Here is a 144179-nt window from a genome sequence, read left to right as displayed (position 1 = left end):
CAGCCAGGTCTGTTATCCTTGAAAAGAACAGACTTAAATAAATACTGAACTAAAGTTAACCTACTTATCATTCAGTATGCACTGTCCCTGATGAATGTTGCAACTTTCTGATTGACATTCAAACAGATGGCTATATGCCAGGTCAGTTATCATCTTGATAAGCTGACTGGAATACCTGCTGAGTTATGACAGTAATAAACACATGCAGAAGGAAAACAAACACAGGAAATTGTTAACCCAGTTCAGTCCAACATGACCTACATCTGGGGGCTACCAAGCCAGGAAGAAGATCCACTATTAGCAGTATTAATTCAAAGTTAAACTCACCCGTTTACAACTCTTCACTTAATCCCTACCCAATGCAATCTATACCTAGGAACTCCTAGATAGAAACCTCCAGTTTCCATTCCTATCACTACAAATACAATGTAATGTTAACACACCTTGAACTTGCTTCACAGCTTCATTCAAGAACAAAATCACTCTTGCCTACAGGCTTTGAGTTACAAATACTCTCAGCTTTGAACACTGAGAAACACATGGTAACCTTCCCACAGATTGGGAGGTTTACCTTACACACACCCCTAAAAATTCATTCTAAGAGGCTTACAAATACTAGGTTACAATCAGCTATTTATAACCTAATCACCCAACTGGATTTGGGCCTTCAGAAATCGCAGCAGACTTGTTCTTTGCTGTTACAACTTCAGCAGAAAAATTCTGCTACAAACAAGGTCTTCAATCCTAGGATCTCTCCATATATATCTCCATATTTTGAGCCTATATATCTTCTGATTGAGTCTTCAAGACCTCCACATGGGAGTTAGGATATTCACCAGATATCCTTGCTGATCCCAGAATATATACTGAATTAATTAATTCAGTTTTCTACACATGTGCGATGTCACAGACTCGATGTCGTGACATCGTACATGACATGTTGGTCCAGATGTTGAATTTCTTCAACCCACATATTAAAACAACAAAGATGATTACATTATTTGTTTTCTAAAATTAATGACAATCCTAAGGAATCAACACCTCCTCTTACCCCCCGGAGTGGTACGTTAGGGAACTCTCCACAACGGTCAATGATGATAACCTTTTCTCTGGGTTGAAGACACCAATGGATGTCTGAATGGGAGAGCGACATTATCCTTTGAGACCATCTCAAATTTTGCTCGTTCTTCAGGACTGATTGAGGAAGGTGCGAAATAAACCACCTAGATAATAAAGGTACGCAGCACATGAGAGTCCCTTGCCTTTTCATAGTACGAGTGTGAAGGGAATGCAAAATGTCTCCAACCAAGGTGGGTACAGGGTTATGAGTGAGAAATATCCTGACAACATTCATGTCTATGAATTGATCCGGGTAGGAAATAGCACCAAACCATAGATTAGTAGTGCTAGAACATCTTCGAAAGCATGGATATTCATAACCTTTAGGAATTCTCGGGCCTTATTTATCAGAAACTTGGCAAGTAAACCCTTAACTCCACTTCTTGTTACTGAATTAGTTTCAATGTCGGACTTGGTCATGTGTAAAGTCGCGGCAACTTCTTCAGACTTCAGAATCTTTTCTAAACCACTGAAAGGTATTTGATCAAGGATAGGTATCCCAAGCAGCCTGGAAAATTCTTCTAATGTGGGTACCAACTGATAATCTGGGAAGGTGAAGCAATGATGTTTAGGATCGAAGAACTGGAATAGAACTCTCATCATATCTTCTTTGAGACCGATGGTAACTAAATTGAGGAGAGAACCATGTTTCTTTATGAACTGAGCATGATCGGGAAGTTCTGACACTAAATCCTTGAGTTGAGGAGAGGTCGCTACAAAATTGATCCGGATGGTTTTCCTGGGAGCCATAGCCTTACAAAAACAGAGCAAAGTTAAATCCCTAAGTCCTTGAAATGGTTAGTACAATGCCATGATGTCATGATGTTATGATGTTATGATGTTATGATGTTAAGTAACAAACATAAACAAGTCACACCGCAATCATTCCTAGGTTTTAAGGCTTGCATGAGTTCCATAGGTAATTACCCTCCCCACTGAAGTTTGGTTGGTTCAACCTGTCCTAGAATAGTAACCGGGTTCTAGAAGGATCTCAAATCATCGACCTTTCCTTAGGTCCACTTCAGTGCAACACCAAGCGGTTGACCAAAATTTCCCTAAAGTCCAATCTCAAAGAGTGTAGTATCGAGTATCAACCAACCCCAGTCGGAACCGAAGTCAGTTATCTCACTACTTTCTAATGGCTAGGATGAGTCAATTAGGGTTCTAAAGGTCTAGTTAATGCTTTAATGACACCACGCCGACGCCAAATTTTTCCTCAAGTAAACATGAGGAACATCAGGACATCCAAAGTGTCACATTAACCGTAGCCACCATTTTAACCATTCCAGTATACGTCGGATAGTCGCGATGATCTCTTGCTACTTACCTAAGGTACACTAGATCCGGGTGTAGGATCTTTCACTCAAGCATAGGATACCCAAGCAATCCCTTAAAAGTAAATCAGACAATTCAAATAAGTGATCTTATTTTTTAAGGCAACCTCTCTTTTTGATTCCCCAGCAGAGTCGCCAGTTCTGTCATACGGTGAACTGGACTTTTGTGTTTTTGCTTTGGAAAGCAAATGTCGCGGATAGCAAGAGTCGCCACCGACTGTTCTTTTATCCAATAAGGAAAGGCGAAAAAAGAACAAGAAAGACCTTGATTAGATTTTGGGTTCGGGAGGTACATTATACAAAGGGAAGGTGTTAGCACCCTTTGTATCCATGGTTATCCATGGGCTCTTAACTGCTGAATCACTTATGTTTTTCTTGTCTAAAAAAGTGTTTGATAATTGTTTAGAAAATGTTTTGAAAAGAAAGTTTAACTTTGTAATGATTCTTGTACGAATGTATACAAAGTATTTATCTCGTTTAATATTGAAAGCTGTTTAGAAAAATATAACTGGGTAGTGATTCTAGTACGAATGTATACCAAGTGGTGATTTTCTAATAGATGTTTTGCAAAGTGTAAGGTGTGAAAAGTATTTTAAGTTGTGAGTCAGCATTTAAGAGTTATACTAATCAAGGTCTTTATAGGTATCTCCTATCCTTAGGAGGGTAAAACTGTCCTTACTATTGAGAAGTAAGTAGCCTTATCCTTTGGATGTAAAGGGACATCGTAGGGTCGTCGATTGGTCATTGAAGGCAACATTTGTAAGGATACCTTAGCATCCGAAGGGACGATCATCATTTTAGCCGTAGGCTACCACGAAGGGTCATCAAGGGACAAGGTCATGTATTCGAAGGCAACATTCGAGGGACTATGATGATTTAACTGAAGGGTCTTTGCTAAGGGTATCCTTACATTCGCGGGACATGACCGTAATATCATAAGGCAACAAAGAGAGGGCCAAGGTCATCTATTCAAAGGCAACATCTATAATCAATTAGGTAATTAGGATAAATCTCCACGGGGGTATCCCACAAATAAAGTGGAATACCTAGCAAGCTACCTTCTTCGGGAGTATGTGAGCCCTCACAAAATTCAGCAAACAGGTCAGAATACCAAATGGGGTGCACCGAACAAAGGAATCGCAGCAGTAATAATGTCAGGCAAATAATACACAGCTATGATAGAACATGCCAGATAAGCACAGAACAGAATAGAAAAAAAAATCAATGACTGTCATGTTCGCTACTGCCTCGCCTGGCGAAGGGCTTGGCGAACACTCGCTACTTGTTCGCTTAGCGATGTGCTAGCGAACGGCTGCGGGTTTTGAGTTTAATAACAGTACGATTTCAGCAAGCTCCAAACCCTATGGCATCCATTACAGAAATTACATGGTTAAACATTCAAGAAATTCTTGCATACTTAAATCCACATGCAAAACCTAAGATATATTTATAAGTTCAATCATAATATCACATGTAAATTGGGAGCATAAAGCGGTAGTGATAGTGCAAACCTGTTTGCAATTGAATTGCAACGTTGAATTGGCAGGTCACTCTTAGGGTTGGTGTCGGATTGAGTTGGGCGGAGGTAAACTTTGTGCAGATGAGTTGCCTTCAGGGTTTCCTTTAGGGTTGCTCTGAATTCTCTTGGTTAGCCTCCAGGGTTTGCTCGGTTGCTTCTGTTAGGGTTTCCTTGCTAGGGTTTCTGTCCGTCCGTTTCTGTCCCCTGTCTGTGAATGAAGCTCTGCTATTTATAATAATTTTTGTGACCTGATGGGCTCAGAATGAAGCCCAAAATTTCTGGTATTCGCAAGCTTCGCTAGGTGAGTGGTGCAGCGAAGGGTTCGCTAGGCGAATGATTTTGCTCGCCTAGCGAGCAAGCCATTTCAAGTCATTTTCTGGATTTGGCTACCTGTGTGCTGGGTCTTTGTCCTTTAATAGCAATGCCTGGAAAAATGAGTTGGAGTGCCTTGAAAAATGTCTTGCAAGATTAACGGGCAAATTTTGGGGTATGATAGTTGTAATCACTTAGTTATTGTATTGTAGTTGTTTTAATTGTTTGTGTTGTTGTTTATGGAATGATATTTCCTCACAAACTTATAATATGAAATAAATTTAGTTTTTCATATATTGCAACAGAGGTACATGTGAATTTATCTAGTTGTGCTCGTTCCAACACTAGTACAGTTAGTACGATTGTGACCTAATTGACGGCATAAACTACATAATCTAACCATTTTGTTCGTCGTATCCATTTTGGTTCGAATGCGGGTGTTGTTTGGGCGACCCTTTTTCTTCTGTGGTGGGGTATTCGTTACCATTAGAGATATTGACTAAATCCAAGGTAAATCATACAAGTCGAGTCGCCACCGCACTTCTATTTATCCAAAGGAATGGTTAGAAAGCGAACAAAAACCTAATAATTTTAACAAAAACTAGTAAAAGAAAACAGAGATCTGGGTAAGGGGGTTGGTTATGCAATGGGAAGGTGTTAGGTACCCAAAACATCCTAGGTACTCCTAGGGAGCCCTTTTCATACTTGTTGCAAAAGTTGTTTGTTTTGTGAAATTTTATTTGTGCAAACATGATTGAAGGGATGAGAAGAGAATGTACAAGTTATTTACATTTTTGTGTTTGAATGGATGAACCAATTGCCTACGTACCATCTTAAAAAATATTAGGATCAAAACCTCGTAGTTCGGGGTAAAAATTTCAAAATGAGTTAGTGAATTGATTGGTGCAAAAGCCTTAAGGTCTTTTGTTATCAAAGGGAGAAAACTCAACCAAACCACAAATCCACCATGTGAGGATAGCTTCAACATGCTAGTGAGGGGTTAACCCTATAATAAGCATGGAAGACTAATTGTCCATCACTAAGGATATAGGTGAGTATTACATCTACCACAAAGATAACTCAAACCTAATAGCTAAAGGTTATGAAAGATTTGATTAAGAAAGTGGTCATTGGAACCATAAAAGAAATTTGAATGGGTAATATTTACCAATTAGAAGTATATACAAAAAATGGTCAAAGTTGACTTAAAAGTTCAATTCAAAATAAGTGTTATGAAAAGAAAAATTTGAAAATCAAAAGCATAAGGCTTAGGTTTCTAATAGTTGAAAACAAAGGTTAAATGGTTGCACAAAGAGTTTTGGCTTGGGTTAGAGTGGAGAGAAGAAGAAGAATGGCTATGTCCTAAGGAAAATAAAAGGTGAGGGATAAGAAAATGAACCACACTAGGAGTTCCTCTCTTGAGATCATATTGATGATCCAAGTAGCTCCCATCCTTTGAAATAAGCAATCACAAGTAACTATTTCAAGCAATCAAACACACAAATCATGCTTCTAGGAATCCTCCAATGGCTTTTGTATCTTTCACTTTGGATGCTCATGGTAATGGTTCCTCAAAGTTACTCAAGGTTGGAATCCCCTAGCACAAGAAACACATATCAAAAAGTTCCATAAGCAAATCAAAGAATGGACAAGAGGGAGTTTTAGAAGATAGTCCTCTCTAAGTTCATCTTCATCATTAAGGTCCATTTACTCCAATTTTGCATAAGGAAAGGTCATAAGATCTAAGTCCAATTCTCCATTTCTTTGCATAGGGAAGGTCCTAGAAACTAAGTCCATTTCTTTGCATTTTGGTTCACCACAATCAGAACAAAACACAAGCAAAATAATATATACACAATTATAGACCCAAGTGGGCAAAAGGCAAATGGCATTAACATAAAAATGTGCTCCAATAAGCAAAGGAAAAAGCAAATGAATAATATGTACAAGAATAGTAAATTGCATAAAAGTAAATTGCATAAAGTAAATGGCATAAAGTAAATGTTAATTGTCAATAGTTAGTGTTAGTAGTTAGTGTGCCATAAGGCAAATTTAGCGCTATGTTAAGCAATCGTAATTGGACTTATGTAAAAGTCACAACTATCTGAGGCCGGTCAATAATAATGTAGGCAACAAACACAAGTTAGGAGTCTTGATTAGTGAACCAAGTCCCGACAACTTGCCATGCCAAAAAGAAAAAGAGAATTGATCTTGTATTGGTTTAGGTCATTTGCATGATTTAGAAGACAACATATCCTTAATGCAAATCCATTCACTTGATCAATTGATCAAGATGAATTAGATTTGAATCAAGGAATGTTAAGTCTCCATAATCAATGCTAACTTATCAACCTTCAACTCATTGATCAAAAAGAAAAGAACTAGAAGAAGAAGAAGGAGAAGATGGATGAAAGAAAATGGAAATGACAAAATAAAATGCATTCAATGGAAGGTCATGTACCAATCCTCATATGTTGACCAATAACATGGAAAGTCAAGGTCAAACAACCAAAAACAGAAGTGGGATGAAGATTGGAGGTCAAGAAATGAGTAAACTATTTTTGCCATTTTTTAATATTAAAATAAACTTGAATTAAAATAAAATGAAAAGGTCAAACTTCAAAATCACTTCAAATCAACCTTGAAAGGTCCAAGTGATTTATCCTAAGTTCAACAAGGTCAAACAAAGTTTGACAAAAAATTTCAGCATTTTTAAAAGTCAGAAACTATTTTTAATCAATTAAAAATGAATAAAAATAACCTAATTGAACTAAAATCTCAAATAAATCTCAAATCAATTCAAAAATTGATGAGAATATTTTTCATAGATTCATCATCATTCAAATAGGTTAGGAAAATATTTTTGTATTTTTTGAATATCAAAAACTATTTAAAATGAATTAAATACAAACAGAAAAGAGAAAATTCACAAAAAATATCAAATGATGAAATAAAAAATATTAAAAATCAGAAATGGAAACTAGAATTTATTTGGGAAATAATGCAATTGGTCCCATATTTTTTGGACCAATAATGAAGGAGATATGAATTTTGGAAATGAAATGGAATTTTAAAAAATAAAAAGAAAAATGAAATCAGAAAATAAAAATGTGAAAAACACGGAGCGTCAGATGAAGCTCATTAAATGAGCTGGCCAATCAAGTGGACCACATGCGCGCATCCACCATGCGCTTCAGTCAACTGAACCACACGCTGCCTATTAAAAAGTCATAACATGGAACGGCTATGATTGCATCTGGAAATCAGATCAAGCAGTCCAGATTCAAACTGGACACGATGAAGCCACCAGAAACTTCATCTTCTCCGGCGAGCTTCCCAGATTCCGGCCATGTCCAAAAAAATGCAGAAACGCAAATGGCCACCAAATGAGACGATCTATATATCAATCGAAAGAGGAAGTGATGTACATCACTCCTATGCCATGCACTTCCACTCTAGATCCCTATAAATGAAGAAATCAGAGCTGGAAGTATGATGGTGTTCATCATGAACTTCATGTTTTTGCAAAATTGAAAACACCAATCACATGCCTCTATTGAGAGGACTTCAGCCAGCATTAGATCCAAGCAAAAAGGGCCATGGATGAAGAGAATCGAGGAAATTATCAGTTGGAGTGCAAGCTTGAGTTCTGGTGAATTGAGCACGAAACCTTGCTTACTTTATCAAAACAGAAATCCAATGGATCAAGGTGAAGAGGTCTAGGAACTTTTAGATCAAAGAAAACAATCGAGGAAACTGAATTCTAGATCTAAAATTTTTGAAGAAAAGAGAGAGTTCATTTGGGGTGAGGGTAGGGATTCAATCCAACAGAGTTTCAGGAGCCTTCAGGTTAGTGAAATGAAGCTCATATGCAATGTATTTATAGGCAAGGCAATGTTGAATGCATGATTTCAAATTTGCATGAATGGAAAGGGCCTCCATGCATGGGCCTGTACAGGCGCATGGAGAGCCCAATTCCACTTGGTTTTGGCAGTTGATCATCATCATGTTAGTTTTGGACGTGCGGATGAGGTATATTTGGATCATGCATGGCAATTGAAGTGATTTTCATAAAATGCACTATTTCATTGAAGCCTTCGAAAATGCCATGTCCAAAATCAAAATGCAAGCTTACGAGTAATGGTTGGAAAGCTTATTGCATAAGGAACAAATGTCATGTTGATCAAAACTTCATTTGGGCCTTAGAAATTAGTGAAATTTGAGCTTGAAGGGTGATGTGCAAAACATGTCAAGGCAAGGTTTCTAAAATTGGCTGACTTTAAAGCCCTTCAGTTTTGATGATGCAAGCTCCAAATGGAAAACCCTCCAACATCAAAGTTGTAGATCTTTTCAAGACAAAAAAAATGGACTTAAATTTTGCATCATTTGGATTTTTGATGAAAGAGTTATGGGCACTTGAAGTTGGACTTTTTTGACTTTTAATGCATTTGGTCAAAAAGGACCTATAATGTCTTGCATTCTCACATGTATTTTCTTTGAGATTTTGAAATTTTGGCAAACATAACATTTGAAGTAGACATCTTAATATTTCCAATTCATTTGGTCTCACCTCAAAATCATAAAAAAAGAGTGAGTTATGTCCTTGGGAAGTTGACCCAAAATTAGGGTTTCAGTCAAAATGACCTATAATGTTTTGGAATGGAAGATGGTCTTCCAAGCTTCAAGTCAATTTTTGATGAACATGAAAGTTGTTCATATTGTCCTTAAGAACATTGTTTCTTTTGGGACCATCTCCATTTGACCAACACATAAAAAGTTAGGTCTCAGTGCATTTCAAAATAGTCAGATGAATTGACTGATCAACTTTTCAAGTTCATGACTCATATCTTGATGAATTGATGATTGAGGATACTCAAATAAGTTCAAATATGCATGAAATGATGAATTAAAGATCTTCCCTTGATTGTATTTGACCATGGGCTGAGGTTGCTTCATGAGCAAGGCATTGTGATGCACAGATGAGTTAGGGTTTCTTTGGGGAACCAACCTCAAACCCTTTGACTTGCTTTGATCAAAATGGTAAATTGAGATGCTAGGGAGGCATATTTGATGGATGAGAACTTTGGGAACCATTACCATGCTTTCTTTCACCCCTTCTTGACCATATCTTTGTACCAATGACCTCCTTGAAGCTTTTGGCCTTGTGATTGCTCAAGCTACAACCAAAAGATGTTAGTGACATATTTTTTTGTGTTTTTAGTTCGTAAACAAAAATGAGAAAAGCAATGATATACAATTCAAGCATGCTTGGTGATCTCAAACCACTCTCAAAGAGTCCCACCCAAAGGCAAGGGAACCAAGATGCTCAATGATCCTTGAGGCTATGCAATGCAATGTTATGATGCCATGAGGGATCTTAGGGGAAAAATTAGGGTCTTACATCTTCCTTCGCATAACTTCGTTGTGTCAGACGATCTCCCCTTGATATTCTGGCAAGTAATCCTCTTTTGCTATCACGGAAAAACTAATTTTATAAATATTTGATAGGCTGGTGACTTTGTAAATGTCAGATAGCAAGTAGGATGGATCCCTTAGAACCTTTGAACATGCCACAATGACATGGGAGCAGGGCGTATGAAAGCCTTGGAACTTTCCGCAGTCGCACCAACCTCTATCTAGTTCGACTCTGTATTGTCCCATCTGTCGCATCCTGCGAAAAATCAACCGGCGAGACTCAAAATAAAAACATACAGAGCCGCCACTAAACGTTATTTATCCCAAGATAGGGAAAGGAAACGCTCAGAGAAACCTGGAAAGACATGGTCTCGCGACCAGAGAGAAAGGGTAAGGGAGTCGGTTACGCAAGGGGAAGGTATTAGCACCCCTCACGTCCGTCGTACTCGACGGGATCCACGTCCTAGAATAAAGAATAGGTTGCTAAACATCACACACACACACAGGGAACGCGGGTGGGGTTAAGAGGAACGAGCTCGATAAGGTATCGCACCTTATGCCTACATATCTTGTCTGGAACAAGAATCAGAGCCTCTGTAGTTCGGCTTACGCACGCCAAACAACACAAAACGACACAAACAAGCAAGGGTGGCAAACATGGAGCCCGACAACCACTGGATGGAATTATGTCGGCATCCGAACCAAAACACACTCAAAAGGGCAAACGTGGAGCCCGACAGCCAATCATTGGACTTACGTCGGCATCCGAGCCAAAACACAATCAGACAACAAGTAAACACACGCAAAAAAGAAAAAGGTTGCCCGGAGTGGTCTCGCACGACCACCTGCCTACATACCTCGTCTGGCACGAGGATCAGGGCGATGTAGTTCCCCTGAAAGGGACTAAATTGCTAACCAGAAACCGGGGAAAGATACACAACTAGGGAGCTGAGACTCGAGCCTAATGTTGTCATGCATCGTTAACCCTAAGTTCGGTTTTCTATCCTACTTGCATAAGCAAACTAACCTAACCAGGAAAGAAGCTAGCACACAAGCATACAATCATATATCATCAAATGAGAACAGGTATCTCAAACAAGCATGTCAATCAGATATCCACATAACACGCACTATAGCCAAACAAGGGGGCTCAATCAATCAGGTTTGACTGCCTAAGCAATCGTCTGTACAGGCTGTGTTTGCTCTTAACCTTGCCATTACGAGGCTAAGGTGAAGCAGATGAAAGGATGAAGTGAGGATCAGACCTCACAGCTCTTATCCCTAACCAGGGAGAGCTGACAAATGAGCATGGGTCCAGAATAGGGGGACCCTTCTATACTCGGAGACTCTGACTCAATGTGCACTGCACAGATCTTGGGCTTTTGATCTCAATGCTACAACCATGTAATGGGAGCAAGGAGAAGACTCAACTGAATAGTGGGGGACAGACTGCTTGTCCCTAACTTCCACCAATTGCCTTCTTTGAAGGGCTTTTCCTGCTTGGGCTTAAAAATAAACAACCACAATCATTGCCTCTTAAGGAGGACTTCAGACATTTATTTGCCCGGCCCGGTAACAGCCGGGTCTCCAGACTACATGAAGTAAGAAGGTTATACCTCTATGCAAGTTGCTTAAGCAAAGCAAAGCAAAGCAATAGTTCACAAGGAACTGAGCAACTAAAGTACCTGGAAACAATCAAACTCAGTCAGTACTCAATCAGACAAACTGTAAACAATAAACAGTTAACCAGCTTAAACAAACTATGCACAACACAAGGCAAGCTCAAGGCTTAAGCCCAAGCTTCAACACCTACAAACAATGCTATGTTAGTGTACAAACATCAACAACATCAATCAAAATTGATTTGGACCATTCTCCATGTGCATTATGCTTTTGATCCTGAAAAATCAAGCAAACATTAGCAACTAGACCACTAGGCCAAGCCTAGGGTCCAAAGCAAGAAAAAATCCCTAAACAGCAAGGCATCCACAAACCAAAGTCAAATTAACATCAAACAAGAGCAAACATCATTGGTCTCATGTTTATATCATCCATCATGTTCAATTCATGCACAAAACAAACCATATTAGTCCAAATGAAGCATCAAACATGCAAATAGAACTATTGCACTCAAATCCACACCAAAACACATCCAAAAATTCTCAAATTAATTACACCTAAACAGGGGGCAATCAAGGTCTACCATGTCAAATTTGAGCTCCATTGGGCAAATGGAACCATGTCAATGAAAATCAACAAAAACAGTCACAATTTCATGCTTCAAACCACAACATCAATGCATACATCCACATCAAAAATTCATATCTCATTGAAAACAAAAAAGAAATGGATGAGACCAAAACAGGGAGGTCCTAACATGTGTCTAGTTCATGCATATCAAATTTCATGGCCATACAATACAACATGAGCATTTCTCAATCATTCTACCAACCTAGGTCACATGGACTTGCAAATTCAATCACCAGAAATGAAAAATCATGATCAATTAGAAACTGCAGTGAAAAATTCTACAAAAATTCACCAAGAATCCTAACATGTCAACAATTCACCATGCAAAATTTCAATCAATTTCAACAAGTATAAGCCAATCAAAAAAATCCAGCAAGTTGACATAATGAGGTGTGACACAAATTGTCACACCTAAGTTCCAGAATTTGCTGCTCATTGACCAGGTATCAAAAATGCATGAAATTTACATAGAAATGAGCATCAATCAGTCAAGAATCATCACAAAATTTTCAAGAATTTATTTTACATCATGTGCATTTCCCAATTAAAATGGTGCAAGGTGTCAAAAATGGATACATGTGAAACAAGCCTAGGTCAAATAATATTTTTGCCAAGCACAACTTTGACCAATAGGTCAAAAAGATCCTAAAGTCAACAACAAAGTCAAATAAGAAATTTCCATATTTTTCTGAATTTTTTACTATTTTTTATGAATTATTCAATGTGTTATGTATTTATTTGGATTTTAATTAAAATTATTAGAACTAATATAATTAAATTGGATTTTACAGTAGCACAAATGGTAAATTTCCAGGACACTCCTAAACTCTGTCGTTTCACTAATTAACGTGTAGGCACGGGATTGGCCAAAAGCTGACGCGGCAAACACAATTTAAACATTGCCTTGCACAGTAACGGATTAAACTGGAAAAATTTCCAGCAGCAGTCTTCTTCTTCGCGCGGCACCACATCCATGTTCATCATCAACACAATTTCGACTTTGCTCATTTCTCAACCGAATCTCACAAATTAATAACCGTTGGAAAGGTCTCCTAACGTAGAATCCGAATATGTAACCTAATCAACCTAAATCTAACTGTATAAACCGGATCGATCGTTTAAAGTTTCGCATTCAAAACTAAAAATCGCTATATTTCATTCTACAATCAACCAAATCGAAAACTACGAATTGCAGCATGCTCAGCAATGAATAAACTACAAAAACCATATCTCAATTCAAGAAATAATGAAACTCGAATTCGCACCTTAATTCGACGGCAACAAGTAATCCGCGAGCTTCAAGCTTCGAATCATGAAAACAGATGCAGCCTAACGTCCAAAGAGATGATTGAAGAAGTTAAATTGGCTTAAACACGATCCAAATGCAAAAATGGTGAAAACTCCATTGTTGAGTTCAAGCATGACAGTTGCGATTGGCCAAGATTTTGAGGTTCTTGATCACAAACAGATGGAGGAGAAGATGATGTGAGTTGAATGCAACAAAAATCGTGAAGATTGGTTGAGGAATGATGAAGAAACTTGAGATTGAAGGTTGGTGTTCTTGAGAGAAACTTGAGAGAATGAGAGGTTTTCAGATCTGAATTCTTGGTGATTGTGATTCTGTTATGATTAGGAAGTGATTTGGCTTATATACATTGCACTAATCCATCACTAATCATGTAATTAACCAATTTGGCATAGTTAGTGAAAATGGCAATTTGTAAACAAGGGCAAAAATGTAAATACACTATGCCAGCTCATGCCAGCTGTTTTGACAGCTCATGCAATCTCCAAATGACACATGTGAACCATAGAAACTTGTCCCATGCTTATTGGTTGCTCCATTCTCAAATTCACATGTGAATGCAAAATGTCCAATTTTCACCATTTCATTTTTCAAACCAAAACTCAAACCATATGCTTTGGCCACAAAGTGATGATTCAAACAAGCTCAAAATGCCATTCCTGAGGTGTTGGAAAAAGTCCCATTCAAAAATTCCAATTATTTTGAGAGTTGGACAATTTTGCCCCTGGTCCAATTCAGCTGTCCAGTTGAAAAGTGACTTTTTGCCTTGGCCATTTTTGAACAAATCCAATGATGCACCCTCAAAGTACATGTCAAATGGAGTTTGTGCATATAAAGAACTTGCAATTTGGACAAAGTACGTGGTAATTATGGCCTCCTGATTACGGGTCATTTTTGAAATTCACTGAGCCATAACTTTTCAACCATACATTGGATTTTCAAGTTCTTGGACTTTTTGGAAAGGTGAGAACAAGATCTACAACTTTCATGTTGAACAAATTTGCATTTGAAGCTTCCTTGGACACGTGGTCTTGAAGTCAAAACTTTCCATTTTTGGAAACTTCAGTTACAAGTCACTTTCTATTTTTGGCAGTTTTTGTCCTGACTTGATTTTCTTCATTCTTAAGCCTTGAGATGTCATATAACACTTGTTCCAACATGAATGAAGTGTGTCTAACTCATTTCCACCTCCAAATCCACCAGATCATGTACAGTTGACCACAGTTGACTTTTCATCTGATAGATGAATCTGGCAATGCATAGACCAATTTGAACCCCAACTTCCAACTGAAATGGCTCAAAGGTGAAACCCCAGCCTCAATAAGCACAACATAATCACAAAATGAACCTCATATCCATCACAAACCCCATCTCCTGATCCAGCCCTGATTGGCCTAATACAACTGATTAGGGTTGACCAGTGGTCAAAACCCTAATCTCAAGGAATCTTCTTCAATCTACTGGCATCTTCTGATGATATCCAACCATGATGATGATGATATATCACTTCAATCAAGATGAAGACCAGCATCCATTGAGAATCATAAAACCCTAATTCACAGCCCAATCCTCAGATGGCCCATGATCAATCAGTAAAACCCTGGCTTGCACCTTCTGACTTCCTCATCCTCTGATCAAGACTTGAGAGGATAGCTTGCATAATGTAACCACATGATATGCAATATGAAATTCCTAATGACCTAAAATGAAATGCAAATATGTTAATGCTAGTCCCAAGAGAGGAGGGCAAATTTTGAGGTGTTACAGCTGCCCCTATTCAATCCACTGTGAACCTGTCGATACGAAATAGCCTCGGCTTTCGGATGATCAGGATGAAGAGTGATTGAATACCAAGAACAGACGAACAATTTGCACTCTGATGAGATAATAATTAACAACGCCTGTCAGCATCGGCGAAGAAACAAACTCGAAACCGTCGACCTGGATACCAAAATAAATGGTAGCACAGGGATAACCATGGTCTGAGCACCACACATCCACTCAGGATTATCATTCTCTTTTTTTTCTTTTTCTTTTTTTTTCTTTTCTTGAACCCCAAAATTTCCTCTGCGCAAACGATCCTCAGATCTCTGCATTTGAACCCCGGAAAATGCCTCAGCACTCCTTCTTTGCCAAAATAATGAACCCCATCTCCAGTTTGAACCCCAGTCGCCTGACGATAACTCTCGATCGCCAGAATGAACCCCATTCTCCAGAAAATGTCGCAACATCTCCCTTTCTCCGCTTGAACCCCGTCTCCAGAAAATGTATCCACATTTCCTTTTCTCCATTTGAACCCCAGAAAATGCCTCAGCATCTCCTTTTCTCCAATCTCTCGTGATAATTCCGCTGGCAACGTCGGAAATAACACTCAACCACTCTGAGGGCGACATGTCAGAGGGTAAACCTTCACAAAGGAAGGTAGCATGTGTATCTCTTCCTCAGAAGACACCTATAACGACCTCCATCGGCCTCAGCCAGAGTCTAAGGTGACACATGAACAGAAGATAATCCTGCGGACCTCATCCTGGATACAATCTTCAACTCCAATCTCTATTTGAACCCCAGAAAATGCCTCAACACTTCCTTTTCTCCAGTTGAACCCCAAAATTGCGCTGATCGCAAAACGTCCTTTAATTTCATCTCCATCTCTGCTCGACGAAAACATTTCCTCCAATATCGCACTATTGGGGAACATTGCTGCTCTGACGTCATGATGCTAGACTCCTCAGAGCAACATCTTCACCCTCTGTATCGCACGACAGAAACCTCTTCCAGTATCGCACTACTGGGGAAACACCTTTGATCAAATCATGAGGCTAAACTCCTCGGAGCAACACCTTCACTTTCTGGCAAAACACCTCTCAAACGGTAACCACAGCTTGAGACTAGCTTATGCTTGCAATGATGCATGATTGATTTTTTCTGCGTAATGCTCCATAATTATGGAAATGCTACGCGATTATTATTTTTCTATGCAATATGCCATGCTATTTTTTCATGATGAATGCATAAAAAAGTATCCCCCTCAAGGGACTCTTCTGGGGAATACGAGACACTCTGCTGAGGGACTCGTCAACGCTCCGATTTCCACCATGCTGGGGAATCACTGCTGCTAGGGATAAGGCAACCCTTGCTGGGGAAGAACCTCCTTTGCACCCAATCCACTCGAGAAACTGCTGGGGATTAACACCACCAACACCCTGTGGGGATACAACAGTCTTGACTTGCTGAGGATATCAATCCTGACTCCACTTCGGGAAAACCCTCACAGATATCTGTTGACTTCAATGGGGAAATACTCACAGAGACTCTGCCATGGGAATAGCAATCTCCAGGCTCAACTGGGGAAACATCCATATATCACCTGCTGAGGATAACCATCTTGACCCTGCTAGGGAACCGCATACTACTCCGCTGGGACAACCCATGCAATCCATATGTAGAATCATCTCAGCTGGGGATGCAAAATCTGTCCGCTACGGGAACTTGTTCAATCCACTGGTAGGATGAACACTGTTGGAGATATATTTCTTTGAAAAAGACCCGCTCCACTCGGGGAACTGCTGGAGATATATTTCTTTGAACCCGCTCCACTCGGGGAACTGCAACCTTCTGGCCTGGCTGCTGAGGAAACAACGTTGTAACCTGTCCGGGATAACCATCCCGACTCGGCTGGAGAAGTTCACAGACCTTGAATCTGCTGGGGAGCTAATCCTATAACTCTGCTTGGGGACTTAGCTGGGAAATGAGAAGAGTTGGTATAAAAACACCCGTCAACTCGTCGAACCATGGTGTCTACCTCCAATACTCATATCGGCTTTCCACTTTTGAGAGTTCCCAGACTCGTCTGGACCTTTTCTGCTCCATCATCTTGTATTCCAAATCGCCCCGCGCTCGACGAGAAACGTACTCCTGGGATTTATACAGAAATTTCAATTTTCCGACTTTGAAGAGTCTTCTTGGTTAATTTCAAAGGTCGTCGGACGTCTCTCGTCGTCTCTTTGTCACCCTTCTTCGTGCACTCGTCCCTGATCGAACTCTGCGGGGAATTACAAACTTTCAAGTCTTCCGACTTTGAAGAGTCTTCTTGATTACCATCAAGGATCGTCGTACGTCTCAACGTCTTCGTCATTCTTTCGTATTCATTCGTCCCTGAGCGAACTCTCTGGGGATCTGTTACAAAGCTTCCACATCACAACCTGCAAGTGAGTGAAGAATCTAACAATTCCTGCAAAACAGACCGTCAGATAAAACCGTGCCCCAGGCGTGTCAAGATTTCAACACTTGGGTCACTCAACCTTCCAAATAAGATTTCAAGCTTTCAATCTTATAAACATGCATTGGAAGGAAACCTGTATGTCTTAAAATGCAAGATTCTTTATCAAAATAATCGGATGTTTTTGCAATCAAAGCGGTAATGAAAAACAAAAACAAAATTATTTGACTGAATATGCATTTTATTGATTGGAAAAGTGTGGCTCAAATGAGCAATACAAAGGGAAGCAATTCCTGAAAAGAGGTAATTGCGCTCAAAAGGAAAAATCTATCCTAATGGCAATGTGAAACCCGTGATCTCATCGAGTTCCAACTCGGTTACACCCCATATGTCCTCAGACTCTCCTTGCTTTCTGCCTTCTGAATAAGACAATTCTGATTGATCCCCACCGGGTATTATCCATGATGCTTCAACCAAAGCGCAAACGATTATGCCGGACGCAGTTGTTCGTTTCAATCCCTCTTTTGCCTGGACCGCCCTTTCGGGTTTTCAGTCCACCGGGATACCCATTTTTGCCCAAGTCGCCTTTTCAGGTTTTCGACTTGCCGGGTGTACAATTTTTTCATTTTATATTCCTAATTTTTTCCCGAACCTTTCTTCTGTTTTTGGTTCGCCGGGATGCCCATTTTTGCCTGGACTATTTTGTTCTTTTCGTCCAGCGGGTCAATTTATACGAAGTATTTTTTAACTGCGTCCGCATTCACAGGGGATGGAAAATCCTCACCATCCATGGTCGTCAACAACAAGGCTCCACCAGAGAAAACCTTCTTGACCACGAATGGACCCTCATAATTCGGCGTCCACTTGCCCCTTCGATCGTTTTGAGGAGGAAGGATCCTTTTCAGCACCATATCACCTACGTGATATACCCGAGGTCGCACCTTCTTGTCAAAAGCACGCTTCATTCGTTGCTGATACAACTGCCCCTGACAGATGGCTGCTAGCCTCTTTTCCTCTATCAGGCTCAACTCTTCATATCGGGTCCTTACCCATTCAGCCTCTTGCAGTTTCACGTCCATCAGGACTCTTAAAGAGGGAATCTGAACCTCAACAGGTAACACAGCCTCCATCCCATATACCAACGAGAAAGGAGTTGCCCCAGTAGATGTACGTACCGACGTTCGATACCCATGCAACGCAAACGGCAACATCTCATGCCAATCTTTGTAGGTCACCACCATTTTCTGCACAATCTTCTTTATATTCTTGTTGGCTGCCTCAACCGCCCCATTCATCTTCGGACGATAGGGAGAAGAATTGTGATGCTCAATCTTGAATTCCCGGCACAGCTCTGCCATCATCTTATTGTTCAAATTAGAACCATTATCAGTAATGATTCTCTCGGGAACTCCATATCGGCAAATGATGTCTCTCTTGAGAAATCTAGCAACAACCTGCTTCGTCACATTCGTATAAGAGGCTGCTTCTACCCACTTGGTGAAGTAATCAATAGCCACTAATATGAATCTGTGCCCATTCGAAGCCGTAGGCTCTATCTTTCCAATCATATCAATGCCCCACATAGCAAACGGCCATGGAGACGACATTAAGCTCAACGGATTTGGAGGCACGTGCACCTTATCAGCATAAATCTGGCATTTATGACACTTCCGCACGAAATTAAAACATTGGGCCTCCATTGTCATCCAATAATAACCTGCTCTCAGCAGCTTCTTCACCATTGCATTCCCACTGGCATGGGTACCGAACGATCCCTCATGAACCTCTTTCATCAATTGGCTTGCTTCTGCATCATCAACACATCTGAGCAAGACCCAATCAAAATTCCGCTTATACAAAACCCCATCCTTATTCAGGTAGAACACCATGGCTAACCTCCGCAGAGTCTTTCTATCTTTCTTCGATGCTCCCTCAGGATACTCTTGAGTCTCTAGATAGCGCTTGATATCATAATACCACGGCTTCTCATCATCAGAGGCCGTATCAACAGCAAACACATAAGCCGGTCTATCCAGACGTCCCACTTCAACATGGGGGAACTGATTCCACCTCTGCACCTTAATCAAGGCGGCCAGAGTAGCCAAAGCATCTGCCAAAGGATTCTCCTCTCTAGGCACATGATGCAACTTCACCTCGGTGAAAAACGTCAACAATCTCCTCGTATAATCTCGATACGGAACCAAATGAGATTGATGCGTATACCATTTCCCGTTAACCTGATTTATCACCAGAGCTGAATCTCCATATATAACAAGGTTCTTGATTCTCAAATCAATCGCCTCCTCAATCCCCAATATGCAAGCTTCATATTCAGCCACGTTGTTGGTACATTCAAATGCTAGCCGGGCAGCAAAAGGAATATGGGATCCTTTCGGCGTAACCAAAACAGCACCAACACCGCTTCCATTCACGTTAACGGCCCCATCAAACATCAGAATCCATTCGGATTCAGGGTCAGGCCCCTCCTCCGGGATGGGTTCCTCGCAATCTTTCGATTTGAGAAACATGATGTCCTCATCAGGGAATTCAAACTTCATCGGTTGATAATCATCAATGGGTTGCTGGGCGAGGTAATCAGACAATACACTCCCCTTGATCGCTTTCTGAGAGGTATACTGTATATCATATTCTGTCAAAATCATTTGCCACCTCGCAACCCGCTCGGTCAATGCTGGCTTCTCAAAAATGTACTTGATCGGATCCATCTTGGAAATCAATAAAGTGGTATGAACCAACATGTACTGCCTTAGTCGGCGAGCAGCCCAGACCAAAGCACAGCAAGTTTTCTCGAGCAGTGAATATCTTGTTTCACAGTCGGTAAACTTTTTGCTAAGGTAGTATATGGCATGCTCTTTTCGACCAGACTCGTCATGCTGCCCCAATACACACCCCATAGACCCCTCGAGGACTGTCAGGTACAGAATTAACGGTCTTCCCTCCACAGGAGGCATCAGAATCGGAGGCTCCTGCAAATACTCTTTTATTTTTCAAACGCCGCTTGGCAATCATCATTCCACCTAACCGTTTGATCTTTTCTCAACAATTTGAATATCGGTTCACACGTGGCTGTTAAGTGAGATATGAACCGTGAAATGTAGTTCAATCTACCTAAGAAACCACGAACCTCCTTCTCTGTTCTCGGTTCAGGCATTTCTTTTATTGCTTTTACTTTTGCAGGATCAACCTCAATTCCTTTCTCACTTACAATGAACCCCAGCAGTTTACCGGACCGCACTCCGAACATGCACTTATTCGGATTCAACCTCAGTCTGAATTGTCTCAGCCGGTCAAACAACTTAGCCAAATCAACCAAATGCCCCTCTTCTGTTTGGGACTTTGCTATCATGTCATCAACATAGCATTCAATTTCATGATGAATCATATCATGAAACAAAGTCACCATAGCTCTCTGATAAGTAGCACCGGCGTTTTTGAGACCGAATGGCATCACCTTGTAACAAAAGGTACCCCATGGTGTGATGAACGTTGTTTTCTCCATATCATCTGGCGACATCTTGATCTGATTATAGCCAGAAAAGCCATCCATGAAGGAAAACACCGAGAATTGAGCTGTATTGTCTACCAACACGTCAATGTGAGGTAATGGAAAATCATCTTTCGGACTAGCTCTATTCAGATCCCGGTAGTCCACACACATTCTTACTTTCCCATCTTTCTTCGGGACTGGCACAATGTTCGCAACCCATGGCGGATAGTTAGTGACAGCAAGGAAACCAGCATCCCACTGCTTCTGCACTTCTTCCTTAATCTTCATCGCCATATCGGGTCGAGTTCTGCGCAACTTCTGCTTCACTGGAGGACAATCTATTCTCAACGGTAGCTTGTGCACAACGATATCGGTATCCAACCCTGGCATATCTTGATAAGACCAGGCAAAGATATCGACATACTCTTTCAATAGCACCACCAATCTGCCCTTAACACTTTCCTCCAAAGCAGCCCCGATTTTCACCTCTCTTTTGACCTCGTCGGTACCCAAGTTCACGACCTCAATCGGCTCTTCATGCGGCTGAATCACCTTCTCCTCTTGTCTTAACAACCTGGCTAATTCCTCCGGCAATTCACAATCTTCTTCGTCTTTTTCTTCAGCAAGATAGATCGGATTGTCGAAATCATATAGAGGCGTAACAGGATTGTTATCAATGAGATCCGGAGAGGAATCGCATCTGCATGAATGTTGATTCATGCATTGCTTTAGAACCGGTGTGAGAAATTTAAAAAAAGGAAAAATGAAAACATTGCCATTTTTATTTGTTTTTATTTTTTTAAACTGCAAAAATAAATGAAAAACAGGGAACACCGCTTTTGACTGAAAAACATCCTTTTATTAATGATGCAAAATTTTGCAAATTATGACATGAGGTGGCCCTTACAATGAACCATTACGTGTCGGGCAACACGTAAGGTTTGCATGCAAATAAGAAAGAAACAAGAAAAATATTACTCTTCGAGGAGAGTGACCCGGATGATTTCTTCGGCCTTCCAGTTGTGGATTTCCATCCCTGGTTCGCACGACGTTATCCATCGGTCCATGTCACAGTCGCTGTCAATATCTTCACCCATCATGCAGATGTGGTCCGGATCCAGCATTCCGGCACTAGTGAAGTAACTGGCGCACGACGTCCTCTTCCTCGCCGGAGCCTCGGCTTGGTTGATATCCAACCCCAAAACGGTCCTTCTTCTCAGGGACCTCCATCATTTTGCCCCAACCAGGAGCCTCACCGCTCTTGACCACCTCAGCAGCCTGCTTGTATGAAGCGATGGATGGTTTCTCTTCCTCCTGCTTAGCGAACAGAGCATTCTCCACCTTAACGGTTTCAAATGCCTGGCTAGGCGTCTCCCATATTTCTCCATCCATCTCCACATACTTAAACGAAGACAGGTGGCTGACAAAGATGTCCTCCTCTCCGCAAACAGTAACGACTTGGCCTCCCCAGACATATTTCAGCTTCTGGTGCAAAGTCGATGTAACTGCTCCCGCAGCATGGATCCATGGGCGACCCAACAAGCAACTGTAAGCCGGCTGGATGTCCATAACATAGAAGGTCGACTTAAACACTTCTGGGCCAATCTTCACTGGCAATTCCACCTCCCCAAATACGGCCCGCTTTGACCCATCAAAAGCTCGCACAATCAGATCAGTCGGGGTCAAAATCAGCCCATCACAGTTCAGCTTCGCCAAGGCCTTCTTTGGCAACACATTCAATGAGGAGCCGGTATCAACCAGCACATGCGAAAGCACGGCTCCCTTGCATTCCATCGCAATGTGTAGCGCCCGATTATGGTTCCTTCCATCTACGGTCAAATCCATATCAGTAAAGCCCAACCCATGGCTAGCATGCACGTTGGATACGACCGTCTCCAATTGGTTGATTGTGATTTCCTGAGGCACATAGGCTTTCTTCAGAATTTTCAATAAAGCCTCCCTATGACCCTCAGAACTCAACAGCAGTGAAAGAATCGAGATCTTAGAAGGTGTTTGCTGCAAGTGATCCACCAATTTATACTCCGACTTTTTGATGATTCTCAGAAACTCTTCAGCTTCATCATCAAATTTGTTATCCGACCCCGCAGGCGTCGGTGTCACCACTGGAGTATTTCCATCCCCCACAGCTTTTCCTTTCGCCCTGGCTAAAGCCTCGGCCTTTTCTTTTTTATCTTTTTCTTCCTCCCCTCTCCTCAACGCATCAGGAGCAAACAGCCTACCGCTGCGAGTGAAACCGCTGGGACCGGCATTATCCACCTTTAGCACGGTGGTTTCACTAGCAGATTGTTCTTCCAACCTCTCACCATTACAATATACCTCTCCCCCATAATGCCATGGCACGGCATCCTCTTTGTCGTATGGAATCGGCCCAGGTACCGTGATGGTAACTGGAGCCTCCTCCACCAGGTTAGACAAATCAACCGGGTCATAGAAAATGGTTATGGTGGAGACCTCCTCCTTCTTCCCTTCAGACTTCTCGATCACAATCTCCCCATCGTCCATCAGCCCCTGGACATGCTTCCTCAGAAGCTCACAACCATTTGCAGAAATAGTGCACTCAGCACACTCAAACCCGCAGCCCGGGTAAACCCCATTTCTTAACAACTGCCTCTTGACCTCAGCCAAAGGCGTCTTCAGCTGATCAACATCAAATAGCCCAACTCGACTTTCCTCAGAAATTGCATTCACCCCCCTCTGACCATGCGCAGGCATGGGATTTGCGTTGACATTGGGAAATGGCGCAAAATTAATGGCTTTGGAATCCACCAGGTCTTGAACTGTGTGCTTAAAAGCTTTACAGTTCTCAATGTTGTGCCCGGGCGCACCCGAGTGGAATTCACATTTAGCATTCTCATCATAACTGGCTGGCCTTTGATCAGGTCTCAAAGGTGCCAGAGTTCTGGTCTGCACAAGGCCCAAATCCTGCAGCTTCTTAAACAAGAAAGCATAACTCACTGGAGGCCTATCAAATTGACGATCCTGCGCTCTGCCTCGGATCTGATAACCAGCCCTTTGTTGTCTCTGCTGAAAGGGTTGTTGTCTTTGTTGCTGTTGCTGCTGTTGTTGTTGTTGCGGTTGTGCTGAATGAGACTCAGCAGGAATTGTTACTGCAGCATTGTGCTGGAAGTAACGGTCCCTACTGGGTCCGCGTTGAGCGTACACTGCACTGGTATCTCCCTCTTTCTTCCTCTGTCCACCATTGTTACCAAACGGCTTTTTCGACCCTGAAGAAGAAGAAGACGCACCCTGAATTTTGCCCAACTTTAACCAACTCTCTATTCTTTCTCCAGCTACCACGATATCAGAGAAGTTGGTAACAGGACACCCCACCATTCGTTCTGCAAACGGCCCCTGCAGGGTCCCCATAAACAAATCCGACATCTCCCTGTCCACCAGAGGAGGTTGCACCCTCGCAGCCAGTTCTCTCCATCGCTGAGCATACTCCTTGAATCCTTCGTTATGCTTTTGAGACATACCCTGCAGCTGGGTACGACTCGGAGCCATATCAGCATTAAATTGGTATTGCTTAAAGAAAGCATCTCCCAAATCTTGCCAGCTTTTGATATCGGACGATCTCAACTTGGTGTACCATTCCAAGGAGCCTCCAGACAGGCTGTCCTGGAAAAAGTACATCCACAGTTTTTGATCCGCGGTGTATGCTGAGATTTTGCGGACAAATGCCTGGAGATGAGTTTCCGGGCAGGAACTACCGTTGTATTTATCGAACGCAGGCGCCTTGAACTTCTGAGGAATCACAATTCCCTCCACCAATCCCATGTTGGACATGTTTACCACCCCAGGCGTGGCATAGCTCTCAAGCACTTTTATCTTCTCAGCCAGCAGCTGAATTTCCTTGTTCTGAGGAGGAATGTCATAAGGCACAAAAGGCTCATTTCGCATAGAGAACTGGTCAGCCTCTCTATCTTCCTCCTGATCTTCGTCAAAACCATAAAACGGAGGCACAAAGTTGTCTTTCGTATTCTGCCCCGGTTGGCCACCAACACCACCAGCATTATTCACCAGACCAACTGCTGTCCTCTTCCCACCATCACGAGATCCTTGCCCCTGGTTGGAGACTCCATCCAGGTTGACCCCACTGTTCACAGCAGAAACCCGCTCGAGTTTCTCAACCTTATCTGCGAGAGCCTTCTGACCAATGGCAAAACCTTGCATTATATTGATCAGTTCGTTCATTTTCTCCTTCAGTTCCAGCATATCAGCACTGGGAAGCTCCATGAGTCTGGGAGTGTTTCTTCTTGTGTAATATCTGTGAGGGCGAGTTGAGTGCAGGGGTACTACTCTTCGAGCGCGAGCAATGGTTCCTCAATGCAAACAAGCACGTTAGTAATAGTCACCTGCAAAATAAAACACAAGTTATCATGATTAATGCATGTATGCAGTGTCTATCCATATGAAGGACACTTTGTCTCTCGACCCTGGCATCATCGAGACAAATAATAAGCCGGCATTAACATTCTGATTAGCAGTGTTTGATTTCATCGTGCAGATCGGAGATATGTGATTTAGCATGATTCCCCCCAATCATGTGTGTGCTTGTGTAAGTGCATACGGTAAAGCAAATAAAGCTTGTCAACCAATCACTGAATAGAAACCATCATTACATAACCAAAAAGTGCACAAACAGTGCCATAGTCATACATCAACCAGACAAAGTCAAATACAATCCTCCAAAATTGGAAAGAAATACAGACAAGTGAATTCCGTCAACAAGCCTGACGGTAATCCAACACAAATGAAAGATCTAGCTAGATGAGGGTCCCACAGATGGCCCTATCTCATCTTCCATCCTCGCGAACTCTGCGGCGAACCTGAGCTCGGTATTCTCCTGCTGTAGTCTTCCAACTTCCTTCTGATGAATCTTCATCTGCCTGAAGTAGTGGTCTCTCTCAGCCATATAGTGATCTCTCTCTGCAATGATCTTTAGCTTCTCTGACTCCTTGACTTGCAGCTTTGCCTCCCACTCAGCAATGAGGACTCGGACTCTGTCATCTCTCTGATCCCGGACAATAATCTGCCTCCTCTTTTCATCTTCAATCACCTTCGATGCTCTGAACAGCTTCTCCTTGGTGATATCGTGCTCCCTGTTGGACGATGCCAAGGCTTGGCTGATCTTCCCATAATAAGCTGTATCCGTCTCAAAGCGTTTGGTCTCCAGAGCATGTCGCTTATCCTGATTTTCCATCTTTGCTTTGAGCTCCTGATTAGCTGCCTGAAACCGAGCAACACTTCTCTCCAATTCAGCTTTCTCTGCAAGCAACTGATCTCTGGCCCTCTTCATCTCGAGGAATTCCTCCATGCTGACAGAAGCACTTGGACCCTCAATCATAGGACACACAAGATCACCCCCCGGAAATGGTAGAAATGTAGACTCAATCCTCTTCCGCAACCAATCCTCAAATAGTGGAAAATACCGGCAGTTGACTTTGCCATAAGGAACCTTACCCCTCCTCTGGATATCTCGCCATTCGTCCAATACCTGCCTCAGCTTGGTCTGGTTACCATCAATCGGGAAATAGAAGGACTCCTGAATCTCTCGCCCGAGAGGAGGACCCTCTATAGCAAACCCCATCTGTCTCCGGAGAAGCATCGGGTTGTAATTAATGCAACCCTGAACTCCCACCAAAGGCACATTAGGTAAACTCCCACAACTGCATATGAAGTCCTGACCAGCTAAACCATTATGAGTCCAAGCAATGTCATCAGCCCGCAGACCCATCAATCGGAAGGACCACTTGACACTAGGGTCAATCTGAACAAAAGCACCTCGGGAAGGCAAATACCCCATGAACCATCTAAAGAGCAACTGAGAGCAGCATCTGACCAGACCCCCACGCCTCTTCTCATTCCTGTTATGCACTGAATAGTAGACATCTCCAATCAGGGTAGGAATAGGGTTTCTCTGCATAAACAATCTGATAGCATTATGGTCCACAAAATTCTTCTGGTTAGGAAACAACACAATCCCATAAATGCTCACAGCAATCAGAGCACAGACCGTCTTCCAGTTACCCACAGCAGCATGTTCCTTGGCATTGGCCTCCAAGAAACTCAAATGAAACCCGGGTAGCTTTCCTTTTTCCTTCAAACCTTCCTTGACCATTTCCGGACTCAAATAAAGAGCACGTGAAATTCCAAGGACATCTGGCTCTGCTCTGGTGACATGAAAAGGAATCTGATCACGGATCTGAATACCCAGGATGCTGACATAATCCTCCATCAGAGGTCCCAACAGATAGTCTGGAAAAACGAAACACCTCAACCCAGGGTCATAGAACTGAAGAAGAGTGTGGATGGCGCTCCTGTCGCAGTCAGTGAGTCTGAAAACCATCTTCAGAATACCGCCGTATGACTCTCTAAACATTCCCACATGGTCAGGAGTAATCAATGCTATCATATCCTTGAGCACACCAATCTCTGGATCAAAGAAACTGTAAGCAATGTTGTTCTTCAAACCGGTCCTCATATTGGAGCAGAAAATCTCTCAACCAGAATCTCGATCAAAAGTGTCCCTGCATATGGGTAAACATGGGTTAGATGCAATTAATGAAAAATGTAATGATGCTGATGAATGAATGCAATGCGTTGCCATCCTCCAAGCCATCTGATCATTTGCACTGAATCTGGGCTCTGAACTGATCATAACCATCTGAGGAATGTACAATCCCAATTCTGACCCACGGGTTCCGAAATAAACGGAAGACAGATACATCATCATCACCATCATCACCAAACCATATCCGAGTAGACACATCACCCTTATCTGAATCGGCCCGGGGAACCCGAAATAAACGGATCCCCACTGATAAAATATCTCGGCCCGGGGAATCCGAAATAAACGGATCCCCACTGATAAGTCACGGACAGCACTCCGGCGTCACGGCAATAAATGACCATAAATCCGACTTATAATTATGTCTCTGAATCACAGATCAAAAGTCACCATCTGAAGGCTATCTGAACAAACATCTGACAGAACAACCCTCCCCTCACAGGTAAGTTCTAATCAAGTCATCCTAAGGCGGATAATGGTCTCGACAATCGGGCGGAGATACTCAATGGGTTTGCCCTTTCGGGTGTGCCATTGTAGCTCCCTTAAAATCGTCTAAACCAAAGATCCGGGAATGATCGGTCACCAGAGTCAACAACTCAAATGGAGTGACTCAAACAAAGCGGAATATCCACAGAGATGAGCACTATCAAGTGAGCCTCGTCCGGCTTGTGGCACATCACGCCGCCAGGCACATGTTGACTTAACATGAAAGAGGCAACGTGAGACCACACTAGTCCTAGGTGTATACTCGGGCCTGGGTTTTAGCCCCACTCAGAACACCCACCCCAAACAACAGAACCACCTGCAGAGGACGGCAACAACATGATAGTATGATGCATGCAGACATTAATGCAAATATATACACAGTCAGAATAATAAATGCAATAAACAAACAACACACAATAAGCAGCCCAAACCAATCCTAAAACGCTAGGAGAGACTCGCTTAGGGACGATGGACCAGCATAGGTCTACATCCAATGTATTCCCCAGCAGAGTCGCCAGCTGTCGCATCCTGCGAAAAATCAACCGGCGAGACTCAAAATAAAAACATACAGAGCCGCCACTAAACGTTATTTATCCCAAGATAGGGAAAGGAAACGCTCAGAGAAACCTGGAAAGACATGGTCTCGCGACCAGAGAGAAAGGGTAAGGGAGTCGGTTACGCAAGGGGAAGGTATTAGCACCCCTCACGTCCGTCGTACTCGACGGGATCCACGTCCTAGAATAAAGAATAGGTTGCTAAACATCACACACACACACAGGGAACGCAGGTGGGGTTAAGAGGAACGAGCTCGATAAGGTATCGCACCTTATGCCTACATATCTTGTCTGGAACAAGAATCAGAGCCTCTGTAGTTCGGCTTACGCACGCCAAACAACACAAAACGACACAAACAAGCAAGGGTGGCAAACATGGAGCCCGACAACCACTGGATGGAATTATGTCGGCATCCGAACCAAAACACACTCAAAAGGGCAAACGTGGAGCCCGACAGCCAATCATTGGACTTACGTCGGCATCCGAGCCAAAACACAATCAGACAACAAGTAAACACACGCAAAAAGAAAAAGGTTGCCCGGAGTGGTCTCGCACGACCACCTGCCTACATACCTCGTCTGGCACGAGGATCAGGGCGATGTAGTTCCCCTGAAAGGGACTAAATTGCTAACCAGAAACCGGGGAAAGATACACAACTAGGGAGCTGAGACTCGAGCCTAATGTTGTCATGCATCGTTAACCCTAAGTTCGGTTTTCTATCCTACTTGCATAAGCAAACTAACCTAACCAGGAAAGAAGCTAGCACACAAGCATACAATCATATATCATCAAATGAGAACAGGTATCTCAAACAAGCATGTCAATCAGATATCCACATAACACGCACTATAGCCAAACAAGGGGGCTCAATCAATCAGGTTTGACTGCCTAAGCAATCGTCTGTACAGGCTGTGTTTGCTCTTAACCTTGCCATTACGAGGCTAAGGTGAAGCAGATGAAAGGATGAAGTGAGGATCAGACCTCACAGCTCTTATCCCTAACCAGGGAGAGCTGACAAATGAGCATGGGTCCAGAATAGGGGGACCCTTCTATACTCGGAGACTCTGACTCAATGTGCACTGCACAGATCTTGGGCTTTTGATCTCAATGCTACAACCATGTAATGGGAGCAAGGAGAAGACTCAACTGAATAGTGGGGGACAGACTGCTTGTCCCTAACTTCCACCAATTGCCTTCTTTGAAGGGCTTTTCCTGCTTGGGCTTAAAAATAAACAACCACAATCATTGCCTCTTAAGGAGGACTTCAGACATTTATTTGCCCGGCCCGGTAACAGCCGGGTCTCCAGACTACATGAAGTAAGAAGGTTATACCTCTATGCAAGTTGCTTAAGCAAAGCAAAGCAAAGCAATAGTTCACAAGGAACTGAGCAACTAAAGTACCTGGAAACAATCAAACTCAGTCAGTACTCAATCAGACAAACTGTAAACAATAAACAGTTAACCAGCTTAAACAAACTATGCACAACACAAGGCAAGCTCAAGGCTTAAGCCCAAGCTTCAACACCTACAAACAATGCTATGTTAGTGTACAAACATCAACAACATCAATCAAAATTGATTTGGACCATTCTCCATGTGCATTATGCTTTTGATCCTGAAAAATCAAGCAAACATTAGCAACTAGACCACTAGGCCAAGCCTAGGGTCCAAAGCAAGAAAAAATCCCTAAACAGCAAGGCATCCACAAACCAAAGTCAAATTAACATCAAACAAGAGCAAACATCATTGGTCTCATGTTTATATCATCCATCATGTTCAATTCATGCACAAAACAAACCATATTAGTCCAAATGAAGCATCAAACATGCAAACAGAACTATTGCACTCAAATCCACACCAAAACACATCCAAAAATTCTCAAATTAATTACACCTAAACAGGGGGCAATCAAGGTCTACCATGTCAAATTTGAGCTCCATTGGGCAAATGGAACCATGTCAATGAAAATCAACAAAAACAGTCACAATTTCATGCTTCAAACCACAACATCAATGCATACATCCACATCAAAAATTCATATCTCATTGAAAACAAAAAATAAATGGATGAGACCAAAACAGGGAGGTCCTAACATGTGTCTAGTTCATGCATATCAAATTTCATGGCCATACAATACAACATGAGCATTTCTCAATCATTCTACCAACCTAGGTCACATGGACTTGCAAATTCAATCACCAGAAATGAAAAATCATGATCAATTAGAAACTGCAGTGGAAAATTCTACAAAAATTCACCAAGCATCCTAACATGTCAACAATTCACCATGCAAAATTTCAATCAATTTCAACAAGTATAAGCCAATCAAAAAAATCCAGCAAGTTGACATAATGAGGTGTGACACAAATTGTCACACCTAAGTTCCAGAATTTGCTGCTCATTGACCAGGTATCAAAAATGCATGAAATTTACATAGAAATGAGCATCAATCAGTCAAGAATCATCACAAAAATTTTCAAGAATTTATTTTACATCATGTGCATTTCCCAATTAAAATGGTGCAAGGTGTCAAAAATGGATACATGTGAAACAAGCCTAGGTCAAATAATATTTTTGCCAAGCACAACTTTGACCAATAGGTCAAAAAGATCCTAAAGTCAACAACAAAGTCAAATAAAAAATTTCCATATTTTTCTGAATTTTTACTATTTTTTATGAATTATTCAATGTGTTATGTATTTATTTGGATTTTAATTAAAATTATTAGAACTAATATAATTAAATGGATTTTACAGTAGCACAAATGGTAAATTTCCAGGACACTCCTAAACTTTGTCGTTTCACTAATTAACGTGTAGGCACGGGATTGGCCAAAAGCTGACGCGGCAAACACAATTTAAACATTGCCTTGCACAGTAACGGATTAAACTGGAAAAATTTCCAGCAGCAGTCTTCTTCTTCGCGCGGCACCACATCCATGTTCATCATCAACACAATTTCGACTTTGCTCATTTCTCAACCGAATCTCACAAATTAATAACCGTTGGAAAGGTCTCCTAACGTAGAATCCGAATATGTAACCTAATCAACCTAAATCTAACTGTATAAACCGGATCGATCGTTTAAAGTTTCGCATTCAAAACTAAAAATCGCTATATTTCATTCTACAATCAACCAAATCGAAAACTACGAATTGCAGCATGCTCAGCAATGAATAAACTACAAAAACCATATCTCAATTCAAGAAATAATGAAACTCGAATTCGCACCTTAATTCGACGGCAACAAGTAATCCGCGAGCTTCAAGCTTCGAATCATGAAAACAGATGCAGCCTAACGTCCAAAGAGATGATTGAAGAAGTTAAATTGGCTTAAACACGATCCAAATGCAAAAATGGTGAAAACTCCATTGTTGAGTTCAAGCATGACAGTTGCGATTGGCCAAGATTTTGAGGTTCTTGATCACAAACAGATGGAGGAGAAGATGATGTGAGTTGAATGCAACAAAAATCGTGAAGATTGGTTGAGGAATGATGAAGAAACTTGAGATTGAAGGTTGGTGTTCTTGAGAGAAACTTGAGAGAATGAGAGGTTTTCAGATCTGAATTCTTGGTGATTGTGATTCTGTTATGATTAGGAAGTGATTTGGTTTATATACATTGCACTAATCCATCACTAATCATGTAATTAACCAATTTGGCATAGTTAGTGAAAATGGCAATTTGTAAACAAGGGCAAAAATGTAAATACACTATGCCAGCTCATGCCAGCTGTTTTGACAGCTCATGCAATCTCCAAATGACACATGTGAACCATAGAAACTTGTCCCATGCTTATTGGTTGCTCCATTCTCAAATTCACATGTGAATGCAAAATGTCCAATTTTCACCATTTCATTTTTCAAACCAAAACTCAAACCATATGCTTTGGCCACAAAGTGATGATTCAAACAAGCTCAAAATGCCATTCCTGAGGTGTTGAAAAAAGTCCCATTCAAAAATTCCAATTATTTTGAGAGTTGGACAATTTTGCCCCTGGTCCAATTCAGCTGTCCAGTTGAAAAGTGACTTTTTGCCTTGGCCATTTTTGAACAAATCCAATGATGCACCCTCAAAGTAAATGTCAAATGGAGTTTGTGCATATAAAGAACTTGCAATTTGGACAAAGTACGTGGTAATTATGGCCTCCTGATTACGGGTCATTTTTGAAATTCACTGAGCCATAACTTTTCAACCATACATTGGATTTTCAAGTTCTTGGACTTTTTGGAAAGGTGAGAACAAGATCTACAACTTTCATGTTGAACAAATTTGCATTTGAAGCTTCCTTGGACACGTGGTCTTGAAGTCAAAACTTTCCATTTTTGGAAACTTCAGTTACAAGTCACTTTCTATTTTTGGCAGTTTTTGTCCTGACTTGATTTTCTTCATTCTTAAGCCTTGAGATGTCATATAACACTTGTTCCAACATGAATGAAGTGTGTCTAACTCATTTCCACCTCCAAATCCACCAGATCATGTACAGTTGACCACAGTTGACTTTTCATCTGATAGATGAATCTGGCAATGCATAGACCAATTTGAACCCCAACTTCCAACTGAAATGGCTCAAAGGTGAAACCCCAGCCTCAATAAGCACAACATAATCACAAAATGAACCTCATATCCATCACAAACCCCATCTCCTGATCCAGCCCTGATTGGCCTAATACAACTGATTAGGGTTGACCAGTGGTCAAAACCCTAATCTCAAGGAATCTTCTTCAATCTACTGGCATCTTCTGATGATATCCAACCATGATGATGATGATATATCACTTCAATCAAGATGAAGACCAGCATCCATTGAGAATCATAAAACCCTAATTCACAGCCCAATCCTCAGATGGCCCATGATCAATCAGTAAAACCCTGGCTTGCACCTTCTGACTTCCTCATCCTCTGATCAAGACTTGAGAGGATAGCTTGCATAATGTAACCACATGATATGCAATATGAAATGCCTAATGACCTAAAATGAAATGCAAATATGTTAATGCTAGTCCCAAGAGAGGAGGGCAAATTTTGAGGTGTTACACCATCGGCATGCCCTCATTGTGATCCATGGACTCGGCAACACTATACCAACCTTTAGTGCGGTCAAACACCGTGACCACATGTGTGTTTGCTTTGGCAGCTTCATGTCTAATGAATTTCATTGAAGCATCACTAAACAACTGCCCAGATTGCAACACTGAACTCCATTTGAAACGTCTGGTCTCAAACAACGCCCCTAACCTGAAATATATTGCCTGCACCAAAGCGGTTATAGGTAGGTTACGGATGCCTTTGAAGACAAAGTTCATTGATTCCACAAGATTCGTTGTCATGTGGCCCCAACATTGACCGTTGTCGTATGCCCTAGTCCACTTCTACAATGGAATATTGTCGATCCACCGTACTGCATCTGCGTTTGACAATCTTATTTCTTGGCGGCAGTGTTTGAAAGAAGGTTTTGATAATGCATAACCTGCATTGACAACCTTCTTCTGCGACGTTTTATCTTTGATCTCCCGCATAAAGTTCTGAGCAATATGTCTAATACAGAAGACATGCGTCGAAGGAGGATCTTGCCAACCATTATCAATGTTATTATATGCAATGATGATTGAGAGGTGTCTGTCGGAGATCAAATATAAGTTAGCTTGAGGTGCAACGTGCAATCGGAGATTTCTTAGGAAAAAATCTATCCCTCAGCAGTTTCCTCTTCAACAAGGGCAAAGGCGATTGGAAAAATGTTTTTGTTGCCATCTTGTGTCACTGCCATCAGTAACGTTCCTTTGTATTTCCCGTACAACCATGTACCATGGTTTACAGAAAGAAAAACCTATGATGCATGGTTGATACGCCCAGAAGAGACGGTGGAATATTCCATTTCCAATAGCACACGTCTCGTCTTGTGTATACGCAGGAAACATTTCCAACTTGACACTAGTCCCTGGAGCATACTGTTTTAGAGCCAACGGGTATTTTGGAAGTTGTTTGCAAGACTCCTCCCAATTGGCAAATACTTTTTCAACAACCTTTGTCATAGCTATCCATGCATTCTTATATGATGGAGTGTACTGGTACTATGCTACAATATACGAGATTATTGTACTCACCTTTAATGACGGATTGTCGCCAATAACAGACAATATTTCATCGCATATTAGCTGAGAGCTTCGTTTCCGAAGATCTTGATTTGGGTTTGTCAGCATGCATGTGTGAATTGGACGCATGGATCCAATCTCCCAAGAATAGCTCATCTTCCGATACAAAGCTGACAACCAGAAAAGGCAGTGCTCATTCGGACAATAAATTTGTACCTCAATGCATTAGTTTTATCAACTCTGAAATCAATTGATAGTTCCATGTGAAATTTTTTAATGGCTTTTACACAATCCTCTTTTGTGCGAAATGTGTCTCCTTGTTTCAAAGATCCTTGCATTTGCACATAAGGATTGTACCATATATCTGATGAAGGTTCATCAAAATCCAAATTCAATCTTGTCATGTGTTGAGGTGGACAATATACATGACTAGCTAGTAATGGCTCCTCTTCCTCATCAGTGTTCACCATTGAATCAACCAAGATCTCAGCTTCTTCTTCGTCGTCATCTGCAACATTCCCTTCAGCTTGTTCGTCATCAGTTTCACAAAACACGTGTGACTGATCAATGAACTGAGACACTTGTTGTTGTTGTGGTAATATATACAACTCTATATCGTTGTACCCAGATTGTTCGTGACTGAGAAACATATGCTGAACATCGTCATCATCTCGAATCTTCTTCTAATAAAACTTCACCTGGTTTTCTGCAAACCAAACCGGATTTTTATAGATGATTTGGCCCGCAGGACTCCACTACAATTTCTTTTCTACTCTTTATTTCAGATGTGAAAATTTTGATCTTCGATTTATTATAAAGCGAGTTACCTCTATGTTGCGAAAATAAAAACCGAATAACTGATGCTCAAATATTTCACCTTCGATATGATCATTGATCATGTAATGTTGTGAGGAAGCCATTTTTTTAAATATAACTTTCTTTTCTATACTGAAATTGAATGCATTGATATGTTATTCAAATGCACTTAAATAGCGTAAACGTTGATGCATTGATCACGCAATTCATCTGCACATACTTGACCATGCAGAGACAAGAACACACAAGGAATGCATGCAGAGACAAGAACACACAATGCATGCGCCTTCTAGACTAGAATCTCTACACACAAAGAATCTCTGCCCTAATAGTCCAAACAAGCGACCATTCCCTAGGAGCATAAAGCAACCTAGGTGCCAAGACCATGGGCGCCCCTTCATGAAAAAGAAACCTAGGCGCCAAGACCACGTGGACCTCTTCATTGCATGTGAATATTCACATGCAGGCGCCAAGACCATGGGTGCCTCTTCCTTGCATGTGAATATTCACATGCATGCGCCTAAGGCTATGGCTACTCTACACTTTGCCATGCATGCATCCAATCACATGATGCGTAGGTTACAAACCTAGTAAGACTCCCTTATCTATAAATAGGCTTCAAATCACAACATCAAATCATCTGCAACACTAATCATCTACACTCTTTCTTTACCACACTATTTCTCTATCACACTCTTTCTTTACCATACTCCTTCTCTGCCACACTCTTTATTTGGTAATTTTTTATTTCCAGAAAGTACAGGTAATTCAGTAAATATTATGTATTTATCGTTGTTACGCAACATTAATAAGGTAAGCACATATAGTTGGGGTTCAACTGTGTTGGCCCATCTATATAGTGCAATGTGTAAAAATGCCAAAAAAAAATACTTGGACATTTTTTTCATGTGCGTATTTGCTACAAGCATGTGGTTGGTCAAGAATGTCGTCACTCGCCCCGATAAACGAGAACTCATTCATGTTCCCGTTTGCAACAAAGTAAGTTTAACACTTTACCATTTGATTAATTATACTTTATATTATAATTAACTGTAAATAATATATTTTAATTTTTTTTATCTAGGTGGTCAGTAAGGGGGATGAACTATAATAGGTGTCTGAAACACGCTATAGTAGTTTAACGCAATCTATTGGACCACATTGGACAAATGATGTAATACTCCTAGAAAACTCTATTTTAATTTAAAAATATTTATCAAATTATTTATCATCTAATCGTGTCGTATTGTTGTACAGATTATCTGGAGCCCATACTTGGGTCTTGATCATCAGGTGAACCATGACGATGCTGCAGTTTGGACAACAAAGACACCAATTATCCGATTCACTACTGTGGAAATGCACTAGAGTGACCGGGTAAAACTGCAGTTCGGCATGCAACAGTAGATTCCAGAACCTCCGATGTGTTTGGGAGATTGACATCAAAAAAGAGTTTATGCCCAATGGGATTATTTCGACTGGAGAGACTTTGCAAAAGAGATGTGTCTTCAATGGAGGAATCGACGACAACACATCTTAAACGAACCAGTCATCCATGGTGCAAGACCAACTCAACAATATATGGCATTGTTTAGGCCGGTGACAACGCAACAATTTGTGTCTGAGCCGCGGTATTTAATAGATCCACGCCAACTAGCTTCGTCATCGTACGCCCAACAACAACTCCCCGTCCAACACCAATGTCAAACCACCCAAACCCAACAACCAACCTCGCACCATCAACCTACCACATACACCCAACAACCAAACACCCAACATCGCAATCCATTCATGCCACCCACCCAACCACAAAACCAAGAATCAAACCCTACCCACTAACAACCATACGCTTCAACCACAACCTTCTATAGCCCAGATGATTCACATGGGTCACTTCATCGTAGTCCTCCACCAATGACACCCCAAACATCCCATCACCAAAACACACAATCATTGTTTAACTATAGTACACCCCAGGAACCATTGCTTCGTTTCCAAAATGATTCAATGTCCAAATTCGGGCAACTATACCGTCCATAATTCACCTAACCCCATCGACATAACTACGATGACATGGTCACCAAACTCCATTACGGAAGCGTCGTTGGTCAGAGCCCTCCGGATATTGGGAACAAATTATGACACATCTATCAAATACGCTTGAACTTCTGTCGGACCTTCACACCTGCCATCATTCGATCAGGTCAGCACGACAAAGACCTCAAACACCTCAGGAAAATCGTGGGAGACCTCAAAGACAAACTAACGCACCTGGATGTGGAACAAGGGGACATTTCAATCAGGCCGATCATTAAATTTTTGACAATCTCCTGTAACATTTATTATATCATGAACAATTTTTTTTTACATTATTTTTTTATTATTTAATAAAAAAAGTAAAAAAAAATAAAAAATAAAAAAATAAAAATAAAAATTAAAAAAATAATACAAGGGTATATGCACCAGATGAATTGACGCATACACCACATGCAATAAGCATGTGCAAGAGGCATTGGCGCCTCTTCATGAGGCAACCAATGCATGTGTCACTAAAGTTGGCGCCTCCTCTTTAGGGGAAATGGATGCGCTAGTTCATCTGGCGCATCTGTTTTAAAAGGTGATTATTTTGGATTTTTTTTAAAAGAAAAAGTTATTTTGAAATTTATTTTGAAAATTATGGTTATTTTAAAAAAAAGTTATATATATATATATATATATATATATATATATATATATTAAATGTTAAAAAATGGACATTTGTCAATTCATTACTAAAAAAATTCCTTTTACTTAAATAAGGAATTTTTCTTCAATTTTATATGCAAGATAACGAAGGTTATCGTGAAAATTTGTCACCTTTTATTTTGAGTAAAATTTCACTGAGAAGTAAACTTAATTAATTGGTAATGATACTCGATGTAAAGTTTATTTACAAATTTTTTGTTTTAATTTGTTTTTTCGTTTTAAATCTACAAAGTATCAAATTTATTGACAAATTTTAAATTTTTCTCATCATCATCTTCATCAAAAACTAAATAAATAAAATCTTTTAACATTAAATCTCAACAATAACAACAACAAGATAGATAAACAATATCTTTAAACATTAAATCTCAAAAATAACAAAAACAAAAAATAAACAAACTCAATAATCGTTAAATATTAAATCTCAACAACAATAACATTAAACATTTTAGTTGACACAACAAAAACAAGTAACATTGATAAGTTACATTTATATTTAACTAACTAACATTAAATATTTTTAACAACTAATTATAAGATAAGAGTTTACATTAATGAATTAACTTTGAAACTTTTTAATGCTTTTGCAATCAATTCTAAATAATGACATTGTACTTCATTTTGTTGCTTTTGTTACCATTGTTTTTATTACGTAGTGTTTGAATTTCAGCACTTTTCATTCAAAATGGATCATTAAAACATCCGGGTTCTAATTGGTTTGTGAGAGTTTCACGTGTATCAGTGATGTTTCATGTTGATTGATGAGTTGAAAATATTTTGACCGTTGTTATTATACAAATGAATGATAAAGATTCGTTATTTAATTTTTTTTTATCAAATTGAATAAAAGGTTTTCCTATGTTTGTTAGCTCAAAAGAGGCAATATGTGATAAATAAAAAAATAAAATAAAATGTGTTAAAATGTAGTTGTTGATATTTAAAAGTGGGTTGATCAATACTTTTTCTCTCAATCGACAACTCAACCGAGAGAATAGGCCATAAACAAAAATAAAATAAAAAATAAAATATATTAAAATGTAATTATTGAAATTCAAAGTTATATCTCCTGAATACTTTTATTTTATTTCTAGCTAAATCGAGGTAATAGATTATAAACAAAAAAATAAACAAAAAATTACTAAAATGCAATTGCTGATATTCGAAATTGTGTCGCCTGAATATTTTTCCGCCTGATTTCTAGCCCAATTGACAGAATAGAGAGTTTTTTTTTTTAAATGGTGCGGCTTTGATTTGCACTTCAATTATTTGTTAGCTAAGATGAAAGGTTTGTCGTAGAATCTATCATTTATAATAGTAATTTTAGCGTAAGTACAAAAGTTTGAAAGAATACTAAACAGTTTAAATTTAAAAGAAAAAAATACCATTAGTTTAGTAACAAATATGTAATAATATATCCTTATAACTACACACATTCTAATAGAAAAAGCTAGATTTGCGGTTAATCTATTTTTATATAGAGGTTGACATTGTAAAAATGTTCTAAGTGCATATTCTTTTTTCTCTTTAATATATAGAAAGAAATTACAAAAAAAATTATATTAAAATCTTAATTAAATTAGTTTAAAGTCTTATTTCATTACACAATACATATAAATGTCAGATCAATTGACGTCTCCTTTAAATCCTTACACAAAGGCGCCAATTGGATTGGCAACATTAGGTGCATAAGTCAATCCAATTGGTGCCACATGTTTAAATTAAAGAGCAGACGTCAATTCATGGTGTCACCTCTTCAAAGTGGGGCAGTTTGAGAATTAATCTGAAAACTGAGTTATTTTTTAAAAATGTGGGTTATTTGAGTAAAAAATCCAAATTTTATAAATAAAGTTTTTGTAAAAGATTTAAATAAAAATTTTGTTTGACTAGTTATTCTTAAAACGTTGTTTTAAGTATTTCATCATTTTATTGAAAAAAAATTCAATATCAAATTTCAAAAAATCACTTAATTTTGAAATTATTTTAAATAATTTTTTACAAAAACCGATTCTAAAATTTAATGTTTTGAAATAATTACAATTCCGCCTATATTTTGCTATTCAATAATATATATTTATATTATAGAATTTCAAAATTAGCCTTTCTATTTATAAAAAAATAAATATAAAAAAACTAGTAATATTTTGAAAAACAATTTTATAAAATTTAGTTTTAAAAATAAAAAATATATATATTTTTTAAGATTAAAACAAACATGTTCTAAATTTGAAGATTTTTCTTTCATTAGTTATTCAAATAGCATTTATATAAATATATCTAAACATAAATTGTTTTACATTTTACTTCCTTTTAACCAAAACTATTTCAACATAATTATCTTTTATTCCTGAGGAACTAAAGACGCACTAAGGGTGTGTTTGTTTCAAGTTTAGAAGTAACATTCCTTGGAATCTTATTCCCATCATTATTATTACTTGGAATAATATTCCTATCCAAGTGTTTGGTAAAAACTAAATTTCCTAGGAATGTTTATAATATTTATTTAATTTAAAAATTATAAAAAATAAAATAAATAAATAAATGTGAGTAGTAGTGGGGAGTTGTAGTTAGTTGAATTTTATTCCCATAGGAATGTTGGATTCCCACCATTTAAACCTTAGAATAAAAATAAAAGAACCATGTAAAAATAAAGTTCCTGAAAATAAAATATACCTTGGAATAATTTTTAAAAAATTGAATCAAACATGGGAATGCTGCATTCCCATGACAATATTCCCAGGAATATTTTTTAAAACCTTGAAACAAACACACCCTAAAGCATAATGATGTATTTGCTTTTGTATATACTTTATGAGAAATGATAAAATTACACTTAAAATGTCAAGTACACCGTATTTATATACCATTACACGTGCATTTTATTATTTTAATATTTTTTCCTTGTCTTGGTTTTTGTGTAACTCTTAAAATATTTTGAAAAAAAAATTAAGATATAGGAAATTTGGTGTCAACATAACAAAGCTCATAGTTTAATTGAAGTAGAATAGTCTTTGCTTGATTCTTCATTGACTTGACTTTTCCTTTGTCTGCTCAGCTCAGCTCTGTACTTCATTTCAAACTTCTGGAGAAGCCAACAGAATCCGTCTACGATATTCAGCTAAGGCCCATGTTGGAAAAATATCTCTATACATTGCATAATGTGTCATGCAATTTTTCATGAATACTCCCGAAAGTTCCTGTTATCACATAAATTAAAATTTTCCTATTGTGAGTTAAGCATATATATGTAAAAGCCATAATATCAAAACCAAACAATTGAGATGAACCTGTTGGGGCCAATCACCCTCTTCTTGTTGGAAATTGATGATCAACTTTACAGCACGATGAAGAGGAGTAGGGTCTCTCTCCATCTGTACATACACACAAAATAGTCATATTTTGATATTCATTAGTAGTTAGAGAGTAGTAACTAAGCATTTTGAATATTAATTTACAATAAAAGTGAAGATACCTGACCAGCATGAATTAAACCCATAATAGCCCATGATGTCTGCACAATATTTGATTGACTTCTTTCAAGAGGTACATATATCTGCGTTATTTTAATTTAATGACATATCATAATATCATAATTTGTGTATATATATATCTTTTGAATATTTTTTATAAAGTAAGATACACGCGTAACTGCAGAAATTAACTTATATAGATAAATGAGATCTATTAAAGGCATTGATTTCTCGATGAATACTTCTTACACACACAATAGTCAATATTAAGTCGAATACCAACCAAATGATTAAGAATTCAAATATCTATCACACACAATAGCCCATGATGTCTGCACAATATTTGATTGACTTCTTTCCAGAGATACGTATATCTGCATTGTTTTCAATCCTATCGTAATTTGTATGTGTATATATCTTTTGAATATATTTTTTTTACAAACTTAACTTAAGATATTTCCTCATCTAATTGCTGATATTAACTTATCTAAATGAATGAGATCTCTATTTAAGTTAATTAATTAGTATGCTATAATAATTCAACGACTAACCTTTTTTGGGTTTGAAAGATGGCTCTCCCCCCACCCACCATCCTCTCTTTGTGTTATAAGCAAAAACTCAACAGCTTTGCGAATGGCTGCACAATTATCATAAGTCTTGCCAGCAGCCTCTAGACCGCTAAGTGCAAACCAAGAACCATAAGTGAAGCAAATTCCCCAATTTCCATACCAAGAACCGTCACTAGTTTGTTTATATTCGATAAATCGAACTGCATTTGCAATGAAATTTTCAACCTCTTTCTTTCTGTGTTCTGGATATAGTTTTTTAAACAAAACTAAAGCTTGGATTCCTGATGAAGTGCATTCAACATATTCACGCTCAACTACAATTTCCTCAAGAAATTCTATTGGATTGAGTAGCTGAAAGTTAATTACAAATATAATTAATAACTTAGTATGTGTATACACCATAGAGAACAGTTAATGTAAGAGGTTTAACAAATATCATAATTATTTGATCAATACTTACTTCCAACCATTCTACAGCTTCTGATGGCTCCCAAGCTGGTAAACCACCTTTTTTACCCTATAACAATGCATCAAAAGTAAATCATGTTTCATAAGAATATTGAACATTAATGATCAAAGTGCTCAAAGGGAAATCTCTGACTTTTGGTTGATTTAAGATAAAAAAATTATGAAATGTCATTTCTAAAAATAAATACAAAGTCATAAAATTTGTTGTCTATAAAACCAATTTAGAAAGTCTTTTTTCTACATTGGTAGTACACATAGTCTATGTAGAATGTGGAGATAATAAATAAACTAGACGTTCGAGCTAACTTATAGTCATAGAGTCTTTATGGTAATTGGCTGGTCTACCAACTGATTTAGAAACTATTCTTAACATCACTTTTGAGTCTAAATAATTTTTAAAAAAAATGTAAATCAAATGAAAAAAAAAAAGTCTCGTTACCATAAGTCATTCTAAGACTAAAGTTACAAAACCTCTATTACATTGTTGCATTTTCCCTCGTCATCTTCACAATCGTCTGATTGTCAGTCTCCTTTGTTCATTTGAGCTTTGCCTCTGCTTTGCATCAACAGTTGGTCATTCGCAACAGTTCTGTTCATGGCCGTTCTTTTAAGCTTCACCACATAGCCATTGACCATTCTTCCACTTTTTATGCAAATTCACAGGGTTGTTGTTATTCACATTTTCTCTGTTGCAAGTTGCAACCACTCATAGCACATAACAAGTATGGTTTATGTGGCCCCTAATGTGTCTTTTTGTATGTTACAAAAGGGAACTAATATATCATTTTAAAGTTATTTACATACACCAAGTATATCAATAAATTTTGATGTTTTTTTATGAAATTACTTATGTACCATTAATTTTTGTATGCTTTCCTATGATACCATTAATTTATTATCGCATTTCACATATTTCTCTTTTTATAATAAATAGTTAAGTAGTACTCATTTTTAAAATTAAATTTAAAAATAGCATACAAAAGAATGGAGAGATAGTAGAGTACTTGCCTGAAGTGATAATAGAATATTGACTGAATCATATAACATTTCAGGTTCCATCTTTTCCCCCACAATCTCCGGAGGCAACATAGACAAAAGCAGACAACACTAAAACAACCACAAAATAAATTAACAAATATGGGTTTTTTGTTTGTTATGGTAAAAATAGACAACACACTCTTATATTGTTAGTTAGTTACCTTTAAAGCTTCTGCAGTGCAATCAGAAACTTGCCATCCATGATCTTTATCAGAGAAGGTCCACGACCCTTTAGAGATATGACGATACATGCTCTTAAAGTCTCCTGAAGGGTTGTCCCTAACCTATAAATTGAATAGTAGCACACATAATTGTCCAATTGTTTAATGAACACTAACTTTACACTTGATGACAAATTTGTCATATATAGTTAAAAATAATATACTTATACAAGTTATAGCTAATACAAGTTTTTATAATGTATAAGAGTGTGCATATAATAAGGAACATTAAATTTTGATAGAGGTATAACGAAAAATAAATAGGAAAGCTTATATTATTCTTTTTTCATGGTCCTTTTATATATATATATATATATATATATATATATATATATATATATATATATAATGTTTTCAATTTTTAAGTTTGTCTTAACTGTTTTTATGCCAATTATACTTTTATACTATCAGTTACTTTATACTCATCTTAATAAAGAGAGAGTACACAGATGATAAATATAAGAGTATTGTTAAACTTTAGTAAATATAATGTTCTTATCACTGAATTTAAGCACACCTGAGACTTCTTGATGAATTCATGTCCTTTCGCAAGTGTTGGACCAATATCCTCAATTAGGTTAGTGGCAAGCAAAGCTTGAATGACCAAACTAGCATCCCATGTTTGGCTCCCAAAACTCTGCATTATAAAATTATGTGCATTTATATGTGATGATGTAATAATAGTGATAATATTCTACTAATTGACTTGCATTAAAATAAGGTAATATAGTTTATACATGCAAGGTCATTCCATCTTCTGAAACCCATAAATAATCTGGGAGCCTAGCAAGATGCTTCTTGAATGCATCTCCATTTGGATCTTCCACCCAACAAGCTAGTATGCACAAAACCTAAAAGGAATTTTTTTTGTTCATCAATTTAAATGACTTAATTCCCTATTATATAGAACTTTTTGTTATTATGATAACTACCTTTTCCACACACCCAATAGTTATGTATCGACTATTTTCATCTTCATAATGGATATGTTTCATTACTGTTTGGAGAGCTTTTTCTCTAAGCAGCTTGTTAAAAGGCCAATGAGTCAAAAGTGGCTCCACGAAAATGTATAAACTATCCCATACTAGATCTTGTATCAAAGGATGGGGATAGTAAAGATCTTCCTGCATTTTTTTCATAGAAAACAAATTATTTGTAACAACAAGAGTACAAGATATACTTAAACCAAATTACACAAGAAATCTTCTAGCAAGTAATATATGAAATGGACAATTATCGCTCTTATTCAGTGTTGTCCGATATTTGCCATTGTGGAGAGCCCAAAAACTGTCATGTACATCCCCCATGACAGTGCTTATATATAAAAAGGATATGTATATACACACTTATGATTAATCAAAGATTACATCCCTCACCTTTGCACATAGGTGACGTGTTTTTTTCCAGTTAACTTTTTCATAAGGTTGAGTCAAGAGTTCTTCTCTCAACATTAAGATGAGTGGTGTGATTGGACCCACAAATCTCTTCCCATACAAGTAAGACATAGGCATGTATACCAATCGGCAATAACACAACATTCTAGCTGTATTTGGTATAAGGTAAAAATGAGATAGAATAAACACTCAATTTAATAATTTATATTCATTAAAATGTGAAAACATAAGTTAATTAACTAAACCTGGATGCTTTAGAAGAAATGAGGGAAGCATCCAAAACTCAGGGGGCATTGGGTTGCTTGCACACCAATCAAAGATACCAAGTATCTGTATTGTTTCAATATTCAATCAGATTGGCATATATGTATATGTGTATACTATTTTTTGCATAATTATATATATTATATCAAATAAAACATTACCGAAAGCCAAATTTTCCCCCATGAAGATACATGTGTCACACCACCATGATCATGAATCCATTTTCTTCCTCTAACACAAGCATTTTCTTTACCTCCATTTGGACCTTCTCCAAGTATTCGCATACATATGTAATTGAGTACAGTACAAAACATGATACTGTGACCCTCCACGTGTAATCCCCACCCTCCATCTTCATTCTTGAAATGAAAATGCAACATGGTCAACATTATATGTAATTTTTTTTTTGCATGAATATATTTCAAACTGTATGTGGTTGAGCAAAATAACCAAGTTAACTAATTAGTATAATAAAGTGAAAAAGATTATAATTCTCTTGTTTTTTTCTAACATAATCAATTCGTATGTAAATAGAACAAGTATAACTCTTAGAATTTAGGTTGAGTTTAACTCGACTCTACAAAATGAGTTTGTAAGGTGAGAGATATCTCCCACTTAAAAAATACACTTTTAAGCCATTATATTCAATGTGGGAGTCTCAACACACCAACTCATGGCCTATAATTGACATATGAAGCATGGCTAATAGTAGGTGGTCCAATAGATCTTGGATAAACTCTTATATCATTTTACATTTTATATTGGAATTAAATCAATCTTAAAAATCAGCTTATAATGCAAGGAGTGCCTCTATTTTAAGACCTAGTCTCTTTTTGATGTGGGACTTGGATTTTTCTAATACACCCTCTAATGCCCAACACTATTGGATTTTGTGTGTAGATTAAATTAGGGTTAGGCTTAACTCAAACTTACATGATGTATAAAGTGGGAGATATCTCTAGCTTTTAAACACATTTTCTTACCATATTTCACAAATTTTAGACTGTGATCACTACTCTCTCTCAAACTTTGGACATCTGCAATGTGGCTCGAGTGGTCCATAAAGGATGGCCAGAGACATATATGTATAAGTCTGATACCAATCTATAATTTAGGTTAGGTCTAGTTGAATGCTTCAAAATCGGTTTGGTATAAGGTAGGGGATGTCTCCCATTCATAAAAACACATTTTCAAGTCATATCTTATTTGAATGTGAAATTCTCAACCATACCTGATGACAATATATGTAACGAAGAATCTCTTTCCGATACTCATGAGGGAACATCGAATCAAGATGTCCCGTAACGTACATACAAAAGACCTGCAATGTTTTAAGTGAATGGAAAAGTTAATCTTGATTAGTCCAACATTCTATGTTCATTTTTATTATTGATAGTTGAAAATGACATGAGATGATAACTGATATATATAGTTTAGTAATGAATATACTCCTATTTGACTTTCATACATACATACATATATATATATATATATATATATATATATATATATATATATATATATATATATATATATATATATATATATATATATATATATATATATATATATATATATATATATATATATATATATATATATATATATATATATATATATATATATATATATATATATATATATATATATATATATATATATATATTACAAGAAATCAACATTTACTGTTACAAAAAATTACAACATAAGAAACTCTTGTACATGCATCCTCTATCCATAAAGCCTGATGTATACTAATGAGCCATAGGAATAAAAGAAAGTAAAACCATTGCAACGTTATCTTATAATATTCAGTACAAGCTCAGTAGATTGTCACAAAAAATCAGTGGTTTGCATCAAACAAATTGCAGTATTCTTCCCCATATATTATTATATTCTAAAATGTTGGACATATAATAAAATGGTTTGCCCTCAAGAACAATCCCTAAACCAGGTGTTTTGAATGCAACCAAAGTCTTTAACCTGATTTTCTTACTTCTATTTTTCATAAATTTTAAACTAATTTAAACCTTGGAAAACAGAAAATTAAAATATCACCAATTCAAATCCTAATTTCAACAATTGCTACAACACGAATTCCTATTGCACGCTCAGACAATTTTGTAGCACATATCAAATCAAAGAAAGTAAACAAAACCTAAAATATGAGATTGAAGACTCGAAAGAGAGAGAAGTTAGAAAAAGAAGCGAAACAAACAGAGAGTATATTAGAGACGTTATTACCTATACTAAGCCATTTTCGCGTCTAATACTTCGCACGTGGTTCAACCTATTGTCGTCAACATCATCGCGATTAAATGAATCTGTATTCACCCATTCGACCATAACCATGGTTGTTGGATGGAGATAGAACGGTGTTTGTAGATACATAATCCCTACCGGCAACCGTCTGTATGAATCCGGGTACCTGACGAAATACAGTTGTACCCAGGCGAAGTCACTACATATAAAATAGGAAATGATAACAAGTGCCTTTAGATTCTGTTCCGTTCAATAGAGAGGAGGGAAAGGATTTTTATTGACGAAGCATAAGTATTTAATTAAAGTATTTAAGTAGAGAATATCATAAAAAAGAAATTTAAAAACTATCTAATTAAATAAATAAATAAGGATAAATATCTAAATATAATAATAATTAAAATTAAACATCTCTCTTTCCCTCCAAATTTTCCCAAATTGAGGGAAGTAGGAAATTATTCGGAAAGAATTTTAATCTCATTTATCTATCTTTTCTATCTTTGAAATTTAAACCAAATACAGAAATTATGAAAGGTAGGAGAGGAGAAGGAAGAGAAATAATTTGATTTATATATTTAATTCAAAATATGAAAGGAAAGTAAAGGATTTTAAAATCAAATATATTTGGTTAACAAAAGGATACGATGTATTTTAAAATGAGACTATTTATTATCCTTATAATGTTATTGTAAAATCTTTATATTTATTATTCATAATTTTTAAAAAAATATGAAACATAATAGTATCTATCATTCATAATTTAAACACAAATTCATTAATGAAATATAAATATTTAATTAAAGAATATCATAAAATATTTTACAAAAAGATAACGTTAATAATATATAATTTTAAAAGATAATTGAATACAATAAAATCTAAAAGAAATATTATAAAAAACATTAAGATAATAAAAAAATAATATCAAAACTTTAAAAATAATAATAAACAATAATAAATAGAATAAAGTAAAACATATGAAAGAAAAAAAAAGGTATAGTTGTTATAATGAAAATGATTTTTTTTTTGGAAAAGGTAAAAGTAAAAAGATGTTAATTTGGAAAAAAAAAAATCATACCTATAATATATGAGATTCACTTAAATAATGAATAAATTTTTAACCACAGAAAAATAAACTCCAACACCAAAAAAAGGAAGAAAATTTTGATAAAAAACCCAAGTTTTTAATATTTTCTTATAATTTTAATTAAAAATTATAGATTAATTTCTTCAATATAATAAATATAATAAATATGTGAGTGATTCCAATCCCCTCTCCTCCCCCTCCTTAAATACTAAACTAAATATTTTTCACTTAAAATATTTCCTCTCATCCCCTCCTCTCCTCTCTAAAATCCACCTAACAAAAACAAACTTAAAAATGTAAGTTTTTTGAAAATGTATTTATTCAACGCATTGGAAATTAAAATAATTAACTTTTTTAAAAAATATTTTATTTATTTGAAATATTTAAAGAGTGTTCCTAACATGACCAAAATTAAATTAATTTAAAGTGAATTTATTTGTGTTAGGTTAACATCAAGATAATCCTAAAAAATTGATACATTTTAGATCACATGCATATTACTTTATATAATTTTTAAAATAAGTATTATATTATTTATTGTTTCTGAAAAATTAAAATATATATGATAAACTTAAATTATTTAAATTGCAATGAAATTTTAAAAATAGCATAATACATTTTAGAAATTTTTATAAAAAAATAATTATAATTGTGATATATATTATTTTTTATGAATGATAATTTGACTCATCTTTATGGTATAAGAAATAAAGGTTACGGTCTGGAAATAGAGGAAGAGGAAGCTATCACAACTCAAATAAAAGAAACTCTCAACAAGACAACAATCCTTCGAAGCAAAGAAATGAAACACAATCATGGTGACTCAAGTGGAAACCATAGAGGTGGCAACAAAAAATATAGGAAAGGACCATAATAGTCATGGACATTTTACATATGAGTGTTATGTCAACAATAATGAATCATTTAAAGATGAAGTAAAACTAGAAAGACAATGTGATGATGATGAACTCGTTTTGTTGAAGGTGACAGACAAAGAAGAGATGGATTGTGATGATTAGTGTAGAACCTCTTGCGGGACCATGACTCCTTAAGTTCTGCGCTAGTAGCCGAGGACACTTAGTGAATAATTCTTCTACTTGAGGCATTTCAAGCTCAGAACTAAAGTACAAACTTTCCCCGTCATTGGGTTGTGGTGAACACAAAACATTTTCCTCGGTAACCTGATTAGATAAATCTCTTATTTCCACATGCGTCGAAGTAGGCATGTCTTGAGTAACTAAAATGATAGGGGTCCCTAATGTCGAAACCCTTTCATTGGCAAGGATATTGGTAGCACCTGTAAGAATATGGATAACCCGATGAGTCCTCCTCATTTATTGCATTTCTTTCTCCCATTTCATTTTATATATAGGATAACAATAGACGAGTTATAAAAGGGATAACCAAAGGAATATTCAAGAAAGAGAGAATTTCATGTCTCACTCACTCAAAGATAACCTTCATGACCTCTTTCGATCTGATATCTATCAACAGGCGCATCTCTATGAGTCACTTCAGTTTCTTTTTCGATGCTGCATCACGAAGGACAACGCCCCTGACATAACCCGGATCCTCGAAGAAGAATACCAACTTCCTCTTTAGAAATACGTCTTCTTGAGACAAAATGTCCACCTTGTAAACATAAGACCCATAATATGAAAAGAAGTGGATTTGACACTAGAACATGGAGAATATGTTCACGCATTGATAAGATGGCCCAAGATCTATTAAGCATATATTCGCATGATCCTTTTTGTTGATGGTAGTTACCAGAAAGAAACGATTTTTAAAATGTTTCACACTATCAGAGTAAACATCAAACATCCTAGTAGGTTGTCGGAGTGATATCAGGCAATGACCCTTTCTTGAAGTAGTCAAGCTAAGTTGAGCTATGAAAAGATGGAACAATAACGTCAAGTTCGGCACATTTTTCTTATATTTGCACAAGTATTGGAGGACTTTGATGTAATCCTAACTCGCATAGTGTAATTGTGAAGGAGCGGTTAAGAAATGGTTAAGAACGTCAATCTTGAAATTATTAAAAGGAAGGCGAAGGTATGTAAAAGAAAACAAACACTTGTGAAGAGGAATGACACACTTATTATATTTGTTTCATACCTCTTTATCTTTATAGAGAACTAGCACTCCCTAGTCAAATGAAGCTCTCGCCTTAATAAAAGCATGATCCAAATCGCCCTTATGAACAAAAATCGGTGCGACACCCAACGTCTCCTGACCGACCCATATTGGCGAGTTCTTCTCTTTTTCCTTACAGATTATGGAAGGAGGAATATCCATTATGAGGAATATTGTTAATACTGCACAGGAAAATTTAAAGAAACAACACAATACACATTCAAGGGTAAAGATTTAGTGCTCTATTTAAATATGTCAATAACAGAAGTTCAACTATCAGAGACCACACAAATCTAATCTCTAAAAACCCTAATAAATAAAATAGAAGTGAATAAAAGGAAAATATGATCCTTATCTTAAAGAAATAAAGCTTATTACATATGTTTCGCAGGTACCACTAAAGAAAATATTGCATATGAGACTAGTTAAAAAATCAGCACAAAAGAACTCTCAAGAAAGAGAGAAGTTGATGATATAAAAAAGGATAGTTACTATCGTTCACAAATGACGAAAAAAGTGAAAATAATACTTCAAGAACTCTTTATATGACCCTGACCACGAAGGACTGTATGATCCATTATATTGGGAAGCTCACGCCATCAACCGTCAATATCTCCTTGTTCGAGGTACTTGATTATCCTAAGATGGAATAGGCATCTTTCCTGACTAGTATATGGACACGCATTAGAAGCTCACTGTAAAATGCTACCCATTATATTTTTAATATGCATATTCCCAATGAAAGTGATATCTCATCAAGACTCTTCATTTACTCTTGTCAGCAATCGGCCTAGGGACATACGCGATATATCATTGTCTTACAAATCATAGAGAAGGGCTTAGGGAAAACTGTTCATGGCCGTTTTCAAGGCTCATATCGAAAGATCTAAGAGCAACATCAAGCGAATAACGCATGGAGTAGGTGGTTACTCCTTCCACCAAGGGAAGATGGTTTCTCCCTCCAGACGTGTCGATCACGATCTAATTAAATTCAACGACCAACCACATAACGCACCTCCTCTCACACAAACATCTAAGGTGTCTCAAATATTCAGATTCATTATTACTCTCACGATACTCATTTTTCTCTTAATTACAATGAATTTTAATACTAAAAATGTAAATATATACATTATTATATTATCTCCTCAATTTTACAATAAAACTTGCTTAAAATTTTACATATAAATTTAAAAATATTATAAAATTTTCATGATTTTTTTCTTAAATTAATTTTATTAATAATTTATATTTCATCATCATAAATTCAAAGTGAAATATAATATTTTACGAGTAGCATACATAATATTAATTAGATAATACAATTGGAAATAATAATAATAATAATAATAATAATAATAATAATAATTCTACAATAAAAATTAAAATTAAAATAAAATTCATTTTAAAACAATTTTATTTAATGAAGTTATATTCATTATGAAATGAATAAAATCGTATATAGTTGTAAAGGTACTAACCAGAGGAGGAAAATAAAATAGAGGACCTGCGTTTAAAGCAGGCCAATGACCATCATTAGATTGAAGAGTTGATAGGTGATGAACAGCTCTTCTCAATATAATTGTAACTTTTTCTTCTGATATCTCCTCGTTATCTTTGATCTTTACACCTTCTATTGTTTGTTGAAAATTCTTTTCTTTCAAAATCTACATATAAAAAAACAAACATGGGGAGTATAAAATTGTTTGCACACTACTACAAAATATACATTTCATAACACTAACTTACAACGCTCTAATAGTTAATTGTGGTAATATCTCATTTATAGACGTGTTTTGTTTTTTTATATTTATCAAAAGACATTGCATTATGGTCAAAATAAATAACCGTGATTATACATCCATGAAGTGACATGGTTCGAATCCTAACTCCAGCAATTTTCTATTTTTTTGTTACAATGAGTGTTGTCCTTAAGATATGATATACATATTAAAATTGAAATACATATCATTATGGTTGGTAATATCCACCATTGTGAAAGGCATTACATTCCATCACAATTTTTTAATACGACTGTGGTGAAATTGTTTACTCATATATAAGTGAATTAACTATCACTTCTTGACAATATTGTCGTATCTCTCACAGCAAAATATTAGAACACATTTTCTCTCTTCTTCTTCGTCATTAGCTTTTATATTCTACATTATTGCCTCAATCTTGTTCTTCATACATAAAAGTATTCTTCTTATTTCTCATTCTCTCATTTTTGTGTATGTTGTTGTTATGTTTCACATGAATTTCTTTTTGTTGTTATATGTTATTGTTGTTGTATGTTATTTTCGTGCATGTTGTTGATAAATGTTATTGTATGTTGTTGATGTTGTTTTGTTTCAAAATATGCTTAAGTTTCACTAAATTGTTTCATAAATGTTGTTGATGTTGTTGATAAATGTTGTTGTATGTTCTTGATGCTTTTGTTGATGTGGTTGTTGATGTTGTTTTATTTCAAAATTTGTTTATGTTTATGTTTCAATAGCTTGTTTCAAATAGTGTTTGAACTTTCATCTTGTTTTGACTTATAGGTAGGGATGCTTGTTTCAATAATGAGGATGAAGTTAAAGTGAGCGTTGTAAACTTGTGTGAAAGACTCAGAATGACATCCATTCAAAATTAACACAAGTTAACAATTTTTACTTCACCTTCATCCTCCTTTCATTGTGGATGCCGTTATGTGAGACTTGTACGTTTCTGAAACATTTTATGAGTTGATATATATGTTATTGTTGTTCTTATTAATCAAAGTGTTATGTTGTTTAAGATTTGTTGTAGATGAATGTTGTTGTTAATGTTTGTTTAAAAGATGAATTTATTATATCTTATGTGGTTTGAGTGTTTTTCCAACCCCTTACCGAATATATAACTTTTCAGATTGCATTAAAAAATTATAATATGATAGATAAAGTTATATTAGAAAAGAAGGACAAATTCAATTCTAGACAAGAATTCTTCAGTCCATTATCTGAATTTCATTCTTTAACAGTTAGAACTTTATTTAATGCTTGTAGTTATTCAACCGTCCCTTTCTCCACCTCTAATTTTGTTTGCAAAGTAAATAATATTTTGCAAACTAAAGGTGAATGAAAAAGAGGTTGAAGAACTAGGAGCATTAAACAAAGTTCTAACAATTAAAGAACAAAATGTGAATAAGGAGTTAAAGAATTTTTGTATAGCATTGAACGTGAACTTGTTCTTCTAATATAACTTAATTTGTCATATTATAATGTTTTAGATCAGATTGAAATGTTATATGTTTAGTGAGTATTGGCGAAATAAGCATTCCACATGAATTATAATAAACTGAATGTATATATTATAACAGTTGTTCATACCAACCGTTGTTAAATGTTTTGCGTTAAAAACATCACAACGGTTGTTTAAAGTAACGTTGTAATAGGTAATGCGCTACATAACTTATAATCACGGGTACACGATATGGTGAAAATCATCATACATGCAACCATCCCCTATTTCACAATGGTTGGCCAGACATGGTGGTATCCCTTTTCCAATCATTGTGAAATGACTTTTCTGTAGTAATGACAATATAAAATTGTTTAAAACTGATTGCGATTTATTGATGACATATAAATATATGATTAAAGTGTATCAAATTAATTGGTAATTTATTTAGATAATCTTACGCATCAAATAAAATTTTACAGCACATTTAATATTTTTTTAAATGTTATTTTATTATTTTTGTAAAGTTTGAGGATGAGAGATACAACTCTGGTAGAAAATAGATTCTTCCCATTTTAGTTATAGTAAAATGAGCTAAAAAAATTATGTGGTAGACATATATTCTTTCAATTTTAGTTATAGTAACATCAGATAAAAATTTATGTAAGTTTCAAAGATCTATGTTTTTATTTGTTTGCTTACAAATTAAAACAAAAGGTAACTTAATTGAGTCAAATAAAAAAACTTGGAAAGATACAACAAAGTTAACCGTCTAAAATTTTAAATTAAAGTAGGGGTGTTCCAAACCAAACCAACCCAATAGAAAATCGCAAACCAAATCAAACCAAACCGAAACCGCAAAAAACCGCATTTGATTCGGATTCGTTTGGATCATTTTTTAATAAAACCACATGGTTTGGTTTGGTTTGCGGTTTGTATAACTTAGTATGCCTTAACCTTACAATTACAAATAATTTTCTCTTAATCACACTTAGGGTTTCAATTTCAACCTTCTTAAATCTCTCATAGTAGTATCACACATTCTTCTCATCTTCTTTTCCATGAAGGTCTCGCTTATTCTACTCTAATAAGTCCTCTATTATGTTCTTTCTTTTTTTATCTTTTATGTTACTATTTTCTCTTCCAATTACGTTTTTATTGCACTTTTCTTCTCAATCTCGCATCTTTTATTTTTTTTTTCATCTTCTATAATCTCTCATCTCATATGTTTTTTTTATATTTTATTATAATGTATTTGATATTATTTTATGCTACTATTTATATTTGTCTTTTATTCCACTTTTGTCTAATCTGATTTTTTGTATATTGAATGAAACGTTTTTGTCTAAATATGATGAATTTTGATGTTACTTAGTAATGTATGAATGACTAAACACAAAGTTATGTCGTTATTTGTAGGAGTATATATGACTCAAATAAAAATATTATAAAAAACCGAACCGATCGAACCAACCCAAACCGCATTGGTTTGGTTTGATTTGGTTTTATTTCTAAAAGTCAACCGAACCAAACCGAACCGCATGCTTTTTTCTCTTGCGGTTCGGGTGATTTTTATCGCAAAAACCGCACAAACCGCACCGCAAACACCCATAAATTAAAGTATCTTAAAAAAAGCAAAAATACATTACTATTGAGTAATAAGGGTGGACACATTTAAAGTGTTCGATTGAATTCGATAGACATATTATTCTTTTTGTGAAAACGGGTCGGACGGATGTCGGATTTATCCAACTATTTAATATGAATAGTATATGATTGTTTCGGTTGAACTCAAATAATTATTTTGGATCCTTTAAAAATCGAATCCGGTTGTATTTAATTAATATTTATTTTAATTATTATAAGGTCGATCCATTATAAAAACGGAGTTCATAATATTACAGTTATTATCAATTTTATAATTTGATGATTACATTGTGTATTCACAAAAATATAATTAATTGTAGTTTAAAGTATGATAATGATAAAATTAATGTCAAATGATATTGAAGATGTTATTACATAATAATAACTTTGTCTTTAATAATAATAATAGTTCGTTTTAGGCTATTTTAAATTTTTGAGAGTTTTTTTTATTAAAAAATGAATGTATGAATTTATAAAAGAATGTACCATTTTTATGAGTTTAATCTAATAAATATTAAACTGATTCAATCGATTAAACAACAAATCTATTTAAGTGAATTCACCATAAACCAAAATTTTATTTGTCGAAATTAGATCTTTAGAATGAAACTGCGATTTATGTTGAATTTAAATTTTGACGTGGATAGATCCAAACCGGCCGTAGATATGTTAGTTGTGAAATATGAATTGAGTTTGAGATAAATAAATTATTTTAAGAATACAATTTTATGCGGGTGATACATCTTAAATATTTATCTAAGTTTTTCAAAACCTATATATTAGATATGTTTGTTGTGAAATATGAAATGGGTTTAGATAAAAAAATTATTTTAAGGATAACATTTACGAGGTTCGATACATTTTATAAATACTGAAAACTTTTTCTTAAAGAAATTTAATGGCTGAAGTTTATAATTTTAAGAGTGAACAAGTGAGATATTACGGGTTTGAATTTACGCTCCTGCATCTACATATGATGTCTCTACACAACTACACATGAGTATAAAAGTGTGAAAAATATGATCAAGATATTTGAATTTGAAATAGAAATATTAGTCACATGAGTAACTTAAATTAATAAAATATTTAAAAACTAAATAAAACCCAATAAATAATAGATTAATTTAATATACATAAAATAAAATAACTATTTAAAATTATGTAGGCATCTTTTATTAGATTTCCAAAAAAAAATTGTAACCAAATATCAAAGATTTTTTACAAAAGATTTTAGATATGTTTAATAATATTTAATTTGGTGTAATTTTTTTAAAATAAGTTTTTAATTAAATGGAACTTGTGTTGTTTGGAGAGAGAAGATGAAGAACGAGAATAGGAAAAGAAGATGAAAAACATGATAGACAACAAATAATATTATTCAATTTTAAATGTTTTTTGTTAATGATCAATATAATTGATTAACTTGTTTAAAGAAATATATATTAATTATATAATTAATATAAAATAAATACTTAAATTAAGAGATTAAAATTTCAATTAAACCTAAATTTTTAGCGGACCTTAAAAATCAAACCAATCCAACTAGAAATCGTTTTAAGGTATTTTCAAAAAAATTCAGTAGTTATCATTTTCTGTGAATTGAGGTATTGCAATTTGAATGGAATTGTTCCAAATGACCAACATTTCTTGTCATTTTTTTGTCTGAGTTGATAAACATCTACATGATGTGATTTTATGCATGGAGGCCCGTTTGATATTTCATATTTGTGGTCCTATGAGCGTGCTGGGGAATTATTCTCTAGTAGTATTAGTAACAAAAATTGTTTCCTACTTGCATTTCTTTTAATTTATTCATGAATTATAATTAAGTGGTGAGAATAAAATACACAAGTAGAACTTTAATGCATATATAGATAGAGCTATCGATTCAAACTCGTAACAGTTAACTTATTCATACAGTGAATTCCAAACCACTGTTATTTAAAAAAAATGGAATCTATCTGAGAAGTATTCCCTCTCACCAATTCATAGAGCCACCATTTTTGTATAGATTAGAGACAGTTACCTGAAAGCGCCAAAGAAGATCACTGCATGCCTTAACCTTGAAACGGTTATCATAGAAATGTTGGCGAGCAGCTTCAACTTGAGCTTTCTCCTCACAAGTACCAGCATCAGGATCAAACTCCCATGTTTGTCTCCCTACAAAATTATTTGTGCTGAATATGTTTGGATCTTTTCCACCATCTCCTATCTTCAGCTTCCACATCTGGGTACTATACTATCTCTCACTTAAATTATTATATTTTAGCAAACTATGAGATTTGTGTGGGTAAGCTGAACCACACATTATATATAGACTTTTTTCCCACATGTCCCTTTTCTGAAAATTATTTTCCACTATCTGAAAAAATTTTCTCAATTTGTCCCTTTTTTTTTATTGGGCTCGTCCAATAGTTGGACGAGGGCCTGAAGGCCCATTGCGTGCCGTAAGGGTTCGGTCAATGAATGGCCGAGGGTATGAAGAAACTCTTTTTTTCTTTTTAATATTTTGAATATTTTATTAAATAGTAATAATAATTAATATAATTGATTTTTAATTATTAATTCTATATTTAATTAATATAATTGATTTACTTAAAAATAATAATAATTTTTTTATAAAAATATTTAAAATAAAATGTAAATAATAATAGTTTTTCATGATAATAAAAAAAAATTGATATTATTATTTTTCAAATATTAATAATAAAAATGATTAATTTTTAAAATATTAATAATAGAAATAATTTGTGTCTTATATATTAATAATAAAATTGATGTGTTTTCCTCCAAAATTTCAATAATTTTTTGGGAATTATATCTTTCCCGTCAAAAAGTTTTTGTGTTTGTACTGTCTCGGCCAATGATTGACCGAGTATTCAAGTATTAATTTTTTTATAAATAGCAGAACTTGTAGAAATGTAACTCAGATCACCAAATCCTTTCTTTAGGTCAGAATGTCTGTTTGTAGTCTTGTATTTTATGGACACGGTGAAAAAATGAGTGTTTGCCTTGATCCGCAATGGAATTTCAGAACACTGATGTCAGCCATCCACACTGGCTTCCGACAGTTGGGCGGGCGTCGTATGAAGGTGAGGAAAGTAGAGTATCGTTGTCCATACATAACGTTGATTGATACAAGCCCCGATGGTACGTACATGTATTACCTGGATCGTATAGAAAATGATGAAGATGTTCAGTGTATGTTTTCGGCACATAGTGGTGAAGTTAATAGAGGAGTTAAAGGTCCACTTGTGTTGGTTGTTGTTGTTGATTAATTTTTTAATTACCAGTTGTGTTGATTGTTGTTGTTGTTTAGTTAATGTGGTCGTACTTTGTAACCATAACCCTTTTATTAACAAATGTATTTCATAATTGTTTGTTCCCAAAAGACATTAGAAATACACAATGGTTTATATATATTACGTGCATAGTAGTTAATAAATAAATAAAAAAACATAATCATCTGAACGAATATTTAAAACAACAACATAATCATCTGGAAGGTCGTTGGGATAGTCCTGCAACATTAGGATATTTCCTACGCATGTGTCCTATTTCACGGCAAATTCCACACATTCTTTTTTCCTTCTCAACGTCGTCCATCTCGATTCTAATCCTGGTGTTGTTTGGGCGCCCTTTCTTCCTCCTTCTCATAGAGTCGTCGTGGCAAAGAGTAAATCTTTCATATTGTGGCCAATTCTCCTCATGGGGAAGTCCTAGGAAACTCTCCTGATAGACCTTTAAGACGTTAAGAATTTTGAAGACGTCTGAAATGTGAATGGAATAGTCCTGGCGTATGCTCGAACATGTTGCGATTACATGGGAGCAAGGTAAGTGAAATGCCTGAAATTTCCCACAGTCACAGTGTTGTTTCCTCAGATCAACGCTGAACGTTCCGGTTGGTCGACCGTCGTTATGATTAATCTTCTCTTGGACCATGAAATAAAATCTCTCTCGATCGAACTGCATGACGTTGTGCGTGTTAGCTTTGATGACTTCCTCAGCCATCCCCTTGTTGCAGTTATCAGTGAAAACCTGTCCAGAGGCTAACATTTTTGTCCACTGATGGCCTCTTCTACCAAATAGTGATCATAAACGATAGTACGTAGATTTGACCAATGCAGTGATTGGAAGGTTTCAGGTTTCTTTTAGCACCGAGTTCATTGCTTCTGCTAGGTTAGTTGCCATGTGACCCCAACGTTGCCCTCCGTCAAATGCCCTTGCTCACTTCTCGCGATGGATGTTGTCTATCCATGATAAAGCGTCGTTGTTTGTTCTTCGGATTTCACTAAATTGTAGTTAAATGTTGCCTCTGTTAACGCATAACCCATGTTAACAACTATTTTCCGCAGATCCTTGTCTTTAATCTCGCGCATGAAGTTTTGCGTGATATGTCTAATGCAATAGACATGTGATGAAGGAGGAAACTGCCATCCATTTTCTGGGTTGTTGTATGCACTCTTTATCGATTCATGCCTGTCTGATATTAGGCATAGATTTGCTTCGGGGGTAACATGCATTCTCAAATTCTTAAGAAAGAAACTCCAGGCTTCCTTTGTCTCACTTTCAACCAATGCGAACGCTATCGGAAATATGTTCCCGTTCCCATCCTGTGCCACAGCCATCAACAAAGTCCCTTTGTACTTGCCATACAACCAAGTTCCATCAACCTGCACAATTGGTTTACAATACACGAAACCACGTATACATGGTCTAAACGCCCAAAACAGACGATGAAATATCCTTTGGTCACCCAAGTATGAACCATCATTTGAAATCACAGGTAAGGATTGTAATTCTATAATGGTACCTGGTAGATATGTTTTCATTACCAGTATCCACTGCGGAAGATCGTTGTAAGATGTCTCCCAATTTCCATACAGCGACTCAATTGCCTTACACTTTGCAATCCATGCATTTTTGTATGATATGATATACCTGTATTATATGCCATTGTTGCAACGCCAGAACACACTCTTCCTTATCTTCATACTCGATGCCCTCCTCTATTTCGTCAGAATTGTGAGTTGGTATGCAACTGCCAAAAACGGAGATTGGTTCAGCATCATCCAAACTTATGTTTTGCATGTGCGCATGTGGGTTGTACAAACTAATTGGTTACGCTCTTAGTGCAACGGTCGGTGTGTCGAATATGTCCTCATTGCCATCGTCATCACTAACACCAAATAGATCTTCAAATCGAACCTCCTTAAGATCATCCTCACTATTCTCGCCTACCTCTTCATTTGGTATGAAAGGTTCATTATTTTGAGTCGGCTCTTCGTCAATGGCTTGACTCATTCCATAGTCGTATGACTGTACAGATTGCGTTGGATAACCGTGATTTTCGTTGTAAGTCGGTTGTTCTTCAACATCTTCATTGTGACTCGGTCGTTCTTCAAGATTATCGACTAGACGAACATATATCTCAATACTTGGTAATTGAGATAGTGTTACATGACATTGAAACATCGACCTAACATCTTCGTCGGTCTCAATCGGTGTCATTATGTAAAAGACGGTATTATCATCTCCATTAAATAATGGTTGACGATAAATGATGTCTTCAACATAACGTTGCAACTTTTTTTCAATACGGTCTTTTAAATGATGAAAGTCGGAGTTGATGTGGATTTCGAACTTAGTTAAATTCGTATTGCAAAATGAGAATCCCTCACTTGGATCTGTGAAAAGTGACCCTTCGGAATGGATAGAAACAATTAAATTTCTCTGAGCCATGGATGTATATTTGATTTAGTTTAGGAGATATGGATGTGTATATTTGGTTTGGTGAGAATAAATGATGATGATAGTGGTATTTATAGGAGATATGGATGTGTATATTTGGTTTGGTGTGAATATATTAATGTATGCAAATCACATGTTGATTTTCATTTAATAGGAAGAGAGAGAAGAAGGGAAACACATGAGGAATTGGCCTGTACTAGCTCGTCCATTGATTGGACGAGGCAAAACCCTAAAAGAGTGAACTCGTCACTCCATTGGACGAGCCAATACGGCAGACGCAGCACCTCGCCATTCCATTGGACGAGCCCACAAAGACCAAGGCATAGCTCGTCCATCAAAGTGATGAGCCATAATGCAGGCTTTTGCGCAGTGAATTTTCCCTTCAGCGTGGGAATCTCAATTTACAGGATTCCTTACACATTTTTTTTGCATGACATGCAATGCAATGTCAAATCCCCAATTCAAATTTTTACCAATTTATTTATTATATTTTACCACTATAAATAATCCATACCTCAACATTTCCTTCTCATCATCTACCTACAATTTCTATTTCACACATTCTTACTCTCTTCAAATATTTACTCTCTTCAATTTCTACACTTCCTTCCAAGATGTCTTTCTTATGGATTGGTGAATCACACCGGGGGACGGCGACAAACATTGCCGAATACGTAAGCCTCTTTCAAATTTACCGTTTTTATTACTGTTTTTTATTTCCGTTCTTTATCAAATCAAATATTCATTACCGTTTTTTATTTTAATTTCAGCAAGATGGTAGGTTTCGGGTCTATTCGCATACATATATTCAACCAATTGCGGTTATAATACCGTATTTGGAGCTAGCAGGTAATGCGAATGTGGCCAAGATTGCAAGTCTAAAAGTAGACTCTAAACTCATTGTGGCATTGTTAGAGAGATGGAGACCGGAGACACATACATTTCATTTACCAACAGGTGAATGTACCATCATACTAGAGGATGTGAGTATGTTATTCGGTCTCCGAATCCATGGTAAAGCTGTTAATGGCCCAACAAACGTAACCAATGACGTTTACATGGAAAATTTGGGCATCGAACCAACCGCCTCGGATAAAAATGGGGCTTCTGTCAAAATTGTTTGGTTAGAAGCAGTATTAACGCAACTCAAAAATAACCCTAACCCATCCGAGGCAGAAAATATTTTATATGCAAAAATATATATTTTACTTTTAATTGCAACTTTTTTAATGCCAGATAAGAGTCACAATTTGTTGCATTCTTCTTAGTTACCTTTAGTAGGAGACCTTGAAAAATGTAATACATACAGTTGGGGTTTTGCTTGTTTGGTGACACTATATAGACATATGTGCAAGGCGGCCCATAAAGGAGTAAAGAGCATAGGAGGATGTGTTGTATTACTAACTGTATGGGCATTCACACGCATACCCTTGTTAGCCCCGGTTAGTAACGAGGTTCCATCACATCCTTATGCATTAAGGTAACGATTTTCATTTAAATGCAATTTATATTTATCAAAATTATTTATACGTCACTTTAACGTATTTTTTTTTAATATGCAAGATGGTGCAAACGAGATATGAATTATGGAAATAATCCTCGTCATCATCTACGAGGATACCATGTTGCAATAAAACAAATGGAAGAAAACGATGTAAGAATGATTAATTATAATATTAAACTTATTTAAATTTATTTTATACATTCTAATATTAATTATAATATTAAACTTATTTAAATTTATTTTATACATTCTAATATTAATTATAATATTAAACTTATTTAAATTATTTTATACATTCTAATAGTTATATTTATTTTAACAGTTTATTTGGAGGTCGTAAATACAATATCCAGTGTCTGATTATAATGACAGCCGAGTCTGGAGTGTAACAAGATATATCATATGTTTCTATACCGTTGAGATGCATCAGACGGATCGAGTCAAACTCCAATTTGGATTTGAACAACAAATACCGTCTCCGCCAAGATGTCTAAGTGAACACCATAACATGACTATGGTCCAAGCTTGAGACACACATTGACAAGATTTAAATAAATAAGAGCTGAAAGAATGGAAAAGAAGAAGGCATTTGGTGTTACAAGGAAACTCGGTAATTGGTGAGTCTAAGCCGGGTAGAGAATACATGAATTGGTTTTTATTAATTCCTTTTATGCACGTTGCTCCGACACAATTTTTGAATGATCCCCGTCAACGTGTAGCTTCTTCAACCCAACACACAACATCACCCCCACAACAACATAACCAACCATCATCCTCCGCTCAATAAACATACCAACACATCCAGACCACCCAACAACACACCATTTATTCCACCTCAACCCAACACCATAATCCCCAAACTCCATTCCCTCAAACAAACTACTTTTACAACCAACAATATCAACAACAAACCAACCTACGCCCACCCATACAATACACTCCAATTCCTCAACCCAACTTTGAATACTCAAACCCTCATTCTCAACCCCAACCTTCTAACACCACATACGCACATCCCATTCCCACATACAACCCTGATGATGTGTATTATCCTCCTATCCAACACACCCGACCCGAAACCTACACACAAACCACACATTCACTACCCAACTTTGACCTCACCGATGACCATTTAATGAGTATGTCTTCTTTTGGCGTTCAAGAACTCGACGTTATTGATATGCCTCCAAACACATCACAATAACATCAAAGTCAACAACATCAACAACAACAAGACGCCCTTGATGAATTGTCTTCCGACTCATCTCCGTCTCCCGCAAGACAAAGACAAGAAGACTTGGGCAAGGGAAAACGCAAAAAAGTTGGCACAAGATGTGGAACAGGCGGTCACTATAAACAAAATGTATTGCTTCCATTATATCAATAAAATGTATTTCTTCCATTATAATTCTTAAAAAAACAAATTATTTCTATTATTAATATTCTAAAAATTAATCATTTTTATTATTAATATTTGAAAAATAATAATATCAAAAAAAATTATTATCATGAAAAACTATTATTATTTACATTTTATTTTAAATATTTTTATAAAAAAATTATTATTATTTTTAAATAAATCAATTATATTAATTAAATATAGAATTAGTAATTAAAAATCAATTATATTAATTATTATTACTATTTAATAAAGTATTCAAAATATTAAAAAAAAAAAGAGCTTCTTCATGCCCTAGGCCGTTCATTGGCCGAGCCCTTACGGCACGCAATGGGCCTTCAGGGCCTCGTCCAACCATTGGACGAGCCCAATAAGAAAAAGAGGGCAGATTGGGATTTTTTTTTCAAACTGGGGCATAGTTGGAAATAATTTTCAGAAAAGGGGCAGGACAGGAAAAAAGTCTTATATATATACCGCAAGTTTCAACATTTTATATTTGAGTTTAGTTGAAATACATTTATCGTGTTAAACTTAATCATAAACGTTAGATATTGGAACAAATTTGACTTTTATTTTAAATACAAACGGGTGATCATGATGAATCAACCGTGTAAAAATTTTTACACTGAAAATGCATAGAAATTAATCCCATTATATTTTAGGCAAAATAAAAACATACATCCTCCCCGATCACTATTATAAAAAAATGATATTTAATCTTGATCATTATTATAAATAAAAATTTATAATTTTGAAATTAGTTAATGATTGTATTATTAATATATCCTTCATTTAATTTAAGGAAATTATTGTAAATTTTATTTTGATTGTATATGAAATTAATAAAATTAATTACAGTTAACTAGTAACATTCAGTTTTATTAATTTTCTCTTAGACTTTATAAGAGTAAACAATTCTCTTATAAATCTGTTTTTCAATTTATGGTATAACTGCATGTCTGTAAATAAGTGTGCAAGTGTTTTTCATTATGTCTCTTTTCTCGATAATAACATCACTATGACTGTCATAATATTTACGACACGTGTACACAATGCATTTAATGTAATGCTGACCAATAAATAACGAATATAAATGGTGGGAAGTTAGATCAAGTACATTTAATATTTGAAAAGAAAAGGAGTAATACTACTAACTTATCTCCCTGCCACTAAAATTAAATAAAGAAATATTATTTTGAAAATCGTGTATTTGTTATATTAAAAATTAAAATTTTAATTTTTTAAATGTTATTTTCAATATAAATTGTAAATAGATTTCTTAACTTGTAAATTAGTTGAGACGGGTTAAAAGAGAGTCCATCTTATTTGTTCACATAAGTTTCTCAATAAAGATTACGATTTACTCCGTTCGTTCGTTTTTAAATGTTATTTTTTTAATTTTTTATATATAAAAAAAGTCAATTATTATTATTATTATTCAAATAATAATTCTTATTTTATCTATAATATATTAAATTATTTATTATATTTTATTTTACTTTATCTTTTTATATAATAATTATTTATGGATAATTTTAAAAAAAATACATTTAATATTATATTAAATTTTACAAAATAACAATTACAAATGAATAACTTTTTTCAAAAAAAGAAGCCTTTAAAAAGGAACGGAAGTAATATTAAACGAGAGGTGATCTAAGCATTCAAGAAACAGAAATCTCTGCCAAAGATGATACGACACTAGTTCCAAAGTCTAAGCGTTTATTCCCTCCGTTCTTTTTTAAGTGACATTTTTTGACTTTTTATATATATAAAGAAAACTAATCATTGTTGTTACTTTTCATACAATAATTCTTCTTTTACCTATAATACCCTTAATTATATATTATATTCATTTTATTTTTTCTCTCTCTGTAATAATTATCTAGGAGTAATTTTGACAAATAAGCAATCAATACTACCTTGAATTTTACAAATAACAATTAAAAAAAACATTTTTTTATCAAGAAAGTGACACTTATAAAAAAAAAATGAAGGGAGTAATAAGAACACTAATCCCAAAGTCTAAGCATTTAGTGACAACTTTAATCCTGTTATCTTCAATTTTGATCCCGCGCCCTTAGACTTCCTATATTTTTATCATATTAAATTAGTGCAAAATTATAATTCACTTTCCAAAAGTATTAGAAAAATTTGAAACTTTAAAAAGCTGCGAAGATTATCAAATGTTTCAATGTTTCTATTGCATTTTTTTTTTGAATTTTTTATGACAAGTAACAATATTAATACGAAATCATTATTTTTAGAGTATTTTTGTAAAAAAAACTAGTAAAATTCCATTTATTGTATGTATTTTTATTAGATTTTTTTAAAAATCCGATAAAAATGCATACTTTGTATGTACAACACTTAATAAAAAAGTCAATAAAAATCATATATTTTATCGAATTCTTTTAAAATATCGGTAAAAATACATACTTTTTTTTTAAATCCAATAAAAATGCATATCTATTATTAGTTATTTAAAAAAATCCGGAAATAACTATGAATTTTTGCTGAATTTTGTTAAAAAATCTTGAAATATGTTGATATTTTTTTTTGGATTTCTAGAAAAATCTGGTAGGTTAATTATTTTTGAATTTTTTTTTGTTTTCTAAAAAAATATGAAAATAAGAATGATTTTTATCAAATTTTTTCAAAAATTCGATAATATACTGAAAATTTTCCCCTTTTTTTAATAATCCAATGGGTTTATTAATTTTGAATTTTTTTTTTAGGAAGGACCAGAGAAACATATGACACGATTGCTTATCGACTGGGTACAAAGTTGAAGTGTTGCGACTACGACTCGAGTTAGGCGAAGTGACATAAGGGACTCGCATCTTCGTGGAAAAGGATAGTCCCGACATATTTGTATGGATAATCATGTTTTCATGGAGGCGCTTTTTTTTAGGAATGTTAAATAAATATGCGGTTTTTAATGAGGCCCTCCCTTTGTTTATATAAATATTGGCTTGTTGATAATTTACATGCAAAATACAAATGGAAGAACCTCGCCATGACCTCTATTACATTGTTGCCTTTAACCCAAACGTTGCATAGCCCTTGACCATGATGCAAATTCACAGGATTGTTGTTATTCACATTATCTCTGTTACAACCACTCATAGCACACAACAAGTATGGTTTATGTGGCTTCGATTACGAGTGGACTTGATTATTTTTCAAATTTGTTTATCTTTTGGGATTGTCTACTTTGAAAATTCTACATTAAATATGTTTCGATAATTATTTATGTGATTTTTTTTCTAGAAATCCCTCATTCTTGGGAAAAATAAAAGAAAATCTTGATGTCCCAGCTCGGACAATTGCAGTTTGAAGATTATGTAAAATGTGGTTGACTCGACAATTGTATTTGTGTATTTTCTTAGAACATGATTTATTATGGATGATAGTTGGGTGAATGTTTATCGAGTGATAAGTATGTGAATGAAGTGAAAAACTTTCATTTCATTCGTTTTAAAAGAAGTGTTATATTTTAAACTTTCGCATAGATTAAAAAAATATAATAAATAAAAGAGAGAATAGTGATTTTCCCAAATTATCTTCACCAATGATTGATGTATTGAAATTAATATTAATTCTGAATTAAAAAATGATAAATTAAAAATATTAATTAGAATGTATAATTGGAAGATAAAAAATTACGATTGCATTACAAAACTAAAGTGACAAATTTGCCATATATAATTAAAAATAATATACTTATACAAGTTATAGCTAATACAAGTTTTTATAATGTATAAGAGTGTGCATATAATAAGGAACATTAAATATTGATAGAGGTATATCGAAAAATAAATAGGAAAGTTTATATTATTTTTTCTGTGAAATATAAAGTTGAAAGTGATAATATATTAAATCAAAGACTATGACATTATATAGCCTTACAGAAGAAATAAATAAAATAACGGAAGCAAGCTAGAAATTAGGAAACTGACTCCACTACACTAGAAACTAGGAAACATACTTCACTATAGCTAGAAACTAGGAACAAACTCCACTAAGTAACAGTTGATGACTTATTCAACTTAGACAAATTCAAACTCCAACATACCCTCCCTTAAGCTTAACTATCCTGAATTAAGCTTACTTCAGACAAGTTAACAATTCCAAGTAGTGCTCTCAGTTTCTCGAACTGCTCCAGCTTCAACGGCTTCGTAAAAATATCCGCAACTTGGTTTTTTGTTGCACAATACTCCAGCTTAACAGTTTTGCCATTCATAAGCTCTCTGAGATAATGAAACCGTACTTCGATATGCTTACTTTTCCTGTGAAGGACTGGATGTTTGGACAAAGCAATCGTCGAATTGTTGTCACAATGAATGACGGTTGCAGACTCTTCTTCAGCTCTAATCTTCTCTAAGATCCTTCTAATCCACACACATTGACAAGCACAAAAGGCAGCGGCAATATATTCGGCCTCAGTGGTGGAAAGGGCGACAACAGGCTGCTTTTTAGATGCCCAAGAAATCGCATCGGACCCTATCAAAAACACACAACCTGTTGTGCTCCTCCGATCATCCAAATCGTCGGCGTAGTCGCTATCCGTGAATGCCATAAGTCTTGTACTGCTGCTTTCACTTCTCCGGTAGAAGATTCCAAGTTCGATCGTACCTTTTAAGTATCTTAAGATCCTCTTCGCAGCAAGCCAATGTGACATCCTTGGATTTGCCATGAATCAACTTATGAGACATACTCCATACATTAAATCCGGCCTGGTCACTGTTAGATACATAAGACTCTCAACCAATTGCTTGAACATAGTTGCATCCACCTTCTCGCCATTCTCATCTTTTGTGAGCTTCGTTCCCGGCACAATTGGATTTTTAACAACATTGCTTTCTTCCATTCCAAACCTTGCTAAAACTTCACGAGCATACCGTTTTTGACAAATAAAAATCCTATTAACACTCTGCTTCACCTCTACCCCAAGAAAATGTTTCATTTTTCCCAAATCTGACATCTCAAATTCCATCATCATCGACTTCTTAAACTCATCACACATAGCTCTATCATTTCCAGTGAATATTAAGTCATCAACATACAAGCTGACAATGAGAATTTTACCTCCTTTCGTCTTGGTAAATAGAGTATGCTCGCTCGGACACCTCTCAAACTCCTCATCCAAGAAATATCCTTCAATACGGCTGTACCAAGCTCTCGAGGCTTGTTTGAGCCCATACAATGCCTTCCTCAGCTTGTATACTTTCTCCTCTTCTCCTTTATTTATGAATCCCTCCGGTTGTCGCACATACACATTCTCTTTTAGTTCCCCGTGTAGAAACGCACTCTTGACATCTAATTGGAAGATTTCCCAATTTGATTGTGCTGCAACCGCAAGTATAGTTCGAATCGTATCGAGCCTCGCCACCGGAGCAAAGACTTCGGTATAGTCTATACCATAACACTGAGCATATCCCTTTGCCACCAACCTCGCCTTGTATTTGTCGACTTTACCATCTTCATTCAGCTTTGTTTTATACACCCATTTCACTCCAATTGGTGTAAAACCTGCAGGTAAGATAGTTAGCTCCCATGTGTTGTTTTTCTCGATTGATTCGATCTCATTTTTCATTGTTTCTCTCCACACCTTGTCTTTCACTGCTTCTTCGAATTTGACTGGATCGTTTTCTGTCATCATCATCAATAGCATGACCGATAAACTTTCTTCCTCATCTTCTCCTTCACCCGTGACATAATCAGCCAAATAACCCGGTGTTCTCCTTACCCGGGGGCCTGCAACCACTTCTCTTTCAATCGATCTTGATGGAGATGGCGGAATTGGACTGGGAAGAGAAGAGACTGGGTTTGGCGGTGTCGAATTACCACCAGATGCGAAAGACGAAGACGAACGAGAAGGCGATGAATTCGCGGTTGGCGGAGGACAAGCCATGTCATCTTCTCTCTCTTCTGTATTCTGTTCTTCTTCTCCACAGTCGAGTATTTTCTCTTTTACACTGGTTTGATTCCAATCCTAGCTTTTGTCTTCATCAAACACTACATCTTTGCTTATCACGATCGTTTTCCTAACCGGATCATACAACCTCCATGCTTTCGATTCCTCACTGACTCCGAGGAAAACACATTTCTTGCTTTTATCATCTAGTTTTCTCCTCTTCTGATCAGGTATGTGCGCATATGTGTCGTACCCCAATTTTGTCCGGGCATAATTTCTTTTCAAAATTAATTTCAGTTTTATTTTTGCATCATACACATAACATGACACACATTTGCATCATGAATAAATGCCGGAAATATCAATCAGAGGGAATTTATTTGAGAATAAAAAAATCGTTTGAACTGTCAAGATTCGAAGAAAGATTGTGATTTATTTAATTTTTCGAATAAATTGTACTCAATTTTTAATTGGTAATTTTTTTTTTTTTTAGATATTTAAATTAAAATAATTAATTAGTTTTTTTTATATTAGTTAGATTTTTTTAAAATAGTAGTTAATTTTAGTTTAAATATCAATTAGTTTTAAATTTTAGATAGATAATTAAATATTAGTTGGTTTTCTTTTTTTTATTATTATTTAGTTTAGATTAGATATTAACTAGTTTTTATAATTTGTAACAATAATTGTATATATCTACATTGGATTCTCTATTCCATAAAAAAAACAAAATTCAAAAATTCACTCTGATTTCCTCCCAACGTCTCTCACGCGTACACACTGCTCCACTATCCCACTATCACTCAGTAACTACCTTTCCTCTCTCTCCCATCAGAAAATGACAAAAAAAAAGAGGATACAAAAAGGTCTCAGCACTGTTCACTCATTGGATCATCTCACTATTCACGCTCAGCTCACACTCCACACTCAGACTATTCATCCTTCACTCTCACCACTAATTTCACTCTCACAAAAAACCCTTAACAGAAAAGCAAAAAAAAACGCTCACCCTACACTCTCATCAACACACAAGCGCTCAGGACTCTCTCACTCACTCTCTGCAAAAATCCACCCTTCTCTCTCTCAGAAAAATCCACAAGGTTCCTCTCTCAACATTCCCTCATTCAGAAGGTAGCTCACAAAATCCTCTCACACCTCACAAACCTTTCCCTCTCCTCTCTCACAAAAACACACTCCATCTCAATACCCTCCGTCGAAACCCTCAGCCGCCGTTCTCCTCTCCATTTTCCTCCACCACCGTGAATCATCTCACACAAACCTTCATCAATCGTCATCATAACCTTACCACCACCGCCAAATCGAATCGCCTACAAAAACCCTCATCGCCTCCGCCCTCCTCCGTCTGGAATCACCGCCACCATCCGCTTCGCCTCCATCTTCACATGCATAACCGTCGCCATCATCTCACCATCAACCTTCAGTTCTTCAACAACCACCGTAAAACCCACTTCCACCGTCACCCTTCATTCTTCATCATCACCGTAAACCCCTCCATCTTTACCTTCCGTCAAAACCTTCATCATTCTCCCTTCTCTCCCTTCGAAATCGCAACATCCAACACCTTTAAACCCCTACCGCCGCCGTCTACACCAAAGACCCCAAATCGCTCACTCCGCTTTGGCACCTTCAAAGCGAATCCGCGAGCTCGCCACCAATCACCACCGTGAAACCCTTCGCGAAGCTCGCTGCCACGTTCTTTCTTCCTGCAGCAACAAACAACAACCACGAATGCAAATACAGTGAAAACTCGGAGCAGCATTCATTCCGACATCACGCATCAACTATTTGTAGCAACAAAGGGTCACGTTTCGGTAATAGCTTCGAGTCTCTTCCAATCTATTTGTTGATTTTGTGCTGTTATGACAATTTCGTTTTTATTTTGACTAAATCGTGGGTTGAAAAATAGTATGTTGGTTATGGTTGAGTATTCATGATTATTCAATTTCGGTTGTACACATGCTGATTTGCGGGTCTGGATTGAATGTCCGTTTGAGTGTGTGTTTAAAATGAAATATTGTTGAAACTGTGGATTTAAGTCAGCATCGTTTTGTTTCTGTCGTTCTGTTTCTGTTGGGTATATTAAGCTCTGTACATAGGCTGTCAATTTGGAATACTGTGAATTATTTTGTTTAAGTTTTGATTATTACCGATGGAAAAACGTCACCATATAATTTGGTTTGTATTAAGATTGAGCCATTATATCTTCATATAATAGTTGTTAGAATTAGTGGTTAAATAATCTCGGTTTCCTTTTACAGTTTTGATATAAATCGCTTGATATAAATTACTTGTGCTGGAACGGAGATGTCGGTATAATGATTTGAGCATTGTAAATATTGAATAAATGTAAACAATAATTGAGTTACCAATATTTCATTTCATTCTAAGTTTTTATCCACGGATTCGGTAATTCAATGCCGTTGTGCCGCCAAAGTTTTGATACACTAATTATATAATTTCACCCGAATTTGCGAATAATATCCATCATTGTTATTACGCTCAAATCGGTTCCGAGTACATATTCATTGTCCTATGCCGATTAAATCAAATTTTAATAAGTTAATTTTTGATAAAAAGAATTGGATTAATTTCTTCCACAATTACAAACTTCACATTATTTCAAACTAAATTATTTCACAAATCATCTTTTCATAAATCATTTTCAATTGCAATTTTATTTCAATTCATTATCCATTCAAAGCCAATTTCAAAAATCACATCATACAATTCTTGATTTAAGAGTCAAGCCCATTTTTAAAACACCCTTGTAAGTCGATCGCTTTTTAGCATCGCCATCAACCTCACATAGCTTACTCTTGGGCTTCCTTACAATGAAACCTACTTGTTTATTGGATAATCGAGTAGATGAAATAATACACTAAATAAATTCCATTTTTCATTCATAAACACAACTTCAAATCATTTTCCCAACCAATTCAATTTCAAAAGAACTTTCTCTCTTAAAACATAAATTTGGGATGAAAAGGAGATAGAAGGCGTACGCCTCACTATTTCTCAATTACTCGAACAATTGGCGTACGCCATATTGCGCGAGTTCTTGTCATCCAATTAAATCTTAAATCACAATTTCAAATCACCTTTCAAAATTCAAATTATTCAAACCACTTTTTTTTCAAACTATTCAATTTCAAAAAATCCTCTTTCAAACATAAGTATGGGATGAAAAGGAAATAGGAAGCGTACGCTTCACTATTTCTCAAGAACTCGAATAATTGGCGTACGCCATATTGCACGAGTTCTTGTCATCCAATTAAATCTTAAATCACAATTTCAAATCAATATTTCAAATCAATTTACTCTCAAACCACTTTTCAAACTATTCAACTTCAAAAGAATGTTCTCTTAAATATAACTTGGGATGAAAAGGAGATAGGAAGCGTACGCTTCACTATTTCTCAAGCACTTGAACAATTGGCGTACGCCATATTGCGCGAGTTCTTGTCATCCGATCAAATCCTAAATCACAATATTCAAATCACTTTTCAAAATCAAGTATAATTTCCAAATTCAAATAAATTCAAATCACATTTTTTAAATCAACTATAAATTCCAAATCCTTGTAATTCCATATTTCAGATGAAAAGAGGATAGGAGGCGTACGCCTCACTATCTTTCGATTATTCGAATAATTGGCGTACGCCATATTGCTCGAATCTTCGTCATCAATTCAAAACCTACTAATTCAAGATACAAACTACCTCCACGAATCGAATACAACATCTCCAAACATATCTTTTACAATTTAAACCTCGGATGATAAAAGATGGGAGGCGTACGCCTCACAGTCTCTCGATTATTTGGATAATTGACGTACGCCATATTACACAAATTATCGACTTCCGATTAAAATACGCTAAATAAACTTGGATAAAGGAATAGGTGGTGTACGCCTCGTTATTCTTTGAATAAGCAAGTAGGAGGCGTACGCCTCACTACCGTGCGTATTCAACATCCACAAACAAACTTTCGATAAAAATTCGAACGAAAAAGGGAATAGAAGGCGTACGCCTTATTATTCCTCGAAAGAATTGGACGATTGGTGTACACCACATTGCTCACTCTTTCGTCGTTCTCCAAAACATCTCCAACAAATCAAACTAACTTCTTGCCCCCGAGCGATCGAAACCAAACCAAAAACACCTTAACAAATCGAACCTAACTTCTCGCCCCCGAGCGATCGAAACCAATCAAACCCAAACACATCAATTCAACTTGTCACCCCTGCGTGACCAAAACCCTTTCAAAAAGAACACTGTCAATCCTTTCTAATGCGCACAACAAACCAGTGCTAGAGCCTCCCCCGAGAGTAGACAAGCCAGCGTTTAGCCGTTAGAACGCCGACTTACACAGTCGTTCATCAAAACAAAACCCACCAAATATTCGTAGTAGCCCGAACTACGATTGCTCTGATTTCCTTATTGCACTATAAGGATACGTAGGCAGGAGATTGCTGTATCTTCGCGAGCACACTAATAAAAAACCTCCCATTTCCCCCTCCTGAGGTCTTCATCCATATCTACCATCAATTCTAATCACTCGAAGCAAGCAGATAAACAGTCAATTAACAGTCAAATAGCAAAATCAGACTAAGAGGTTCCCGTTGAGTACAACGGACGTAAGGGGTGCTAATACCTTCCCCTTACGTAATCGACTCCCGAACCCGGACATGGTTGCGATGACCATTGTTCTTATTTCCAAAGGTTTTCTCGATATTTTCCTATTCCTTCATTGGAATAAATAAAGTTCGGTGGCGACTCTGTTTTCGAACAATTTTTCCGCGTCCCATCGCGAGGGATCGCATCATCACTCATCATTTTTTGAGGTGCGACAGACTGGCGACTCTGCTGGGGACCCTGCTCCAAGCAAGAGAGAGTCTAGCCTAACTTAGTCTGATTTTGCTATGACTGTTGGAAGATATTCTTTTCTTCCATACTTATTTCTCTGTATTTTATTCTCATTACTTGTATTGTATATAATGTGTTTTGATACTTCGATATGGGACTTGGTGTATGCTGTGAGACAAGCTCCATACCCGAGCTTCGAGAAAAACTTAGAACCCGGAGTTGTGTAGTATTGAACCGAGGGGCGTACGCCTATTGGGACAATACGAAGACTCCACCTAGAGTAGATCTGTTTGGAGTTTCCATCATAATATGGCTAGCCCATCATTGCGGTGGAGGTTCTAAACACGATCCGTGACTCTAGGGACCTCGCCTTAAAACCAAGTTTTGTTTTCATAATCGGTGATTATGTAGTGTTGAGCCGAAGGGTGTACACCCTGTTCGTACAATACGAGAATCCCACTTAGATTAGATCATTTCAGAACGTCCATCACGATGTGGCTAGCCCACCATTGCGAGGAAGTTTTGAACTTGATCCGTGAGTCTAAGTTCCTTCCTTGAAAACATAACTTTAGAACCTACCTTGGGAATTTCTAGTAATCAGAGAAACCTATACTTCTTCCTGTTATCCTGATGTACCCGACGTGTGAATGATCTTCAGTGTTGGTATTCCTTTGCGAAAAATCATGGCAAAATTTCATGCATTTGCATATCATCAGCATGCATTGCATATCATTATCCAGGAACAAAAACTTACACCATCTTCTCCCCTCGCCCAGTAAACGCTGACTACTCGACACCGGTACGAGACACGCCGCAATTACGAGATGACACTTGAACAGCTTGAAGCTAACCAAGTTTCGATGAGAACCGACATTGACTCTATGCAGGCAAAGATGGATCGCTTGCTTGAGACCATGTTGCGCCTGGCCTAGAAGGAGAAAGATGCTGAGACTAGCGCCAAAGCCAGGAAAGTTGCTGCCCAGTTTGGATCGCCATTGCTCAGTATCCCTGGAGTAAACTGACCTTAATGGTAATCTTGCTCATCCCAGAGGAGGACCGATCCCTATTCCTGTTCCTATGGTCAACAAAGAACTTGAAGGCGATCATTATGCCAATTTTACCATTTTGCATTCTTGTGATTTGATCTTGTTTGTCTAAGTACTGTATGCTTTAAAACATTGTTATTTTTATTTGGTCTTATTAATGGGATGATTATGCATGCTTTGAATCAATCTTTCATATTCACTCGTCTATCACATTTGCAAATCACAAACACATACTTTTCCACCTCACTTTCTATCACACTATTGTTAGTAAATGTTGGAAGGAGGATGACGAAAACAAAATACTCATAATTGTTGATCATATGCTTTCGGATAAAACCTTGTTGATGATGTACAGGCATTGTTTCAAATCCCCAAACACTGGAGAGATAAGGAGTTAATCCCTAGTCAACCACTTCGAGCCTAGAAGTAGGAGTTTCTTTCGGATCTACAAACCCTTACGCTTAACCTGGGGCAGGGTAGTGTTCAGTTAATCTGACTACACATTCAAATTACAAGATGAAATATCCCATACAAGGATCAACCATATGACATTCTTCGCACACACCTTGAAGTGTTGAAGAAACCATACAAATCCAAATCTATGTCGGTTGTTCTTCAATGACCAATGACTTGGCAGTCACAATTTAAAAAAAAAAAAAAAAAAAAAATCAAAAAAAGAAAAAGCCCGCTAAGTCCAACACCCTGAAAGGAGACTTAGGAAAAAACAAGGGCAATCCCGATGGATTGAAGCTTCAACAAAGCGGTCCATGCAAAAGTTAGGGATCAAAACAAAAATCGAAAAGAGACAATGAAAGTCTCCAACAAAACAAAACAAGATTCAGTGACCACCATACCAAAATCAAAGGGTCACCGACATCCAAAAAAAAAAAACGAAATAAGGTGGCTGCCATTCCAAGAGACCTTGAATCACCATCTTCATCCTAAAAGAAAAGTGTGGGTCGAATTAACTGAACGTAGGATTGGAGATCATCACGAAGAAGGGGTGGGTTAAAATAAACTTTGAGCCTTATATCCTTTTGTTTCAATAACCATGAACCAAGCCACGTTACAACCTTCAAAAGACCTAATTGAAGTAGGGTTTATTCTGAAAGCATACTATAGCAAGGTTGAGTAAACTGACTCCTAGACATTTGCTAATATTCTTTTCTCACTATATCACTCACACGCTAGCTAAAATCAAGCACCGCGTTTGGACTCATGATCCACTCGCCACACACTACCACGACACTCCAAATGAATGATTGTTTTTCAAAACTTGCATAGCTGTTGCATTAAAATCACCATTTCTTGGATAACAATTCTTAATTGTCAGTCAGTACTTGACATCGAGAAAATTCCAACAAGGAGAAATTCAAGAGGCACTTGATCATTGGTGTTGACACAAATCAAGACCATCCTATGAATCAGGGGCATGGCATATTTAATCATTATTGACTTAATAAGCAGTCAGCATAAGACAGTTCTCCAAGCATTAGTTGATCAGGGAGGAAAAACACTTCAAAACTCAGCCCGCCCGGGGCAGGTCCCTCAAAGGCTAATCAGGGGGCAAGACAAGTTGCAAGGGGCAGTTTCCCTTCATATCTTCAAGTCAGTCAAGAAGATTGCATCAAGACATTAGTGACTGTTTGAATTCACAACCAAGATGTCGAAAGTTCATACCAGTACAACATCATGTGTTGACAAGAATCCTTAGGGCACGTCAAAAGCACAACCATCATGCGTTGATCACGTCGCTATGCTCAATTACAGGCTGACCAGATGCATCAAAAGAAGAATTGAGATCTTCTCAAAGACAAATACACAATATATCAGCAAAAGATCAAACTTGGGGCACCAAGAGTATCCGCATCTATTGCGTGATCATCACATCATCAACTACCGAGTGTCGGGAAGTCAGATCCTTTCCACCAACCAACAGTCCAATTCACATCGACAACTACAAAAAAGCCAAAGCCCACCTTGCTGGCACCCACATAAAACCAAATACAACCAGCACTGGTTTCCACAAAACACACTGCCTTTGAGAAGGGGGGCCAATCCCAAACAAGCCAATCATCCTTTGCATTCAGACATACATCACATGCATCACATACATCACCTCATACATAATACATACATATCATTTGTATACATAGCACAAATCAAAATCCAAGGTTTAGTCGTAGGCATCCAGGCCAACCTCAGTCGAGTCGCTGTCACTTCCTCTGAGTGAGTCCCTACCTTGTATTATTGGGCGTTCCCCATCGAGTTACATCTTTCAACCTTTTGTTGATAAGATATTATCCTCAGCTAAGTCAAACATTGTTTCTCTAAACACTTACCTTGTTTCGCGTTGAGCGTCCCTCAATGAGTCGTTTCCTATAACCTTTTGTTGACAGAAACTACATCTCCCCAGAGAATATTGGTTTTGCAACCTTTTGTTGTCAACACCCCAAGCAAGTCTCATCCAACAATGTTCCAATGCTACTCAGCAGATCAAGTTTACTGAACTTTGACAGTAGCCTTATTTTGCCAATATTGTTCTCACTGTCATCCTTTTGGTGAAAGTCCATGGAGGAATAATACTAGTCATCACCTTGTTTATGATCACCGTTATCCTTTTGGTAATGGTAAATTCTTGACATTTGTGATCTTACTGTCATCCTTTTGGTGTCGAAGATCATTGAAGTTTTAAGCTAACCTTCATCCTTTTGGTGAATGGTGACCTCTGCAATTATTACACCCCACTGTCATCCTTTTGGTGTCAGTAATATTTGAAGTTATTATAACTTATTATCATCCTTTTGGTGGTAACAAGTTTTTGAAGTTATAATTATCTTCATCCTTTTGGTGATGGTGATTGTGGATTCATTATCATCCTTTTGGTGATAACGAGTTCTGTTGTTTGTAGCGCCTTCATCCTTTGGTGATGGTGACTATTGACTTATTATCATCCTTTTGGTGGTAACTAAGTTTTGTCGTTTGACAATACCTTCATCCTTTTGGTGATGGTGATTGTTGACTTCTTATCATCCTTTGGTGGTAACAAGTTTGTGTCTTGATCTTACCTTCATCCTTTTGGTGATGGCGATCATTTGTGTTATCAACTTATTATCATCCTTTGGTGGTAACAGTTTTGTCGTTTTAACAATACCTTCATCCTTTTGGTGATGGTGATTGTTGACTTCTTATCATCCTTTTGGTGATAACAAGTTGGTGTCTTGATCCTACCTTCATCCTTTTGGTGATGGTGATCAATGTGTGTATGCTTCTTATCATCCTTTTGGTGGTAACAAGTTGTGTCTTTTAACAATACCTTCATCCTTTTGGTGATGGTGGTTATCATCCTTTTGGTGATAACAAGTTTGTGTCTTGATTCTACCTTCATCCTTTTGGTGATGGTGATCAGTTGCGTGTGTGCTTATTATCATCCTTTTGGTGGTAACTAAGCTTTGTCGTTTGACAATACCTTCATCCTTTTGATGGTGATTGTTGACTTCTTATCATCCTTTTGGTGATAACAAGTTTGTGTTTTGATCTCACCTTCATCCTTTTGGTGATGGTGATCATTTGCGTGTGTGCTTCTTATCATCCTTTTGGTGGTAACAAGTTTTATCTTTTAATTATACCTTCATCCTTTTGGTGATGGTGGTTATCATCCTTTTGGTGATAACAAGTTTGCGTCTTGATTATACCTTCATCCTTTTGGTGATGGTGGTTATCATCCTTTTGGTGATAACAAGTTTGTGTCTTGATTATACCTTCATCCTTTTGGTGATGGTGGTTATCATCCTTTTGGTGATAACCAGTTTGTGTCTTAATTATACCTTCATCCTTTTGGTGATGGTGGTTATCATCCTTTTGGTGATAACCAGTTTGTGTCTTGATTATACCTTCATCCTTTTGGTGATGGTGGTTATCATCCTTTTGGTGATAACAAGTTCGCGTCTTGATTATACCTTCATCCTTTTGGTGATGGTGATCATTGAAGTTATCTGACTTATTATCATCCTTTTGGTGGTAACTAAGTTTTGTCGTTTGACAATACCTTCATCCTTTTGGTGATGGTGATTGTTGACTTATTATCATCCTTTTGGTGATAACAAGTTTGTGTCTTGATCCTGCCTTCATCCTTTTGGTGATGGTGATCAATTGCGTGTGTGCTTATTATCATCCTTTTGGTGGTAACTAAGTTTTGTCGTTGACAATACCTTCATCCTTTTGGTGATGGTGATTGTTGACTTATTATCATCCTTTTGGTGATAACAAGTTTGTGTCTTGATCCTGCCTTCATCCTTTTGGTGATGGTGATCAATTGTGTGTGTGACTTATTATCGTCCTTTTGGCGATAACAAGTTGTGTCTTTTAATTATACCTTCATCCTTTTGGTGATGGTGATTGTTGACTTATTATCATCCTTTTGGTGATAATAAGGTTTTGTTTTGATCTTACTATCATCCTTTCGGTGATGGGGATCCTTTGAGTTGTGCGACTTATTATCATCCTTTTGGTGGTAACAAGTTGTGTCTTTTAATTATACCTTCATCCTTTTGGTGATGGTGATTGTTGACTTATTATCATCCTTTTGGTGATAATAAGGTTTTGTTTTGATCTTACTATCATCCTTTTGGTGATGGGGGTCCTTTGAGTTGTGTGACTCATTATCATCCTTTTGGTGGTAACAAGTTTGTTGTGTAACTATACCTTCATCCTTTTGGTGATGGTGATCATGGAAGTTATTTTGGTGGTAATAAGTTTTGTTGTTGGATCTTACCTTCACCCTTTTGGTGACGGTGATCTCTGAAGTTTATGAGTTAACTATCATCCTTTTGGTGGTAGCCTTGATCCTATACTCTCAGTAATGGAAAAATTTACCAGAATGACGGACATCATCCTTTCGGTGATGCAAATCTTTGGATTGTGTCTAGCTTTCATCCTTTTGGTGATAGCAGGATCGTTGTTGTATCCATCGTAACTATCATCCTCTTGGTGACTACTTTTGAAGCTTGGATCTTTCCATCATCCTTTTGGTGATGACAATCTTGACAATCGTGGTGAATTACTATCATCCTTTTGGTGATAGCGGTTAAATCTACTGTCATCCTTTTGGTGTCAGAAAACCAGTCCCACATTTGTCTTTACAGCAATAACAACCTGTGCAAGATTTGAATGTTGACTCGAGGGTTGGCATTGATTTGACATCCTACCCCTACTACCTTGGCATCCATTGCATTTTCATCTGCATTGCATTTCAAAGGACAAAATTTGGATCCTTTCGTATTTAATTACCTTCCACCACGAGTGTATGATGACCATTGTCATTTTTACCTTCTAGTTCAAGATAATTAAATAGGGGCAGCTGTCGTACCCCAATTTTGTCCGGGCATAATTTCTTTTCAAAATTAATTTCAGTTTTATTTTTGCATCATACACATAACATGACACACATTTGCATCATGAATAAATGCCGGAAATATCAATCAGAGGGAATTTATTTGAGAATAAAAAAATCGTTTGAACTGTCAAGATTCGAAGAAAGATTGTGATTTATTTAATTTTTCGAATAAATTGTACTCAATTTTTAATTGGTAATTTTTTTTTTTTTTAGATATTTAAATTAAAATAATTAATTAGTTTTTTTTATATTAGTTAGATTTTTTTAAAATAGTAGTTAATTTTAGTTTAAATATCAATTAGTTTTAAATTTTAGATAGATAATTAAATATTAGTTGGTTTTCTTTTTTTTATTATTATTTAGTTTAGATTAGATATTAACTAGTTTTTATAATTTGTAACAATAATTGTATATATCTACATTGGATTCTCTATTCCATAAAAAAAACAAAATTCAAAAATTCACTCTGATTTCCTCCCAACGTCTCTCACGCGTACACACTGCTCCACTATCCCACTATCACTCAGTAACTACCTTTCCTCTCTCTCCCATCAGAAAATGACAAAAAAAAAGAGGATACAAAAAGGTCTCAGCACTGTTCACTCATTGGATCATCTCACTATTCACGCTCAGCTCACACTCCACACTCAGACTATTCATCCTTCACTCTCACCACTAATTTCACTCTCACAAAAAACCCTTAACAGAAAAGCAAAAAAAAAACGCTCACCCTACACTCTCATCAACACACAAGCGCTCAGGACTCTCTCACTCACTCTCTGCAAAAATCCACCCTTCTCTCTCTCAGAAAAATCCACAAGGTTCCTCTCTCAACATTCCCTCATTCAGAAGGTAGCTCACAAAATCCTCTCACACCTCACAAACTTTCCCCTCTCCTCTCTCACAAAAACACACTCCATCTCAATACCCTCCGTCGAAACCCTCAGCCGCCGTTCTCCTCTCCATTTTCCTCCACCACCGTGAATCATCTCACACAAACCTTCATCAATCGTCATCATAACCTTACCACCACCGCCAAATCGAATCGCCTACAAAAACCCTCATCGCCTCCGCCCTCCTCCGTCTGGAATCACCGCCACCATCCGCTTCGCCTCCATCTTCACATGCATAACCGTCGCCATCATCTCACCATCAACCTTCAGTTCTTCAACAACCACCGTAAAACCCACTTCCACCGTCACCCTTCATTCTTCATCATCACCGTAAACCCCTCCATCTTTACCTTCCGTCAAAACCCTTCATCATTCTCCCTTCTCTCCCTTCGAAATCGCAACATCCAACACCTTTAAACCCCTACCGCCGCCGTCTACACCAAAGACCCCAAATCGCTCACTCCGCTTTGGCACCTTCAAAGCGAATCCGCGAGCTCGCCACCAATCACCACCGTGAAACCCTTCGCGAAGCTCGCTGCCACGTTCTTTCTTCCTGCAGCAACAAACAACAACCACGAATGCAAATACAGTGAAAACTCGGAGCAGCATTCATTCCGACATCACGCATCAACTATTTGTAGCAACAAAGGGTCACGTTTCGGTAATAGCTTCGAGTCTCTTCCAATCTATTTGTTGATTTTGTGCTGTTATGACAATTTCGTTTTTATTTTGACTAAATCGTGGGTTGAAAAATAGTATGTTGGTTATGGTTGAGTATTCATGATTATTCAATTTCGGTTGTACACATGCTGATTTGCGGGTCTGGATTGAATGTCCGTTTGAGTGTGTGTTTAAAATGAAATATTGTTGAAACTGTGGATTTAAGTCAGCATCGTTTTGTTTCTGTCGTTCTGTTTCTGTTGGGTATATTAAGCTCTGTACATAGGCTGTCAATTTGGAATACTGTGAATTATTTTGTTTAAGTTTTGATTATTACCGATGGAAAAACGTCACCATATAATTTGGTTTGTATTAAGATTGAGCCATTATATCTTCATATAATAGTTGTTAGAATTAGTGGTTAAATAATCTCGGTTTCCTTTTACAGTTTTGATATAAATCGCTTGATATAAATTACTTGTGCTGGACCGGAGATGTCGGTATAATGATTTGAGCATTGTAAATATTGAATAAATGTAAACAATAATTGAGTTACCAATATTTCATTTCATTCTAAGTTTTATCCACGGATTCGGTAATTCAATGCCGTTGTGCCGCCAAAGTTTTGATACACTAATTATATAATTTCACCCGAATTTGCGAATAATATCCATCATTGTTATTACGCTCAAATCGGTTCCGAGTACATATTCATTGTCCTATGCCGATTAAATCAAATTTTAATAAGTTAATTTTTGATAAAAAGAATTGGATTAATTTCTTCCACAATTACAAACTTCACATTATTTCAAACTAAATTATTTCACAAATCATCTTTTCATAAATCATTTTCAATTGCAATTTTATTTCAATTCATTATCCATTCAAAGCCAATTTCAAAAATCACATCATACAATTCTTGATTTAAGAGTCAAGCCCATTTTTAAAACACCCTTGTAAGTCGATCGCTTTTTAGCATCGCCATCAACCTCACATAGCTTACTCTTGGGCTTCCTTACAATGAAACCTACTTGTTTATTGGATAATCGAGTAGATGAAATAATACACTAAATAAATTCCATTTTTCATTCATAAACACAACTTCAAATCATTTTTCCAAACCAATTCAATTTCAAAAGAACTTTCTCTCTTAAAACATAAATTTGGGATGAAAAGGAGATAGAAGGCGTACGCCTCACTATTTCTCAATTACTCGAACAATTGGCGTACGCCATATTGCGCGAGTTCTTGTCATCCAATTAAATCTTAAATCACAATTTCAAATCACCTTTCAAAATTCAAATTATTCAAACCACTTTTTTTTCAAACTATTCAATTTCAAAAAATCCTCTTTCAAACATAAGTATGGGATGAAAAGGAAATAGGAAGCGTACGCTTCACTATTTCTCAAGAACTCGAATAATTGGCGTACGCCATATTGCACGAGTTCTTGTCATCCAATTAAATCTTAAATCACAATTTCAAATCAATATTTCAAATCAATTTACTCTCAAACCACTTTTCAAACTATTCAACTTCAAAAGAATGTTCTCTTAAAATAACTTGGGATGAAAAGGAGATAGGAAGCGTACGCTTCACTATTTCTCAAGCACTTGAACAATTGGCGTACGCCATATTGCGCGAGTTCTTGTCATCCGATCAAATCCTAAATCACAATATTCAAATCACTTTTCAAAATCAAGTATAATTTCCAAATTCAAATAAATTCAAATCACATTTTTTAAATCAACTATAAATTCCAAATCCTTGTAATTCCATATTTCAGATGAAAAGAGGATAGGAGGCGTACGCCTCACTATCTTTCGATTATTCGAATAATTGGCGTACGCCATATTGCTCGAATCTTCGTCATCAATTCAAAACCTACTAATTCAAGATACAAACTACCTCCACGAATCGAATACAACATCTCCAAACATATCTTTTACAATTTAAACCTCGGATGATAAAAGATGGGAGGCGTACGCCTCACAGTCTCTCGATTATTTGGATAATTGACGTACGCCATATTACACAAATTATCGACTTCCGATTAAAATACGCTAAATAAACTTGGATAAAGGAATAGGTGGCGTACGCCTCGTTATTCTTTGAATAAGCAAGTAGGAGGCGTACGCCTCACTACCGTGCGTATTCAACATCCACAAACAAACTTTCGATAAAAATTCGAACGAAAAAGGGAATAGAAGGCGTACGCCTTATTATTCCTCGAAAGAATTGGACGATTGGTGTACACCACATTGCTCACTCTTTCGTCGTTCTCCAAAACATCTCCAACAAATCAAACTAACTTCTTGCCCCCGAGCGATCGAAACCAAACCAAAAACACCTTAACAAATCGAACCTAACTTCTCGCCCCCGAGCGATCGAAACCAATCAAACCCAAACACATCAATTCAACTTGTCACCCCTGCGTGACCAAAACCCTTTCAAAAAGAACACTGTCAATCCTTTCTAATGCGCACAACAAACCAGTGCTAGAGCCTCCCCCGAGAGTAGACAAGCCAGCGTTTAGCCGTTAGAACGCCGACTTACACAGTCGTTCATCAAAACAAAACCCACCAAATATTCGTAGTAGCCCGAACTACGATTGCTCTGATTTCCTTATTGCACTATAAGGATACGTAGGCAGGAGATTGCTGTATCTTCGCGAGCACACTAATAAAAAACCTCCCATTTCCCCTCCTGAGGTCTTCATCCATATCTACCATCAATTCTAATCACTCGAAGCAAGCAGATAAACAGTCAATTAACAGTCAAATAGCAAAATCAGACTAAGAGGTTCCCGTTGAGTACAACGGACGTAAGGGGTGCTAATACCTTCCCCTTACGTAATCGACTCCCGAACCCGGACATGGTTGCGATGACCATTGTTCTTATTTCCAAAGGTTTTCTCGATATTTTCCTATTCCTTCATTGGAATAAATAAAGTTCGGTGGCGACTCTGTTTTCGAACAATTTTTCCGCGTCCCATCGCGAGGGATCGCATCATCACTCATCATTTTTTGAGGTGCGACAATATGCTATGCGCCCAAAGACACGAAAATACTCCACCTCAGGTTTTGAACCGCTCCAAGCTTCTTCAGGTGTCATGTCTTCTACTGCTGCTGTTGGAGATCGATTCTAGATGTGCACACTCCATCTTGTAGCTTCAGACCAAAAATCCTTTGGGCTTGCCTCTCACTCAGCATAGATCGTACCACATTCATTATTGTTCTATTCTTCCTCTCTGCCACCCCGCTCTGTTGTGGCGTAAATGCAACCGTCAATTGCCGGGTGATACCATGAGTTTTACAAAACTCTCTGAATTCATTGGACGTGAATTCCCCTCCGCGGTCTGTCCTCAAGCAAGCGATGAAGGTTCCAATCTCCTTTTCAACACTTGCTTTGAAAGCTTTGAAGGTGATGAGTGCCTCCAATTTTTCATGGAGAAAATAAACCCAAGTTTTTCTAGTGAAATCATCAATGAAAGTTAAAATGTACCGCTTTCCGCTGTGTGAAATTGGTGTAATCGGACCACATATATCCGAGTGCACCAGTTGCAGCTGTCTCGATGCACGCCAAAGACTCCTTTTTGACATTGAATCTCTGTGTTGTTTTCCAGTCAGACACACCGCACATATCTCCTTCGTGGACTTCAGCATCGGCAACCCAATAACCATCTTCTTTTGTGCAAGTTGTTTTAGAGCTTCTTGGTTTAAATGCCCAAAACGGCGATGCCACAAATTCGTCTCCTTCTCGATCACCTCTTCTGTCTTCAAGCACATCGTGTTTCTGCAATTTGGATGTTAGAAGAAAGAACATCCTGTTTCCACTCATATTAGTCTCCATGATTGCACCTTTCTTGGGATGATATACTTTACAGGTTCCATCACGAATCAAAATTGCCAAGCCTCTCTCATGCAATTGTCCAAGGCTTAGTAAATTGTTCTTGAGCTCTGGGACATAATAAACTTCAGGTATGACTTGGGTGGCTCCGTTAACTTGTACTTTGACGCTTCCTTTTCCCACCACCGACATTCTTGTGTCGTTTCCAAGTTTCACAGATCGATTCAAACCTTCTTCCAACTCGAAAAACCAATCTTTGCACCCGGTCATATGATTGCTGCACCCAGAATCAAGGAACCAAACTTCTTCTCTGTTTGCCTGATGTTTCTCAAGATAAGACATCAAGAGCAACTCTTCTTCTTCTTCTTCTCTTCTTCTTCTTCTAGTTTAGCATAATTCGCCTTCTTCTCCCATTCGGGACACTCGTTCTGATAGTGCCTTAACTGGTGACATTTGTAGCACTCGATAATGGCATGATCGACTGCGTTTCTTCCTCTTCCTCTACCGCGTCCACCTCGGAACATTCCGCGACCTCTTCCTCTACTAGGTTTTTCATCTTGATACACTTTTAGTGCCAGCTCTTCTTGCACACACCCATTCAATCGTTGCTCATGGACAAGTAGGCTGCCATGTAATTCATCGATACTCATCGTGCTCAGATCATTCGATTCCTCAATCGAACACACCACATAGTTGAATCTCGAGGTTAGTGATCTGAGAATTTTGCTCACGATTGTGCTCTGCTCCATTGATTCACCATTCACCTTCATCTTGTTAACCACCGTCAAGGTTCTTCCTAGGAAAATGTCGATCTTCTCTCCTTCTTTCATGGCTAGCAATTCGAACTCCCTTCTTAAAGCTTGCAATTGCGCCCTTTTAACCTTTGTAGAGCCTTGATACTTCTTTTTCATGGATTCCCATATAGCCTTAGAGGTACCTTTGTTAAGAATAGTTTCCAGAATCTCTCTGTCAATGGACTGGAACAAGAAATTCTTGACCTTCAAATCCTTCAACTTCGCCTCTTCTACCAATTTGTTTTGCACCTCACTCGCCCGTGTTGTTTCAATCGACATCGCCGGAATGCCATCTTCCACCAGACTCCACAATTCTCTACTTCTCAGAAAATTCTCCATCGTCATGGACCAAAAATCGTAATGGCCATCAAATTTTGGGATGGCTGGCTGCACAAATTTTTCAGATCTCTCAGACATCTCTCTCGATCACTTTCTCACGCAGGTTTTTGCTCTGATGCCAAATGTGAAATATAAAGCTGAAAGTGATAATATATTAAACCAAAGACTATGGGATTATATAGCCGTACCGAAGAAATAAATAAAATAACGGAAACAAGCTAGAAATTAGGAAACTGACTCCACTACACTAGAAACTAGGAAACATACTTCATTATAGCTAGAAACTAGGAACAAACTCCACTAAATAACAGTAGATGACTTATTCAACTTAGACAAATTCAAACTCCAACATTTTCATGGTCCGTTTATATATATATATATATATATATATATATATATATATATATATATATATATATATATAATGTTTTCAATTTTTAAGCTTGTACTAACTGTTTTTATGCCAATTATACTTTTATACTATCAGTTATTTTATACCCATCTTAATAAAGAGAGAGTACACAGATGATAAATATAAGAGTATTGTTAAACTTTAGTAAATATAATGTTCTTATCACTGAATTTAAGCACACCTGAGACTTCTTGATGAATTCATGTACTTTCGCAAGTGTTGGACCAACATCCTCAATTAGGTTTGTGGCAAGCAAAGCTTGAATGATCAAACTAGCATCCCATGTTTGGCTACCAAAACTCTGCATCATAAAAATATGTGCATTTATATGTGATGATGTAATAATAGTGATAATATTCTAGTAATTGACTTGCATTAAAATAAGGTAATATAGTTTATACATGCAAGGTCATTCCATCTTCTGAAACCCATAAATAATATGGGAGCCTAGCAAGATGCTTCTTGAATGTATCTCCATTTGGATCTTCCACCCAACAAGCTAGTATGCACAAAACCTATAAGGAATTTTTTTGTTCAGCAATTTAAATGACTTAATTCCCTATTATATAGAACTTTTTATCATTATGATAACTACCTTTTCCACACACCCAATAGTTATGTATCGACTATTTTCATCTTCATAATGGATATGTTTCATTACTGTTTGGAGAGCTTTTTCTCTAACCAGCTTGTTAAAAGGCCAATGATTCAAAAGTGGCTCCATGAAAATGTATAAACTATCCCATATTAGATCTTGTTTAAAATGATGAGGATGGTAAAAATCTTTCTGTTTGAATTATAATTCCTAATGTCGAAATAGGTTGATCGACAGAATAATAAAGTGTCGAACCACCTAATGTTTTGAGTCGTGTTAGTGCCAAAGTGTCGAAACATGTTGCTTCACATAGGATTTCGACTTAGGCCTATTTTAGTAGTGTTAGCTATTTTGGGCTTTTATAGTTTTGGGATTTGACTTGAAGTCCAAGTTAACCTAAATTTATAAATAGAGGGAGTAACCTTTTTTTTTGTAATGAAGAGAATAGAGTATTCATAACACTTGTGATTCACAGTATTTTGTAGTTGTAAAGTGAATCAGAAGTTTTCCACAGTTTGTGGGCGGAGAGAAACTCTGCAGAATTTTATTACTCTTATCCTTCATCGTTCTTTACCCTCTTTCTTTCTCCATTCTTCTTCTCTTTTCATTGCTATTGTGTGGGTAATAACAATCTTGTTCATCAAGATTGATTGAAATTCTCCATAGGTTTTATGGGATTTCCAACATCTGGTATCAAGAGCCCCGGTTTGATCGATTCGTGGGAAGAAAATCATTATGACAACGAATCATCCAAACGGGCATATTCCAGCAAATCTACCGATTCTCAAGAACAACAATTATGAAAATTGGTGCAAGCAGATAAAAGATGTGTTCTGTTATCAAGATCTTTGGGATCTTGTGAAGGAAGGAGTAACAACGCTTGCAGAAGCTGCGACGGATCAAGAAAATGTTGCACATAAAGAATTGAAGAAGAAATATTATAAAGCTCTCTTTATAATCCATCAATGTGTTGATGCAGGTAACCTTGAAAATGTTAGTGATGCAGAGTCAGCGAAAGAAGCATGGGAAATTCTTGAGAAATTGTTTGGAGGCGCGGAGAAGGTGAAAGAGGTGAGATTACAAACTCATAAAAGAACGTATGAATTGCTTCAGATGGAAGACAATGGAAGCATAATTGATTTTTTCACCAAGGTTATGAAACGGATGAATCAAATCAAGGTATGTGGAGAAATATTGACATCAAGATCTGTTGTTGGAAAGATCTTGAGGTCGTTGGCTCCAAAGTTCGACCACGTGGTAGTAGCCATAGAAGAGTCGAAAGATTTGTCAAAATTGACAAAGGAAGAGCTTCAAGGGACGCTTGAATCTCATGAACAAAGAATGGCTGAAAGAGCTCCAGGAAAGTCGAAGAGTGATATGGCTTTGCAGGCTCAATCGGCAAAAGAAAGGAAAGGAAAAGGTAGCTGGAATGGCAACAAAGGCAAAGGAGGTTACAACAATTCGACTGGTCGAAATCAGCAAGAAGGAAACTGGTCGAATCAGAGAAAACCTTGGAACCAAGGCAACCAAATAGATGGTGTTGCTGGTAGAGGAAGAGGTGGTGGTCAAAAGCTAGACAAGAGTCACATTCAGTGTTACAATTGTCAAAGGTATGGTCATTAGTCTAGTGATTGTCCAGAAAAGCAGAAGAATCAAGAAACTTATGCAAAGCTGGAGAAACACAGGGAAGAAGAAACGTGGTTGATGGTTACAACAAGAGAAGAAGAGTGATTCAAGGATCAGTGGTACTTGGACTCAGGATGCTCATCACACATGTCTGGAAGAAAAGATTGGTTTGTCAACATAAAGCCTTCAATTAAGAACATGGTGAAATTTGCAAATGACAACACTCTAGCAGCTGAAGGTGTTGGTGATGTTCTGATTATGAGGAAAGATGGCAAGAGGTCAGTAATTTCAAATGTGTTGTACATATCAGGCATGAAGAGCAATTTGCTCAGCATAGGGAAGTTAGTCAAAAATAACTACAAGGTGTCAATCGAAAATAAGATGATGAGAATTCTCGACTCAAATGGAAGGTTGATCTTGAAGGCTCAAATATCTCATAATAGAACCTTCAAGATTGAGTTTAATGTGATGGAGCATAAGTGCCTTGCAACAGCAGCCAACAAAGATGAATGGATATGGCATTATAGACTTGGCCATCTCAATTTCAAAGATATCAGAGATTTGAAGAGAAGAAATATGGTTTAAGGATTACCAGAAATCGACATTCCAAATGAAGTGTGTGAAGAATGTGTACAGGCGAAGCAGCATAAGAACGACTTCAGTAAGGATGCAGGAAGCAGGTCGAAGGCAAATCTTAAAGTCATATACTCTGATGTAAGTGGCCCTTTCTAGGTGGATTCGATTGGAGGTAATAAATACTTTGTTACATTCATAGATGATTTCAGTAAAAAATCATGGTCTTACCTAATCAATAAGAAAAGTGAAGTGATCGAGGTATTTGCCAAGTTTAAATCTATGGTCGAAAGACATAGCGGTCGAAAGATCAAGATTTTGAGAATTGATGGTGGTGGAGAATATGTGTCAAAAGATTTCGATACATTATGTGTGAAAGAAGGGATTATGCATGAGGTGGTGCCACCCTACACTTCACAACAGAATGGAGTCGTAGAAAGGAAGAATAGAACTATTATGAATATGGTTAAAAATATGTTGAAAGGCAAGCATCTACCCAACGAATTATGGGGAGAAGCTATGTCGATTGCGACATATATGCTGAACAGATGTCCGACGAAGAAGCTAGAAGGAATCACGCCAGAAGAATGTTAGTCTGGTGTCAAGCCTAGCTTGAGTCATCTGAGGGTGTTTGGATCTATAGCACATAGACATGTGACATATCAGTTGTGAAGAAAACTTGATGACAAGTCAAGTCAGATGATCCTGAGAGGATATCATTCGACTGGAGGATACAAGTTTTTCCACCCCGTGAATAAGCAAGTGGTGACTAGCAGGGACGTGATCATAGATGAGCTTAAGGGGTGGGATTGGAATGATAATGTAAAGAAAGATTCAGTGAGAATCTTTTGTGATGAACCAGCTAGTGAAGTCGAAAGAGAAGTTCGATGGGAAGAAGTCAGAGGTGAAGCAGACCCAAGCAGACCTCAAAGAACAAGACACATGCCTGCAAGGTTGCAAGAATTTGTGATTACATCAAATGATATGGTCAATGAAGAAGGTGAGATGGTACATTATGCTTTCTATGCAGATGTCGAACCTGTCAATGCAGTTGAGGCATTGAAAGATTCTAAGTGGATGAAAGCAACGAACGAAGAACTGAAGTCAATCGAAGTCAACAACACTTGGTCCCTTGTCAAATTGCCCCAAGACAAGAAGGCAATCAATCTGAAGTGGGTATACAAGGTTAAGTTAAATCCCATAGGAGAAGTGACTCGAACAAGGCGAGGATTTTGGCAAAAGGATTTCTTCAAAAAGAAGGAATTGACTTTGATGAAGTTTTTGCATCTGTTGCTAGGATCAAAACAATCATGTTGGTTGTTGGTCTAGCAAACATGAACAACTGGAAAATGTGTCAGATGGATGTGAAATGTGCATTCCTTAATGCCCCTTTAGAAGAAGAAGTTTATTATGCACAACCAGTTGAGTTTTTGAAACATGGCGAAGAAAGAAAGGTGTACACGCTGCATAAAGCCATGTACGGACTTAAACAAGCTCCAAGAGCTTGGAACAAGAAGATAGATGTCTTTCTAAGGGAGAAGGAATTTGTGAAGTGCACAAGTGAACATGGAGTATATGTAAGAAGAAGCACGAGTGAATTGCTTATACTATGTGTAACACCTCAAAATTTGCCCTCCTCTCTTGGGACTAGCTTAGCATATTGCATTTAATTTTGTAGGACATTAGGCATTACATCTTTGCATATCATGTGGAAACAATAAGCAAGTCATCCTCCTAGGTCTTTCTCAGAAGATGGAGAGGTTAAGAGATGCAAGCCTGAGGGTCTTATTGAATTGATCACTAGCCATCTGAGGGTTTGTGCTTCAATTAGGGTTTCTTGGTTCCTCAAGGATATTGATCATTATCTTGGTTGAAATGGTACACCATCATCATCATGGTTCATTATTTCTGATCAGATTCCTTGGGATTAGGGTTTTGACCTCTGGTCAACCCTAATCAGTTGCATTATGCCAGTCAGGGTTTTTCAAGGAGATGAGGTCTTTATTGAGATAGAGATCATCATATGATTTCATGGAGCATACATAAGCTAGGGTTTCATTTTGGAGCCATTTCATCAAGTGGTTGAGGCTCACATTCATCTGTGCATGGCCAAAGCATCTATCAACCACAAAAGTCAACCACAAGTCAACTGTTGGATTTGGAGGTGGGAAGTGGTGAGAAATACTTCATTCATGTTCAAACAAGTCTCATTTGACATTTCAAATATCAACTGTGAAGAATTTGAGGTTCAGTCAAAACTTTCCAAAAATAGAAAGTGACCTCTAATTCAAAATTGCCAAAAATGGAAAGGTTTTCAACTCAAGATTAAATCATCAAGAAAGCTTCAAATGAAATTTTGTTGAACATGAAAGTTGTAAATATTTCTCTCCCATTTCCAAAAAGTCCAAGATCATCAATTTCTCATGTGTGGTTAAGGAGATATGGATCAAACTAGGCCAAGTGAACATGGAACTTCAAATGAGCATAACTTCTTCATCAAAACTCCAAATCAAGTGGCTCTTTTTGCATTGTTCTTGTTTTAACCTCTAGCTTCCAAATTTGGCATTACATGACATGCATTACATTCACATAAATATTTGAAAATCCACTTGATTTTTGGAGGGAAAAATGGGAATTTAAAATTGGTGAATTATTTGAACTTTTGGCCATTGCTAATGATTTCAAAACAACATTTTAAGTGAAATCCAATCCAAATTCGTACTATTCATCCATGCATTTTCATGCATAGGGTGAAATTCCAATTTTGCCAAAACACCTCATATTTGTTAATTCCATTAGCATTTGGCTTAAGGCTTAATTAATCATGTTTAGCATTGCATATAAAACCCTAATCTCTAACTGTTTTTCACAATTCCCAAGTTTGGATCTAGAATCACAAAAGCCTCTCAAAATTCTCTCTCAATTTTTCTCTCAAATTCTTCAAACAAATTCCATTTTCCTTTGCTTAATTCATCACTCTGAAGCATCATTGATGATTATTGGACTTGGAATCAAGAGGATTCGTGCACATTGAAGCATCTTGAAGCTATGGAAGCAACAATGGTGAAATCAAATTCTGGTTGAATCAAGAGCATTTGAACCTCAAGATCTATTCCAAACACTTGTACAAGCATTCAAGAAGACTTTTGAAGCATTGCAAAGCCAGAAATACACGAATTACAAAACTGCTCATCAAGAGGTCACAAATTCGATCCTCTTATTTCTTGAAATTGTTATGCTATACTTGTAGATCTAAGAACACTAATGATTATGAGCTTTGAACCACTAAAATCCATGCATTATTGAACAAGTTATGGTGATTTAAAGTTTCATGTGCAAAACTTGAATTGTTCGATTCTCTTTGGATATGATGTTTTAGGCTTAGTTAATAGTTGATTCTTGATCTATGATGTAAGATCTTCATGTACATGTGTCCAATTTTGAAAACTGGAACATTTGTTCTTGATGATGTTGAAGCATCTACTGTTCATGCGCGTGAATTTTGGAGAAGATGAATCCAGGTTTTAGGCAACGGTTTTGGTTTAGTTTTGGCAACAGGAAAGCGTTGCCTTAGGTTCGCTAGGGCTGCGCGCTGATTGGCTGCATGTGATTGCCATGCAGCGCGCCAATTCTACTTTCAAAATCCTACCGGGTTCGAATCCTGGTTTAGCTCATTTTCACATGCTTCATTCATTTTTCTCCATGCCATGCACATTGCTTCTCATGCATTTTTTTCTTTTTTTCTTCAACTTTAAAAATTCACAACAAATAGAAAATTGCTCCAAAAATTGTGTGGTTTTTTGCATCATGTCAAATTTTTTGTCTAGTTTTTTATGAATATTATTTTGCAAATTGTGCATGGCTGGTTTATTTTTTGCCCTAGGGTTCTTGTACACATATCATATCTTGACCTTGCCTTGTTTCTTCATTTGTGAAATGCTCAATTTTAATCCAATGCTCATGAAATTTTACATGTAGAAACTAGACATCTTGCTGGACATTTTGGTGTTGAGTTTGCATTTTTATCAATTGCCATTGTTGACTTATGATTTTTCTAAGTTAGGTGTGACAATGTGTGTCACACCTTGAGATGTTCAACTTGATTGATGAATTTTCCTTGCCAAATGATCTCCAAATGTTCTGATTTTTTGTATGGTGCTTGATATGAATGTTGTTAATATGCATGATTTTTCTTGGAATTTTTGGAACCATTTCTGATTTAATTGAGATTTTTCATTCTGGATGGTCATTTGTGAGCTTTTGAATTGCCTTGAACTTCATTCATTTGTGAAATGCTTGTGGTTTATCCAATGGATGTGAAATTTTGCACACTAATTCTAGACATGTTGAAGGTTGTTTTGGATTTGGTTTGAGGTTTTTACCAATTACCATTTTTGTTTTAGGCTTGTGCTAAGTTGGTGTGCCAAGTTGTGTCACATATGTGCTTGATTTTGCTTGCCTTGGCTTATGCAATTTGATTACCATGCCTAATGTTGTCCAAATGCCCTAATTTTTTGTGTGGTGATCATGTTGTATGTTCTGTTTACTCATGAATTTTGCCAAGATTATTTGAATCATTTTTGATTTAATGTGCATTTGTTCATTCTGATGTCACAATGTGGTTGCAATGTGCATACCTTGCCATGTTTGGTTCATGAAATGAAATTGATAATTGATATTGAGATGAGACTTTTTGGATTGTGTTCTTAATTGAATGAAGTTGATTCATGTGAAATTTCATGTTCTGTTTTGGATTTTTTCTCCATCTTTGACCCTAGGCTTTGACCTAGTGGTTTGCCTCTCACAGTTGAGCTTTGATTTCAGGTTAAGAAGCACATTTGCTATGATTGGAGTTGCTCACTCATTTGAGTTGATTAAGTGGTTGATGTTGACTAACTTTGAGTTGTTTTGTAGGTTGATGCCAAGTTATTTGTGTTGTGCCCATTGACTTGTGCCTTGCACACTGTTGCATTGCTTGCTTGACTGTCTGATTGTATGATATTCATGTTGTTTGTCTGTATAGTTGAACTGACTTGTGTGATGTTTCAACAGGTACATAAGTTGCTTAAGTTCAATTTGAACTTGCTTTTTCTTGGTTGCTTAACCACCTAGGTATAATATCTCTGACTTCATGTAGTTTGGAAGACCTGTCCTGTTACTAGGGCAGGCACCTGTCTGAAGCCCTCCTTAAGAGGCAATGTTTGTGTTTATTTATCTTTGTCCCTGTACATATCAAAGACCTCCTAAGTGAAGAGGCATTGGCAGATACAAGGGATGTGCAATCCATCCCCTGCTATTCAGTTGAGTCATTCATCCTGCTCACACCATGGTGTTGATGCATTGTGGATATTAACCCAAGATCTTTGTTATGTCAGTCATGTGGAGTAGAGTCCCACATTCTGGACTCCCACACTTTCATTTGTCTGAAGCTCTCCCGGGCCAAGGATAAGAGCTGTGAGGTCTTACCCTCACTTCCCATTTCATCTGCTTCACCCTAACTCTCAATATTAGGGTTAAGAGCTAACATCACCCTGATACAGTGGCTTGTTTGTCGAGGTTGACATGACCACTTGACTAAAGCCTAGCCTTGTGTGAGCCCCCTGTTTGTATATAGTGTGTGTGCTTGTTTTGTGCTTTTGACTAATTGTGTTGTGTTTAGGATAGCTTGCTGCCTGTGCAAGTTAGATAGAAACCTCAACCTAGGACCATTGTGGATTGCATGATAACTATTAGGCTCGAGTTAGTCTCCCTTTTAGTTTGTCATTTCCCAGTCTCTGGTTAGGAGAAAGTTTCTCCCCTGTTAAGGGGAACTACGTTGCCCTGATCCTCATACCAGATGAGGTACGTAGGCAGGAGATTGTGCGAGATCTCTCCGGGCACCCTTTTCTTTTTGTGTGTGTTTGCTTGACAGTTATTAGGCTCGAGTTCCAGACTCCCTATTAACTTGTTGGTTTGTTAACCTTCTTGTGTGTGTTAGGAGATGGATGTAAGACCAGTGATTGGCATTCCGTATCCTATTGTTGTGTGCTTGGAGTCCGATATAAGTCCAGCAATTGGCATTTGGTTTCCAGTGTGGGTTTGTTGGTTCGGAGTCTGATGTAAGTCCAGCGATTGGCATTTGGTTTCCATGTTTGCCTGTTTTGTGTGGAGTCTGACGTAAGTCCAGCGATTGGTAGTCGGTTTCCTGTGTTTGCGTTTTGTTTTGTTTGGCGTGCGTGAGCCGAACTACGGTAGCTCTGATTCTCATTCCATATGAGATACGTAGGCATAGGATGCGATGTCCTATCGAGCACGTTTCCCCCTGTCCCGAACTACATTGACTCTGATGTTTGTTTCTGACAAACTACGTAGGACCAGGATGCGATATCCTGCCGAGTTACCTTCCTCTGTCTTCTTCCACCTGTTTTGATTTCAGTGTGTGTGTGTGTGCATTCTTTGAGCAGTTTCTTTTAGCAACCTTATCCTATCTTTTTGAGCGTGGATCCCGTCGAGTACGACGGACGTGAGGGGTGCTAATACCTTCCCCTTGCGTAACCGACTCCCGTACCCTGTAATCTCCGGTCGTAAGACCATTTTCTTTCCAGGTTTACTTCGAGCGTTTCCTTTCCCTCTTTGGGATAAATAACGCACGGTGGCGGCTCTGTGTTGTTTTGTTTTAGCCCGCCGGTTGTTTTTCGCGGATGCAACACTATGTCTCTATGTCGATGACCTGTTGATAATAGGTAGTTTCAAGAAGAAGATCGAAGACTTCAAAGGTGATCTCAATATGGAATTCGAAATGTCAGATATGGGTGACATTTCATATTTCCTTGGTATCGAATTGTACAAGAGTGGTATAGGTTTGATGATGCACCAAAGATGTATGCAGGCGAAATAATCAAGAGATTTGAGATGCAAGATTGCAACCCAACTTCGACTCCAGCTGAGCCCAAATTACAACTGTCGAAAGATTCAGACGAAGATGATGTCGACCCAACCTAATATAGAAGACTTATTGGGTCACTTCGATACCTTTGTCATACAAGACCTGACTTAGCATACAATGTAGGTATGGTGAGTAGGTTCATGCAAAAGCCAAAAGTGTCACATCTAGCAGCGGCGGAGAGGATACTAAGGCATTTGAAAGGAACTCTCGACTATGGCATTTTATTTTCTGCAGCTGATGAAGGAAAAAAAATGCAAATTAGTAGGATACACTGACTCAAGTTGGTGCAGTGATGTTGAGGATAAAAAATCCACAACTGGCTATGTGTTTATGCTAGGTGCGAAGCAGAATACATAGATGATTCTCTTTGTGCACGTCAAGTAACGTGGATGGTGAATCTTGTCGAAGAGATAATAGCGAAGAGTCATGGAGCAAGTACCATGAAGATCGACAACATGTCAGCTATCAATCTGGCGAAGAATCCAATAACACATGGTCGAAGCAAGCACATCGAGACGAGGTTCCATTATCTTCGAGAGCAGTTAGCATATGGGAAGATGAATGTGGAACACTGCAGAACTGAGAATCAGATTGCAGACATCATGACGAATGGAGTGCAGGTCGAAGTGTTCAGAAAACTAAGAGCTAGGATGAATATAGATAGCTTAGACACAACAAGGAAGTGTTGGACCACCTAATGTGTTGAGTTGTGTTAGTGTCGAAGTGTCGAAACATGTTGCTTCACATAGGATTTCAACTTAGGCCTATTTTCGTAGTGTTAGTTATTTTGGGCTTTTATAGTTTTGGCCTTTTGCTTGAGGTTCAAGTTAACCTAAATCTATAAATAGAGGGAGTAACCCTTATTTTTGTAATGAAGAGAATAGGGTATTCATAACACTTGTAATTCACAGTATTTTGCAGTTGCAAAGTGAATCAGAAGTTTTCCACAGTTTGTGGACAGAGAGAAACTCTGCAGAATTTTATTATTCTTCTCCTTCATCGTTCTTTATCCTCTTTCTTTCTCCATAGGTTTTGGGGAATTTCTAACACTTCCTGCATTTTTTTCATAGAAAACAAATTATTTGTAACAACAAGAATACATAATATACTTAAACCAAATTACAAAATAGATCTTCTAGCAAGTAATATATGAAATGGACAATTATCGCTCCCATTTAGTGTAGGCCATGGCATATGGCAGTGAGCCAAAATCCCGCCATACCAGCCACTATGTGGTGCCGTTATAGTGATTGATGGCAGTAAAAACGATAATATTGGCCGATATTTACCATTGCGGAGAGTCCAAAAATTGTCATGTATATCTCTCGTGAAAGTGCTTCTATATAAAGAGGATATGTATATACACACATTATGGTTAATCAAAGATTAAATCCCTCACCTTTGCAGATATGTGACATGTTTTTCAGTTAACTTTTTCATAAGGTTGAGTCAAGAGTTCTTCTCTCAACATTAAGATGAGTGGTGTGATTGGACCCATAAATCTCTTCCCATGCAAGACATAGGCATGCATACCAATTGGCAATAACACAACATTCTAGTTGTATTTGGTATAAGGTAAAAATGAGATAGAATAAACACTCAATTTAATAATTTATATTCATTCATATGTGAAAACACAAGTTAATTAACTAACCTGGATGCTTTAGAAGAAATGAGGGAAGCATCCAAAACTCAGGGGGCATTGGGTTGCTTGGAGACCAATCAAAGATACTAAGTATCTGTATTGTTCCAATATATCTAACATTTAAACACATTTTCATACCATATATCATCAAATTTGAGATTGTGATCAACACAATCTCTCAAACTTTGGACATTGCAATGTGGCTCGAGTGTGGCTCGAGTGGCCCATAAAGGATGGCCAGAGGCATATTTTGGATAAGTCTGATACAATTTTATAATTTAGTTTAGGTTTAGTTTAATCTTATAAAATCGATTTGATATAAGTTAGGGGATGCTCTCATTCATAAAAACACATTTTCAAGTCATATCTTATTTGAATGTGGAATTCTCAACAATATCTAATGACAATATATGTAAAGAAAAATCTCTTTCCTATACTCATCGGGGAACATCGAGTTAAGATGTCCTTTAACATATATACAAAAAAAATATATAGAAGCAAGTCGAAGGCATTGTAATTTTGACAATGTATTTTTGTATTGTTTAATAATCTATATTTTATGTAATCTTAATTTCATGCTTACTATAAAAATTGAGAATTTTTTTATAAATAAATTTTATAAAACAATAACATAAGTTTTTATTCTCTATGTTCATTTCTATTATTGATGGTTGAATATGAAATGAAATGATAACTGATATAGTTTACTTATGAATATACTCCAATTTGATTTCCCTAAAGATATAAGCAACATGTTTTTCGATTCCTATATATATACAGTACAAAAAATTAACATTTAGTGACAACAATAATCCTTAGGTAAAAGGTGAAAATTGTCATCAAAAATATTTTTACATTAATAGTATAAGAGTAAACCCTCTCCACCAATTCATCTAACACCACTTTAACTCTCCTTCCATCAGTTTTATTATAAAGTTGAATTTACACCAAATCATTGCAGTATCCTTCCCCACATATTCTAAAATGTTGGACATACAAAAAAAATAAACGGCTTGCATCCTCAATCATTCCACAACCACTAATACATTGTGTTGTGTCTATATCCAATATCCCCTTTTAGAAGATTGTTTAATCACATGTTGAAATTGGCTTAATTCATCAAAACAAGTTCACATGGGTATTTTGACCCTGAGACTTAAGGAACATGTACCATGTCCAATTTGCTTCCATTCAAGTGGCAGAAATAAAAGTAACCTTTAGACCAAGAACAATCCCTAAACAAAGCTTTCTTAATGCAACCAAATTCTTCGACCTAATTTTTTTTGAGAAGTATTGAGAAACAAGTGTGAGGAAATCTCACATTGATTATAAAAGTGGAAATTGAGCTTTATATATATATATATATATATATATATATATATATATATATATATATATATATATATATATATATATATATATATATATATATATATATATATATATGAGTGAACCCACGTACCTATCATCTTAAAATTTCGAATGAGTATATAGTGTGTCTCTCACAAATAATCATGAGTACAAGACATGTTCCAACAATACAAGTCTATGTAGTTACATTGTCCCCGGAAGGCGAATGAAATTTGATTTAAAGTGATTTGATTTGTGTCTGTGTTAGGATGACATCAAATTAATCCTCAAATTTTGATATTTTTTTAGGTTATATTAGGATTTTTCTTTTTTTAAATAATCAATTTTCTTTAACTAAAATACTACAATAATCATTTTTTTATTATTAAATAAAATATTTATATTTCAAAAAAAAATTGCAGGCACCACAACGCCTTTGTGTATTTATTTTTTTTAAATTAAATTAACAGCTAAACAATAATAAAAAATTTATAAAAGAAAAAAATTAAATACTAATATTATTTAATTAAAATAGAATTACATATCTGAAAGTTTCGTAGACATACTTTAATGACCCCGCTTCGTCATAACGCCACTGATTCCACACTCCGATGCATTCCTTTGTCATTGAGTCCTATGATGATTTTTTTAGGTGTTTGGTACCTCTTAGGATGCATTTGAGGTGTTTGGTGTGATGTCCATGGAATGTTAGTGTTATCCATGAAAGCTAACATCTCTTCCCAATTGTCGTTATAATCGAGTTCGGTGTCCACGCCATCATAGTTTGTTTGTGTTTGTTGGGTTAAAGGTGGGCGGGTTGGCCGGTTGAATTGAGATGTTGATTCATTTTGAAAATGAAGTAATGATTGTTGTGGTGTTTCGTAGGCGTGTGTTGGTTGGATGCTTTGGTGGTGTGATGTTTGGGTATATATTGGTCGAGTGTTATGGTAGGATGTTGGTTGGGCAAGGCGACTGAGATTTGATTTAAAGTGATTTGATTTGTGTCTATGTTAGGATGACAGCAAAATAATCCTCTAATTTTGATTTTTTTAGATAAGCTCTATATTATGATTTTTTTAAAATAATTAATTTTTTAACTAAAATACTACAATAATCATTTTTTTATTATTAAATAAAATATTTTTATTTCAAAAAAATATTGCAGGCACCCCAACGCCTATGTGTATTAACTTTTTTTTAATTAAATTAATAGCTAAACAATAATAAAAAATTTATAAAAATAAATAAATAAATACTAATATTATTTAATTAAAATAGAATTACATATCTGAAAGTTTTATAGACATATTTTAATGATCCGCTTCGTCATAACGTTACTGATTTCACACTCCGACGCATTCCTTTGTCATTGAGTCCTATGACAATTTTCTTGAGGTGTTTGGTACCTCTTAGGATTCACTTAAGGTGTTTGGTGTGAGGTCCGTGGAATATTAGTGTTATCCATGAAAGCTAGCATTTCTTCCCAACTGTCGTTATAATCGAGTTTGGTGTCCATGTCATCATAGTTTGTTTGTGTCTGTTGGGTTACAGGTGGGCAGGTTGGTCGGTTGAATTGAGACGTTGATTCATTGTGAAAACGAAGCAATGGTTGTTGTCGTGTTTCGTAGGCGTGTGTTGATTGGATGCTTTGGTGGTGTGATGTTTGGGTATATCTTGGTTGGGTATTATGGTAGGATGTTCGTTGGGCAATGCGAATGAAATTTGATTTAAAGTGATTTGATAAGTGTCTGTGTTAGGATGAGATGACAGCAAAATAGTCCTTTAATTTTGATATTTTTTTAGATAAGCTCTATATTAGGATTTTTTTTTAAATAATCAATTTTTTAAAACTAAAATACTACAATAATTATTTTTATTTTGCATTTAAGTGAATTGTAGAACACCATAAGATATACTAAAGAGAATTATGAAATAATCTAAAGTATGGTATACTTAAGTGAATTGTAAAACACCATAAGATACGGTGCACTTAAGTGAATTGTCAAATACCATAAAATACGATGCATTTAAGTGAAATACAGATAAGATACGCTGCACTTTAGATGACTTTTTTATTTTGCACTCCACACAAGTGCAAAAGCTTTTAAACTTAACAAAATTCAATTTTGATCTCGTTCTCTCTCCCTCCCCTCACTCTTTAAAAAAATAATAAATCATAAATAAAAGACTTGTATAGTAATGGATTTGGAGGCAAATAGACCCTTTTGTTTACTTTCTTTGAGTTTCTTTTGAGTGAGTGCTAAAAGATTCTTAAAATTATAAAATTGATATTTACATATTTAGATATTTTTGAATAAAATAGAGTTTTTCTTTCAAATTTATTATAATTTTAAAATCTGAATTTCAAGCTTTTGTTATATTATTCAACTAATTTTTATATTTAAACATATATTATTTTCTATTTTACTTCCTTTTAATCAAAGTCAATTTTACATAATCAAAGCCTTTTTTGTATTCAGTTTCATTTTAAACTATAACTTCAGTGGAAGCCAACAGAATCGGTCTATGATATTCTAGTTGAATGTCATAGACAAATTCTGCTATACATTGCATATTGTAACATACAATTTTTCATGAATTTTTCCTATAAGTTCCTGCCATGACATAAATAAAAACTTAGTTAGCAAGTGGTTAGTGCAATCACAATTTATGCTATAAAAAACATCTCTTGTTAATTAATAAATTATTTAGAGTCAGTATGTTTCAGATTTAAAAAAATAATTTTTTAATTATATTTTTAAAAATAAATTTTATATAACTATTTGTAAAATATTATAAATTTTTTATATTCATTTTTTTAATTGAAAAATTAATTTTAAATTTCTATAATATAAACATATTTTATTGAAAATCAAAAAATAATCGAAATCACAATTTTTTTTAAAAAATATATTTTTAAAAATGATTTTTATAAAAAAAATATTTGAAATAACTTTTAAAAAAATCAAATAAATTTTTGAAATTTTAATATCAAAAAAATCTCAATAAAATAATTGAATATTTAAAATAATATTTTAAGAATAATTATTCAAACACAATTTTTATTTGAAGGTTTTATGAAAAGTTTTTTCGTAAATTTTTTTTATACAGAATTATGTTATACTATTTTTTTAAAAATTAAAATAAACAGGTTCTTAATGGGCAACTTCAAGAGATTAGCTTATGAGTAACTTTTATAAATTTAGCAGCCAATCAGCTTTTGCAAGTTTATGCTCAAAGAAAATTTAGATTTTTCAAGGTAAGAAATTTGACATGTTCTACTAACTTTTGAGGAGCAAAAATAGCAGACTCAAAAAACTTTCTACTATAAGGCATAAATATATTATGGTTGTTTGGTAATCTAACGAGATACTGATGACTGATAGTTGATAATTGATTGTATATAGTTGATGATTGGTGGCCGATAAGTTTTGAGTATATTATGGTTGTTTGGTAAACCTAAGTTATAGTTGATAATTTAGAGCTAAGTTGATAATTGATTGCATATACTTATCTATTCTTGATGTGAAGAACTACGACAAATGGTGCAAGCAAATTAAGATGTTGTTTGGCTATCAAGATGTTCTTGAAGTGATCAAGAAGGATGTTACTCCTCTTGTTCAGAATGCTACAGAGGCGCAGCAAGCAACGCACAAGGAAGAAAAGAATAAAGATTTCAAAGCGTTGTTCCTGATCCATCAATGTGTTGATGGCGACAACTTTGAGAAAGTTGGTGATTGTGAATCGTCAAAGCAAGCGTGGGAGATCTTAGAGAAGGCATATGCAGGTGCTGACAAGGAAAAGATGGTGAGGTTACAAACTCCCAAACGTCAGCTCGAATTAATTCAAATTGAGGAAAAGGAGACAATCAACGATTTCGCAAAGAGAATCACTCGGTTGGTGAATCAAATAAAGGCATGCGAAGAAACTGTTATGGAGCAGTATGTTATCGCTAAAATCTTGTGTTCTTTAACACCAAGATTTGACAACATAGTTGTGGCGATTGAAGAGTCGAAGGATCTTGAGACAATGAGCACAGAGGAGCTGCAAAGTTCTCTTGAGGCTCATACGCAAAGGATGGAAGAGAGGAATAACGATAAGGCAAAGGCGGAGATCTCTTTGCAAGCTCGTCTCAATGAAAAAGACAAGAGATTGAAAGGAAAATGGCTCATGAATAGCAAAGGTAATTTTTATAATTTTGGTGGAAGAGTTTCCCAAAATTTAAAGAATTCAACTTGTCAAAGGGGTGAGAGCAGCTACAACAAACATGGTGGTCAAGGCAACTTTAGAGGTGAAAGGAAAATGTTTGACAAGAGCAAGGAGCGGTGTTATTAGTGTCAATGGTTTGGTCATTTTACAAAATAATGCAATGCGAACAAGAAGGAATCTCAAGGGGATGAAGTCAAGGCTGCAAGAAAAGAGTTTGATGAAGAGAATACACTCTTGATGATGATCACGAAAGGGAATTGTAGCAGCAAATAGTTGTGGGACAACACCTGCAACAGCTCAAAGAATGCTGAAAAATCGAGTTGTGGTCGAATAAATGATACGATTAATCAGGTGCATAAAGAGGAAGACGTCATGATGAGTTTGAAAGAAGTTCAATACAATGAGGAGCGGTATTTGGACTCGGGTTGTTCAACTCATATAACCGGGAGAAAGGATTGATTTGTCAAAATCAATCGTTCCATGAAGAACAAGGTAAAGTTTGTGGATAACACCACTCTATTGGTCGATGGGATCGGTGATGTTCTAATCATGAGGAGGGATGGTGGACATTCCTTGATCAAAGATGTCTTATATATTCTGGGAATTAAATGTAACCTTCTAAGTATTGGCCAATTTCTTGAGAAGGGTTACAAAATTCACATGGAAAATAAGGGACCGCACGGTATAGATGCAAAGAGAGTTTTAGTCCATAAAGCGCATATGACTGCCAATAGAGCCTTCAAGGTTGACTTGAAGGTTATGGAACATAGATGTCTTGCTACTGCAACAAGTAGAGAAGAGTGGATGTGGCACTATCGCCTTGGGCATCTCAACTTTAGAGATCTCAAAGACTTGCAAAAGAACAGAATGTTGGTGTAAGTCCTAGAGGTCAATACTTTTGGTACTTGTATCGAATTATTTATTAATAATAAAAGGCTTTTTCTTTATTATGTTTGTCTAATAAAGTCCCTAGAATAGATAGTCCGTTTAATGTATCAAGTGTGACTTAATCATGAGATCACATTAAACATAAGGACACTATTCTTAAAGTATCCATAGTCGAGTTTTATTGTGAAGTGAGATAACATTAAAGCATTAAGACTATTATGCATATAGACTGATGATCACATCTCATGGATCATGGATAAGGAGTTATCAAGTCTTAAACATAGGTATGAATATTAAGAGTAATATTTATACTGGATCGATCCGCTATGAGAATAATATATAAAATGTTATGCAAAGTGTCATAAGTTATTCTCATGGTGATAATGGTGTATACCACCCTTCGACCTGAAACCACTATGGACCCTAGATGTAGAGTCGAGTGCCTTATTGTTGATCAAACATTGTCCGTAACTAGATGACTATAAAAACAGTTGATGGGTACTCCACGAAGCATGCTAAGGGACATGAGTGACCTAGATGGAATTTGCACATCCTGCATAACATGATAAATGTCCATGGGCCCAATATTGAACTGGACAAGGATGACACGGTTTATGCCTTGTGTTCAATATAGACATAAGGGCAAAAGGGTAATTGTACACATAAGTATTATCACAGAAGGATTTGTCAGATCACATGACATTTTCGTGTCTTCGGTAGCAGTGATGTGTTACTAGATACCGCTCATTGTTTATTATGTTAAATACGTGATTTAATATAATTCTCAATGCCGCGAAAACCTACAGGGTCACACATAAAAGGACAGATTGATGAGAGATAGAGTAACTAAGGAATACCGTAAGGTGCGATGCACTTAAGTGAATTGTAGAACATCGAAAGGTACGGTGTACTTAAGTAGAATACGAAATATGGTAAGGTACCACGCGCTTAAGTGATTTTGGCATATTATAAGATATGGGTCACATACACTTAAGTGGACTTTTTAGCTTATAGCTCACACAAGTGGTTCTATAAATAGAACCCTTGTGCAGAAGCATTTGTGCAGTTGCAATTTCGTTTCTCTCTCTCTCTCTCTCTCTCTCTCTCTCTCTCTCTCTCACACACACACACACACACACACACACACACACACACACACTCAAAGCCTTCATTCGTAGTAGCTAGCATTGAGATTGAAGGAATCCGTTCGTGTGGACTGAGTAGAGGCGTTGTCATCGTTCAACATTCGTGATCGCTCCGTAGATCTGCATCAAAGGTTACAATCGCCACAAGAGGTAATGATTCTATCACTGATCATGCCCATTTGTAAGGATCACTAAAGGAGAAATTTTAAATTCCGTTGCGTTATGGATCGCTCTTCTCCTTCACATAATGGTAACGAGATTGCCATCAATCAATATATCGACTGGAATTTGTGAAGAATGTGTGCAAGTGAAGCAACATAAGGGAAAATTCAGGAAGGATGCAGACCGTAGGACCAAGAATCACCTTGAGGTGGTGTATTCGGATGTGTGTGAGCCGATGCAAGTAGATTTCATTGGTGGTAATAGGTATTTTGTCACATTTATCGGAGATCGTAGTAGAAAGATATGGACATACCTAATCAAGAGAAAGGATGAGGTATTTGAAGTGTTTAAGAAGTTCAAGTCCATGTTGGGAGGAAAAGTGTCCAAAACTCAAAGTACTCAAAATGGATGGTGGAGGCGAATATGTCTCAAATGACTTTAGGAAGTTTTGTGATCAAGAAGGGATTGTACATGAGGTAGTACCACCCTATACACCACATCAAAACGGTGTGGCCGAAAGGAAGAATTGATCAAGAATGAACATGGTAAGAAGCATGTTAAAGGGAAAAAGCTTGTCGAATGAGTTATGGAGAGAAGCGGTATCCACAACTGCCTATTTGTTGAATAGGTACCCTACAAAGAAGCTTGATAATGTAACACCAGAGGAAGCGTGGTCGGGATTCAAACCGAATCTGAACCGTTTGAGAGTCTTTAGTTCCGTTGCATACCGACATGTCTCGGGTCAACTTAGAAAGAAGTTGGATGACAAGGGAGAAGTGATGATACTTGTTGGATATCACTCTACCGGTGGTCACAAACTATTTGACGTTGTAAACAGGAGGATCGTGATCAGTCGACGTCGTAATCAATGAATTGAAGAAAATTCAGCAGGGTGTAACCTATTACCAGCATACGTTAACCGGTTACATGTAGACTGTAATCAGTTACCAGAAAGTTGTAATTGGTTACATGTTTGAAATTTCCAATTCTGAGGAAAGTGGAAGACCAGAACAGCATGACGTCGAAGCCCGAAATGAAGAAAATGTTAGAAGGTCAACAGGGAAAAGGGGTATGCCTCATAGACTCCAAGAATGTGAGTTGTTCTGAGACAACGAAGTCAATGATGATGGTGATTTCGTTAATTTTGCATTTATGGCCGAATCTGAATCTGTTAATACGGAAGAGGCCTTGAATGATCCAAAGTGAATATGTGTTATAAAGGAGGAGTTGGAATTCATTAAGAAGAACAATATTTGGGAGTTAGTTTATCTACCAAAAAGAAAGAAGGCAACTGGTGTGAAGTAGATGTTCAAAGTGAAGGCCAATCTTAACGGTGAGATAATCAAGCATAAAGCTCGATTGGTGGTCAAGGGATTTTTGCAAAGAGAAGGCATAAAGTTTGAAGAGGTTTTTGCACCGGTTGCTAGGATTGAAAACATTAGACTTGTTGTTGGTATTGCAAATAACCACAATTGGCTCATCTACCAAATGGATGTCAAGTCCGCATTTTTTAACGGACCGCTTAAAGAGGAGATATATGTAGGACAACCCCTGGTTTTGTTGTGAAAGACCAAGAGTTGAAGTTCTACAAGTTGAAGAAAGCACTATATGGTTTGAAGCAAGCTCCAAGAGCTTGGAATAAAAGAATTGATGGTTTTCTAAAGGATGTTGGCTTCAAGAAGTGTGTGTTTGAGCATGGAGTGTATGTGAAGATGGATACGAGTAAAGGAGTATTTATCCTTTGCCTATGTGTAGACGACTTATTGATCACGGGCAGCTACGAGAAGTGTATTTCAAAGTTTAAGAATAAACTTATGGAAGAATTTGAGATGACCGACCTTGGCCTAATGACATACTTCTTTGGCATTGAGTTTCATAAGTCCAAAAGAAGATTGCTCATGCACCAAAGAAAGTATGCTCTTTAGATATTGAAGAAGTTTGAAATGGGACATTTTAATGCTGTCATTTCTCCAGTTGAACCAAGGCTACAGTTGTCTAAGAATGAGGATCAGCAAGATGTTGATGCAACTCAATATAGGAGGTTAATTGGATCCTTGTGTTACTTGTGTAATACGCAATCAGACTTAGTGTTTAGTGTGGGTATTGTGAGTAGATTAATGGGGAGACCAAAGGTGTCTCACTTGGCAACAATCAAGAGAATCATATGTTATGTCAAATGCTCTATTGGCTGTGGAATTCTCTTTCTCGCAGTGGATACGGGGAAAAAATGCAATTTGCTCAATTTTATTGATTCTAATTGATACATCTTTATGTTCGGTGCGACATCAATCTCTTGGTGTTTGAAGAAGGAACCGATAGCTGCACTCTCTTTTTGTGAGACCGAATACATTATTGTTTCGTTATGTGTGTGCCAAGTTGTGTGGCTTATGAATCTATTGGAGGAGATGGGAAACAATGAGGGTGAGGTTGTCACACTCTTAGTTGACAATGTTCCCACGATTAATCCTTCTAAGCACAATTGCACATGGTAGGAGCAAGCATATTGAGATGAGATTTCACTATTTGAGGAAACTTGTTAGTGGAGGAAGTTTATGATTGGAATATTGCAAAAGTGAGGACCAAGTTGTTAATTTGTTGACTAAGAGAGAAAAAAATGATGTATTCAAAAGGTTAAAGATGAACATGAACATGATAGACTTGCATCACTTGAATTAAGGTGGTGTGCTGATATTTTCAAGTAAATCAAGTGTTGTAACCGATTAACGCGAATAGGTAACCTATTACAGCAAGGCCTGAGATTCTTTCTAATAGCATAAATGTTGTGATTTTGTAAGTGTAACCGATTAATAATTTTGGTTAACCGGTTACTACTTAAGCTAATTTAATTTTCAATATTATTCAGTGTCACAAGTAACCGGTTAACTACTTTGGTTAATCAGTTACAAGCCCGGTATTTTGTAATTTCTATTATTTTACTTGATGCACACTCATATATATAAGTGTTATGGATGCATACTCATGCAAGTGAATGCAATAACAATATATCACCCTCAATTATCTCTCTCAATTCTCCTCTTTCACTCTCCACATCTAAAATTTCTCCACCATTTATTCACCAATCTTGTGTTATCTTATACCGAGACTAATTTGTGTATATATATATATATATCTTTCAAATATCTTTTATAAAGTAAGATACACACATAATTGCATAAATGTTTCATTTTAAATTGCAACTGCTGGTGAAGCCAACAGAATCCGTCTACGATATTCAGCTAGAGCCCATGTTGGGAAAATATCTCTATACATTGCATATTGTAACATACAATTTTTCATGAATACTCCTGTAAGTTCCTGCCATGACATGAATAAAAACTTAATTAGCAACTGATTAGTACAATCACAATTTATGCTATGAAAACATCTTTTGTTAATCAATAATTTATTTAGGGCCAGTTTGTTTAAGATTTTTAAAAATAGAATTTTTGTTTATATTTTTAAAAATAGATTTTATATCCAAAATATTGTAAGTTTTTTTATATATTTTTTTTTAATTAAAAGATTAATTTTGAAATTTGATAACATAAATAAATTTTATTGAAGATAAAAAAATAGTCGAAATCATAATTTTTTATTTAAAAATGTACCTTAAAAATGATTTTTATGAAAAACTATAATAACTTTAAAAATTAAGTGATTTTTTAAAATTTTAATATCAAAATAAGTTTCAATAAAATGATTAAATATTTAAAATAACATTTTAAAAATAATTATTCAAACTAAATTTATATTTAATGTTTTTATGAAAAGTTTTTTTATAAATTTTTTTTTATACAGAATTATATTATACTATAAAAATCATTTTTTTAAAATTAAATAAGCAAGTTCTTAGTGGGCAACTTCAAGTAATTAGCTTAGGAGTAACTTTTATAAATTTAGCAGCCAATTAGCTTTTGCAAGTTTATGCCCAAAGAAAATTTAGATTTTGCAAGTAGGACTACCAAGGTAACAAACTGACATGGTCTACTAAGTTTTTTTTAGGAGCAAAAATAGGAGACTCAAAAAAACTTTCTCCTGTAAGGCTGATAAATTGAGAGCTAAGTTGATAATTTATTGCATATTGCTAAATGACTAGTAAGTTAATTTTAGTGTTTTGATAAATTAATTGTTACACTATCTTTTAAATATAAAATAACATTTTTAATTAAGAAATTGATGATTTCTTTATTTTACTATATGATATTATTAAATTAATTTTTATTCTATAAAAATAAATATATTAATAAAAACATGCAAAAAAATATATGAAAAATGAAAGATATATTAAATTTGTATATAAATTTTATAATAGAATTTAACAAAGTAGATGAAATAATAGTATCGTAATTTTGAATTTATTGATATTAATCTAAAATAATAATTAAAAAAATATTGTTTAATATTCTAAATTTTCTTTATTTTGATTGATCTCGTTAATTCTCCTATGACCGTTTCACTAACTCGGAATTCATTATATAATTTAAATGTACTCAAAAATATTAAATATTGTTTTTCTTTCCACTTGTAAGTTTACAAATTGAGTATTAGGATGAACAATTCACAAATCTATTGAAACTTGAAAACTGCTTATTTAATACTACTACCTTATTTTATATAAAGTGAGTTGTTGTCTCTTATAAAGAAAGTATAGTTATAAAAAAGTATAGTTTTAATATGGATTTGTTTTGAATAGAGCTTTATTGTACTCTTATTAGTAATATAAGTTTTTTAACGGAATATATGATCCTTGTATATTAATCTTATTGTGTCGTATTTTTCAATTCTGACTCACTTCATCGCCCTAATTAAACACAACTTTCTATTTTTTAAAACGCACAACTAATCTTTCCTAATTGTGAGATAAGCATAAATATACAAGAGTCATAACATTAAAATTCATCTTATTGTGTCGTATTTTTCAATTCTAACTCACTTCATCGCACTAATTAAACACAACTTTCGATTTTAAAAAACGCACAGCTAATTTTTCCTAATTGTGAGTTAAGCATATATATGTAAAAGCCATAATATCAAAACCAAACAATTGAGATGAACCTGTTGGGGCCAATCACCCTCTTCTTGTTGGAAATTGATGATCAACTTTACAGCACGATGAAGAGGAGTAGGGTCTCTCTCCATCTGTACTTACACACAAAATAGTCATATTTTGATATTCATTAGTAGTTAGAGTAGTAACTAAGCATTTTGAATATTAATTTACAATAAAAGTGAAGATACCTGACCAGCATGAATTAAACCCATAATAGCCCATGATGTCTGCACAATATTTGATTGACTTCTTTCAAGAGGTACATATATCTGCGTTATTTTAATTTAATGACATATCATAATATCATAATTTATATATATATATATATATATATATATATATATATATATATATATATATATATATATATATATATATATATATATATATATCTTTTGAATATTTTTTATAAAGTAAGATAGACGCGTAATTGCAGAAATTAATTTATATAGATAAATGAGATCTATTAAAGGCATTGACTTCTCGATGAATACTTCTTACACACACAATAGTCAATATTAAGTCGAATACCGACCAAATGATTAAGAATTCAAATATCTATCACTTGTGCCAAATTTGTAAAATATTTTTGTAAAATATTTTCTAAATATTATTAGTTTGGTTCATTTTGAATCCATGCAATAACTGAGTTAATTAATTAGTAGGCTATGATAATTCGACGAACCTTTTTTGAGCTAGAAAGATGGCTCTCCCCCCACCCACCATCCTCTCTTTGTGTTGTAAGCAAAAATTCAACACCTTTGCGAATGGCTGCACAATTATCATAAGTCTTGCCAGCAGCCACTAGACCGTTAAGTGCAAACCAAGAACCATAAGTGAAGCAAATTCCCCAATTTCCATACCATGAACCATCACTTGTTTGTTTATATTCGAGAAATCGAACTGCATTTGCAATGAAATTTTCAACCTCTTTCTTTCTGTGTTCTGGATATAGTTTTTTAAACAAAACTAAAGCTTGAATTGCTGATGAAGTGCATTCAACATATTCACGCTCAACTACAATTTCCTCAAGAAATTCTATTGGATTGAATAGCTGGAAATTAATAACAAATATAATTAATAACTTAGTATGTGTATACACTGAAGAGAACAGTTAATGTAAGAGGTTTAACAAATATTCTAATTATTTGTTTATAGATAAATATCATAATACTTACTTCCAACCATTCTACAGCTTCTGATGGCTCCCAAGCTGGTAAACCACCTTTTTTACCCTGTAACAACAACGCATCAAAAGTAAATCATGTTTCATAAGAATACTGAACATTAATGATCAAAGTGCTCTAAGGGAAACCTCTGACTTTTTGTTGATTTAATATTAAAAAACGATAGAAATGTCATTTCTAAAAATAAATACAAATTCATAAAATTTGTCGTCTATAAAACCAATTTAGAAAGTCTTTTTTCTACATTGGTAGTACACATAGTCTATGTAGAATGTGGAGATCATAAATAAACTAGACGTTCGAGCTAACTTATAGTCATAGAGTCTTTATTGTAATTGGCTGGTCTACCAACTGATTTAGAAACTATACCTAACATCACTTTTGAGTCTAAATGATTTTTAAATAAAATGTAAATCAAATGAAAAAAAAAATCTCGTTACCACAAGTCATTCTAAGACTAAAGTTACAAAACCTCTATTACATTGTTGCCTTTTCCCTCGTCATCTTCACAATCGTCTGATTGTCGGTCACCTTTGTTTATTTGAGCTTTGCCTCTGTTTTGCATCAACAGTTGGTCATTCGCAACAGTTCTGTTCATCGCCGTTCTTTTAAGCTTCACCGCATAGCCATTGACCATTCTTCCACTTTTTATGCAAATTCACAGGGTTGTTGTTATTCACAATTTCTCTGTTGCAAGTTGCAACCACTCATAGCACATAACAAGTATGGTTTATGTGGCCCCTAATGTGTCTTTTTGTATGTTACAAAAGGGAACTAATAAATCATTTTAAAGTTATTTACATACACCAAGTATATCAATAAATTTGATGTTTTTTTATTAAATTACTTATGCTTTCCTATGATACCATTAATTTATTATCGCATTTCACTTATTTCTCTCTTTATATTCAATAGTTAAGTAGTACTAAGTTTTAAAATTAAAATTAAAAAAAACATACAAAAGAATGGAAAGATAGTAGAGTACTTGCCTGAAGTGATAATAGAATATTGACCGAATCATATAACATTTCAGGTTCCATCTTTTCCCCCACAATCTCCGGAGGCAACATAGACAAAAGCAGACAACACTAAAACAAGCGCAAAATAAATTAACAAATATGTGTATTTTGTTTGTGATTGTAAAAGTAGACAACACACTCTTATATTGTTAGTTTACCTTTAAACTTTCTGCTGTGCAATCAGAAACTTGCCATCCATGATCTTTATCAGAGAAGGTCCATGACCCTTTAGAGATATGACGATACATGCTCTTAAAGTCTCCTGAAGGGTTGTCCCTAACCTATAAATTAAATAGTAGCATACATATTGTCCAATTGTTTAATGAACACTAACTTCGCACTTGATGACAAATTTGTCATATATAGTTAAAAATAATATATTTGTACAAGTTAGAGCTAATACAAGTTTTATAATGTAAAAGAGTGTGCACATGATAAGGAATATTAAATACTGATAGAGGTATATTTGTACATGTTTTTAATTTTTAAGTTTATATTAACTATTTTTATGCCAACTATACTTTATATTATCAGTTATTTTATACTCATCTTAATAAAGATAGAGTACACGGGTTAATAGATGATAAATATAAGAGTATTGTTAAAATTTAGTAAATATAATGTTCTTATAACTGAATTTAAGGGCACACCTGAGACTTCTTGATGAATTCATGTGCTTTTGTAAGTATTGGACCAACATCCTCAATTAGGTTAGTGGCAAGCAAAGCTTGAATGATCAAACTAGCATCCCATGTTTGGCTACCAAAACTCTGCATTATAAAATTATGTGCATTTATATGTGATGATGGAATAATAGTGATAATATTCTAGTAATTGACTTGCATTAAAATAAGGTAATGTAGTTTATACATGCAAGGTCATTCCATCTTCTGAAACCCATAAATAATCTGGGAGCCTAGCAAGATGCTTCTTGAATGCATCTCCATTTGGATCTTCCACCCAACAAGCTAGTATGCACAAAACCTAAAAGGAATTTTTTTGTTCATCAATTTAAATGACTTAATTCCCTATTATATAGAACTTTTTATCATTATGATAACTACCTTTTCCACACACCCAATAGTTATGTATCGACTATTTTCATCTTCATAATGGATATGTTTCATTACTGTTTGGAGAGCTTTTTCTCTAAGCAGCTTGTTAAAAGGCCAATGAGTCAAAAGTGGCTCCACGAAAATGTATAAACTATCCCATATTAGATCTTGTATCAAAGGATGGGGATAGTAAAGATCTTCCTGCATTTTTTTCATAGAAAACAAATTATTTGTAACAACAAGAGTACAAGATATACTTAAACCAAATTACACAAGAGATCTTCTAGCAAGTAATATATGAAATGGACAATTATCGTTGCCACTCAGTGTTGTCCATGGCATATGCAGTGAAGTGAGCCAAAATCCCGTCATACCAGCCACTACGTGGTGCCGTTATAGTGGATGATGGCGGAAAAAACCACAATATTTGCCAATATTTACCATCGTGGAGAGCCCAAAAACTGCCATGTATATCTCCCATGACAGTGCTTCTATTATAAAGAGGATATGTATATACACACATTATGGTTAATCAAAGATTAAATCCCTCACCTTTGCACATAGGTGACGTGTTTTTTTCCAGTTAACTTTTTCATATGGTTGAGTCAGGAGTTCTTCTCTCAACATTAAGATGAGTGGTGTGATTGGACCCACAAATCTCTTCCCATACAAGTAAGACATAGGCATGTATACCAATCGGCAATAACACAACATTTTAGCTGTATTTGGTATAAGGTAAAAATGAGATAGAATAAACACTCAATTTAATAATTTATATTCATTCATATGTGAAAACACAAGTTAATTAACTAAACCTGGATGCTTGAGAAGAAATGAGGGAAGCATCCAAAACTCAGGGGGCATTGGGTTGCTTGCACACCAATCAAAGATACCAAGTACCTGTATTGTTTCAATATTCAATCAGATTAGCATATATGTATATGGTATACTATTTTTTGCATAATTATATATATTGTATATTAGATAAAACATTACCGAAAGCCAGATTTTCCCCCATGAAGATACATGTGTCACACCACCATGATCATGAATCCATTTTCTTGCTCTAGCACAAGCATCTTCTTTACCTCCATTTGGACCTTCTCCAAGTATTCGCATACATATGTAATTGAGTACAGTACAAAACATGATACTGTGACCCTCCACGTGTAGTCCCCACCCTCCATCTTCATTCTTCAAATGAAAATGCAACATAGCCAACATTAAATGTTTTTTTTTTGCATGAATATATTTCAAACTGTGTGTGGTTGAGCAAAACGACCAAGTTAATTAATTAAAATAATAAAGTGAAAAGATTGTAATTCTCTTATGTTTAACAAAATAGTCAATATGTCTTGAAATAGAACAAGTATAACTCTTAGAATTTAGGTTGAGTTCAACTCTACTCTACAAAACCAAATTGTAAGGTGAGAGGTGTCTCCCACTTAAAAATATACTTTCAAGTCATTATTTAATGTAGGAGTCTCAACACACCAGCTCATGGCCTAGACTTGACATCTGAAGCATGGTCAATAGTAGGTGACCTAGTAGATCTTGGATAGATTCTTATATCATTTTACATTTTTATATTGGAATTAAATCAATCTTAAAAATCAGCTTATAATGCAAGGAGTGCCACTACTTTTAGACCTAATCTCTTTTTGATGTGGGACTTGGATTTTCCTAATACACCATGTAATGCCCAAGCACTATTGGATTTTGTGTATAGATTAAATTAGGGTTAGGCTTAACTCAAACTTATTAGCACAGCGTATAAATTGAGAGATATCTCTAGCTTTTAAACACATTTTCATACCATATCTCATCAAATTTGAGATTGTGATCAACACACTCTTTCAAACTTTGGACATCTTAAATGTGGCTCAAGTGGTCCATAAAGGATGGCCAGAGACATATTTTGGATAAGTCTGATACCGTTTTTTAATTTAGGTTAGGTCTAGTTTAAATGCTACAAAATCAGTTTGGTATAAGGTAGGGGATGTCTCTCATTCATAGAAACACATTTTCAAGTCATACCTTATTTGAATGTGGAATTCTCAACAATACCTGATGACAATATATGTAACGAAGAATCTCTTTCCGATACTCATAGGGGAATATTGAATCAAGATGTCCTGTAACGTACATACAAAAGACCTGCAAGTGAGTGGAAAAGTTAATCTTGATTAGTGCATTAGCATATTAGAATTGAACTTTATATTTAGAATAAAAATGCATATATAAAGCAAGTAGAAGGCATTGTTTTTATTTTGACAGAATGTAGTCTTAATTTCATGCGTATTATAAAATTGAGAATATTTTATAAATAAATTTCATAAACAATAACATAACGTTTTCAAACATTGATTCTCTATGTTCATTTCTATTATTGATGGTTTTAGACCAAGAACAATCCCTAAACCAGGTGTTTTTAATGCAACCAAAGTCTTCAAACTAGTTTTATTACATCCATTTTTCATAAATTTAAAACTAATAAAAATATCACCGATTCAATTCCTAATTTCAACAATTGCTACAACACGAATTCCTAATGCACGCTCAGACAATTTTGTAGCACGTATGAAGCTCAAAGAAAGTAAACATAACCTAGAATATTAGATTGAGGACTCGAAATGGAGAGAAGTTAGAAGAAGAAGCGAAACAAACAGAGAGTGTATTAGAGACGTTATTACCTATACTAAGCCATTTTCGCAGTTCAACCTATTGTCGTCAACGTCATCGCGACGAAATGAATCTGTACTCACTCACCCATTCGGCCGTATCCATGGTTGTTGCATGGAGATAGAACGGTGTTTGGAGATACATAGTCCCTAACGGCAACCGTCTGCGTGAATCCGAGAACCGGCTACGCGACGAAATACAGTTGTACTAAAGCGACGTCGCAAGATATAAAATTGGGATGGGAGGAGTGGGAAATTTTCTAATTAAATATAAATATGTTTGGATTTAAATTTCAGGAGGGAAAGGGAAATTAAAATGCCTTTAAAAATATTTTTTTGGGTTCCTCCTAATAAAATGGACTTGGAGGTCAGGGAAGCGAATATAAGTTTTCATATTTTAAAATTTTATATTTGTTAAAATATCCTGAATTTAGTGTTTGTTTGTTTTAATTTTTAAAATATGGATTTGTTTTTTGTATTTTCAAAAATGAGTTTTATAAAATTGTTTTAAAAATATTATATTTGTATTTTTTTTAATTTGAATGACTAATTTTGACATCGTATAATATAAATATATATTATTGAAAATTAAAACATAGATGAAATCGCAATTTTTTAAAAAATTTATTTTTATGAAAAACTATTTGAAATAGATTTAAAATTAAGTAATTTTTTGAAATTTTAATATCCAAAATCTTTTTAAATAAAATGATAAAATATATAAAATAACATTTTAAGAATAGTTATTCAAACAAATTTTTTATTTGATTTTTTTATGAAAAAAAAGTTATAAATTTTTTTACACAAAACTATATTACACTATAAATACCATTTTTTTAAAAAACAAAACAAACGGGCCCATAATTTTAGTATTTCATAAATTTGTTTTCTTTAATGGTATTGCTTCTTTTCTGTTTGATTTTTTATCAATTGCTTCCATCAATTTATTATAATTATTCTTCACCTTCAAATTATTTTCGAGTTTTTGTACTTAATATAAATCATTATTTTTTATTTTTTATTTTGCTTTTTTATATATTTTTTATGTTTAATTTTGTTTAATTTTGTTATATATATTATCATATTTTCTTTTATATCAAATTTTAAAAAAATAATTTGTTTATTCATTTTATTAAATATTTTGAACCATTAACATTTAATAATAAGTTATTTTATGTATTTGTTTTGTTAGATGATTCATCACGATTTAAACGTTATTATCAACATATAGTTTAATTTGTGTTTGAGAGTTATAATCTAAATAAATGTACTTATTTTTTTAATGTTATGTCGTAAATTAATATTTTTTTAGTCATTCAATATTATAAATTTTATTACCAAAAAAATTATGCATACATTTTTTACATTTGAATATCATGTCACGTATATAAGATCATAGATAAAAATGTAAAATAGAAATAATATTCTTCATAGATTGAACACTAAAACTCCTTAGCCGTCCACGGACCAGACAAGTCTAAAGTGTATAGGCAACTAAACCGAAATCTATGTAGAATCTCTTGTGGGACCATGCCTCCTTAACTTCCGCGCTAGCAACCGAGGATATTTAGTGAACATTCCTTCTATTTTAGGCACTTTAAGTTCAGGACTAAAGTAAAAACTTTCCCCATCATTGGGTTATGGTGAACACAAAATATTTTCCTCTGTAACCCGGTTAGATAAATCTTGAATTTCCACACGCATTGAAGTAGAAATGTCTTGAGTAACTAAAATGATAGAGGTGCCAATGTCGAAATCCCTTCATCGGCAGAGATATTTGGTAGCACCTTTAAGGAGGGGGATAACCCGAGGAGTCGTCCTCATTTGTTGTATTACTTTCTCACGTTTCATTTTATTTGCAAAGCACAACAATAGACGGGTTACAAAATGAATAACCAAAAGAATATTCAAGAAGGAGTGGATTTCATGTCTCACTCACCAAAGATAACCTTTATGGCCTCTTTCAATATGATATCTATCAATAGGCGCATCTCTATGAGTCGCTTCAATTTATTTTTTGACGCTCACAAAGGAGAACACCCAAGTCATAAACCAGATCCTCGAAGAAGGATACCAACTGCATATTTAGAAAAATGTCTACTTGAGACAAATCGTCCACCCTATAAACATAAGACCCAAAATATGAAAATAAGTGGATTTGACACTAGAACTTAGCGATATATGTCCATGCATTGATAAGGCGGCCCAAGATCTATCAAGCATATATTAGCATGATCTTTTTTATGGATGGGAGTAACCAGAAAGAGTCGGTTTTAGAAATGCTTCACATTGTCTGAGTAAATGTCAAACATCATTGTACATTGTCGAAGAAATATCATGCATTGACGTTTTCTTGAAGTAGCCAAGCTATGTTGAGCTATGAAAATATGGAACAAGAGCATCAAGGTCAACACACTTTTCTTATATTTGCAACAATATTAAAAGACTTTAAAGTAAGCCCAACTCGCTGAGTGTAATTACGATGGCGCGATTATGAAGTGGTTAAGATCACTAATCTTGAAATTGTTAAAAGGAAGGTGAATGTCTGTCAAAGAAAACAAACACCCGTGAAGAGGAATGACACACCTATCATACTTGTTACATACCTTTTTTATCTTTGTCGAAAACAAGCACCCCCACACGCGAATAAAGGTCCCACCTCGATAAAAGTATGATCCAAATCACCCTCATAAATAAAAGCCGATGCGACATCCAATCTCTTCTGGTCCACCCACGCTGGTGAGTTGTCTCCTTTTTCCTTACAAATTATGGTAGGGGGATGCCCATTATGAGGAATATTATCAATATAGAAAAAGAAAATTTGAAGAAATAAAACAATACGCATTCAAGGATAAAGATTCAACGCTCTGTTTAAATATGTCAATAACAAAAGTTTGAATATGAGAGACCTTAGAAACCTAATCTTTAAAACCCCTAATAAATAAAATAGAAGTGGAAAAAAATGAAAATATGATCATTACCTTAAATAAAGCTTAATACATATGTTTCGTAGGTACCACCAAACAAAGTATTGTATATGAACCCAAGCAAAAATCAGCACAAAAGAGCTTGCAGGAAAGTGGAAAGTTGGTGATACAAAAAAGGTAGAGCTTTTATCGTTCGCAAATGGCAAAATAGAAGAAAAATAATACTTCAAGAATTCTTTATATGACCCCTAACCGCGGAGGACCATATGATCCACTATATTGGATAGTTCAAACCACGCCATCAAAGGTCAGGATCTCCTTGTTCGAGGTACATGATTATCAAGATATAAGAGACATATTTACTAACTAGTATATGGACACGTGTTAGAAACTCCCTGTAAAATGCTATCCATTATATAAAAGGTATTTAATGTGTCTGTTCCCAACGAAAGTGACATCTCGTCAAGACTTTTCATTTACTCTTCTCAACAATCGGCCTAGGGATATACACAATATATCCATGTCGTACAAATCATAGAGAATGGCTTAGGGAAAACTATTAATGCCCGTTCCCAAAGCTCATATCGAAAGTTTCAATATTGACATCGAACGAATAGCACATTAATTATGTGGTTCCTTCTTCCACCAAGGGAAGATGATTTCTCCCTCCAAACGCGTCAATAACCATCTAATTAAATTCAACGATCACCCACACAACTCACATCCTCTCACACAGACGTTTCAAGTATTTCTGATATTCAAACTCATTTTTACTCTCACGTTACCCCTTGTTCTTTCACTGAGAATGAATTTAAATACTTAATATAAATATGTACATTATTATATTATCTCCTCGGTTTTACAATAAAATTTACTTAAAATTTTTACACACAAATTAAAAAATATTATAAAATTTCATGGCTTTTTTCTTAAATTAATTTTATTAATAATTTTGATTCATCATCATAAATTCAAAGTGAAATAAAATATCTTACGAGTAGCATACATATTATTAACTAGATAATACAGTTGAAAAAAAAACAAATAATAATAATTATTCTACAATAAAAATAAAAATGATATTAATTTTAAAACAGATTTATTTAATGAAGTTGTATTCATTATGAAACAAATAAAGTAGTATAGTTGTAAATGTACTAACCAGAGGAGGAAAATAAAATAGAGGACCTGCGTTTAAAGCAGGCCAATGACCATCATTAGATTGAAGAGTTGATAGGTGATGAACAGCTCTTCTTAATGTAATTGCAACATTTTCTTCTGATATCTCCTCTTCATCTTTGATCTTTACACTTTCTATTGTTTGTTTAAAATTCTTTTCTTTCAGAATCTACGTATTGAAAAACAAACATATAACATATTAATTTATTGATGACACATACATATATGATTCAAATTTGTCAAATTAATTGATAATTTATTTAGATAAATCTTACGCATCAAATAAAATTTTATAGCACATTTAATTTTTTTTAAATGATATTTATTATTTTCTTAAAGTTTTGAGGATGATTCTTCCAATTTTAGTTACAATAAAATGAGCTAAAAAAATATGTAAGTTTCAAAGATGTATGTTTTTATTTGTTTGCTTACAAATTAAAACAAAAGGTAACTTAAATTGAGTCAAATATAAAAAGCTTAGAAAGATAGAACAAAGTTAAGTGTCTAAAATTATAAATTAAAGTATCTTAGAAAAAAAATAAAAATACATTACTAGTGGATATTAGGGATGGACAGTGGACGCATTTAAACGGATCGATTGAATTCGACCGATCTATTACTATTTTTTGTATAAACGGATCGGTCGGTTGGCGTATTGATCCAACGGTTTAATATGAATAGTATAGAATTGTTTCGGTTGGATTCAAATGATTATTTTGGACATATCGAAAATCGAATGCTATCAAATTCAACTAATATTTATTTTATTTATTTTTATTATTATAAGGTCGATCCATTATAAAAACAAGGCTCATAATATTGTTAAGTTATTATCATATTTATAACTTATGGTCACATTATGTATTCACAAGAATATAAAGACATGCAATATAAAAAATTTGAATATTATTTAATTTGTGTTTTAAAATATGATAATGATCAAATTAATATATTAAAAATATTATCACATAATAATAACTTTGTTTTCAATAATAAAAAATAGTTTTTTAGGCTATTTTAAAATTTGAGAGTTTTTTTTTAATTAAAAAATAAATATGTGAATTTTATAAAAAGAAATGGACCATTTTTATGAGTTTAATCTAATAAATATGTAACCAATCCATCCCATTATATTTACTCTACAAATTGATTTAAGCAAATTCGTCATAAACCAAAATTTTATCCGTCGGAATTTAAAATGAAACCATGATTTAAGTTGAGTAGGTATGTTAGTTGTAAAATATGAAATGAGTTTAGATAAATAATTTATTTTAAGGATAAAATTTATGGGATTCATCAACTTATAAATATTGGAACTTATTCTTTTTGTTGAGAAATCTAGTGATTGAAATTCATCCTTTTAAAGATGGATAAGTTGGATGTCGCTTTTTCAAACTCGGGCACATCCACATCTAATGTCCTTGCATAACTACCAATTAAACTAATTTAATGAGACAATATCGAAACCTATTTATTCCAATTAAATACAATTTTATTTGAATTACTTTTTAGGTATTTAAATTATAAATAGTATCAAAAAAATTATAAACAGTAATACTAATATTTAAACAATATTAAGTTATAGATTATAGGCAAAATGTAATACAGAATATATATTTAAAGTTAATCGTTAAAAATGATAGAAATCGATTATACTTGAAATATGTGGAATAGTGCAAATATAGATTAAAATAAAATAATAAAAAATAAATTTTATTGTAATTTTATTTCTCAAATTTAACCATATTCATCAAATTGGTCTTTATATTTTAAAGTTGTTGTGAATCATTTTTTGTATTTAGAATTGGTGATATAGTCATTTCTAAATAACATACTACTGATAAATTATCATCAATTTTTTTTTAAAATTAAAGAGATTTACCATTACATTATAATTTTACACTTTAAACATAAAAATCATATGACGTAGAATCTCTGTACAACTGAAAAGGAAAAAAGATCTCATTCGAATTGCAAATGGCAATATTGGACACATACGAGCAAAAATTAAGAGAATTTTTTTAATACAACTTATATATTATTTAGGCACCACGTGAAAATACTAAAATATCATCAGATTTTGGATATTCATCTCCGAACACATATAATTTTGATTTAATATTAAAATATTATAGAGATACATCTTCAAACTAGCTTATTTTAGATATGTATTTTCGGAAGATATTTGAACTTAAATCGCGTTGGAACCCTTCTTCTTTCTCATTTCTATAAAAGGTCAAGAATTTAACAAACTCTTCAAAAAAAAATTCCATCAGCAAAAGCAAAAATCAAACATCATTAACATTAGAATGAATATGTCACCAACTTTTGATGCAAGAAAAATATGAAGAGGAAAAAACAACTTTTAAAGAACTTTTAAGAAAAAAAATCTAAATTACGTGTTATTAAAAATGGACAACCCATCTATTTTCAATATAAAAATGTGAGAAATATGACTAAAGTTGTTTGAGTTTGAAATAGAAATGTTAGTCACAGAATGAGTTAAATCAATAAACTTTTTAAAAAAATAAATAAAACCCAATAATTAATAGATTAATTTAATATATCATAAAATAAAATAATTATTTAAAATTTTGCATGTATCTTTTATTAGATTTCAAAAGAAAATTGTGTTCCAAATAATTTTTACAAAAGTAAATTTTCATATATTTAATAATTTTTAATTAGGTGTTATTTTTTTATTTGAAATAAATTTTTAATTAAATGGAGCTTGTGTTGCTTGGAGAAAGAATATGAAGAGTTATGAAGATCATAAAGATGATGAAGAGAAAAGAGACGAAGAATATGATAGTCAACAAATAATATTATTCACTTTTAAATATTTATCTTTAAAGAATATAGCTGATTAACTTGTTTAAAGAAATATATATTAATTATATAATTAATATAAAATAAATAATTAAGTTAAGAGATTAAAATTTCAATTAAAGTCTGAATTTTTAACAAACCTTAAAAATCAAAACAATCCAACTAGAAATCGTTGAGGTGTTTTCATAAATTTTCAGTAGTTATCATTTTTTGTGGAGTGAGGTATTGCAATTTGAATGGAATTGTTCCAAATGACCAACATTTCTTCTCATGTTTTTGTCAGAGTTGATAAACTTCTACTATGATATTTGTGGTCCTACGTGGGTACGGTACTAGGGAATGATTCTCTAGTAGTAATAACTAAAATTGTTTTTTACTTGCATTTCTTTTAATTTATTCATAAGATATAATTAAGTGAATTTAATTGATAGTTGTATAAAAACTCGTAACAGTTAACTTATTCATACAGTGAATTCCAAACCACTGTTATTTAAAAAAAATGGAATCTAAGAGGCTGAGAAGTCTTCCCTCTCACCAATTCATAGAGCCACCATTTTTGTATAGATTAGAGATAGTTACCTGAAAGCGCCAAAGAAGATCACTGCATGCCTTAACCTCGAAACGGTTATCATAGAAATGTTGGCGAGCAGCTTCAACTTGAGCTTTCTCTTGGGAAGTACCAGCATCAGGATCAAACTCCCATGTTTGTCTCCCTACAAAATTATTTGTGCTGAATATGTTTCGATCTTTTCCACCATCTCCTATCTTCAGCTTCCACATCTTATTTTAGGTGTATTATACTATCTCTTCACTTTAATATATATACTGCAAGTTTCAGCTTATAATACATTTTAGGCAAAAGAAAAGAAACACGAAATAAATATAAAAAAGAGGCAAAATCCCACACGTAATAAATATAAAAAATTGAAGTAGATGTGTCCTTAAGCTCAATCTCTCTCGTGTGTATATATATATATATATATATATATATATATATATATATATATATATATATATATATATATATATATATATATATATATATATATATATATATATATATATATATTTAAATTGAATTATTAACGAATGGATCAAAATAATTTATTAAATAAAATTAAAAAGAAATTAATTTATTTTATTCTTTAAAAATAAAATAATTTTACACAATTATCTAATAAAAAATAATATATTTTCCCTTGTCATATTGGTGACTTCTATTTTTTCCATGTATTTTTTTTTTCAAAAATAATTTTGTCATATAAATATTCATTTTGTTTAAATTTTGAAAAGAATGACACATGTCTGATGACTATGTGGCGCATTGACTAGATAATTTTTTGTTTTTTATTTTTTTAATTTCTAAAATACTAATGTGATTTTATTATTTTTTTAATTTTAAATATCACATTGATATTTTATTTATTATTATTTTAATTTTATACTTGTAGTTCTCAAAATTTTGGAGTTTAACATCTTTTTAATTTTCTAAACTTAAAATAATATTATCAATAAATAAAATACCAACATGACATTTAAAATAATTTAAAATAAAAATAATAAAACTATATCAATTTAGCTTAAATAAAAAAAATATCCAATCAATACGCCACATAAGATTTAAATAATTAGAATTTTTATATGACAAGGTTGTTTTTATAAAAATATTTTTAAAATATATAAATTAGAACTCGACTATATAACAGAAAATAAATGTTATCAACCTATAAAAAAACTAACAATTTATCATGTCATTAAAATAATTTTAAAATTAAAACTTAATTTAATGGAATGTGCGTGAGTAATTATAATTAATTGAGAGTATAAATTTTATAATTATAATTAATTGAGAGTATAAATTTTATATTGAAAGTGTATATTCTATTGTATCTTCTATTTATACTCATTAACATCTTGAACTCCATCCATAAAATTAATTTTAAAAACCTGTTTAATTTTTTAATAATATAGTCAAAAAAATAATTTTAAATTAAATATTTTTTCAAAAAAACTTGTTTATCATATTTCTCAATTTATCACACACACAAAATTCATAACCAGTCTACAAAATTCATTAAATAATTTTAGATTAATCTTTCTTTCAATCAGGAGAATCTCGCTCAATTATTAGCAAGCACGTTTAATTTAAAACAACTACAAATTAATGTAAGCACGTAAATAGTCGAGGATGAATAATCAAATTACTCTTACAATTTTAATCCTTTATTGTTTCACTTTTTCATTATATATATTATAAAAACAATTTCTGTGTCAGGCCCCCAAAATTTATGAAACTTTTTTATTTTCAATATTTTTTACATTTTTCTTTAATAGGTGTGAATTTTTGGAATTTTGTCTCAGGGAGTAATTTAAAACAATGCCCAACAGCTTCAATTTATGGTATTGCTGCTTTTTTCTATAAAGTGTGTCGGTGTTTACTATTGTGACTCTTTTTTCGGTAATACTGTAACATCACTATGACTGTCATAATGGTTGGTTATTTGATTTACTACATTTGAACCAATGCATTTAATGTAATACCAACCGATAAATAATGAATCGATGCCTATTTGAATCCTTTAAACAAATGGCTAGAAGTTAGATAATGAACTTTTATACATGAAAAAGTTAGTTGAGAAGGGTTAAAAGATAATCCATATTATTTGTTCACACAAGTTTTTCAACAAAGATTATTAAACAAACAGATGATATATGCGCGGTCAACAAACATAAACCTTTGTTAAAGGTTATATTACACGGTTGAAAAAAACAAAGGTAAATTTTGTTAAAAGTGTGATTGATTAGAAAAGTGAGGAGGGAGTCAATTATAAATTAGAGAACTCATATATTTATTATTTTAAAATTTTGTGTGAGTATATGACATGTCTCTCACAAGGTATGTTGCTCATAAAGGAAGATCCAATGCAAAAATACTCTTTGTGTTAATCCCTAAAGAATTGATGATCAAACAGTGAGATCATGAATCCTTGATTTGAGTGAAGGATCACCTCACTTATATTGGAAGTCCTCCCCACATGGTGGTGTATAGGAGGCACGTCCTATTGAAAAAGTGTCAACGATGATATATGTGTAGATGAAAGAGTTTTCGTTTAAGGGTGGAACATTGTGGATAGACTCACACTCGAGGGAAAATGTTGAGAAAAATAAGTGTGTGTTGAAAATATTGAGAATCAAGTGTGAGGTAGAAGTCTCATATTGATTAGAAAAAAATGAAGATTGAGCATTTTATAAGTGAGAGAACTCACACACGTATCACTTTAAGATTTTTGATAAATATGTGGTGGGTCTCTCACAATGAGTGTTACTCATAAAGGAAAACTTCAATGTAAAAAGGTTATCTCATGTTGAAACCCCAACAAACATCAGTCCCCAAGTCTAAGCGCTTGCTTCCAAGTCAAGTGGATGTTTGGTCGATGGGAATATGTATCAACCATGACCATAAATGGCAGACTGCATCCCCTCAGCTGGGAATCTACCATTAAACAAAACAAATTATCAGTTTCCAAGTCTAGTCATCGAGAACTTTAACATTTAAGATGTGAGTGAATATGTGAATGAAGGTCTTCAACCCTTAGTTGAAAATCTAACATAAACTCAGTGTGAAGCCCTTAAAGAAACTAAGAAGAAATATCAAATAGTTTTATTCTATATTCCCCAATGTATCAATACAAAGGTATTTGACAAATCTCAGAAGTAACCGTGGAACCTTGTTTTGCATGTGATATGCTTTTAACAAGGACATCTACTTCTGATGATGATAACTAAGTTAAACATGAACAAATAAGTGGATAAAGATGCAAACCAAATGTTTGATGGACTTGACTATCCGGTAATGACAATCTAAATAGGATATAAGTTAAAACTTCATCTTAAGTTACTCATGCAAGTGTCCATATAAGAAAAAGCATCTAGCAAAGTCTTGAAGTAGTATGATACCTTCTATTTTAATTGTGAGTGAATGAATTCTAAAGAAAAAGGATTTTATCGTAAAAGTGCATGGCTAAAAGCGCACACATACACACACTAAAATGCTTTTAAAAATAATTTTTACCAAAGAAAATATCTTAAAATTATGCCATATAAATTAGGAGTTGTCAAAATAGCTATATGCAAAAATTTGTCTTCTCCAATCAATTAGAGCATTTTTCCAATCGATTGGATCAATTCAAAATTGAGCCACAAAGGATTGCGACAACCCTTACATAATGTGCAACGACTATATATCTTTTCCTTCATATTTTGAACTTACAATTAATTGTATTTCAAGCTTCCAATCGGTTGTAAAAACTTACCAATCGATTGAAAAGTGATAAAATGCATTTATTAGAAATTCCTTTTTGTGCCAACCTCTGACATATAAATAGAGGTCTCTTTTCTCATTTAATTTCATACATAATCGTGCTTTGACACTTATAAGTCTTATTCTCTCTCTCTCTAAAGTTTTCTTTAACTTTCTCTCACTAATATTTTATCCTAAGTGCTTTTGTAAGAAAAGTCATTTTGTGAGTGAGAATATTATTGTAATTCTAGAAAGGAAAGAATTGTAAATTCACCAAGGGAATCTTTTGTATACACATTTTTGTGATTCAGTTCCAACTTAGGTTCGAGATTAACCCGTTATAAAATCTCATAGGTTCTTGGTTATCCCAGTATTTTTTTTGACACAAACAAACTCAACTCATATCATTAAGCAAATGTTGTCAATACAAGGAGGAATCAAATGAAATTCTTAATGCAACTCACCTAGTCCAATAATTAGCTGATTTGGCTAACATGTGAGCAACCGAATTCACTTGGCGCTTAACAAACTTTACCTCAAAGTTGGAATGAGAATCTAATAAATTCTTAATGCAAGAGATAATCAAACTAAATTCGGAATTACCACCATAGTTAGCATGAATTGCTTGCACCATCACTTGTGAATCACTCTCAACTACAACATGATTCATTTGCATCTGGATGGTTGCATGCATCACTTCTTTCAAGGCTAATGATTCAGCTTCCGTTATTGAATAGAGGCCAAATTCCATGCTATTCTAGAATTGATGAACCTTCCATTACAAACTCTAAAGTACCACCCCCGATTTGTTATTCCCCTTTGGTTATTAAACCAAACATCAACATTACATTTCACCCACCCTATAGTCGGTGGATACCACACTATTGGATGGGTTTTGTTGATCATTGTCACCTGAATGGATTTTTTATGCTTTAAACCAATATTTCCAGGTATGAAACGCCTGCATGCGTAACTTATTCACACCATTCTTCTCATTATTCCATATCCAATCATTTCTATTGTTCCACAAAACCCAAATCATAACAATAATTCTACCCACTACCAGTTTATCCTCTTTACTACATATGTCATGAATTAGAGACTTAGCATCATTAAAAATTTGTAAGCAGGGAGCAATGATATAAATCAAACCTGCTATATTCCAACACTGAATGGTTTATGTACATCCAGAGAGCACATATAACTCATCATCCTCACCTATTTCACACAATTTACAAGTACTAGGACACGAAACATAGTGTTGACGAAGACTAATTCGAGTTGGAAGACACCTATGACAAATCCTCCAAAGTAAGTGTTTAACTTTCGGTGGAGCCATAATCTTCCACAAACTACACCAGTCCCCTTCCTATTACGGTCTATTCGATTACTTTGAACACTCATCAACAACTTGTACCTGTTTTGACACTATAATTACCATTTTGTTCTTATATCCATACCAAACAATCCTCTCGCGCATCTTCCACCAAGGATACCTTCAGAATTTCCTTAACAACATCTTGTGTAAACAATTGTCTAATTTTACGAGTATCCCATTGTTTAACACTAGTCTGCATTAGATTACTAACAATAATATTGTACACACCTTGGCCTTATGGTGCACAAAGGCATCCCTCTCCTTCACCTCTCAACCATGACTTAGACATCACTTTAATCTTACTCCCATCACCAATTTTTCATATACAACCAAGAGTCTACACATTCCTTGCTTCCTATAAGCTTCTCTAAAAAAAACTTTGATTATTACCAAGAGTAGCCTCAAAAAAAGAGGAACGAGGGAAGTACCTGGATTTAAATACTCTCGCTACCAAAGTATCCGATTTTGTCTTTATTTGGCACCCTTGTTTAACCACCATTGCCATATTGAATGCTTTGAAATCTATAAAACCAAGGTCATCATCCTTCTTAGCACATGTCAATCTTTCCCAAGAAAGCCATCTTATACCCTTATTATTATTACCACCCCCACCAGAGAGAGTTCAACATCTTCTCAATATCATTTAGAATAGCATTTAGGATGATAAATACACTCATAATATATTAGGGTATTGCTTAAGTCACCAACTAGATCATGACCTTTTTCCCTTCCGTAGACAACGAATGATCTCTCAAAGAGTTAACTCTCTTCCAGATATGATCCTTGATAAAGGAAAATGTATCCTTCTCGATTCTACCAACCATGAATGGTAATCCTAAGTAAGTTCCCATTCCTAGCAGATGAAGGACGCCCATTAAACGAGATAGATCTTCTTGAGTTGGTATACTAATGTTCCGGCTGAAAAACACCTATGACTTGGGCATATTAATTTCCTGACTTGATGCTTCTGCTTACATTTGAAGCATTTCGACAAGCTGTTTTACTTCAGATAAATTGTTCCTACAAAACTGAAAATAATCGTCAGCAAAAAGTAAATGGGACACCATTAATGTCCCTTTACATATATGAACCCCATGGATATCTCCTTTGGTTTCTGCACTACTAATAAGGGTGGAAAGTCCTTTTGATATTAGGATAAAAAGATACGGGGGTAGTGGTGTGAGTGCAACTTCGTTTAGATGTATTTTGTATAATGTCAAAACTAGGATACTTTAGCATTAATGTATATTGGACGATATCCTCTAATTCTCTATGTGCATCTTAGAATTATGAAGCATAAAAGAATTTCGAAACAACTTGGAAAAGGTCTCATGCATCAAAATTGCATGAAAAATAAGTTTTCATCAAAAATGCATGAAAACCAAGTTTTTGTGAAAAATTGCATTATAGGTTCACAGATGTTGCCTATAGGTTGACGCATGTTGTCTCTAGGTCGACGCATGCTGTATACAGGTCGACCTATAGAAACATTTTCACTACTATAGGTCGACACATACATTCTATAGATCAACGTGTATATTGCAGTATTAAAGCATGTAGTTTTTGTTTTATGTGTTGACTCCTCGGGTCAACACATAGGAAGCACATAACTGTTACAGGTCGGCGCATGACCTTGAACAGGTCGACACATGTTGTATACAGGTCGGCGCATAGATCTTACAAGTCGACCCATACGATAATTTTTTTGAAAAATTCATATTTTCTCTAAGTTATTTGCATTTCCTTTTTCCATAAATCACTCATGCATATAAATACTTGATAACGCGAAAATACATCGTATATTTGCCTTGATTTACACTAAAAAATCGTACCACTTTCATTTATATTCCGATTATTCCGCAAGTGTTCGAGTTATTTTTGCAGGTATTTCAATCCCCATGCCTAAATGAGCAAAGTGTAGAAAAGGAAGGAAAAGAAGAAGAAACAGAAGAGAAAGCAACAGAAAAACAGAAAAATAGGGAACACAAAAATTGTGGATGTGACGACCGTCACAAAGCATGTAACGACCGGCACGCCCAGCCTGTGACGATCGTCACATGCCCATCACGAACGTCACGCAGCCAAAATCAGCGCCTTGAAACAGTCAACAGAAGTGAGCCAACACGCCTAAATTCTCGTTCCACAACCACTTTCCCATGGATTCCTCACTCAACCAAGTCATCCTTGTTTCTCTCAACTGCCATGACCAAATGGCAGATATAAAAAGACAGAGGTTGGAAACGAAGAGGACGCTTAATTTTTCTCTGCAATTTATTTTCTACAACAATTCTGTTTTCTAGTATTATTTTTCTTCATCAACATTGTTTCCTCTACCGCAATTTAGTTACCGTTCCGTTTAGAGTTTCCATTTTCCCTTTCCCTTTCCGTTTTTCATTTAGCCAAAGTAGTAGTTTCCTACACTGGGGAACTACTGCAATTTATTTAATTTAGTTTAAGCAATTATTTCAAAGAGGCAGCATCCTACCGACCTGTGCAGGACTGCTCAAGTACTTCAAGATTCGGCGTATTCTATTAATCCAATTTCCAGGTTTTTATTCAATTGTTATTGCTTTATTATTATTAGAATCATGTCTATATTATTGTTGATCTGTTTATGTTCATCTGTGGTTGCGTTGTCTAACATGTCTGGCTAAACTACCGGTATCGGTATGTAACAATTTAATTAGACGGGATTTAATAATAATCGGTGAAAAACTTCTTGTCTCAAACAATCTTTTTGGTTGTGGTTTTTAATTTAAATTTAATTAACTTTGTCACAAGAGTGAGAAACTATTTAATATGATGTTGCCACGAGAGTGAGAAATTAACTAAGGTGAGAACCGACAATCGCGAGAGCGTGAGGGTCGAACTGGATAGTAAAAACTAGGCATTGATTTTAAAAACAGCGAGAGCACTTTAAAAGCAATTAGAACTTATCTATTTTCAAAAAGTATTTTTAACTTCAAATGGGATAGCGAGAGCGTACATTCTAACTTAAAGGTATAGTCTGAATCAACAATCACGAGAGTGTGAGATAAAGCCTTTTAAATAAGTATTTTCTACTGAAAGATATTTGGTACTTAAATTATATACCAATGACTTATCGAATCCCTGACGATTAATGTGTTGCATACTGATATCCTCCTATTAATATTTTCTTAAAACTCAATTTCCATTAGATTTAATTTTCTTCAACCAAACTTCTAAAAATCATTCCCTTAGCTAAACATAGTAACGTCAGTAGCATTAGTTTGACCATCGGTCCCCGTGGGTTCGATATCTTTTAAAACTAAAACGACTGGACTGTGCACTTGCAGTCAAGTACCCGATAGACTATATTCTATATACAGTCACGAGACATATCAATACTTCATACATGCATCATTCTCTAGTAAGGTTTCTAGAGTGAGTAAAACCTACATGAATCCAAAATTTTAAAGCATCTCATCATCTTCAATTCCATCTATGCATACACACAATAAAACTACACATAATCATTTTTTTATTGGATACCATCTAGATTAGGATTGATAACATCCAATAAGGTTTGTTGTACCAAGAATATTTGGTTGTGATCTTTGATGGATTCAAATAAGAATACCGGTTTGGGGTTTTCCTTCAAGATCTTTAGGGTTTGAAGGTTTTTGACAAAATTGTGCAATTCGAATCCGATAGAGTGAAAGCCTTAATACTAGGTGTGTCGGCAAGGGAGTAGCATGAAACGATGGATCGTGTTGACAAATCTTGGGTTCAACAAGCGTGCACTTGAGATTAATTGAGTCAGGTGAAAAAATCCTTGAGACAATGAGGTCGTGCAAGGAAGTAACAATAACAGGTGAATTGAAGCGCATTGTTGGTTATATGATCATGCGCTAGGGATTAATTCAGTCGGGTGAAAGCCTTGGGACAAGGGGTTCCTTGCAAGGAAGTAGCAACAACATGTGAATTGAAGTGGCATGGTTAGTTACTTGATCAAGATTGATCAAGGTTTTTGGAGGTGCTAGAGTCAAGAACAAACTTAGGGTTTGTGGAATTTGATTTCTCATCTCTTGCATTGATACTTTTGCAAAGTAAGATCTATTATATTAATATCTCAATTTTAATTTTAATTGAGGGATGACATACCCATAGCGAGGTTGTTTGGGGAATTTCCTAAACAAATCCTTGTGTACTCTCTCTATCTCTATCTCGTTTATTCTTCGGTTTACAAATTGTTAATTACTTTGATCTCTTGATCAAAATTGTTTGGATAATAGCTTTTGAAATCTTTGATAAATTATGTTGGTGTAGTAAACACTTACTATTTGGTAGTTATTCATTGTTAAAAACTACAAACACTATACTAATATCCAAACTTTGTTGATTGCACGCAAAGTGTTTGATGAATCAACTTGTGAATTATTATCATACCATTGGTACTCAAATGCATATCCAATTTTTTCAATAGAAGGTTCGATTGGACGATTTTGGATATGGGAAATGTTCTGGACTGGGCCACGACACTTAGCACGGCACGGCCCAATGCTCGCCAAGCCCACGTCCAAACGACCGTATCCAAGCGACCACGAGGACACGTCAGGTGAACGACCGTCCGCCCGGAGAATGTCTCCCCGGCCCCTTAAATACGTGTCGGACAACGAGCGGGTCCTCCTCATATGATCTCCATCCACTCATCGTCAACCCACGCCGCGGGCACCTAAGTTGTGTCGGGCAGAGCCATAACGGCATCCCACTCACCACGTCACCCAACTCCCCTATATTGTCTCCTTAGGGATAGGGGCAGTTGGACCAGGGGGCAGACCTTGGTCTAGGTCTTAACGCTTCTTACGCGTCCCCTGGCAGCTCCTCCTTGGGCCTAGCTAATCCAGCCCATTAGGAGCCTTGGCCCAGCGCTGGGGGCTCAATATAAATACCCCTTTCATGGCAAAGGGGCAGGTATTCTAACTCACACTCTGATAATCTCATTCTGTACCTTTTCTGACTTAAGCGTTGGAGCACCTTGCAGGTACACCCCCCTCTCATTTCATTCTCCGGCCCATTCACCAAGACCTTGGAAGGCCCTCCTGATCAGGTGAGATCAGTGGCGCCGTCTGTGGGAACTAGCTATCCCCATCTTCATCAAACGAGGATCAAAAGCTCATTTATTTCTGTCCTTCCAACATGGCCGGAGAACAACATAGCGATCACAGCCGTCCCCTCGTCAACTACAACATGGACGACGGCCCGCCATCCCATGAAGCGGACGTTCGGGACGGTCATCCATCCACCCCGTCTCCAGAGCCCCAAAACAACGGAGATGCCTCTCACGCCCACAATTTAGGGGCAGAGACATTTCATCCCATTCCCGTTCCCGTTGAAGGAGACGCCGTAATGATTGCCATGGTGAATGCCCTCAATCAGGCCGGTTCTATGCTCCACCAGCAGCACGAACGAATCATGGCCCTCGAAGCCGAACGACAAGAGGCCCGGCCCCAGCCGGTGAGTAGGATACAACAACGTTCGGAGCCACGAAGAAGCGAGGACGTCGCTCTCCCGAACCCCACGCCAGCAGGGCACGCGCCCATCGTGACGGTGGTCGAGCGAGAACATCACCAAGGCGCGGGCACAGCCCCGACAACAACGAACGGTCTCCCTTAAGGAGCGACGAGGAAGATTTGCATTGCCCCCTATCTCGGGCAATAATGGAAGCCCCGCTCCCCAAAGGCATGGAGAAACCGCCAAACCTAGCTGTGTACGACGGGACTACAGATCCCGACGATCACGTCGACAACGTCAACGCGATGCTCGACTACCGCAATGATATAACCGGGCACCTAAAATGCCGATTGTTCTCAACGACCCTCAGGAAAGGGGCCATGGCCTGGTACAAAAGCTTGGCCCCTGAGTCCATTACGTCATGGAGAGTCATGAGGTCCATGTTCACCCGGCACTTTACAGCTTCCCGTCGTCACCCCAAGACTGAGGCGACCCTTGAAGCCATAGTGCAGAAGAAGAATGAAACACTGCGCTCATACATCGAGCGATTCAACCAGGAAGCTGTCGAGGTAGATACCACCGAGCACATGAAGAAGTATCTCCTCGAGAGAGGTCTCTTACCCGGCAGTGAACTTAGCAGAGCCGTAGGGATCGAACCTCCCCGCACCTTAAACGAGCTCCTGCATAAAGCCCAGGCCTACATCAGATACGAGGAAAAGCAGGTGGCACACAATGCCCGCAGCGGACGTAACGCTGGGGAGACCGAGCACTCAAAACGCGAGGACACGAGCATTTCCCGTCGCAACGGAGACAAACGAAGAGAAGAAAGACCTCGCGAGCTCCGGGAAGGAAGAGGCCCCGCGGGCAGATATAGCGAGTACACCTTACTGACAGCTCCTCGAGAGCGTATCCTCGCAGAATGTATCAACTCTGAATTTAAGCAGGGCAGGGTCAGGTTCCCAAAACCGTCTGCACCAAAGCCTCACACCGACAAATCAAAGTACTGCCGGTTCCACAGAAGTCACGGGCACGTGACCGAAGACTGCGTCCACCTGAAAGATGCGATTGAAATTTTAATCCAGGAAGGGCACCTGAAGCAGTACACGAGGAAGAACGAAGCTCCCAGACACGACGAGCCAGAGAAGAAGAGACCCCGGGAAAACACACCCCCCGACAACTCTCCCTATCAAGTGGCCCTCTGCGTGTCACGACCGGAAGATTTCTTCCTCCCCGAACCATTGCCCGAGGGCAAGATCACTGCACTCAGCCCCTGGGAAGACTTCCCTACCACACTGGTGATATCAGGAGGAGGAACTAACGGGGAATCCGCGACCCTCTCCGTCAAACGTAAGTTCGACGAACTCCTACTGACTGCCCCCGAGCAGAAAGCGACATTGACAAAATACCGGGGAAAATCCAACCCAATATCCTTCTTCCTGGAGGAACTCCCGGGCGGATCCCCGAACTCGGCCATCCCACTATTGATAAGAGCAAAGATGGCCCGATTCGACGTACGACGCATCCTGGTCGACGAAGGCAGCTCAGTGGATATCATGTACGTCCACCTCTTCAAGACTCTGAAGCTAGACAAGACCAACTTAGCCCCATACGTCGGATCAGATCTCCAAGGATTCAACGGAGCAACAACCAGACCGTGGGGATATGTTGAGCTCCTCGTCACCTTCGGCGAACAAGAAACGGCCAGGGAAGTCAAAATCCAATTCCTGGTCGTAGACTGTCCGTCTCTCTACAATTGCATCTTTGGACGCCCGACACTGGCCGAACTCACTGCGGTCCCATCCACCGTCCACCTGAAGATGAAATACTACACCAAATTGGGACGTGTGGTCACCATCCATGGTGACATCGAAGCAGCCCGACGATGCTACGACGCCGCAGTAAAAGGACAGGCCGTAGTCAGCACGAAGAGCAACTGCAACAACAAAAAACTCAAGACCGAGGATCTTGCCCGAGGAGTCAACGCCATCGACCTCGACTGTCGCATCGGGCTGGACGAGACCGAAGAGGGGAGGTTCCCCAAGGAACGCTCTCTCGAACACCCGGTCCGACCAATCCCCGACGGGGAGTTCGAACTCATTCCTCTTGGGGACGATCCGGAAAGGACGGTGAAGATAGGTAAGGGACTACCCGAGGAAACAAGAGAAGAGCTAGTAGCATGCCTCAAAGAGAACTCCGACCTCTTCGCGTGGAATGCCGCAGAAATGCCTGGGCTGGACCCCGAGATCGCGTGTCATAAGCTAGCTGTAGACCGGGCAGCCAAGCCCATAGCACAGCGTAGACGCAAGCAATCGCCCGAAAAGGCAGAGGCTGCCGAGCGAGCTGTAAAAGACCTCTTAGAGGCAAATTTTATTTCTGAAGCCCAGTACACAACCTGGCTCTCTAATGTAGTCCTCGTTAAGAAAAATAATGGAAAATGGCGTATGTGTGTTGATTATACTGATCTTAATAGGGCTTGCCCGAAAGATGCTTTCCCCCTCCCTAATATAGACTCGCTCGTTGACAACTCTGCAGGTTTTAAACTCTTGTCCTTCATGGACGCATATAGTGGATACAACCAGATCCCTATGTCGCCCGCAGACAAGAAACACAGAGCGTTCATGACCCCAACGGGCAATTACTATTACAACGTGATGCCGTTCGGGCTCAAGAACGCTGGCGCTACATACCAACGCATGATGAACAAAGTCTTCAAAGACGAAATAGGGGACATGCTCGAAGTATACATGGACGACATGATCGTCAAATCACACGAGGAGATAACCCATGCTCGACACCTTACGAAGGTATTCGAGCAGGCGAGACGGTGTAAAATGAGGTTCAACCCCGAGAAATGCACGTTCGGAGTCCGGGCAGGCAAGTTCCTCGGTTTCTATCTCACCGAAAGAGGGATCGAGGCCAACCCCGACAAATGCCGGGCATTCTCGGAGTTTCCGACCCCGAAAACCAAAAAATCGATCCAGTCACTCAATGGAGTGCTCGCCTCACTCTCCCGTTTCATCGCCAAGTCCGCCCAGCACGCATTGCCATTCTTCAGACTCCTTCGCAAAGAGGCTACCTTCGACTGGACCGATGAATGCGAGCAAGCGCTACTCCATCTAAAGAAGGTTCTGTCCCAACCCCGGTCTTATCACGGCCATCAGAAAAGGAAACCCTATACTTATACCTATCCGTGGCGACCGAGGCCGTCAGCGCCGTCCTAATAAGAGAAACCGACGAAGGACAAAAGCCCATCTATTTTACGAGTAAAGCACTCCAAGGTCCCGAGCTCCGATATCAGCAAATCGAAAAGGTCGCCCTGGCCCTCATCAACACAGCGAGGAGACTACGATATTACTTCCTCGCACACACGATAAAGGTGAGGACCGACCAGCCAATCAAACAGCTGCTCGGGCGCCCGGATATGGCCGGGAGGATGCTCAAGTGGTCACTAGAACTCTCCGAATTCGACATACAATACGAAAGTAGGAAAGCCTTGAAAGCTCAGGCGCTGGCCGACTTCGTCGCGGAGATGACCCACTGCCCGACTCCAGCAGAAAGCGCCCACAAATGGACGATCTTCGTCGATGGCGCCTCTAGCACATCAGGCAGCGGGGCCGGGATCATCCTCGAAAATGAAGAAGGGATCCTGATAGAGGTATCGTTAGCGCTAGCGTTCCCAACATCAAACAACCAAGCGGAATACGAAGCCTTCCTCGCAGGCCTGAGGTTAGCCGAGGACCTGGGAGCAAAAGAGGTAAAAATATCCACCGACTCCCAGCTCGTGGCCTCACAAGTGCGAGGAGAATACCAAACCAAGAACGACAACCTCCTCGGGTACTTGTCCCTCGTCAAAGAAAAACTTGATAAATTTGAAAAATGGGAAGTTCAACACATACCCCGCGAGCACAACACACGGGCAGACGTTCTCTCGAAACTAGCCAACACGAGGAAAAAGGGTGGGAATAAATCAGTAATCCAAGAAATTCTCCCGCGGCCCAGCATCGACAAACTACCGCCTCCACTCGAGGTCAACGCTATTGGAGATGCCCACTGTTGGATGACACCCATCTACAATTACCTCACACGAGACGAACTCCCGGCTGACCCGAAAGAGGCGACCACTGTCAAACGACGCGCATGCTCGTACGTACTCCTCGAAGGCAAACTCTACCGGAGAGGATTCTCCATCCCACTACTCAAATGCGTCGAGGAAGAGAAAGTCCCCGACATCCTTGGAGAGATACACCGGGGAATTAACGCTCAACACCTCGGCGGACGATCGCTCGCACGAAAAGCCCTTCGAGCAGGCTACTACTGGCCGACCATGCAAAACGATTCGAAAGAGCACGTCAAAAGATGTGACAAATGCCAACGACATGCCGACATGCACCTCGCACCCCCGAACGACCTCAAATCATTGTCTTCCCCATGGCCCTTCGCGTGGTGGGGCATGGACATCCTCGGACCCTTCGTCACCGGATCATATCAGAATAAATACCTCATCGTCGGGGTGGATTACTTCACCAAATGGATCGAGGCGGAGGCACTGGCTAAAATAACCGCGCAGAACATTCTCCGGTTCTTCAAACGCAACATCCTCGCTCGGTTCGGTATACCCCAGGCACTTGTCACAGACAACGGGACACAATTCACGGACGGAGGATTCCAGGACTTCATCGCCAGCCTGGGCACCACACAGCATTTCACGTCTGTCGAGCATCCGCAGACGAACGGGCAGGCAGAGGCGGCCAACAGGGTAATCTTACGTGGCCTCAAACGCAGACTCGGCGAGGCAAAGAGGGCATGGGTCGAGGAGCTACATAGCGTCCTATGGGCCTACCGCACGACACCACATTCTACCACCGGGGAAACCCGTTCCGACTAACTTACGGCACCGAGGCAGTCATCCCGGTGGAGATACGGACGCCAACGAGGAGGACAGAGGAGCCCCTAGACGAGGAAATGAACGATGAAACCCTTAGAGCCGAGCTCGACCTAGTCGAGGAGATACGTTCCGAAGCAGCTCTCCGGAAACAACCCTCAAACAAAAGATAGCACTACGCCATGACGCGAAAGTCATAAAAAGAGAGTTCCAGGTCGGCACCCTGGTCCTCAGAAGAAACCAGAAAAACCCGAGAGAGGGCAAACTGGCGGCCAACTGGGAAGGCCCTTACCGCGTCCGCGACAAAACGAGCAACGGGGCCTATTACCTAGAAAACCTACAAGGAGAACAACTCGCTCGACCATGGAACGCAGAAAAACTTAGACAATATTACAGCTAAATACACCACGGGGAGACGTGGCAGGTACGACCACGCTCTTCGTCCCCAAAACCCCAGGGAGGAACCACGAGACCCGGGAACGATCCGGGGTCACATAACAAACACAACCCTCCCCGACGGTTGGGATCTTGACCAAGGCTCAACGTCGAAGTACCAAGACTGGCAGGGCACCCAGCTCGCGATGGGAGGACCCAAGCCTCGGGACCAGGGTTCGAACAACGGACCCGGGCTTCGATACCGCCGGGCACAAAGCCCGACACTTCGTCGGTTCCCTAAACCGAGGAGATTAACAAAGTCGAGCAGAGTACGAATTCATACAAACAAGTATCAAACACAAACGAGCACAATGAATGATAACGAAAATATTCATACATTAGAAACGATAAAAGCGGCCGGAGCCAAGTACGCCCGAAGGCCATATTACAACGCCCGAAGGCCAAAATACATAAGGCACGCAGGCCATGATAACTAAAACATATAAACTAAGACTCCGCTCGGAGCACCTCTTCATCCTCTTCTTCTTCTTCTCCCCCCAGCTCCTCCTCCGCTTCAAACGGGCAGATAATCTCACCATCCCGGACGCAGCAGTTATAGGCCGACCCTTCTGTCACCAACTCAGGGTTCAGAAGCCCGAGCTGCTCGACAGCATTGTCGAAACCCTCTTTGAAGCAGGCCACGAGATCTTGGTTGAGAGTCCGAATATGCCCTAGCAGCTCACCGCGCGAACCAAGGGCGCGTTCCTCCTCGGTCTCATCCGCCAGAGGACGGACCTTTCCCTCGAGAGACTCAACCTGAGCCCGTAGGTAGGCGTTGTCCTCGGTCAGCTTCTGATGATCGACCACCTGCTCTTCCAGGCTCGCCTTAGCAGCCTTCAACTGGTCCCTCTCCTTTTCACCTCCTCCAGCTTCTGGCTCAGCCTTCCTGCAGCTGATGCTCTTCTTTGTAGTCCGACAGATCTTGAGATAGTCTTTCGTTCTCTGTCCGAACCTGCAAAAGGGCTTCCTCCAGCGAGGCGGTGGAAACCGAAGTGTCGGTCAAAACCATGGCCGTCTCCATCACCCGGATGACGGCAGCAATATCCCTGGCCAGATCTTTCCTCCGGGCAGCAACATCCTGGTCCAGAATAGCCTTGGCCTCAGGCGCAGGCACAGCAATCGACTCCTCGGCCTTGAAGAACGACCGTTCCACATAGCAGGGAGGCAGAAGATAGCTGCCCGGTCCATGCGAACTTCCTGGAGACGACCTGGTAAGGGCCCCAGCCGGACGCTTCCGTTTATGGAGGGGAGAAGCCGCTGGCGACGGACTGCTATCAGGAATGTTGATCGGGTTAGACCGAGGAGGAGAGGAAGGAATCACGCTCGCCGCCTGCGAGGGACCGACCCCGGCATCGCCAGCAGTCTCCGAGACACGGGCCGCAGTTTTCTTCTTCTTCTTGGGCACCCGGTCAGGAGCGCCGACCTGATTCGCTAGCTTCAGCACCCGATCACGAGCATTGGGCATGGCACCTGCAAATAAATTACACACAAACATTAGCGACCGAAGTCATAAACAGAAATAAAAAGCTAAACAAAGTCTGCCTACTCAATAACGCCAGAGCTTCCTCCTCGGTATCACACTCGAGCAGAGCCTTCGTATTGATATAACGCGTCTCGGTGATTAGCTCCCCGGCCTCATCCAGGTAGGGCACGCCCTGTCGATTCGCCCAGAACGCCAAGCTGAAGCTCTGCACGTAATCGACCAGCTTCTTGTACGCGAGCCTATCCTCCTCGCCGAGCATCGCGTACTTGACCCGGTAATGCGCCGTGGAGAGATCGAAATGATCACGCTGCC

General features: G+C 36.3%; 3 protein-coding genes across 13 annotated transcripts; 1 reads left to right on the top strand and 2 right to left on the bottom strand.

Annotated features, from left to right (window-relative positions):
• Window positions 1-41103: 41103 nt before the first annotated feature.
• LOC127076377 (mixed-amyrin synthase-like) lies at window positions 41104-119011 on the bottom strand. 6 transcript variants are annotated; one of them, XM_051018010.1, is made up of 16 exons: window positions 58048-58307; window positions 52652-52837; window positions 46920-47009; window positions 45850-46047; window positions 45670-45754; window positions 45407-45573; window positions 44963-45154; window positions 44768-44881; window positions 44548-44667; window positions 43971-44093; window positions 43780-43878; window positions 42764-42820; window positions 42286-42654; window positions 41742-41817; window positions 41552-41635; window positions 41104-41461 (listed from the first exon to the last, which is right to left on the bottom strand). In XM_051018010.1, the coding sequence occupies exons 1-15, from the start codon at window positions 58246-58248 to the stop codon at window positions 41565-41567; spliced, it is 2148 nt and encodes a 715-aa protein (XP_050873967.1). In that variant the 5' UTR covers window positions 58249-58307; the 3' UTR covers window positions 41104-41461; window positions 41552-41564. The 6 variants fall into 6 exon arrangements, 4 of the variants coding, with proteins under 4 accessions (XP_050873967.1, XP_050873966.1, XP_050873970.1 ...); XM_051018009.1 differs by having other exon boundaries at window positions 41737-41817; window positions 58048-58306; XM_051018013.1 differs by lacking the exons at window positions 52652-52837; window positions 58048-58307 and adding an exon at window positions 118992-119011 and having other exon boundaries at window positions 41737-41817.
• Window positions 110902-126782, bottom strand: LOC127076375 (mixed-amyrin synthase). Of its 6 annotated transcripts, none has more exons than XM_051018004.1 (16): window positions 126494-126782; window positions 123069-123254; window positions 118366-118455; window positions 117295-117492; window positions 117114-117198; window positions 116851-117017; window positions 116308-116499; window positions 116114-116227; window positions 115894-116013; window positions 115402-115524; window positions 115214-115312; window positions 114216-114272; window positions 113723-114091; window positions 113226-113264; window positions 113043-113126; window positions 110902-111302 (listed from the first exon to the last, which is right to left on the bottom strand). In XM_051018004.1, the coding sequence occupies exons 1-16, from the start codon at window positions 126692-126694 to the stop codon at window positions 111174-111176; spliced, it is 2253 nt and encodes a 750-aa protein (XP_050873961.1). In that variant the 5' UTR covers window positions 126695-126782; the 3' UTR covers window positions 110902-111173. The 6 variants fall into 6 exon arrangements, with proteins under 6 accessions (XP_050873961.1, XP_050873963.1, XP_050873962.1 ...); XM_051018006.1 differs by having other exon boundaries at window positions 113231-113264; window positions 126494-126780; XM_051018005.1 differs by having other exon boundaries at window positions 113231-113306; window positions 126494-126779.
• A 10491-nt stretch (window positions 126783-137273) lies between these two features.
• LOC127138097 (uncharacterized) lies at window positions 137274-141891 on the top strand. The gene is made up of 2 exons (XM_051064499.1): window positions 137274-139506; window positions 141689-141891. Exons 1-2 carry the CDS (start codon window positions 137274-137276, stop codon window positions 141889-141891), a joined length of 2436 nt encoding a protein of 811 aa, XP_050920456.1.
• Window positions 141892-144179: the final 2288 nt, after the last annotated feature.

The sequence above is a fragment of the Lathyrus oleraceus genome, chromosome 4 (genome assembly GCF_024323335.1).
Source record: "Lathyrus oleraceus cultivar Zhongwan6 chromosome 4, CAAS_Psat_ZW6_1.0, whole genome shotgun sequence".
Taxonomy (NCBI): Eukaryota; Viridiplantae; Streptophyta; class Magnoliopsida; order Fabales; family Fabaceae; genus Lathyrus; species Lathyrus oleraceus.
This window is presented reverse-complemented; position numbering and strand designations above follow the sequence as displayed.

Coding starts and splice junctions, on each gene's coding strand:
- LOC127138097 (XM_051064499.1), top strand. CDS start 137,274: ATGGAAGCCCCGCTCCCCAAAGGCATGGAGAAACCGCCAAACCTAGCT. Junction 139,507..141,688: donor GAAAAATAATGGAAAATGGC/GTATGTGTGTTG, acceptor GGTATACCCCAG/GCACTTGTCACAGACAACGG.
- LOC127076377 (XM_051018009.1), bottom strand. CDS start 58,248: ATGTGGAAGCTGAAGATAGGAGATGGTGGAAAAGATCCAAACATATTC. Junction 44,882..44,962: donor CTATTGGGTGTGTGGAAAAG/GTAGTTATCATA, acceptor AATTCCTTTTAG/GTTTTGTGCATACTAGCTTG. Junction 44,668..44,767: donor AAGATGGAATGACCTTGCAT/GTATAAACTATA, acceptor TTTATAATGCAG/AGTTTTGGGAGCCAAACATG.
- LOC127076375 (NM_001426850.1), bottom strand. CDS start 126,694: ATGTGGAAGCTGAAGATAGGAGATGGTGGAAAAGATCGAAACATATTC. Junction 117,199..117,294: donor GGGGGAAAATCTGGCTTTCG/GTAATGTTTTAT, acceptor GAAACAATACAG/GTACTTGGTATCTTTGATTG. Junction 111,303..113,042: donor AGGGTGATTGGCCCCAACAG/GTTCATCTCAAT, acceptor ATGTCATGGCAG/GAACTTACAGGAGTATTCAT.